Here is a 144,179-nt window from a genome sequence, read left to right on the forward strand (position 1 = left end):
CTACACTTTTACCGACAAGTGTCGTATATAGCCCCCACTTTCGTACGTTTCAGCATCTTTGATACGTTTCATCGTATTGACGTTATAATAATTTGAATATCCTATCGAATTCTTGTTTATACTATAGGTACCTCTATTTACTTCATGTTATGTCAGTCGTATAATACGGTTTCCATAGTAACGATACCACAAATCCAAGCACTCCAACAATCCATTTATTAGTGTCTCTGAAGACCAAAACAGTTAAGATAATTTGTAACGAGGCAAGGGTCAGAGTTAATTTTCGACATTGCGATGCCGACAATATAAAGTGGGCTATTATCGTCGTATAGGGTAATTGAATCATCAGTCAGATGCCGTGTCTTGGTATGTTAGTCCCATGGCCACATTTCTCGGAATGATTAAACTTAGTTTGTAGTTACTCGCACTTAATTCACGAATTGCTAGTTTAGTAATTAGTGTAAGGACTTGATTCTGAACTATGGTACAGAATCAATTCAGAGACTCAAACTGTATACCAAAATTTTCATGTACCGTTAATTAAAAAACTTTTTTAGTACTGTACCTTTTTAATAAATACTTCTTGTGTCGTATGGGTTAGGTGATTCTGCATCTACCTTATGTAGAACATATATACATGATCTGTTAATATCTCACTGTCAATCAAAACTGCATGCGTGTGACGTCACCGCCCAAAGTCGTCACATGACGCTGCAGGCTGATCTGTTATTTACTTCGATCAATTTATTTGTAAGGCCACATTTCGTATGCTATTGTGTCGTACATAAATGCTCATTAGGTACTCGGAACATAAACACAGGTTAAGCGTAGCGGGTAGTATTGATAAATAGTCGTCGTTATTTCTCTTTGTTCGTATTTTAGAAAGGGCTGACGTAGGTGCGGTACTACATTTTGGGGATATTGAAAATTACTTACCTACTGTGCGTTTAGGGAAATCTTAAGAATAACTTTAGGGTATTTGAAAGGCAGGTGAGAAAAAAAACTTATTATGGTGCTTTGATAAACTATAAATCGTTCAATGAATCACGAAACACGCATGGTTTAGATAAAAGGGTTAATTAACAGTAATGCAGTTTATTTGAACAATAGTAGATAATAATAATTGATATTATTAAATTTCTCAGTTGTATCCACAAGTTACTTGCCCATTTTTATGACCGCTATACTTAGATAACTGTATGTCAATAAAATACACATACTTAATATACCTTAAGCTAACTTCCAATGAGTTTGGTTTGGTTAGTAACAATGTAAATTGACAGGTTCACGGGCGCCTGAATATTTCAGCACTTACAGAGCTAACTCCGAGATTTAACTATAACTCTAGTACAGAGATTCTACTAAATACATGTGAGCTGCGAAATGCCGTAGGTAAATGTAATTAAAAAAAAAGTTGTGTGTAAAATTCACGGTATTATTAAGGGGAAATGCAAAACAAAGCAGGCCACACCATAGTTCTGTTGCTTCATTGTTTTTGACGTAGGTAAATTGATGTATGGGTCATGCAAAACACAAATGGGGTAACTTCCATTGTCCTATTGAAACTGGAAATTAAATTAACTGTGGTGTTATATTTCCAGTTCGTACAGTTAAAATCATGTTCTTTATTCAGTATATTTTGGTAGAGTTGTAATTAAATTAATTAACTCATGATATCCAATTAAAACTTAACAGGCAGGTACTTCTGCAGCCAAAGTGTATTTTTCAGGAGTCTTTTCATTGGGTACCAATGATTTCTGTACAAAGCTTTTTTTTTGGTACATTTTTATTATTTTATTATGACTTCTTTACGGTCGATGGTTCGTTGTGAAAATGAGAAAGGTCATGCTTCGGTGGTTTAGATATAACGAAAGAATGCCTGAGGAGAAACGACAAGACTTTCTCTGCTAAAGTGAGAGGTGCGAACTTGCTACGAAAAATGTGTACGAATTCTTTTTATTCGTTTAATAATAACAAATAGTAGAGTATGAGAGGAGTTTGCCCAGTAGTGGATTTTTCAAGGCTGATGATGATGAACAAATATACCTACCGATAGCAATGTTATAGCTATTTATGAGAGAAAATTACATAGATTTAAATTAACTACTCTACTTTTATCTGGTAACCTACATAAGATAATTACCTCTCTTGCTTAAATGCTTGCTCAGATAATAGTCGTTGGCGTGGAAAATGTTTATTTTCACCATCATTTTGGGTAGAGTTCGCCTCGAACTTAAAAACTACAACTCATTGTTAGCAACTAACAGTTGTGAATATACACGACACGGCAAGTTTCTTCCTGAAGCAGGGATTCATTTTACAGACAGTAAAAATGGTATAATCATCAGAAACTAGCTGTCCCGGCGAGCTACGTACCGCCTAATAGTCGATGATGACAATGCAGTTTTTTTGTATCTTTTCGATATTTTAAAGCTTCTCTGGACTACTACGAATATTTCAAGACTAAAATGAGCCAAATCGGTTTAGCCGTTCTCGAGTTTTAGCGAGACTAACAGCAATTCATTTTTATATATAAAGAAGAAGAAGAAGATATCTTCAGCTATCCTGAGGATCTACACAATGTTATAAGAGCTAAAACTGCCATAACAGAAGACGATCAAAGCGAATCAGTGCTGTCTCATAAGACGGTTAGACGTTAAATATTTTATACCGTCGTAAACGGACATGTTGTAATTGTTATATAGACACTTTTATGTTACACAGTGGTTATTAATTGTTAGTTTTATTGCAGTTACTTGTAGGTTACGATGCTGACTGTGGCTCGAAACTTATTTGTGTCACCCACGGCGAAAGTATAAGGTAAAATGAGTCATTCATTTTGACAAAACCTATAATTCGATAAGATACAGGAGCCATTTACTGGGCTGGTTCAAAAAGACGTGATTTAGATAAAGCCTTTTCCCGGTTTTTGAAAAAAAAATACTAGAGACTGGGCAAATGCCCAATTTTCATTATTCATACAGAGCATCGTGTTATTTAATGTACTTTAATGAACTTAACTATTTTTTTATATATTTGGCATAATTTAATAAGTTTATTATTTTTCAGGTAAAAACACTAGATGGAGTTTAGTGGCATAATTACGCACCTTTATTACTTTAGGTTTGACAGGTATCCTCAAAAAAAGAGCTAAAAGGTAGAAGGTAGGCAAGAAACTTACAGCTCATTTTAAAAAATGTTTCATAAAAACGTAAATCGTGTTAGAAATTCTGTTTGTATAGTATGCTTTTGGCGCGTTGTACCCGTCCATCAATTACAATATGGCAGCCATTATACGCGGATGACGTCACACACAGTAACATACCAGTTTTCACTCTACGTAGGTACGTAACGTCACTTTGTATTCGTCAAAAGTGGCACTATACATATATTGTCTCATTATTCAACGCATGGGAGGTCATGAAACGATGGTTTTTCTCGGTGCGTCAAATTTTCGCTTTTTTTTGTGGGTAACTTGACTGATCTAGACCTAGTACATAAGGGTTTCAAGGAAACTTAAACCTTTGTAATTAGTAATTATACTAAACACAAAAGCAACCTAGCATTTAGTTAAGCTATTTTATTACAGAAATACACAATCCTGATCAAAATCTCAAAATTGGCGCTTTGGTTCAAAGCGCACAGTATTAACATCAATTAATGGCTAAATTATAGTGGGAACTATGTTTGGTTGCCAGCCCCACTTTTCTGTCATGCAGGAGTTTCCACGCGTCACGACATGCGACAAACATCCACCGTGATTGACATGTAATGTAGGGTGGAATTTGCAACTTCATCATAATTAGTTCTGTTTCAATATTTTGGTTAAGTGTCCTGTGTTTGTAATAACTAGCTAAGCCTTGTGGTTTTACCCCCGATTCGTTACTTACATGTACATATTTTTCCATCGGTTATCAGCTTCATCTGGTTTTATAAGTGTGGTGACCTGTTCATTCCTATTGAAATGGTACACTACACTTTTTCCGGGATAAAAAGTAAAATGTTTTAATCCGGTCAGCTTCAATTCTTATCAAGATAAATCCACTTAAAGCGTGAAAAAGTAACAAATATACTCGCTCAAAAACCTTCAAGTTATATTACTGTGAAATCCTGAACAAATGCGTGGCTTTCCTTGTTAATTTCATTTGACATAATCCATTCAACTATTCCAACTCTGTCCATTAACACATTTCAGACTTCCAGTACTTCAGTATCGTTTGCAGTTTTAGTTGGCATCATTTTAAACGGGATTTTTCAGTCTGTTGAGGATGGCTTTTTTACTGGACAAAAGCTAACGCAGATGGCTCGGCGCCAGCCCTAGAATTTCAAGCATCAACGCATCTTACCGATGTCGGCGTTAAATATTTATGTTCTGCACAAAAAGCGCGATTGATATCAAACAACAAACAAGATAGTTATGATGTTAGAGTAAGATAAAGCTATATCTTTACTAAAAGATAGAAAGAAACAAAATTAATGAAAGGATCATTAGTAAAATCACTCAATAATTTAGATGTACACGTGTTAAAATGACTGCTACTCGACACAGGTGTAGATTTGAATTGATGGCTCGATGACCGATCCATTGGACACGCAAAGGCTTGATTATAATTATCGTATCGGAATTGTTGTTTGTTCACGTAATATTATCTAGATACAGTCATGCAATGAGAAAAGACAATTAGATCGAATATGTTGGAGATATCGAGCAAAAAAAAATGTACCAAATAATTTTAATTTTCCTTTTGAATTTTATAAGTTTAATCACCATAAAAAGAATAGGATCATGCCGTTAAAAAGTTCGTTGTTACCATTGGGTCATACTATCAAAGAGAACAATTTAACTGGCTCACATTCGAATGTGACATAGTTTTTCAGTTTCTAGCGAACGTGGATATTTGAAGCGAAGGTTTTTTTCGACCTTTTTTGCAATGGTGGTAATGAAGAAAATATTTTATTGTAAAAACATATCTAGGTATATTCGGTACATCGTTCCTGGGGAACCCTAGTTAATACAGTTTCTGTATGTAAGGCTATATACAGATTTCCCTATTTTACCGACAAAAGTCATATTGAAGCTTCTATAAAAAACTGAATAATCGCTGTCAATCGCCGACAAACCCAATTCTGCTATTTACAATGGCCGATAAATGAATGAAAATTGCCTTAAAATGTATTTTTTTTGTATTTTTTTCTGCAAAATAATTGGAAATTCAGTACGGGACGGTACACCCAAGGTCAATACAATTAACTTCCAATTATTGTATTAAAAAAATGCTTAAGAGAATAGGAATAATTTAAAATTTAATCCAATTGCCATTCATTCATCGGTTGTTAATAGCAGAATTGGGGCCCTGATAGCGCCGCGCGCGCAGATGACTGTCTGTATCTATGAGAAAAAAAGAAACTGTATTACGACAATTTTCCATAATAGCTAATGTCTTAGCTCAAGAGGAAATGGAGCTTAACGTTTAAAGTACCATTGTAAGGCAATTAAAAGACGATTTGTAGTCTATAATTAACTACGCGAAGTATCAGTTAGCGTGGTCAAGTGGTTACGCGAAATATCACGGACAGTCATTATATTAATTAGATCTTATCAGGTAAGTTAATGAAATGAAGTGACGGTGTGAAATAATTTTTGTATTAGCACTCATACTATAAATGTTATTAGATAACCTTAGTTGTAAGATGTCGCAGTTTAGGTTTATCTACTGAACTCCTAATTAATGCTAAACATATTTTTGTTTCTTTTAGTACAAAAAAAATCCTGACATATTTCATACATTTTTTATCAATTAGCAGCATACCAATAACTGTATGCTTTTTCATTTATTTTATTTTAGTACTGTATTCAAAACTTTGAACAAATTGTTGAAATTCCAAGTGATTGCTTTCAAACTAAACAAGTGCAATGATCAGTAACAAAATTTTGAAGTTAAATGAACTTGTAAATGTTCGAGATATCTACGAATTTAACGTGATTACATTATTTCTCGGCAAAATATGAAACGTCGATGGTGAATTTAATTTAACTTGAGCGTTCAACATTTTGCGAAGCATGAAGGTTTAATTAAACGAAGCAAAAGTTTATTAGGCCGAGGTCAGAGCAGTTTTATAATTTAAAAGAAATAATTCGATTGATAAGACTCATTGTGCTCGATTTAATTTAATAAAATGAGTTATTCTTACTGGCAATTTACTTTATTGAGGTACATAAAATCAAAAGAGCAAATATGCAATGAATTTGAGTGCTGCGAACAGTTGAAAAATAACTACGTTTTGGTATGCAAATGTAAATTATATTAATCAGGTCATGTTTGCGTTTTAACCAATTTAAATATTTAATACACTACCTATATACAAACATCACAACTCCTGGCCGTTATATTTTATCTAGAACATTCAAATAAATTATGATGAAGCTCGCCCCAATTTATTCAATCTGCTCCATTGTAGAAACACCGAAATGATAGGCATTATGTACAAAGGACGATATATTATAAGTGGGTAAAGGCTTACAGTCTAAGGATTGGCGGAGACGTCGGAGGCGGCCCGCCGAACTGCTTTGATTGATGAGCTCGTAGCTTATCAGAATAATAATTACACTAGCTTGCTGCTCCTTAATCTAAAAATCTTATTCTTGCACAGTTGCCGCAACTTTCAAAACATGCCAGCGAGATTGATAGGATTCTGTATCCATTTTCGAATTACTATAGACTTTACTGTTACAGCAAATGGTTTCGAAAATAATTCATTTTTCATTTCGAACAGTTTAGAAACTTTTTGACTCATCTTGCAAGTCGTTATTCAGCGCATACTAATGAATGGGCAGAAAGGAAGCCTCTATTATTGCTTTTACTGAACTAATAAAAAGTAACTGGCTACTGTTTCTCGGGAAGCACTACCTGGTGTAAGTACTTTCATAATTTTTCCTAACTTTCGCCGTTCGGAAGGTGCTTTGACTGAAGTTCGGGCATTGATGGAGTTTGTTGGCAAGGCAAGCAAATACCGACTAATAAGAATACTTACTAGTGCCAAAACGGGGAGAAGAAAAATGAAGTGGTTACAATAGACCACCGGTCGTTTGACATTCCTAGTTAAACAACGATTTGTGCAAATAAAAGCAGCGAAATGAGATCGGATCGGAATAATTGGTCTGAGCTTAGTAAAGCTCAGACCAATTATCGTCACTTAGATAATTCCAACAAAGTTTCAAGTTTCATTGGTATAACAACAATAACGCCTTCTTAGTTGTAGATCTTTGATAGTTGTTTTACGATCGTAATAGTGTAAACAACAACAATAACTTAAGTTTATCAGAACAGATCAGTATCCCTGGCAAGTTGTTTGGGAGAAAATTCATTAGCTTATCGCAGTATCGATGTTGTGGTAAACTAAAGGCTAATGTCAATATTTCACCACACAGCTGTAGGCAGGGTTGTCACGTCGTCAGTTTTAGCGGAACATTTCGGCTTTAGCGAGTGTATTTCCGGGATATAGCCGCAATTCTCCAGTTTAAGCCCCACGTTTTGAGCTAAAACCACAATGTTTGTTTAAGACTGCAATTTTGAGTGTAAAGAACTATTGTTAGAATGTCTTTATGTTTCTTCAGACATTTTATTTTTGTGTATGTATTACAGCTTACGTATGCCTTTGTTTTGTAGAGGAGAATAGAAGTAGGAAGTTATAGTACAAGTGAGCCAACCCTAAAAACACACAAATTGATTATGGTAAACAATTTTGCGTAAAATTTGAGCTCTACATCACGGTATCATATTGCTCGACTGTAAGTTTAGTTCATCGTTATATGGAATAGTTTACAAGCTGATACTAATCCAAGTTAATACAAGTTCCATAAACGAGGTGACACTTGATACTCGGAAACGGATCGCGATCAACTCACGTTAAATTTTGCACCTCCGCAAATTGCCGCTCTTACCGACAGTCATTCATCCAAAATATATTCGGTTTTTCATCTGCTACTGAGACAGGGATATTTTTAAGATGTATTTTACTGTGGCGAGATGAGATACCGAACAGGATAAGCATTTTAATTGCAGGCTCAATCCGGATTACTGTGAGAGCCGGCGTAATGCCGCCTCTTTGTGGCTAAAATTCGTCTTTGTGATCCGGGCCGCGACAAACTTAACATTAACAATTTTATTTCAGCTTAATGCCTTCGTATTCATGAACTGCAGTTGGAATTTTTAATATGAGTAAGCACTTCCATGATGAAGTAGATTTTTCTCTTCTAGTATTTTCCGTTTAGAAATTATCACCATGTTCTTTATTTCTTGATACTTTTGATAATATCGCACGTACGCACGCACGTATATCTTTGCCTCAAGTTTATTTTGTCTGACTTATTTACTTACACTTAAATATGACAAGATATTGGCAATGCATTATTCGTTTTGAAAAATGAAACTGTCTGTAAATTGTCACTGTTGTGGTAAAATTACATATTAAAAAGAATGTTTTCGGTTCACTCAGTTAGGAGCAACAGTACCACAGACAGACATACCTGTAGGTATCTAAAGAGCGGTTTGGGGGTTAATAAGCATGCGTACCACTGATTACATTCGTCCTTTGTTTACAGAACAATAGCATAAGCCATTTCCTTTATAATAATTAACGTATTGATCATAAAAGCATTTAAGTGGATGAATGAAAACAATAATTAGTGAGTATCGTATATTAAAGATAATTAGGCTTTATTGTGGATTCATTGAAAATGTTTCATTTATTAATGCAAATTGTTAAGTTAAACATTATGTATAATTATTAAGAAAATAATTTGTAAATAGTTCTTGCAATGCTTAAGTAGATTATGTTTAAGAGGTTTGAATTCTTTAATGATTTTTTAAATGCAGGCACAACAGTACCTATAATCTATCTAACCATTAATAAGTAAGTATAATATGGTGTGCAATGAAGAATATTCTAATGTAATATTTTTTTTGTGTCAGCTCATATTTGCACTATTATCGCGGCTTTCGCCAAAATACCCAAGATGGGTAATTTTCTTTTGTAAATACGTAAATTATAGAAGCTTATAGTTATAATCTATGAGTAATATAAACAGCTTTGACAAAGAATTTTCTTCAGCTGGCTTTAAGTAAAAGTTTTATCGTTCTGGCGCAGTAATTTCGTCTTGATTGTGTGCGGTGCCGCAAACGTCACAGCGTAGCTTGAATTCCTAGAAAACACAAGAAGAAGAGTTCAATTGTTTCAAGCAGATAAGTGGCGATTAATGCATTCGTGGAAATGATGATTTGAACCTTTTGTATCATTAAGATTATGGATAAATATTTTAAACAAAAGATTTAAGGGATGTTAGTAACACAATACATTTTGCTTTATTATCAAGCGCATAATAGATAATGCTCATTGTAATTGTCTTTTTCGTTATCTAGGATTTTTTTTCTTATATGTTAAGATATATTTACTACATGTCAATACTTGGAATTTTATGAGTATACTCAAACACAAATCTAAAAAATTTCAAAGTTGTTTTTTGGGAAATGATAATCCTATACCTGGATTATTTTATTTGACATAGTTAAGTATTCTATTGTACTGGATTTCATCAAACTTGTTTATTGATGGTCATTGTTCAAATAAACCTTGCAATACAGTTTATCCTCACTTATAACAAAAGTTCTTTATTAATTAAATGTAGAAGCGAGCGTTGTTAGCAAACAAGATTGATTGACACTGTCAATATATTAAGCTGCCAAGTTCTTTCCAATTAAGGAACTGAATGAAAGAATGGCAAATAGAACTGATTTGTGAAGAATTATTTTATCTAGTTTTGGGGAATAATAAAGTATACTATAATCTTCTTGTGTTGCCACGGAGAACGTTAGAATTATGTATTAAATACGTTATCAATATTTAAAACTAGCTATTGACATCATCCATAACAGTTGCTGTATCTTTAATTTCGTCCAACTTTAATTTTATATCATGCATAATTGTAAGAAACGTTTTGATTTCTTGAAACTTTCAAAATTTCATAAAAGAGAGTGATATCTAAGCTTACCAGGTTAAAAAGCTGCCGCAGACGATTCATAGCGATCTGGCGAACATTCGGATCATTGGACAGAGTGGTCATGTATCTCGCAGCTAGGTCCGCAAACTCCTCCAGCTCGATCAGTCTGGAGGGACCTTCATTCGCGAACAGGCTGCGGTTCCTCTGGTGCACCTCCCACATCTCCCCAGACGGCAGAGGCACGTACGACTCATTCTCTGGCAACTTTACCATTTTGAACCACTTACTGGACACGCCTAATCACAGTTATCACTCACAGCAAATGACAGAGGAATACTACCTGGACTAATAGGTGGGGGTAAGTACACAACAGCCTATTGTCGGCAAAAATTTTACAATAAAAGATCAGCCTGGATTCCTATTGTTAACGAACTCCTTTATCATCACGTGGTGTTTTAAATATTTTTAAAGACAATCACCACATTCGGTCATTCCATGTCGTGGCGTAAACACAGATATTTGTTTTGAAATGCAAAATATTTTTCAAACATTACTACATTGATGATTAGTTAATTAGTTTTCCCATGAAGTTAACTAATTAGGTAGTTATATACTTAATAATCGGTACTTATTACTTGAGTGGGTTTAAAAGGAGTTGTCTTGTGTTTTGGTTTATCATTATAATTTGAAAGTTGCGATGGTGAAGTTGACGGAACCTAATGATCAGCCTGCGAGGGCAGTGGGGGAGCGCGGCAGTGTCCGAGGTCCTCGCAGCCACCACAACTGGGGCGCCCGCCTCGGCCGTCGAGGGAAGGTCGAGCACACCGAACCGAAGGGGCTCCTCGAACTGGAAGCTCTGGCTCAAAGGACCGTGGAAGTCATGGAGAAGCACAGTCCGAAGTCGGAACATAACTACCATAAGGCTATGGACTTGCTGCGATTGCAATACAATCTTGTAAGCATTAATTTTCCTTTTAAATATTTTATGCTTAGTTAATGTTGGTGTTACACACGAAACATGTTTCAGACGCCCCAACAAATACCTTTAGTATGAATTATTAACAGAAGCGTTTTATAGTTTTTTTTGCGCTCCACTTGTTGGCAAGGGACCAATTGATCACAGCCCCAAAACACATCGTTCTACATATTATCGCAGCTTTTTCAATTCGTCGAACGGATAAATTTATAAAAATGATACGAAACAATCACTTGTTTGTTTTAATTGTCTGGATTGAATCTGTATGATTGTGATTGTCTAAATTATTTATTTTTATTATTTCAGAATTTCATTGTGGTGTGTGAAAAATGCCGCGGACCGCACGTCAACGACGAAATCATAGCTCCTGAAAGATGACAGAAAATTTAATTAAATATTAGTAAAATATATAATAGCAATAATAATTTTAATATTAAGTGCAATTTTAAGATTAATGTGTGTGTGTTTTTTTTGTATAAATGTAACGAATCTTTACGTAAGCTACTACGAAAGGATATAATGAAAATCTTGCAATTTTTTCATTGATTGTTCCTTCATGCTTGAACGTGTATATAAAAAATAAGTGCTGTAATAACAGTTCATTGTAAACCAAAATGCAATCGTAGCTATTAAAATGTCTTCAATAATTTTGGTACTAAATATATCTTTGATAATTTAAAGTATTTGTGTATTATTTGCGTTAATCATTCGTGATATTGTCGTGTCACTGTCTATTGCCTCTCCAGTAGGGTAAGTCCGTTACACGAACGGTCTACAAAGGTGCATATAATACAAAAACTGATAACTATCGATTTTTTTTTTTAAAACAAACACTCTTCTTTTTAAAAAGTAGGCGCTTTCCATTGACTTAGATTCGAACTTTAAAAACATTTTCAAAATTAGAGGTTATATTTTTACGAATTGTGTTATACAGTTACTAATTTTAAGAACTCCAAACTATAAAATTGTTGAGTATTATAATTTCAAATGTCGAGTTCTTATTTAATGCTGTAATATTAAAATTATGAAGTAACCCGCCTCTTACAAGTACGTTTATTATTAGTAAAAGTTTTAATACATTAACTTACGCCAGTTTATTTAGAGTTAATGACATTACTTGAGTCACTAATGATGACAGTAACCTAACCCACTTCTCGGTTTACTCATCGACACACCTTTGTAATATTATTTTGGTAAAAATTTGCTTTTTACTTTTAATGGTGTTTAGTTACCAAGTATAATTATTATGTAAACCTCTTTTAAAATCTTCTTTTCGACAACATTTTGCTAGAACATTTTATTTATATAAATATCGGAGCGTGTGAAGCCGTTGAGTATAAAATAAATATGACATAGAGTATAAATACAACAATTCTAAAATATTTTAAAAGTAGTAATGCATTCAATAAAATTTCCTTTCAGTGAGGTCAAATCCAACCTTAAGTTGGTAAGTAAGAGATTCTGAGGAAGCTACTTACAAAGATCCCCTAAATCTTTGCCTTTTATACAAAGCCCTTAATTCTCAGACAGGGACTCTCAACATTTTTGCACTTTTATGACGTTACCGTTTCAAATGATCAAATAAATTTAAAAAGAAATGTTTATATATTGAATATTGACGACGCGGTAAAACAAAGCTAAAATCTTTTAATTATATGTAAATTAGGCTAGTGTCAACTGTGGCGAATGGGAACTTTTTATTATCCCTGTTTCCTAGTCAGGGTTCGTTCCGTTCAAAGTGTACGGCGTAAACTCATTCAGCAAGAATATTATTCGCTTGAACAAATATTTTGTTCAATTTAGTGCAAAGTGTATTATATTTAGAGTGCGATAGCACTCTAAATATAATGCGTTTTTATTACACTTCATATTTTAGGAATAATTATTTTATTTTTATATTCAGATAAAAGGGTTCTTGCCAGGCAAATAAGTGCTCTGCTTTCTTTTCACTTGTGTTTTATTAGCCGCAAGTGCCACTAGTAAGGATCACATTTTTGCATCGAATAATCGAATTTCAGTCAATTTAGAGAAATATTCACACGTACAATATTTTCCTTGTTCTGAGTTTGTACAAGTTGACTTTATACTGTTTGTGTACAAATAAGTGAAGAATACGATACGGTATATCGATAAAAAACATCAATAATATTTTGTTTAAATAAATGCCCTAAAAATATAACACAGATAAGTTTAAACGACGAAACATTTCTCTAAGTGTATCAAGTCTGAGTGTTTGTTACAAATAAGTTTCACCACATACAGAAAACTTCTGCAATTGAGCCTTCCACTACGGAAACTCGAGTTGTCATTTCTGTTCCCAAGTTGTTTGCAGTGAAATTTGAAGGTTACCTACTTGAGTTATACTTGTCTTTATCTTGTAAGATGATGTTTTATGTAAGAGTTTTCCCTTACACAATATCGGACTGGAATGTGCATGACTGAAGACTGAAGAAAGAAATTGAAGACGATAAATATGGCTTGTATGAGAGATGATACAGGCAAGAAGAAAATGAATGTAGAGATATCAGCTGATAGAATGTAGGAAAGAAAAAACATTAAACGACGTCTCAAATTAATTTAGAATGAAGGCAGGAGAAAGTAAATTAGAATATTAAATGAATACGAAAATATTGTGTCAAAATATTCAAAATTTGTAAGAAAAAAATATCACCAAACAGATGAGCACTCTACCTATAAGTCTATCTTGAGAAGTATTTACACACATGGAATACGTCAAAAATATATTTATTGGCGAACGCCACACAATTTTTCGTGACGTCATCCTATTCTTGACGCAGCCCTAGTGCAGTAGACTGACTTGACGTCAAGTGGTTTGACGGCGCGCTATGCAAACTTGGTTAGCAAAGTACACACCTACCACGTTAACTGCCAAATAAATTAAAGGTAAGCGAGGCAACTCCGGTACTGATACCGTGAGGAAACATTTTAAAACAGATGTTTGAAATTACCTTTTTGTGTAGCAAGTATTTTATTTTTGTTCAAACGTAGAAAAGCATAAACCACGTACCATATGTCACAACTTTGAGAACGATATCTAGTCTTAAACTAAGCCAAGCTTATATTATGAGTACAAGACAATTGAGAACCATACTTATATACTTATTTCTAAATACATACCTATTTATAGAACCTAACTAGAAATTACATCCAGACACAGAACAAATAATCGTGCTCATAACTCAAACATTTTTCCTGGCTTGGAATCGAACTCTTCACTTCCTTTAGAAAAGTTAAAGCAACTATCCTTGGACCAATATGGTTTTATTCTTATATAATAAGAAATTAAGAACGAAATATACTATCAGTTTTTTGGTAAAGCGATATCAATTGAAATAACTTATCATAAACATCTGAAACATATTAATAAAAAAACGTTAACCTACGACACACTGACAAGACGGAGTTAATATCCAAAATATGACACACAAAATAGCGAACACTTTGAATTCAACTAGGATTAGTCAATCAATTATTCAGAGATCAAGTAATTCGAAGATATCAATTTGAAAGGATGTTCATCAATGTGTAAGTCTATGGTTAGGCAGCTTGTTTGAACAGTTTTAGTGTAAGCTACGCGGTCAAAGATAAACCATAAGGCCATTACATGAATACCTTCTCAAATTGATGCTCTGAATGCTGAGACCCGTTTTCAATACCTCCAGTTTAAATTATTCACTTTACTTGGCGTGTAGATGAAAATACATTATGTAAATCGTATTTATAATTCAGTCCAACCTTCATATATCACGCCATGTTTATATAATAGTAGATAAATGTTTTTATAATGTTTGCTCGAGTTTAAGGTTAACGTAAAATTTTAAGGTCAAATCATTATCTTTTCAAAAACATTGTATAAAGTGTAACATCGATTACAAAATGTTCTGTTTTAGTTAACTTGAAATAAATTATGTTAAGTTTGCTTTCGGAAAGCTTTTTATGAAAACCTAACAATATTTTTTTTTTACGATACCTTTTTTATTGTTTATTTTTTATATCATTCGTGATTACTTCGACTGTCTAGCTAATAAAGTTCATGAGTAAATTACTGACAGACTGAGTACCGGCTTAGTAATAGGGTGCCGTTTTTACCTTTTGGAAAAGGAACCTTAATAAAGACTTTTCTGAAAATATCTTCTAGTATCTGACTTACGTCTCAGATATTACATGGTACTCGACATCCCTAAGGCATACTGACCAGTTGTTGGTGTAGTCTTGCAACCCTTTGTTTGACTTTAACAACTTGCGGGGCATGATAAATAGCTCCTGTTTTGTTACATAAACTTTACGACCAAATGTACTAGTCACGTGGTCCGTACTAAATAAACCAAGTTTAATAATAGACACAGGATGTTCTTCATAACAACGATAAAGTTATGAAGATCTTTACATAATTTTCGTATTGTTAGATATCGGTCACAATTAGATAACTACCGACAAATAATTGAATACAAAACAGGGTGACTTAAAGGTTTCATATCAAATTATACTTAAGGGTTATACGCATAGAGTTGTCATTTAAATGTAATTAACAACCCTCGCCGTCTTCAGCAGGTTTTCGTAAGATTGTATCCGTAAACAAGAATTCAACAGTTTCGAATAGTAATTACATTAATCAAATACATATTGTGGCAGCCACAATTATTTGCAAATAATTGAACGACTATAAAGGGGCTGAAGCAGTTCCTAGACACAGCTGGTAACAATAGTGCCATTGTAGTGTTATGTTTCTGAATAGTGCTAAAGAAGATATTGTTCTGTAAAGTACGTAATGTTTTCTTGCTGTTTCGTGACGTACGTAGTATATATATCGCCATATATTCTTGAGAATTATTCTTTTTGAATCTGAAACGTTTTGCTTTAAGTTTAAGTATTCAAAATAGCTCTCTAGATTTCGTTTTTATTACTTCAATTCGATTGCCAGCAGACATGCTATACAAATAAAATATTATATTGTCAACAACCAATAGGAACCTTCATTAACGTATTATAATAGTTTATAAGCCAATCTATACTTATGCGCGCCTTCTCTTGTAAGAGCTACATTTTTCATCAAGTGAAAGCTTCATAAAGTCTGGAGCACGTAAGGGCTTCAAAACTTTCTCCTTTGTTATCAAAGCGTTGAACTGCAAAAGTTGAGGTTCACTTACATGCAGTAAATATTCATATAATTTATGCGTTTAACATTAATTATGACCAGAATTTCATTTAATATTTTAAGCGAGTATACAGTGCGCTGACCCATGTTTTAATCTCTACATAATTAAATATGCCCGCAAAAATATGGGTAATAAAGTGTATCGTTCATATCAAAACTGCTTTATGGAAAGCTTTAGAAATAGTTGTAGCAATAGTAGCGACACGTTGAAGGATGTTTTAAGATAGAAACACTCCGGAATTGAAAACAGGAAATTAACTGGAAGCTCGGTGCTAATCTGAGGAAGCAATATACGGGTTAAGGCCCGATGTCTCCTTCTTTAATTACGGCAAATCCAACGCAACGCTTGATTAAACTATTTCCGAACAAATTAAGTGAACCAACGGAGCTACGCTTCACAAAATTGAACTCAATAAAGACGTAGTTGTATTACGTGCTAGTAGGCGATAATCAAATTGAAACGCCATTACTTTACGCGTTTTTATTAAAATTGTATCGCTCGCGTCATTTCCTTTAGACAGTTAGTTTGTTTTTAGTACGTTCGTTTATACTTTGCGAGATGAGGTAGCTTTGCCATGTTGATGTTTTAGATAAGTATTTGAACGTTGTTAAGGGTATCTCGTTCAGATACCTTTAACGTGAAAATGTTTGTGTTATCGATGGAGTTTTTCATCGCTGTTTTCTATTACGTGTAAACTCAAGGTACCTTCTCAAGCTATCACTTGTACGTAAAGCATTTTCAGTAAATTTTTGAGGTTTTCACTTATGCTTTTTAAATGTACCACATTGTTTTAAACTTAACTTTGTTCGAAGCTTGTTAGTAAAGTCACCCCATGTGGGTGCAATTCTATAACTTCTTATTTTATTAAGAATGACTACGTCATAGGTTTATGTACTAAAAAAAAGGTGAACAATGTTAATTTGTATTTTCGTCTAGAACTCAGTTTAAAACTGAACCGCGACTAAAAAAATATGTAAATCAACAATAAAGATTAGGAGATCAAATATACCACTGGTATGCTATGTATTTTTATTTACCTAATATTTACTTGTAAAAAAGGACATATACCTTTTTAAAATACCAAACCCAATTGAGTATATTTTCTTGTTTTCCTGGTAAGATTGAAAATAGAAACACGAAGTTAATAAAGCCATCGGTACTCCTTGGTTGACTGCAGTTCGCCAGCCTTGCTTAATTGAAACGTAGCGTGTGCCTTATGAGTTGTGAGTGTTGTGACGCGGACCAAATGGAAAGTCACCGAGTTATGTTTGTTTGAGGTGTGTGACTGTGTGTGTCACTTACACTTTGCTATAAGAGTATATAGGTGGTGTAAGGAAAAATCTTCGTTTGAAGAATAGTATGAGGTTATCAGTAGAAAATTAAAGCTCTTCGTTTGACGTAAATAGAAAAGAGCGTCAACGTGCTCTTTTTAAATTGTCCTTCTTTCGATTATTAAATAATAATTAGTATTTGTATATAGGTTTTGTAATTCGCATCAGATAATCACAGATAATTTAGTGCCAGTGTGTTTCCTAAATAATAACTCCATCCTACATGTATTCGTTCGGAAACATCTGCTTTATCCTCACAAATATATTGTTACAGAAATAATTCGACAAACTCATCCATCCTAATTATCGATGTTCTATCAAACTTAATAAACAAAGTACTCTGTAACAGAGAGTATGACGTATTAATATCTAATCTGCAAACCAAATCACTGAGATTTAGGCCAGAGAGCCGAAGATTGTAGGCAGCACGCCGGCCCCGGCATTTGTTTGCCTTTCCTACGCATAAATAACTGGGGCACGGGAAATAAGTAGGCTATATAATAGATTTAAAATTAGGATAAAGGCCATTACTTGTTTGAGGCTGAAAATTCATTATCAGTATCGATCTTAAATTCAGTTTTAATATTGAAATTTATTAAGTACATTAAATAAAACAGTAAATATTTCATTATTTGTTTGTTGCTAAGCTTAAGCAAACAAGGATGCATGATATAAAGTATCATTTTGACGAAGTGCTTCTACTGGTGTTCTGATGTAGGAAAAACTGTTGCTTTAATAAAATATGGAATGTTTTCTTATAAAAATAGTTTGAAAAAGTATATTTTGGCGCATTTTAATTGAATATGGAATGGTGTAAACCTCTAAAGCTTCGAACTCGAGGTATATATTGCTCCTTGCATTCGATACAAGCTGGTACATTGTTCTAGATATTAATTCATGAATAATTAAATATTATATATGCGATGTTGTGGTAGATGCACATCCCGTTACATTTCAGTAACATGCATGTATACATTGTAAGTTTTAAATATACAATACCTACGAAAGAATTTATTTAAATAAAAATTGCTGCTATGAAAATTGTCACACATAAAAATGCTTGCTGTAACTGTCAAGGTTTAATAGCGAATATGATTTTTTCCAGAATGCAATTTTTTTTGTAATGAAAAATATTTTTTCATGTCTGGTAATTGAAATGCTTTGCTCAGCTATAAACGAGTTCACCAACTACAGTAAGCTGTAAAATAAAACGAAAACTGGGGAATAAAACGAATTCATATTTATTTTATACAAATCCAATAAATAACTTTTATTCGAAATTTATGAACTAGAGTATATTTCTGGCACTCAGAAATCAAGATGTGTCTGAATTCGTACCTATTTATAATTAATTTTAACCAAGTTTTCCATGCCAAAGGGCCGTTAGGTCAAATTACCTAAAACCCATTATACAAACACGCGAGGCGCAACGCCTCGCTACTTTCCACTGTTTTACTTTGCATACGAAAGTGTAACACCGACACACGTACCGTCCCCCTGCCTCAAACACAATCCCTGTTAATCTTACAAATGTTACATTCACGGCTCACAATGCGTCATATTCCTGTTTAGCATAATTTATTCCTGCTGCCATTTCTTACGCAAATCAAAACAAATGAAAGTGAAATAATCGCTCCAAAACTGAATAATTTCAGATGCATTTTAAGTATTCTCCTCGTGAATTTTAATTTCTTCCAACTCACTCAAGCACGTAACTTTTATTTAGTGCTGCTCTCGAGTGAACAATATAGTTTTCTTATTTAAAATAAAATGTCTGCAATGCAGAAAGTTTTGCGAAATGAAAGAAAATAATCTAAGCGAATGCCAGCCTTTTCACAACCGGACTCACCATAATACGAAGCCTACAGACGCCTGCAGCTCGCTCATCTGTTTCTACGAATGTGAGTGAATACGTGTAAACTGTCCTGCTCGCCGTTTGTGTGATGTCAAGCGCCTTAACTGTAAAACCTTAAAATCAAGTAGAAGAATTTACTCCTCATAATTCAGAACATTACAATGGCTTGTTGTAAAAATATTTGGAGCAGTATTATCCGATCGCGTGCACTTACCAAAGTGCTACGGATTTCATAAATAAATGATTCCAAATACGATAAGAGGAAATGAAAATTGTAAATTGCCGTGTAAATTTATATAGTTCACTTGTTTGATAACAACTCAAATGTATTTTTTCACGAGGTTTTCGACTGACTGCCGCTGATAATGTCAAGCCTCGTGATATTGTTCATAGGTAAGTGTTATATGTAAAGTAGGTATGACGATTCAAATAGTTTTTATAAATTTTCATTTACGTTTTGCATTGAAAACTTTACAGCTACAATAGCAGTAATACTCCCGATTAATGTAGAAAGCGGACAAGCTGTGGGCTTGGATGTTAATAAAATTTTAGAACTAGTTCGACAGCAACGAGCTCCGACTCTTAACAAACTACGTATACAACCTCTTCGGCAGGAAAGTGATTCAGATTCTGACTCGGATTCGGACTCTAGTGATATTTCTGATCTCGATGATAGCGATGATTATGATTCTAATCGTTATGCAAGATTGCGCAATGATAAATTAATTGATTTATTAGAAAACGTTGCTAATGATAAAAAAATCAAAGTTATTAACACCGACCGTATATATCGAAAGGAAAAACCAAGCTACGCTCTGAATAACTTAGTTAGCCGAAATGATAAGTATGATACATCACAACGTTCAAATAGTTTGCAGTCACAGATTTTGGAAAAACTTTTAACTGAAGGTATAAACGAGGAAGACCGTAAAAGAAAACCGCAGTCTGGATTAACAAAGACCAGACTTAAACCGAACCGATTATTATCTTATTACAATAAACAAGAGAGTAAGGACTATAATAAAGTTGCGGAAACCACTGGTCTAGAAGACTATTCTAAAGTATACATAGTTTTAAATCCGCAAGCGGTTCGAAAAAGCAAAAACAAGAATTCGCTTAATGAACTGTAAGTTGAATAAACATTTAATTAATTAAATTACCTCTACAATTAAACTGCATCCTTGTGTTGCATTTTCCTGAAAAATAGTATCGTATTTTGTATAAATTCTACTTTGAGAAAAACTCTTTTGTATTTAGGGTATCAAAGGTGCTTGCTTTATCATCACCAAAGAAAGACAGTCAAGTCAAAAGAAAGCCGCTTCGCTACAAAGGATTCATAGTGAACGACGATCGTGTGTCCAGACGATCTAGAATCCGGGACTCTAAGGAAAGTGAGTAGAACAACGGTTGCGGTACTAGAAAGAATTCATAAGCGATGCAAATTGTCCAGTGTGACACGCCTATATTGCATATTGCGTGTTCACTCCACAAGTTGGCACATTTCATATGTCACAAGGTAATAATTAATGCTCAGTAGCTTCACCAAGCGTTGTGTTCATCGAATGTAACCCACTGACACTGATGTATGATGCAAAAGATGGCGTGTCGTTTATAAATATTTAATGATAAAATACGAGAAAAATGTCGACGAGAGGCTTTTTTTGCGTTGTTTCGTCCTATTTCGAGGTAAAGGCCAGGTACACAGGTTCGTAGATGTTTACGCTCTACATTTGCAATTAAATAAAATTAGTATTGAATAAATTCAAACCTCAGTTCGGCATCCAACCTGCGACACTTGGCTCTACACGCAAGTCGCTTCACCAACCTAGCTACCGAGGTCACTGACGCAGTACACGACTCATGGCAGATGTCACCTCATTATTTCCTCTTACTAATGTTGTTGTGTTCCAGTGTTCGCACCGCGGGACGCAGTGGATGATGACTATAAGAAACACTCGAGGAACGTTGGCGGCGCCGCCGGCGGACGCACCGCCATACCGTACATAAGGCACAGAGGAGACATATACGAAAGGGATAATTAAATCTTTCTAGTTTCTAAATAAATGAATTATATTTGTACGTACTGTGGGTGAATTTGATTATCATTTCCTCGTTTTTGGTTTTACACTGTGGTTTTAAGTTCAGTTTTAATTCAACGATAAAATAAAGGTGTTAGGTAATTTACTGTTAAAACCTCCCTCTGAAAAAAATATTCAAATAACAAAAAGCAAATGTAAAGTGTCGAATAAACAAAGGTCAAAACATAAGTAAAATAATGTGAGTTACTAAAATCACAAGCCTCATTATTTTATACCTTGTTTTCGGAATAGCCTAACTTGTTAATGTTTCAAGTTACTTATATCATTTCAAATTATTTAAAATATACTTACTCAGACCTAAGTAAATTACGAGTAGAGAGCATCCTACCATTTTCCTTCACAAATTTTCTCAAAGTCACTTAACGAGCTAAAGAAGAGGCTGTGATTGACGTGTCTGTCCGCAACAAAATGAGAAAGTCTTTATTGTAGACAAGGTCGCTGAATGTACAGTGGACCGCCAAAGGTTACACTCTGATATGAAGAGGACCTTATCTCTATGTGCTAAGGTTGATATTCAAACGTGTGTATAAGATCTATTGTGGCTACTGTAAAGATTAGTTGAAGTCATTTGGTATATTGAAGTAAACAACAAAGGCGGGCAATATATCTCTGAGACCCAATAACTGAAGAAAGGTTTTAAAAGACGACTCGATTTAGAAAACTAAACGTAGTGAGCCTTTTAAGTGTTAAGAATGAATGTATGTGTCCTAGATAAGGTATTGACGTGAGTATAAAAATAGCAGCCGAAATTAATATTTCTTTAATTATTATTTTTTTCATTTGTTGAACTTATAGTCCGCATTGAAATAATAAACGTAAATTAAATTCATTAATAACAATATTATTTTACGGGATGAGATCCTTTGACCAGCTTTCGGGTGCAAGCGGCTTTACAGGATTATTCTGTAGTTTAAGAGCGTTAAATAAGATTTGAGATTACAAACAAAGCGTAGCATTTGACATGCTATGGTTTTTCAATAATTTGTTTTAAAAACAATTTAAATTAGGAATTTCTACGGATCGTTATACAATTGTAATGAAATTCGTAACCGTTATTGTATTGATTATATAAGTATTAAAAACAAAAAGGTTTTATCTTTTCTTTAACAAATTAAAGAACAGTGTTCGTGTGTAATGTAATTGCGTTTTATACAAGCTTTACCTGCAGCAACGTGAAAATAAAAAGGTGAAATAATAACATAATATTAACAAAAGCAAATAATGAAGAAAATTCTCGCCTTCAATTTTCTTCGCTCGCTTTTACTTCCTCAGTTTGAAATTACCGAGATCTAGGGTGGCAGTTAAGTTTTTTATTCCCACTAATCCAAACAAGGCTAATACTAGACCCTCGTTCATTCGTAATGAAGCACAATTTTCACTGCAGCACTAGATAATGACGTCGTGCAAAATTAACCCGTTTATTCTCCAACCAGATTTACGAGTAGCTTTACAAAACTTTTCCTGAGGTTTTTTGGTTGAGCTGTCAAATATTTTCGCTTTTACTATGAAATATGTCCGATAACTATTTGTTTTGCACCTGCTTACTTCACAACAGTGTAACCCACATTTTCCAGTTTCCAAAATTCCCACGCTAACGTTTTGTATAACAATTTCGCATAGTTTTGTTTTTATAAAAGTTTGGGCATTACGAAGTATAATTTGTATCGCTTTTGGTTAACTGATTTCCTCGCAGTTTTAACATAAAATAATAGATACTCTGTTGTTTAGTATGGTATTCAGAGAGAATGCGAATAACAAAGACTTTTTAAGCATGCCGTGCATTAGATAATCCTTATTTTAAACCCAGGTTTATTGTAATTCAGCGTTGCGTTATATCCTTGCTTTGGATTAGAACAAACTTTTTAGCTTTTCATGATTTAAAAATCCGAATAATAAACTGAAAACGCACCGTTCTATATTGTCGTCATCATCAGACGATATAACAACTTTTTGGGGTCGGCTTCTAGTCTCCCAGGTTGCACCTTGATGATCCTTCTAAAATATTGGTACTTAACCAGTATTTTACCATGGTGCAAGCCTGACCTCTGCAACCTAGAAGCCAAGGCAACATGATACCCCTTCGTAGGGTATTATAAACTCTATATAAACAGGACTTTTTTATTCATCTCTAGGATGACTCATGTAAATATTAAACTTATTTTATCAATCGTAAAATAAAAATCACAACAATTCAACACATTAAATGTCTTTCAGGAATTAAATAATACGTATGACTCGGACAATTGCCTTGTTAGGGTACCTCTGAAACTGTCCGTGTTACCGCAAACAATGAGCTCGGTTATACATACAATTTGTACTCACGGCGTGTTCCGGCCGCGGCCGTGTGACCAGGGTGTAAACTAAATGAATACTTGACTCCAGTGTCCACACGTTTGTGATGAGCAAGCGCCATTTTATTTACTCGTTCACTGAAAATGATTTAACTCTGAGGTAAGCTGCTTTAACAATGCAATCTTTAAACAGGTTTTATACGAGTTAGCATTGTGCATGGCTGTCACACTATTACCTATTAGGGAGCTTATAGTACGATACCGCACATAATTAGGGATTTTGAACGTAAGCTTACCACACGGTATATGAAGTATACTTAAATAGTTTGTTGGATGTCATCATAACTTATGGAGTATCATCCGTATAGGAATAGAACAGTAAAAAAACTAGTTTTAAAGAGGTTATTTAGTGTTTTTGTGTCAAAAGTTCAGGCGTTACTGGGGGTTGCGTTTACTGCTCTTCTAAAGTGTAACCAAAACCCCATCTTTTCGTTGAAAGAGAACGGCTGGTTGATGCATGATTAGCAAGGCAAGAATACAACACTCTTTGGACTTACAAATTTTCAACTTGTCAGCCAAATTACGTAGATTTCTTGCCTCAAAAGTTTGTCGGTCGCCATATTATATTTTCCCAGTAATTCGTTAACACAAAACTAATGCCTGCTGCTTATCATGATCCAGCGACCAGCCGCACTTCGGTGATAAAAACGGCACATAATTTACAGTTTCGAGTGTAGCCGGCACTAAGCTAATACGTCACTACAATCCCACTTCACCCGGCTATACCCACGTAAGCCTCATAACGAGCTGTGCATCTAAAATTAACTCGTAAAATTTAAATTGGGTTCACAAAGTAATTAAAACTGCCTTGTAATTCAATTACGTTTTTACTAATGCATAATTATTTTGTTCTATAATAATAATTTTATATTACGAGTATATCACAGTCTTCACCTTAGTAAGTGGATTATTATAATAGTGTATTACACAAATTGAACCGTTAGGCTGTATGACTAGTACATAAGTTGGAATACAGAAAGAAAGTCACAAAAGATACCGTCTACGTGGTGTGCCTATTGATAAACGTATGATATCGTGTTCTATCGTGATCACTACTAATAGCTTAATTTATTAGGTACCTGTGTTTGCAGTGCACTACACAAATTAACAATCCTATGTAGATACACTGTTACATAATATTTATTGTATTACATCTTAATCAACAACTATTATTAAATAGACATATTTAGGCAACATTTTACTAATACGATAATTTTTGAGATACATACAATTTTATACAATCTAGCTCCTATTTGATGGAGTTTAATGTCAATATTGTTGGCTTAATATCAATAAAGGCGAGAAATGAATAAATACTTATACGTATAAATGTATAAAGTGGGGTGCACATCATAAAGTTTCAGTCGGTTGTGTTTGCTTTGTGGATGTGAATCGCATGTCGTGTGCTATGTTGTTCAGTAACCACGATTTCTGCGATGCGAATATCGTTGAGCTTTACCTCTGTGCATATCACGAAAATAGATTTTATTTCCATTGAATAAGTTTCAGTTTACTCTGTCATAATTATTTACAATATTTGTTGACACGAAAACATTGACATTTGACGTACGAGTACGCTGTTGCTAGGTTGATTTTCCCAGATGTGCACTTGTTTTGATACCAGATGTTTTATCTATTAGCCTTAATAAGTATTTAATTCTTAATAACTTCATGGTATTACGATAATTGACTAGAATATTCAAGTTTAAAATGCACGCAACAGTGACTAGGTTCAATGAATATAAAATTAAATGTTTTCTAATGATAACCCATTTTAATAGTAATAGCTACGTATTCTTACAAAAATACTATCGTACCGTACCTAATGAAGACACAAATAATACCTCTATTAATAAATTAGGTATGTTTTATATACAGGGTGTAGAGCTATAATGAAAATAGTAAATAGGTTGTATATGACTAGAGTTGAAAAATGTCTCGGGCGACGAGATATTGAGATTATAATTTTTGCGATGCGACTAGAATGATCTTATCAAAAGTTAGGCTATCCTGAATATCTAACAGCATACGCGATAGTTTTCTATGTTATATTACGATGTGTCATGTCATATAGTACAAGAAAGATGTAAGACTTTAGCTAAAAAAATGTTTACAATACTAAAAACTCTTCAACCATTTAAAAAGGTTTACCTTGCGTAAAAATACAAAATAAAAACACAGCCATAAATGCAATGACCTGTGGTGCAAAATCAATACTAATTAATTATTTATTTTACATACTACTTAAACGCAATTGATCCCATTCCAGGCAATTCATAATAATTAAATCTATGCATGAATGTATGCAGTACTTATATGTATAGATAATAAATAACTTACAATTTAATACATAATTGAACTACGTGATAATATGATTTAAAATCAACCACTGTGAATATGTCAATTAGCTAATCAGTTACTAATTAAACAAAATAATGGACCCATTCATTTTGCGCATGTAACGTCACATTCACTGGTGTTCACTAAACTGTTGAGTGCCGGCGCGTGGAGAGCGCGGCGCGCGCGGCGAGTGTGCGCCGCCTCGCGGGCGAGCCCCGTCACCCTCAGAGGTAGTTGGGCCGTGACACACAACAAAGCACACCCATACCTTTGTACAGGGATCCTCTTCGCTTATTCCTCCATAGTCCGTTTACCTCGTCACCTTTCAGCGCAATGTTGCTCTCTGAAAAATACGCAAACGTTACACATCGTTTGTGAATACATTTGATCCTATCAATGATTCAATCCCTCTTTGTTTACGGCATACACTTTTGCTGCATCGTAAATAACGGCTCATTTCTGTTTTGAATAAACCTTTTCCATTTTAAAGCATGCTTCAACTCGGCCAATATTAGGCCACTGCTGGACCTTTCCCAAGTTTTGCCGATAGAAGCTTGCGCAATGTAATTAAGTAATATCGTTTGCAATTCCAAGTGAATAAAATCGTAATTGTTTCAGCAAACACAGACTATTACGCGCTCGTATTACAGTACTTCTGCGTGTATTATTTCCCAGTTGTGCGTATATCTTGTAAGGCAAGGCCTCCTAAACGTGTACAGTGTGTCGCTATATACATTACTAGCGAGCTTTATTTGTAAGTAGGTATTTAGCGGGGAGGATAAAAGAGCATTTTTCCCGCACTTAGTTGCAGAGTGTTGCTAATGTGTAAAGGCGGCGAGGTGTTGGAAAGCTCGTAATCCTTTTACTTAAATAGGGTCTTTCTCGTTCTGTTGAACCTGCAGAACCCTCAGAATGAGAGCCAAACTATTGTTACGCGAGGTGTGAGCGAACAATAGACGTGCCACAGATAATGCGACTCTGAGGCTTTCACATTTAGTTTAAAGCAAAATCGTTTGTCGATTTTCCGCAAAATATAAATAAAAACACGGAATTGTTTGTTCAAATATATCGGCATTATTATTAAGGTTTGTAATTTTGAATTTTTAACACTTTGTACTACTTAACAAAATGTTAAAAGTGCAATTATGTGCATGCTACTATAAGCAATATAAATTCATTAAATTCTTTGAACGTGTTTCAGAGAATTCAAAGGCTATAAGCTAATTAGAGACTTGGAATCGTTGAATAATAAATTTATAATACAAAAAAATGTTTTGTAAAGCTATGGAATAAAAAATCGAAGAAAAAAAGGAAAGAACTAGGTCTTTATAGCGTGCGACCGCGAACACTGGGGAAAGTAACCGCCTCTTACTACAAGTTCCTATTATAGTGACAATATCACGTGATGGGCCCTTTGAAGTATTTATATTTTTCCCAGAACATGAAGTACAAAAGGACTGTAATTATCTCACGGAATACGTAAGAATGTAGCGTTAATTAAATGTAAAAATTTCATTGAAAATTGCAACAAAAATTTGTCGGTTTTCCACCTAAGCACAATTTAAGATTGTTTTAATTCTTCGCTTTACTATAAAACAGTAAGTAACATACCTGATGATAATTATTATTTATGATATTAATTGATTCAAGAAAGCTGGATTTTTTCATAGTTTATTGTTCGCATTAATAAATGTCGATAAAAAGGGTTTAAGCGCAATATTCCACTGTTTTCATCAATTAACAAACTACTGGTTGGCAAACGCCTTCCTATCGCTCTGTTCTCCTCTCCATGTTTAATAAATAAGTTCCACTAAAGCTATCTACGAAAATTACTTTGCTCTAAAGAAAATTGAACTCATAGGAAGACAATTAATTCTCTAAATTCAAAATTAATTAATTTAACAGTTCGATTTTTTGTTCGAAGAAAATCGGAGATAAAAGTTTCAACCAAATAAGTTCCTATTCAAACAATGGCACAAAGAATGTTAATACACTTAATATTAAGAAAAATACCTTACCTAAATGATTCAAGTTTTCATGCTGCGGTAAATACTCTTGTATATCGTTAACTATTCTCGTGATCTCCTGCGTGTCCTTGGCGATGCTGCAGAGCTCCTCCTGGTTGAAGTCCGGCGTGATCTGCTTGCACAGCAGGATCTGACTGATCACGTTACCGAAGTTCGAAGGCCCGGCCCGGTTCTCTGGGGAAACATGCTGTCATGTACCTTGAAACTAATCCTAGTTCATAGTATTGGATTATGGCACGTGTATAGTTTGAATCGAGTTGATTTTGAAGGGTATTATGTATGTTAGTAGTCTAATAAATAAGTAATATCTCAGTAGTGTTTTAGTTGCTGTATTCTCAAGGGAAATGAATTGCGAATTTTCGTAAAAAAGCTACTAATTATTTATTGTATTCGAAAAACTATTCCTATTCTATTCCATAAAACAATATCCATCAATATTACCTCTATTAAAATATGGTGTAAAAATTAGCAATTCGATAAAAGCTTTCAGAACTTCGACCTTTTTCATCGCTAACGCTACCTAACCTGTAACATTGGAGTAAATAACAAAGTCGGCGAACAAAGCCAAAAAGTACCAAAAATATTGCGACAGTATTGTTGTTTTTCACTTAGTTTAAGAGCCTCTAAAATATTAATACAGCAATAATGTTAAATGAGACACAATAATCATAGGGCTTAAAGTAAATCAGAAATATTTATGGACTACGGTTCATTTTTAATACTCTTGTGCAAAACTCGAAATAGAAATCCGAACACACTCGCTAACACCGTATTATCGTCGGATTCTAACTGAACAGGCTTTCAAAGGCGAGATTAAACTTATATACCGGCGCCGGTAAAGCCGGTTTGAGTTTCAATGCAACTGCACGTACTGTCATAGAACACGGTTCCAATCGAGACTATCAGTTCACAGACCGCCATTGTTACTGTGCACTGTCCTAGGTATTGTGTACTGAATATCTAAGATCTTCTCTCTTTGAAACGATAATGTTGCCCATTATTATCGGGGGAAATTCCCAACATTAAACCCCGAAATTTTGCCCAAGTTGAACATAGAGGCCGGTGTCTCTAGCTGTGATTAATCGCCACTAATTGTTCGCCGCGGTACGCCATTAAAAGAAACTTTTGTTGCCCAATGTTGTAGGATTAGTAAAAAGAAATTCGGTTTTCCAGTTTCATGAAAGTCGTTACTGTAACTCTGGTTTTTGTGGTTTTATAATCAAAGGTATTTCTTTGAAACGGGGTCAGCTAACTGGTAGTATTTTGAAGTTAAACTGTTAATCTGCTTAAGGCTTATTGCTATTACCTAAGTGCATTACACAATTCATAGAAACAGACGATCTGGTGTGAAATAGGTAACTAGGTCATCTTTATTGCGAGTGATTTGTAGAAACAAGTACAATTTCTTGAGGCAGTATCGCGCGTTACGTTGAAATATAATAACCAATGGAAATAGGATAAATGTTATTACTTTTATATGTCAAGTTCAAATTAAGCTTCCTCGATTTTACAATTCCCAACCCTGAGAGGAATCGTTTAAACGAAGTCAAGGGCCTCTTTTTATTGCTAAGGACGAAAGAAGAAATTATTGTAGGTATTTACCCCATATATTTATTTTTAAAATATAATTTTAATGAATGAGACATATTAAAATAGCTTAGTATTCCAAACGCAGTCACAAGAGTACCAAAAAGCTGTGCTAAACCGAAACACAATCAGTTGAGATTTAAATGGTAGTTTTTCGTAACCGAAATCCTAAGAGAACAGAAGCAGCCCATTCAATCTAATCGACAGGTGAATCACTTATTGTCTGCCATCCCATCACTCGCAGTTGCTCTTAAGCGAGGGAAAATAAACAGCTGTGTACCACAGACGTAGAAATATAGACAGGTCCGTTTCATTCTCGTAGACTGTCTATCATTATATCGCTTCATTCAATAGCCGTACAACAGAACAGATTTCGGGAAAATTAATTTATCATTCGAGACTTGTTCAAGTTTGTTTTCTTTTTTATGGTAATTTGTTTTTCTTTGTGTAATTAGCAATACAAAATACTGGTAAATACCTATGTAAAGTAGGTGAGTGTGCTATATTATAAACTGGCTGTTGCCTCGCCCGCCTGTATAGGTTTCCTAAGTAAGTTACCTCGATATATTATGTATAGGTTTTATTCGAAATCGGTTCAAATTTTTGGCCATTAAAAGGTAACAAGCATATACACACATTTATAATATTTGTGTGATTCATAGAGGTTTTCGCTATGACTTTGCGTTATTCCGTTTCGCTGTTTGGTTTGGAACAACAGATCCTATGGCAAAGTTTTAACAGACAATAAGGGATTGGTCTCTCAAGCGCGATAATTACCGTCTAAGCATTTAACAATATCATCGTGACAAACGTCTTTCATAAAATTGTTTTGAAACAGGTCCGGGTACTTTATTCTTAGAAATTTATGGACAATTCAGAGACGAATTGGTTAGCCCTGCGTACGTTTTTATACATAAGCGAATGCTGGCCATTCTTCTAATGTGATCCTTTATTCATCACTTACGACGCCCTCGGGAAATTATCTGGTGGTCTATTCGACCAGTCGGCTGAAGTAATGTACTTTTTTTATTGTAAATAAAAATTTGGAAGGCTGCGTTTCAGAAATACTTGATGTATCTGGTGAGGCAATCTTACAAGTGGTGGTAAATGTTTAGTGAGAGGAGAGGCGACAGTCACACCCAGACATAAATCTGGAATACCGAATTATTTAGTTTTGTCGCTTTGCTGTAGCTGAGATTCACATGTGAGTGTCGGATTTTAGAGAGATTTTTTGTAAAATTTAAATTACTAGGGTTCTACTGCTCTATGAAGTGGACACCTTTTGCGAGTTAATACAATATAGCTTTACGAAAAACATGTATTTCTATCCGTAAAAAATATTCCGAAACACCTACATAATTATGAACACACAAAACCTTTTAATCTCAATAGAGTAGGAACTTGTCTCACCATAATAGGAGGTCATGTCCATTGGCACGAGTTGTACAAGTCTGTGGCACTTGGCGAGCTCCCGCAGCAGCAGCTGTGACATGAAGTACAGGAGGACCAGCTGCGGCTGCTCGGCACAACCGTCGCTCGTTGATCTGTACAAAGTTAGTTTGTTTCACAATTTAAAATCTGAACATCAAACTTATATTTAGAAAGTATTGGGACATTGGAAACCAATTTAGAGAGGTTAGGGCTCCAGAGATAGAAACCTCCTCACGATTGGCGACTTTTCAAGAAGTGCCGGTTTTTGAATCCGGCCCTGTATTCAGATGCCAAAAGAGAGTCTTCTCTAGGCTCTTGGCTGTTATAAGTTATAGTTATTAGCAGAAGCGTCCCACTACAGGGTAAATTCCTCCTTTCGTTTCTTCCATTTATCCCGGTCTATGCGTAACAGTTTTTCAGGGAATAAAACGACCCGGTCTCGCCATCTCCTTCTGGGAATGCTGCAAGTTCTCTTTTTGTTATTCACCAATAAAATTATTGGTGGCACAATGTTATTATAGTTTATCTATTAAGCCAGGCATATTTGTGTCAGTACAATTATCGAAGCTCTGATAGCTTTGTGCAAGCGAGGCATCGTTACGCGTAGTGTAATGATCTGTTACGTTTGAACAAAGGTAGCAGTCTTGATTTACGAGCCCACAGTATCTAGAAGAGGCCTACTACCAAACCTTAATATTTTTTTGACGTCTTAAAATATATAAAGCGGAGATGGTGTAGGAAAATAAACTTTGAAATAAATATGGGCAAAATGTAGCTCTTCTTTTAAATTTCATCATTTTTCCCTACGTACCTATAAAACAAGTTTATGAAGTAATACAGACTGTTAATGTTCAGGTTTCATGTTTTATTCCAATGTCAAGGGAATGAAAAAATACGAAAGGTCATTGTGATACATCATAATGAGTAATGAAATCGCTTGAATGGGTTAAACGTAGGTATCATGTGGTTCACACCTAAATTTCGTAACGTATTGGAATTTCTGTCTGTGTACTATAATTTAACTATTTCACGCTTTTGGGGTTATGAATTATAAATATGGGTATTAAATATAGACAACTATTTACGGTCAGAACTACATAATACATATACTCAAAGAAAGTTCTGTAGCAAATAATATACACAGTTTTTTAATAAAAACGGCCTCGTTTTAACCAATACTCTTGTGTTATTTTACAAACATTCAAAGCACACCTGGACAAAAAAAATGTTAATGTACAATTCGTCAAATTTTATGCCGTAAACGTTAACTTTATTTCGTTAACAGTTTGAGTACAAACAATATTATGGCAAGCAATAATTTCTTCCCCAAAATAACTGAATGTCAGTTGGAATCGTGACGTTATCGGTGTCGTGCGGCTTAAAACTATGTGCTCAGTTCTCGAGAGCGATACATAATTAACTATTTAGCTGCTTATTTACTTAACTGTTTGGCACGTTTAATGTAATCACGGCATTACAGATTTACAATGTTTGGATCTGCTTGAATTATGTCGCAAAGGAGGATTTTGTTAGTATTTTTTACTCGACAAAAGTGTTGTTGTTGGTTTTTTAAATATTTTAATGTAGATTTTCTTAGAAAACCATTATTAATAACGTGTGAAAGCTTATGACTTGACCCAAAATATTATATTGACTCAGCTATGACTACATTAATAGGTATTACATGGGAATAAGTCGATTGTTTCTTGATCAAAGCGAGTCAACGTCAAGTGTAACGGTCTACTTTCAAAATATTCGGCATTTAAATAGTCAAGCTTTTTGTAATAATTAGCACGTTTTTGGATTTGACATCAGAAACTTCGGATAGTCCCCTTTTGTTATGCAAATGATCGGCTGTTCAGGATGAATTTATATAGTATGCGTAGGCAGAAGCTTAAGAGAAAATTTATCTATTAAGGTGAATGTTTTGTATAACGTAAAGTAGAATAATGGGACGGTGTAACTCCGGGTGGTATATCCGTGCCGTTTCGAATCCCTGAGCGCGCAGGAACAAAAGAGTTACAATTTTAAAGGCAAAATTTCAAAAATTCACGAGCTCCTGCTCTATTGTGTAACTGAACAGAAATATTCTAAACTGTTTGAGTGAATTATACGACATGTAATTTTTTGTTTTGTGTTAAACGGAGGGCCATTTATCTAGGGAAAAAAGCACATTAATCTAATGGCCGACACCGATCTGGGCCGCAAGGGGTTACCATTGACTCGATCGAGGCTCTCGTTGCGCTTACATATTCTCCGAAACAGCGGTAGTAATATTGCTGCCTTATACAATATTTACTTTGCAAGATAACGAGGTGAAGATGTTCAGTGTTGATTTAAAGCCACCCTGTCCGAGTTAGAATGCCCAAAGATAAATAAACAACTAAGTACAGAGTAACGTACCAACCCTTTTCAAATTGAGCTATCGGAAATTTCTACTCGATCTTCTACGTGATCGATTTCTCGGTATGTGCAATGTAATGAGATACGCTGTGTGTTACTGGGTAGGGACTAGTCACTCCATCCATACACCTACCTGATATATATATGGGTACTATAATATTATAAAGCTGAAGAGTGTGTTTGTTTATTTGAAAGCGCAAGTGTCAGTAACTATTGATCCGTTTTAAAAACTATAATATATATTTTATTTATAATTTTATTAGAAAAGGCTATAGGATCAACTGTAGTACGCAAAATTTCTAACTATAGGTATCACTATAACCATGCAAACAAAGTCGCGCGCTTTAGCTAGTCTGTAGATATGTATGCCACGTCAATTCTCATGAAAATATAAATTGGATGAAGACAAGAAATATCGCGATAATAACAAACATTTTTTTCGAACTTTGAAAAGGGTTATTCCTTCGAGACTTCAAGGAGATGGCGTAATTTTAATAAATAAATAGGCTGATTTTATGATTAGCTGTCGTTCATTAAAATGCACAAGTATTCTGTTGGGAGAACATCGGAATAATATTGAAAGGTAAAATAAAACCATCTTAGGTGGGTTAACTATAGCTGTGAGTTATTGAAAACAAATTACGTTTCGGGCTAATTTATTCTTTTTCAATGTCATGACACATAACAGAAAAATAAAAGTACCTACAGCTAAGAGAGAGAGAGAGAGAGAAAAAAAACTGACTAAAATATTAATATTCATAAAATAAAATATCAATAACTAGAACTACAAATATACTAACTTTTTACAATTAGGCAGTACTAGCAGGCTGGTCTGTTTGGTCGCCTCGACGCAAGCGCGGCGCAGGCGGCGCACGCGCTCCCGCAGCTCGGGGCAGTCGTGCGGCTGCCCGATGTGGATCAGCAGGTCTCGGAACAGCGCCAACTGCACGTTGATTTCAGTTATCAGCTGGTTGGACAAAAGACTTAATTTAAGAGAGGAGTTTTTTTGTCTAAATATACAAAGTACTGAAAATGAGTCCGGTTATAAAATTAACACCGCTTTTTGGCAGGGAATTAAACAATTACTTCCTTTAAAATATTCGGTCATGTGCGTTTTAGACTCGCGACACTGAGTGTTCAATACGTAGGTTAAAGGATTGACTACATTATCAAAATTTACGAAACCTTTCATTTCTTTATCAAATCTCGCCCTAAAAACGCAACTGAGGTTAACACAAACATTCAAGTCACACGCACGAGACTCAAAAAAACTTTCCTAGAACAAGTACTTATTCAGTTAGTTCGTACTAGTTAGTAGTACTGTCAGCCTTCATAATATCGGTAACACTGAACTAAATGAGCAGAATATCAGTATAGAAAAGCACTAATACCAAAGTATACTGCTTTAAACGAACAGTAATGCCAATGTTACGAGTATGATTGTGGCATTTCAATTTGCTTACAATTAGTCAGATGCGTAAAGAGCCATATCCATATTTGAATAGACCGCGACTAATCCATATACTAATTTATGTATGTGGAACAGGCATGTCATTATGTATGTGTGCGTATGTATACACAAATATTATAGTGTACTGACTGTTTTCCTAATGCATATTTGGTGCAGGTAGAGACTTGTATTTTTTATGTTCTTAATTATTTAAGGCTCCGCTGTCTGTCCGTTTGTGCTAACCTCTGTTTATTATAAACTGTAATAGGTTTATAGTTGAAATTCACACAGATGATTTATTTCTACAAATCGTCGAATCCAACTCACTCAAAAATATGCTTATTGTTTACTCGGTCATCGTTATAATTTAAAATATAATTGAGAATGCACGAGAATGAATTACTCTCATTTATTAATAACTAGCTTTCCCGGCGGACTTCGTACCGCCTTAGAGTCGATGATAATATTGCTGATTGTTTTTAAGTAATCATTTTAAGTTGTATATAGGTTGTAAATAAGAAACACATGATTTACTAATATTGCCGATTGAATTAGTTTTTTATGCTAATCGCGGCCCTTCAGCAAGATCGCAACCACCTTCATATACATCTACTGCAACTTAGAGCCAAACTCATGGGTGCTGCCAATAGATATCTAGTTTATTTTTGATTTTGACTACCATTCCCCGATTTAATGGTACCACCTTCATGTATTACTGCTACCTGCTCTACTGGTAATCCCCTCATGACTGCTACCTACTCTAAGGTCCCACCCTACTCTCACGCGTACAGTACCTGCTACCCAGCTATAACCCTCACTGCTCTACTGGTAATCCCTTCATGACTGCTACCTACTCTAAGGTCATGAAATACTACTATCTGATCTCCTGGTATCACCCTATGGACAACAAAAGTTTTACATGTTATAAACAAATCAGCATTTATTGAAATGAAAGTATTCATTACACATATCGAGTTTTCATTGTTTTTAAGATGTATTCTGTTTTCGGGACGGAAACAAATCCAACAAATCAAAAACCATGGCAATCGGTCCAGCCGTTCTCGAGTTATAAGTGTTGTAACAAACACGACTTTCTTATATATATATATAGATAGAAGTAGTTTTAATATTGATTTCTTACAAATATCAAATTGTCATCCATAGTAATCCATACGTCATTACATAGCTGTCATTTGCGTTTTGTTATACCACGTTTTATAGTGACTGACGTTTCATGTCAAGTCACACGGGAACGCTGTCGAACGGGATAAAAAGTCCTATGTCCGTCTCCTGGCTCTAAGCTACCTCCCTACCAATTTTCAGCCAAATCTGTTCTGCCGTTCTTGAGTTATAAGTGGTGTAACTAACACGACTTTCTTTTATATACATATATAGATATTCAATAATTCTACGATCTTTAATTTTTTATGCACATTTGCTCGTTTGTTTAAATTGTAAACTTCATCGAACTAAATTTCTCAGATTTTGTGTAAACTCAAGTCAAAAAGCTCACATAAACTTCACTAGATTTTTAATTAAAATTAGACATTTATGTTATGAAATTAATTATGCTGTTCGCTGCAGTCACTCGGCCCGCGGCCAAATAACTGTCAGCTAATATAATGAATCAGTTAGTTTACTAGCATTCCAAACATGTTCATAGAAAGTTTTAAACTCGTATTAAATCTATTTCAAATTTCAATATAACTTTTAGTTTTCATATAGATTTATGAACCTCATACCATTCCTCAATATCACCTCAACCGGTTTGAGAAAAACTTTTCCTATTTCGGTCAAGAGATTTATAATAAAAAAACCAGTCAATTGCGAGTCGAACTTGCGTCACTGAGGGTTTCGTGCTAAAAAGGCTAAAGAAAACCAAATCATAAATTTGTTGGTAGTTACTTCTATCTCTATTTAGATTGCAGATATTTATATTATTAATATTTTTTTGTTATACTAGCAACAAGAACAAACAAAACAGATAAAAACACAATTTGTGAAAATTTAAACTCTCTTTCTATCACGGTTCATGCGATAGAGCTTAGAGATGGACTGACAGTCATACAGCGGGGCACAAAAATAGATTTCGGTTTTTATCTTTTGAGCGCTGAGCCCTGAAAAACAAAAGGCAAACAATGGTATCGTTTCTTCAGGTCCAGATACAAAGCGAGCTCAAAGATTCAATCATACGGTTCACGGTCGGAGTACATATACATGTAGCAATCAATTCGTTGTGTGGGCACAACCAAATTTACTAAATCGAGCGATAAAACGTAATGACGCAGTGTTTTGGTCGGGTGCGATCAATTGAGGAGAGAATTCGCCAGTAGTAAATACAATCTTACAGTAATTAGTGGCAGAACGACCTTCGATCAGTCGTCCGCCGCAGTTCCTGAACTCCTGTTTCTAGCTTTGGGATGTTTCTATGAATAGCTTGCTATTTATAATTGGATAGGAAATAACTGTTTGGGAATTTATTGCAGATTCTCATTATAAATACGTGTGTATAATTAAGTCATAATATTATTGAACTGATTGACTGGCCTGTTGGTCTAGTGGTAAGTGACCCTGGCTGCTATCTCAAATGTCGTGAGTTTGTTTCCAAGTTCGCTTAATACTTACTTAATACTGTGTCGGGGTGTAATTTATCAATATGATATATATATTTATAAAATATATAAGTATGCTTATCAGTTGTCGCATTCTCAAATGCTTTGCTTAATGTGAGACTAGAAGGTGTCGTCGAATATAATATTAAATGAGTATTTAATCAATTATTTCTCAAAAAAAATATCTTTGTTAGATCCGGCTGCCGAATAAATATCCTGTGCACCATACATTGTGAAATAAAGCTACCGACAGGAACACATGCCCGTCATTCATAACAGGATATAACCGAGCCTTTCGAGGTATAATAAATCACATAACACGATCGAATTCACAAAAGGAAACTTTTTTTGTAACAAACGACTCGGTCAATTACAACCGTGAAATCTATTTCCTTTAACCATTAGGTACATACCACAGGTAATATAGGTTTATGTTACCATGTGAATGTTTGTAAGGTTTTTTTTGGCAATATGTACAGGATAGGTTTTCACATTACAAATTGAACGGCAAGTACTCGTTTTATAAGTTGCTATCAGTATGCTGAGAGATATTTTTTTGTAAAATTAATATTATTGTTTTCAATGAATAATTAATTAGCACTAAAATTCGAAAAAAGGATCACCTAAACAATCATCTTTCATTAATGTCACGGGTTCTACTGAATGCGCCACGAATCAATTCCTTTTTAATTTTCGAATGTCATAAATACAAGCTTCTTTAATTCGTCCATTCTGCAGCATCTTCAATGGTTGTCATTGTTGTGAAATAAAAAGAAAAATGTAGAATAAGTAAAAACCAGTAAAATTAAAAACCACCCTGTATAACACCAGTTTACACTGGTCAGGAAGTGTCAACTTTACAATTTATGACTCAATTTATTTTCCACGCTTCCCGAAAGTTAAACATTCAATTCTGATCTTGAATTCATAAAAGCTTTTCAAACGAGTTATTATACAGGCAGTTAAGTTTTATGGCGCGGGCAGAATATGGTAGTACTAGATACAACAGGGACTGAGCATGTCCGATAAGTAATAGGATATTTGACAAAAAAATCTTGTTTATTCCGTCAGAAAGATTTCCAAGAATATTATAACAGTAAACGAAAATGATGTGGATAATAATTATAGTGATTTAAATCTCGTGTGACGTCACTTACCAGTAGATACGCTATTTATTGGCAAGTCATGTTTTCTTGCCTCCACTACCAAATTCAAGAGCTTTTTTCCTCCTTATTTTGATGGCGTGTTAAAACAAAGAAAAGATCTAATAATTTTGTAATTTGGACTATACAGATTTATATAATTAGATTTTATCCTGTTGACTTTCGTCGTCACGAACATCTTTGTCATGTCCAAACTTTGATACAATAAATACGGAGAAACGTTACTGCGGTAGTATCAACAACTGTGCTTGACAGTTCGATCCTTCAACGCCATTGGCCGTGTAACGAAGTGTAACGTAACATTAATACTTGGACTGCCCACTCGAAGGACGTACGTTCAAATCCCGACATAAACTATAATTTATCAAATTCATTTTCTATCAGAAAGTAATTATAATTTGCTTAAAAGTCTAGGAAATCATCGTGAGGATATCGGCATACCGGAGATTTTTTAAAGGTTTGTATAGCAACTTCAAAGTTTACGTGTGGCTTTAAATTCTTACACCAGGTTGTAACCAACCTGCTGGGGCGGCGGGATTATCCGAAAGGGTTACCGTTGCCCCAGTACACGAACGGCAAAGATTGGAACATGGGTGCGTCTTAGTCAGTAAAAGTCTGACACTCCCTTCCACTAAACCTATAGCGGAAGGAGTCATTTGATCTCCCACCCGAAAAAAAAGGTTATATCAACATCAACAAAAATAATAATAAAATACTAATAGTAATGTTCTGACCAATTTCGGTTACGGCGGCTAGTGTCACAGCAGAAAGCTGTTAAGTAAAACATAGATTTTGGTATAAACAAGAGCGCTTCTCGCCTTTAAACGCAATGTTTGGCGAGGATTTTTAACTATAAAAACATTGTAATTTTAAAATTGTACTTTCGTTAAATAAATAAAAGGAAGATACACTAATACGCATACATATACACATAATGCGACGCAGATGGCACTCAGAAAAAAAAAGTGCCCATACTGTTCCACAGTACCTACATTTTAACGTGCCATCGACATCCATTTTACAAGTTACCTTAATTATGTGTGAATTTTGTTGCCCGATATATAATTATTTATTTAACAACAATACGTGAAGGTTAGGTTGTAAACAGACGTAGGTACTATAAATGTTGTATTCAGTTCACAGAAGGCTTCGAGCGTGTGCGTGTGATGGAGCGTGGGTGGGAATCGCAGACAGTTTTGTTGTAGTGAAAATAAGTTGCGGTAAAAATAGAGATTGTTTTGTTGGCGGTTTTGTGTGATGATTGAAGTTGTTTTGTGAAATTCTAATATTAGCTATCGACACTGGAACTCCAAGAAACCATTTCTAGGCAATTAGGTGATACTGTCACATTTTAAAGGGGATAAAACCACGATTTTTATGTTTTTTTTGGATGCGTATTGAGTGACGCCCTGAATAGTTTAGATTCACAAATTAGTTTGGGAGAACGAAGTTTGCCTGATCAGCTAGTCAAAATAAACGCAAACCAAAAATATAACCTAGTTGGATATTTTCTCTTCTGAGTTGGTCTTGTTATTTTATGTTCAAAAGATTGAGTTTCAAGTATGTACCCACTTAGGGTACTTGAACTCGATCGAAATATGAATACCTACATACATACATGTATTATTGTATACGGTAATATGATACTCTAGAATCATATCAAGGACTGACGCGAGTTTCTTCAACATTTACTTCTTTCGGGAGACAATAAAAAAGGTTTTAATCATTAGATCATTTATTGAAGGTAAATACAAATGGACGACGTAAGTAGGTTGCTTCCCTACCTTAAAAGCAATATTTATAAATTCCATCACACAAATACACAACTCGCTTGTTTGCTCTGATTGATATTATTATCAATCACTATACACGAACATTTCTATACACCGAATGAATCCAAGCGATGTTTACGTTCCTTTAACGGGCCCTAAAGACCTTCAAACCGCCACCGATTTCGTGTAGGAAACTGTTACAAACCGTTATTGTTTTTAGGCGAGCAATAGTCGCGTGTGCTATGCTTTTGACAGCTGGAAAGTAACTCAAACAATAAATAAGGCGAGTATTATTTAGAAAGCCTTCATTTTGCTTGTTACTAAGCATGATTAATAAACGATAATATAGGAAAATATATTTCAGATTACGCCACGAGTTTGAGTAAGATTGACTTGTTATTAACAAAAACTTCGATTAAAAGACGCGATTTTTGATGTTAATACTAGGTCGTTGAGGGCACTTAAAAGACGCAGTGAGGCAACATTTTAGCGAGAAGGATAACAAATGGTTCGCTTCACGAGTAGCTTTATGCGTGGTTTGTGAAGACTGAGATATATTATGTCCCTCACTGGAACATGAAGACTGTGATTGCGTAACATTTGTCTTGCTCTCCGCTGTATGACCTAATAATTTTCTATGTAAATCTGTTTTATTCTAACATTTACGAGGGTTTTTGTTTGTTCGAAGACAAATTCGAAGAAATTGTTATTATTTTGTAAACACGACCCGATTCCTTTGTACGTGACTTGACGAGTTTTGATGTAACTTGGAGCGAATGCTTTCTCATCTCCGCGACAATTAGGCCGACCGCGTTTATGCGGCGTCACACTGTATAGGTAAAAGTCTTTTATCTAAAGGTATACATTATTTAATTATACAACTGATGTCTCAAAATTTACCCTATTACAACAGAAAGCTCAAATTTGTTCTGCATTCGTGTATAATGAAAAACATTTTGCATAAACTAAAGTTTCTGCATTGAGTTGCAGCCTTCTTCATCATCATCATACACAGCCTTTATCCTCCCACTGCTGGGCATAGGCCTCCCCTTTCTCGTGCCAATTTCTACCTTCCTGTACTAGCCTCATTCAGTCTTGACCCGAGACCATTGCTATGTCATCGACCCATCTTGCTACCGGACGACTGACGCTTCTTTTGCCTTGTGTTGCAGCCTCACATGTTAGGTATTAAAATACGAGAACAGCAACAATATATATGCGTCTAAAGTTTGAATATCCGAATATCCAAGCTACAAACAAATGTATTTACTTTATGCGATAACCGTTAGCTTTTATTTCCATTTGTGAAATATAATATCCAGCGTTTAAGGCGATATTCAAACAACAAACATAATGCATATTGTCTTGGGGTTTGCAGGAAAACAAGTCAATAATACATTCTGTTTAACGTACTGCGTATGTACTTCACAAATAGTCATTTCTTTAATTAAATATACCACTGAAATATATCAATAATTTAACACCAAATTTGTCAAACTTTTTTAGGTACTTTCTTAAACTAAAAAAGTATAGGTTTCATGATTCATTTTAACAAAACATTAACTTTCATAATATAGGTACTATTTAATGTATTTTATTAATTAAGTTTTATTCTTAATAATTTCTTTCAAACACTTTTCCAAAATATTAACCCACAATACAAAATAAGGAGAAAAGTGTAACGTACTATATAAAAAAAAAACAAGCTAATAAACTTTAACGTTTGCTAGAACCATTTAACAGAACAGTATCGCTAAACTCAAACACTTAATACACAAAGGACATGAATGTATAAAGACGCAGCGGATCGGGTACACACGCAAAAGGAGCACAATTAAAATTCAGGCCCGAAGCGGCCGCCAGAAGGGAATTGCACAGTCGAACGCTTGACAGAGAGCAAAGGATTATTCGGATTTGAGGGACTTCAATAACAAAGGCGATATTCCATTTGACAGTAGGTAGTAGTTAAGCGGTAGGTAGGTTCTGCGTGTGAACTACCGCAAAATCTAGAATGCTTTTGGAAATTATTAGTTAGGTGTGTGAACTAAAGCGATGTGTTAGCATAGATATTAATCGGGCCGTGTTCGTTGGATGCTCTATAAATTGTACGACACCTTTATGCTAATACCGTTTGATCCGACAATTATTGTATTAATTTGTGTCAAATTGAGCCAGGTATTGTAAGTGAAAGATCAAGGCTATGTTGTGAAAGGTATTGCTGTATATGCCTAAGTATGACGTAAATCAATGCTTCTTCGAAATAAACATTTATTTTGGTTAAGTTTTTAATTGCAACCAATGTTAAACATTTAATTTAATTTATTTATTTATTCACACGCAATTATCTTATGCCGTCCCGGTTAAGAAGAAGAAAAGAACATAAAGTCGTATTTGATGACATAAACATTTTGGATAGATTCTGTTGTGGCTAATTTACGGCGATAGTTACTCTATATCTATTATCATAAACTGTTTGATTATTAAAATGTCACAATCGTTTTTGAAAAATAAAACGGTAGATACTTTTAGTCAATTTTAGAATGAAGTACCTACGCACTGCACCCCGCTCCTGTAACTATCAATTACACTGAAAAACATACTTCCCTGTGAAAAGTCAAAATTTACTTTAAACGTATATTTTTATGTAATAAGATCTTCTAATTATCCATCTTTAACCATATCTCTATATTAAATTCGCTTGTCAAATAAACTCAAACAAAACTACATGAAAGTGTTTTAATATAGGTACAAAGAGGGCGCTGCAGTCTGAAATAAGACCCACAAGACAGATAAAGTCTCGCTTCACAATGTATTGAAATCTACTTTAAGTTAAACAGCGTTAAGCTGTGTGCCTGCTACCGTCTCTTATATTGAGAATGTTGTAGGTGTGGGAGCGAGATAGAGCGCTATACGGCAAAAAGTGCTGTCTCCCTTCCACAGCCGAAGCAGTCTTGTTTTAAGAGGTTTGTGGTAGACTTGCAGTTTATATTGCACGAGGTCGGAAATGCGACGACATATGAAACTCCTTTAAACCCGCCGACGATTTTATTCACTTTTCACGTGGCATTTTTGAGATGGCAATAAAAACTCTTGGTTTTTTTTTTATTTTCACATTGTAAAAAGTAACGACTTTTGGCACTAAGAGGTATTATTATGAGTCTACAGGGATCCGACAAATGAGGTTTTATATTTTATGTTTAATGTTAGCGCAGCGTTATTGTAATGAAATATTTTTTGACAGCTATTTTTATGGTGACATTACATGTTCATGTATTTGCTGAATGGGTATTTTCTTTAAAGTGAATCTTTATACTTTGTCTCTTTCGGAAGAACCTCTTTGAGCTTAACACACCTTAGGATTGTCAGTACATAAATTTAATTTAACCAGGTGCCATCCAAACCCATACAGGTAACTGTGAACAAAGTATTAGCGAAAAAAGTTGTTGCTACCAACGAAAGTTTTATACGTAATATATTGTGAGTTTTCCTTGAAGGGGGATTCTACAGATACATGTACGGTTAACACTTAACCTCTAAGTCGGACTGACTAGACTAATGAGCTGCCTCATTAGACTAGAAAAGAAAAGAAATGGCGTAACAATGTAGGCTTTGTTGCACATTCTTTTCTATCTTTTAAATTATCTCTAACAAATGTTATAAGAGCTAGTTAAACATTATTTGCGTTATGCCTTCATTTATAGCTGTATTAATTAACGTAATTATCCGTCAAAGACCTTCTTTTATCGTAATTATGTTTCATTGCGTGAATATTCATACCTGTTGATTTGTTTAGTAGGTGTTCGATACTTTAATTGATAAATTGCGTTTTAAACTCATAATGTAAAGTAGATTCTTAATAAAAAAAGCAACTTTAATGTTCAAGGAAACAAACTGCTTAAAGGGAAAAATTGTTTAATTTAATATCGTAATGTGATCCATGATGCCAAAAAAGTAATGAAAATTGACATTTCAAAGTTAAAGGTTAGTTTGACATTATTTCTGCTGTCATATTGTGTAGGTTTGATTATTAAAATAAGGAATAAAAGTATGTGGGCGATAGCAGTTGTAATCCATTACCCGTCCACTATGATCTCTTAAACAGGACTGTAACCATTGAAAAAGCGAGATGGTGCTACGTCCGTGTGTTATGCCGTTTCGCTTTCACAACGACAACAATCCCGCGTTAAGTTTTCATGGTACAGGCACTGGTATTTCAAAAGTAATTATTTACTGTTAATTAGTTTAAAAGTTTTGTGAATTCAGAATCGTTCACAAAAGATGTGAATACAAGACAAGGGATAATTCAAATTATGATTTTGTTTTGGATCGTTGTCTGAAATCGTAGACCTCACGTTTTTGAATTACGTTTCATCACGTTTGGCTTGTCGTCTCCAGTTGGTTTTGGTTATGGATCGTATTTTTGTGAGTTTGATAATTATCCACTTGACTAAGTATAATTAAATACTCTTCGACATATCTTATTTGATTGTTTTTCAAACTGCAATGATATTTGTTTTGTAGTATAATAGATGTAACCAGCATGCCGTAGGAATGTTGATATCAATTTCACAAGCGAAGAACTAAATATTTTGATCAATTAAGTATTTGTATTAACATAAAATATTTGTAAATAAAATGAAAGCTGCATTTTTATTGACCAATCTCTTGGGAGCTAGCCTTTTCTATCGTCCCAAAAATGTTTTCGATAAGGACAGGAATGCATACAGGTAAATAGAATCGATGTTAAAAGCGCTGTCTGAGTTTAGACCTACAAAACAAAGCTTGGTATATTGACTGCCAGTTTTTACATAGTGTTCCGATATATTTGATCGAGAGAGGTATAGGTGCTTCAGACTGATGGGTCAGAGTTTTAAATAACTTGATTTTGGTACTGTTTTGACTTGTTACTGCAATTTTGATTTGGTTATTTAAAAAAATATATAATTCAGGATTTTAGTCATAAATTTAATTTATTTACGTATTTATGCAATTTTACAACTTATATGATTGGGATGGTTGCTATGCAACCTGGTATCAGAGTTTTTAAACCGCCCGTAGGCCTTAGACATGGTTTAACACACGTTTGAAAAATATTCCCGTGTGCTTGTTATCTCATGATGTTTTTCCCATAACTAATTTGATATCCTGTTATTATTCCTTTATAATACGCACATAAATTTGAAAAGACATTGGTGCATGCTTTTAAGTCCTTTGAGTTAGCAGTACAACTGTTTGACTCACCGACCATATTAACAAACATAATCGAATGACGGGTTTAGTTCGCTATGTAAATATGTGATTCATTGTACCAAGTAGCTGCCTTCAGTACAAAAACGCGGTGTCACGTCAGCTCATGATTAAGGTCTCCGCTTTGGTCCGAAACTGGTCTGGCAATCCCGATAAATACGCGTGAGTAAACCGTTGCATTATTTAATTATTAATCGAAAGTTACTATAAAAGTGCAATAATTATGTTGTCCCATATATATTTCTAGTTATAAGATCAAATTTTTAAGTTCAGTGAGAAATACTTTCAGCGTCATAGTTATCTAGACCGTATACTTAAGTTTTCTAATTAAAAAAGATTTATGTAGGCTAGCCGGTTATCATTTTACACTTTGCGGTATCTTAATAGAATCGGAGACCGTGAAACAGTTGTTACAATATTTTTATGAATAATTATACTCTCTTTTGTTTTTTTACCGACTTCAAAAGGTCTCAATTTGAATTTTTTTATGTTTTGTTTCTTTTCGAGAATATTTTATTCTGTTATTGTTTAGACGATAAAGTCAGTTTAGCTATTTGCATGGATTTTAATTTATACTTACTTAGTGGGTAAATTAAATGACAAGTACCAATAGTGTCTTGAACAAATTCAACTTCTATGAAAAGACGTCTTCAGAAGTATCTATAAAGAACGACCAAAGCAGGGAAAACTCTCTATAAAGCATTCTCGTAATGCAACTTTTGAATCCCATATTTGTCTTTAGCAGAAATGAATCCTGAATACTAGAACCGTACTACTCAGCCGCAGTTATTAACGATCTTAGAAAGTTAGCTTAGACTTATGTTATACAAGCTGTTGCCCGCGGGCTTGCCCGTGAGAAATCGAAAATGAACTTTCGAGAATATAAAATCGGGATAAAGGGTGTTCTACGTGGTAATCCTTGTTATGAACTATTCGTGTACCGAGTTTCGTCTAAATCAGTTTAGTGGTTTTTGCGCAGAAGAGGAACAAACATCCATACACAATGGTTGGGGTTGTGTCAGAGAGAATCAGGTATACGTCATGTAGTGCGCTTTCATGCGCTTCTATTCGAGGGCGAAATTTGTTCTTTTTTGGAATGTAGAAGCAAAAATGTTATCCATATACGAAACACGTAATATGTACATGTGTATCTCGTTTACCCATACTGCGACATGAACAGATCCACTTTTTATCATAATTACTTCACAAAATGATGTGGTTATGTGTTTGTATACATATAGCGAAGTACATGTAGATACTACCCGTTGCTCCTACCTACTGTTATTGTTCAAAAACAATACTTGTTTTCAAAAAGTTGGTTTAAAAGTATATGATAATCCAAGATGTCAGCTAGATTCAAACGAAATTTCAACGATATCAGCCCAGCCGTTTGAGCGTGAAGCGGTAACAAACACACTTATAAACTTTCGCATGTATAACATTTTGTGTGATAAACTCTGTTTAGTAAACAAACACACGTAAATATATTATTCCGCCGGCCGTCATCGAGTGGTCGCTGCGGTTATTATTAATATGTAACCGACAATTAATAATTCTAACATCCATTGCACTTGACATGCAATACGAGTGGCATTACATTATGACAATATTGTGATGTGTTTAAAATGAATTAGCTAATTGACTGTATAGCAATAGAAACAGTCTTTATTAAGTGGTTTTTTAAGTGCCATAAATTGAATTGACGTTCGTAAACACAAGCTTTTTTTAATGTTTAGTTTTTTTTATTGTTATTTTAATGTTATTTGGAGGTTATATTTATTACACAAATCCATAGTTAGTAAATATTTGTTAAGAGTAGATTTAAGTATCTTGAAATTACATAATACAGTGATTGATAAAGTCCGGGCTTTCACCGATCACGGTCGAAGATATCTGACAAGTAACTATCCTCACCGAGGTCAATACTCATTTTCTAATTACTCAAATTCACAATTGTTATTTGTTGATACAATCGTAATGTAGGCTAACGTATGAATGACCACGTTTCCAAGAACGGGCAGTGACGTGGCGCTTCGCCTTGGTCTGTTAGACTGTATGCATGAATTAGGTAGAGTCTAGTTCAGACATATTTTAGTGAGGCTAATAACCTGTCTCTATATTAAATTGTTGTACGGTGTATTGCCCTATGAGATGCAACTGTTGCATATCCAATTTCTAACTTGATCTAGTGTGTATTGATAATGTTGAGTAACGTGATAGTATACATCACTGGTTATGACCTTATGACCTTTGTTATTGTTTTATGAATTAGCAGAATTAAAGTTTTAGGAGTTCTCTTCGGTCAACGAAAATGGGTTGTCGATGAAGCAAAAAATCACCTTTGAATGTGCTCTTTGATATATAATAAGATAAATTATCTTTCAGTATAACTTCAGAAATAAGGAAAATCCGATAGTCTTTTGTCATAACCCGACTGGACATCCTACGAAAATTTATTATATATATATATACTATACTACTACTCTACTCTACTATTTTAAACAACAAGCTGTCCTTTTCCTCTCGTTTCTAAAAATAAGCATAATCCCAAAAACCCAACACCTCTCGAATCTCGATATTTGACAACATTCATTAATACATGTTAGGATTATCAAGTACCACATAATTAATAATATTCTGCGGCGTACGTGGGATGGAATAATAAATGCTTTTTGAGTTTCGGAAAGGTTGTTAATGATAAAGTTGTATATACAGCCCAACTGGGTCAAACTATCTAATATTGTAAATAAAGAGGTTTTAATATTTGTTAGATGACTGGCTAGGCTACACGCAATTTGAGGTTGTAAAAAGGCTTATTTCATTTTGATTACAGGTCGAAATACGTACTTTAGCTAACATTAAACGTAAAAAGAATGTAACCTCATTTTAAAATATTATTCTTTTTAAAGAACTACTAGCGTGGTGAGTGAGGTTCTAAACATGAATTTTATGTAAAAATATTTTTAATATTATGACCATTAGTGCAGAGCTACGTCCTTGGTCATTACAGTAATGGTGTCGTATTTTGACTTTTTGTATGTAACACATATTCACCCTGTTTAGAGTGTCATTTTTATTAGATTACTCACTGACCCAGTTGACATTTTCTTGAAAACTGTAATATTTAATTAAAATTAGAATCCTACTTTTTTGGTTTTATACTCAAAAGGTAAAACCCTATAACACTGTCCGTCCGTCTATCTGTCCATCCATCGGTCACCAAGCTGTATCTCATGAACGATCATCAATAGATAAACGGTGGTCATTTTTACAAATAATGTATTTCTGTTGACGCTATGACACCAAAAATAAAAGTCGAGGTTGAGCAATGATTGTTTTGGTTATATTTTCTAGTGGGTGTCAAACAAATATTATTTGTCACCCAAAAAATATATTTTCTAGCCTATTATTTACATAACCACTTTAACTTTGTACTTACAGAATTAGTCCACCACGTGATGGCTTGATCGAGGAAAATAAGAATGTATTTATGTATGTGTATATGTTACATACTTTATTCATTTAGCTATCCAACAACGTGTCTGTAATACACACTTATGGTCCAAGCAACATGCTATGTTTCAAAAAAGCTATAGTCTCGTACATGGTCTGTAGACAGATCAGACAGCAAGAGGCTGGAGAATATGCATTAACAAGCGATGACGCTTGGGCGGTCTTGGGAACTGACTCAGATAACAAAGTTTTACGAAGATACACGTAGTAAGGAGGAGGAGACTGTGAAAGCTCCCGCTAATATACCAAAATATAAATCTCTTTTTTTCGCGTCTCAAGTGTTTCGGAAGGCATGTTAAATTTTGGGTCTCGGCTGTTATTCCTGCATCTTTGGCAGTCGTTACGGAAGTCAGAAGAATGTCTGACAATCTAAGGGGTATCGTGCCCAGGTAAGTGGGTTGAGAAGGTCAGATAGGCAGTCCTTGTAAAACACGGGTACTTAGCTGAATCCTGTTATACTGGAAGCCGACCCGAACAGAGTTGGGAAAAAGCTAGGTTGATTGGGAAGATGATGATAAATCACTTTGAAGATGTGCTTACCGAGCTGGCGGACGGTTCCGTCTCATGATGGTAGGTGGAGTGATGTCGGATAGTCCCCGCCATGCCGTCTTCACTTTTCTCTACATATCACCATCACATTACGTCATTCGACATTATTAACGGACGAATATCATCGATATCTCACACACAATCGACTTCGATAACCCATGATAGGGACTTGCTTGCATATTTTTTAAATGTTCATTTGCTTCTGGAATTTATACGTTTAAAATAAAACGAGAGTCTAGTATAAAGCCGGTAAAAATGGGAGAGTCAGGTTTTACGATATTTGAGGTTTTGCATTAGTTTTTCCCAAATAAAAACAAACCCAGAGAAAAATACCTCTTTGTTATTTTGGTAATCGTAAATCTTAAGAGAAAATTAAGTTTAAGATTTCGGTGGATTCTTGATTTACGTTGTAAGTTACGTACTTAAATTATATTATTAGCCAATGTATTTAAAGTATTGCGAATATCATATTAGTTTATTTGGAAGGGCAATATTTTTTCGGGTTTCACTCAATAAATAAAAAGGTAATTCAAATACGTAAACTAAACGCAATAAAGGTTACTTAGAAGTTTTAAAAACAAATTACTAACGCATAAACAAAGAAATTAAATATTTACAACACTCAAACATAGTTTGGAACAGTGCAACAATATTTTAAATATACAAGCAAGTTTAGAACAATACGGTTAAAAAGTTTTATGAAATATTTTTTCAAATCCGTCAGCGTAACAACTCACAAAGTGGGACTTTAATTCACTTTACTTTGGCTAAGGTCGCACGCTACGGCTACGTTAGTCGTCGTAGCGCTACGGGGCTACGAGCCGTGCGGGTACCGGCGTAGCGGCTGGCGCTCGACTGCCGCAGCGTGCGGCAGGCCGGTGGCTCCAACCCGCGCACTCCGCACCGTAATGATTGACAAAATACTTCACCTGTGTTTTCTTGGAGTAAAAAGCTGGCGTAAACAAGTGGCAGAAGAAACCACACGTCAAAATAATAAACAAGAAAAAAAAGTAAAAACTAAAAAAAAAACATTTTATATAAATTAATTACACGTTAGCGCTACAAAAAACTATTTTAAAAGTCTCAATTAATTGCGGATGCGTTCAATAACACTACAAAAAATTGGAAGCTCAATGAAACTGCATGGTTTAAAAATACTTTAAACAGCCGGCTGGTTTAACTATATTTAGAGCGGTTTATAAAAATAATCATGTGGGATAAAAACTTTAGAATATGGGGCACAGCTGGGTATCGTCTCACAGTTCAGAGTCAATGTAACTATGCTACGGTGTCAGGCGATGGACCGCTGCCATCCATCTTCGAATGCATCTCTTTAAGCGATAGCTACGAATGTTCGTAATTCCAGTTTTGATGTAGAGTTTGCAGACTTGAATACATAAATATGGTTTGTTTGTGAAACAGTTATTAAGGAAACTGTTTTGTACGAGTATGAATTAATTACATTTTTGTACCTACAGAGAAGTTATTAAAAAAACAGTCAATCAATTTATATGGTTTTTTGGTTTGAATACGTAGAATGTTCAGCTTTGTAAAAAAATCCGTTTCATCGTATTTGAAAGGATCTGTCATGTTTTTTTTTATTCGTTGTATTTTGAAACATATGTATTTAATTCGAAGTTTTTATACTAAATGTTTAATTTAATGTTTAATATTGAAAAATTCAATTAAACATGAAGTTCATATGAAAGAATAACAGATTTTACTGTAATTAAGCTTAAATTCAATAGCATTCAATAAAAGCGAGCTACATTCTGTTATAATTACGTCAAAGGTGTTTTTTCTATTTCATGAAATAATATTGCAGTGCGAACTGTAATAGGACTATTAATAGTTCACTCATATCAGGGGAAACATGCAAAGAGTTTAAACAGTCCGAGATCATATTTGAAACACAGTTTCTGAAAATATGTATAAATTAACAGTTAAATAAAGAAACAGCCAACTGCGAACCGGTTTCGCGACGCTGAATCGCCGACTGCGGACAGTGCCTCAGTAATAGAGTTCTGTTTTACCGGAAGGGTACGCAACCCAATTGGCAAACGCAGTTTAAAAGGCTCTTCAGCCCAATGCACGGATGACCTAAAAAAGGTAGCTGGATTGGATTGGATGCGAAAGGCGGTGGAGTGGATGTTGTGGCTCAACTTGGCCGTTTGGCCGCCAATTGATAGGCTGAATCGAATGATTGACACAACCCTGAAATTATAACAACTCAATAAACTTTTCTATTAAAGACAAGTTAGATAGCATAAAAGACATATCTTCTATTCCTAGTGTGTGTGTACACGAGACATCTTGCTTCAGATAGGAAAATAAAACAGGAAAGGTGTAAAACGATACATCTTACTTTAAGTGTTTCTATTTATGTTTCACTCGTCTCTTAAGGGATGAGCTTAACTACACGCATTCAATATACATTACTACGTATATATATACGTATGTGTGAGTGTATGGAAGTGAGTAGAACAATCACAGCGATCGTAAAACTTAGCGTTTGTTGTGTTTAGATTACCGCTGTGTTAGGTCTGGAAACACGCTCGGAGTTTTAAAGAGAAGATTGGAAAAGACAAATATGATAGATACGTTCTTTGTTGTGTGGATTGTTATATGCTCATAGATTTTCTAACAAGATTGACTATTACAGTCATCTAAGGACAACGAAGCCTCAAATAAGTGACAGCAGTCGCCATAGATGAAATCATACATGTAACTTTGCCAACTCGCTCATGTTCAGCAACTTCGTATCACTTCTAGGAAGTCATCAGTCATCAGTCAGTAATAAGTGCAAAATATATCATGTAGATACTAGAGGTTAAAACTCTGTTCAGCAGTGGGACAGTTAAAGGTAGAAATTAAACAGTTCTATAAATTACGTTTTAAGCTTAAACCATCAATGAGATCACGCAAATAAACTTAAGCAACCAGTCTTCTAAATCTATTTCACTAAATACGAAAATTCGCAAATCCGACTTCTAGAGAAGCTACACGAATGAATATCCTAGTATGAAACGCAATCAACGCTCACTAATTAAGTAGCAGTAAGCTTACAGATCATTGAGTACGAATGCATCAATCAGATTTAGATAACGAGGTCTCCCAATCTCAGTTAACTCGACATCTAATACTGATTGTAATACATGTAATACTGTAATGTGTTTCATCAGGTATCGTAACATGACATGTTGATATCTAACAGATAATATAATATATGTTATTAGGTATTATTATTAAACATCTTATTGTATGGTAATTCGGTTCAATATTGTCAAATATCAAGAGATACAAGACCAACAAGAAAACTGTTAACTTGCTCTTAGATAGATGAATTTGGAATTAAAAAACAATAAAAAAGCTTTATAAAATCATTTAGTATTATGCTTACTTCCATGTAACCAGTACTCTACATATTATAATCAATCACTCTGTCAATATGGCATCCCCCCGCGTTTTGCGCCACAACACTAGTTACCGCTCTATAATTGTCTTATTATCCGATAACCGTAAAGTCCTTTTGTATAGAGGGTCGATTAGCAATGAAATAATAAAATACCTTGTTGTTTGAGGCTTTATTCCCATAAAGTTATTATATTTACATTCATTATTCATCGATACTCAACAAAAACCCTAATACGACATAACTATAGAATCCAATCCATAGATATCATTCACCTAATAACCGTGCAGCATGCGACAGTTTAAATCACAACCCGATTACCTATTCATACGTCTTATAGACATTAGTGTTCGGAGGTAGAGTCGTAAGTGCGAGGCAACACGACACAGACTACCTGTTGAAAGGCAAGCGATCCGTGATATTCAACTTATTACTTGGTAGGGGTATGTCGCACACCGAGGGCCTTATTACCAAATCACAATGTTTGACTGGCCTGCTGGTCTAGTGGTTAGTGACCCTGATTGGTGTACCGGAGGTCGTGGGTTCAATTCCCACTTAGAAAAAATCTTTGTGTAACGAGCACGTTCACTTGTTCTGTAAATGTTTAAAACAATAGTGCTTACAAGGTAGGCTTAGTTTGAAACTAGATGACGTTGTATAAAAATTGTAGGCTATTATTCGACCCTTTAGATAATAATATGATTGTTGCAGTTGGTAGTAGCTCCTTCGAAGTAATATACTATTTAATGCTCGAAACTTCGTAATGTGGTTGTCAAAAACACCCGCTCAGGTGACGGCTAAACGAAGTTCCTAGCTTTAGGTTATAGTTATGCAACTATCGGTTTCATTTACTTGAAGCATTTCTTACACTGTAAATTCTATGCTGTATCTCATCATGTTAGTCACATGTAAACAAAAGCACATCACACACCAGAGCACATAGCATGAAGCGATTAGCATTCCGCGCAAACGTTGAACACTGTTTCCCAAAATTTGCATCTTGAAGCATTTACGGCGATAATACGCAAAGTGTACATCCATCATGTAATTGATGCCTAAAACGTTTTATTGTACTCTATAGTGCGACCTGCCTTATTGGAAATATCACATTCAGTGAAGCGAAAAAAGTTCTCTCGTGCATTTATCAAGCACTTATTAAATGTGTAAGTATGAATATTTTCTCTCCACTTTTTAATTCTACTAAACATTCCTCGCTCTACAGTATTTATTTCTAGTTTCTTTGAAGTCGTTAGTTTCTCGATGGTGACTAAGCTAAGGATTTCCTAGAAGTTATTAATCGATAAGGCTACTTATGTTTATAAAGTTTCCTTGAAAATAACGCAGAAAATGAATTGAAAACTTGTTAGACCTAACTAACTTTCCGTACTATTTTTATAACTAACTTTCTTTACTATTAACCGCCGTGGTAACTATGTATTTACCACGGCGGTTAGAAAACGGTACATGCTTTGCCTTATAAATATAGGCTATTCAGATAATGGTATCGTTTGCAATCATGACTACTTATTTCAGTGTGTTGAAAATAGTTTTGTAAATTAATGTATCTCTGCTTTATTGATAACAAGCTGTAGCCATGTCTCTGTATTATCGAAAATGATCCCATGTGAATATACAATTGGGATAAAATCTATTCTTGGTGATAATCCTGGATATAGACTATGTATCTGTGCACCAAGTTTCGTCTAAATCCGTTTAGTTACATACAAACTTTCGCGTTTATAATTTTAGTAGGAAGTCATATGATACGTGAATCTAGTAAGAAATAAATAAAAATAAAATGTGAATATTTAGCTTTGCTGTGGGCGCATGCCGCTGGCAATTACTCGAAAATATTATTTAATATTTAATGCCTCGCTTGTGATTAGCGTACCTTTGCTTTGCATTTAGTTGCAATAATAAACGAATGTCCATTCAAATATTGTTTTATGTGCATTGTTAAAATGTTGTTTTTCAAACTAAACAATTTAATTGTTCCATGCTACAAGTTAGCTGTTGCCCTCCCACATAGTCTATCGCGTTTACAATCAAACGAAATTGTATGAACAATATTTTTATCAACTTCTACTATAATAGCCGGATAACATCGGCATCGGAATACAAAAAATGTAGGTCGTTGTTCCAAAAGTTCCTTAGTTTCGTAATCACACCGTCCTAAAATAATATTTGGTTATCTTGTTTATGAATTTATAAGTAAACAGGTAAATATAATGACACTTGAATATAGCGTTGTTATTAGAAACGTATCGTCCTTGCACAAACATTACAGCTGTTATGGCCTGGATCGGCGGCGGTCAAATATTTGCAGTGAGCATCGGAGCTCGGCCCCGGGGAAATCTCAAGTTGTCTTTTCGTTCGTATCGTATAAAATGTACTGCGAGACACAAAAACAACACGCCCAATACTCGGTTTCTGCTTTAAACAACACCAACTTCTTAATTAAAATTTAAACGCAATACACCTAGTCTTAAGAATGTTTTTAATTGTAACTTTGTTTGTATTACACGTTCGCTTGAAACACAGATTTGTGGGAAACATAACAAAGTTAATCCTAAAACAAAGAGATGTGATTTCTCAGTTCATGCTTTATTTATACTTTTGGGAGTTGCTCTTGTTAAGGATAGAATATTTATAAGCAACGAGAGAATTTAATTAAACAAAATTTGAACTTTGTTGAGACACATGAGTATTTTCATCTTAAGGAATCTTCTTCGAAGTTTTGAGTTGTTTAGAAATGTGTCTCTTCCCACGAAAATTCTAAAAATAAAATGGAGGAATCTTGATTTTACCAACCGAATGTAGCCCAAAACCTGTTGTATAATTACAGTGAATAAAAAGCTTCGCACAACGACATAATGATATCACATCATCTGTCAAGGAATATTTCTCTATTACCGCTTTCGGCGACACGAGTGGAATAGTATTAGTGCAAGACTAATTGAGGAACATAATAGTTATCGTTCACTAAGCCCGCAGGTGTGAATACGCAATGTTCAAGGTTCATTACTCCGTAGGTACCTAATAGTGATTTGTGTTGCTAATTTGTAGCTGTTGTCCCCATTGAGACATGTATGCGGAAGCTCCAACACTTCCAAAGGACAATTGCCAAGTAAATTAGCACTTTCATTCTTAAGTCGTCCCTGCCGTACGTCAAATATTAAAGGACATATCTAATCAATCCTTCCATAGAAAGAAAAGTATATCATTTGGTTATTTTTTTTCAAAAAAGGTCCCATTTTTCGATTACAGCGATTTTTCGAAAAATGGAAATTGGGCCTAATTTATAACCAGCAAGTTATGATTTCAGACAAAGAGACTTATCGAAATAAAATAATACAATATTTTTAAATATAATGAGTATAAAATCTATTAAATTTATGTTATTGCCATCTTAAGATTGATTTTCGTCTCCTATACACAGACGCGCGTAGCTTCAATGAAATTTATTTCTATATTCAATGTTTTCTCACCGAAGCGTGATTTTTCCACATGCATAAGTCGGTGGGCGAAGTGACGTAGCTCGCGTCCCCGTTATACTTTCAAACTGCGATCGGAAGAAACAGATACCGCCTGCGCACTGTAAATGCAAACTTTATAAAGGTCAGGGAGTCCCCAATGCGACCGGGATTGGATTAAAAAAAAATTGCTTGTACGTTTTGAATTTTGGAATAATGATAGTTTTATTGAGTGACATTTGAAAGGAACGAATTATTTTCATAAAAAGGTCGTTAGTTTTGAAAACAAACCTCTTTGTATTTAACCTTTTTGAAACATTCTAAATTTTAATCTTCGTCGTCGTATCACTCTACACAAAGCAGTTAAGTTTATATCTTGTTTGTGACCTTCTTTAAAACAACTTTTGAATAAGTAAAAATAATATAGCAATTTGAAAACCACTTCTAACTTTTTCAGCTAAGCTCCACCTTCGTGTTGACAAAATGTTTTAGTATATCATTTTCGTCGTCAATTTTCAAACATGTTTACGATATAATTCTCTTTGTGTAAACTTCAAAGCGCAAGACGTTATAATGAGACATTAATAGACGTGTATACATACTAATATACTTCTACATACGTAACGATATACTCGTAGCTATTTACCTTTGTATATAACTTTATTTGTAGCCAATTCCACATCAATTTGTGATCAAGAGCTGTATTGGTTTTATTAATTGGGTATTAATCAAATACTGTGTTCGTAATAATATTGATATGCTTACGTTTATATTATTTGCTGTTCTGCGAGATTTATGCAGAATTTAATTCAGTATTTTACTGATTTTCAGCTGAATATCCATAATCCAGATTATTGAGTAATATAAATATTTAAATTGATTATTGAAAATCAGATAAATAACAGCTTAGTGTTCATTCAAAACATCAATAATTTTTTTCTGTATCAATAAGCAACTGTCATAATTAAGTCGAATATTTTTTGATGGACAAGACTGTTGCCGCTTTGAAAATGAGAAGGCGTATTTAGCAAAAAGAACTCTATGTAAATAAATAACCAATATCTCACGTAAAAAATGTGCTAGTTAAACATTCACAGAAATAAAAGTCACTTGTACGCTTCACCAAGTGATTAATATTAATTCGAAGGTCAAACTCACTGACTCACTTTCAGTTGAACGATTTTCATTTGTTTGCTAAATAGGTCAAACAAATGTAAGTTGTTAAACAAAGTTACCTGTAAAAGAAACAAGCTTTAGTTTACGAGCCTTATACATGGTGTTGCAAAACTTCGTTGTCACATTAAAGTACTATTTTGTCATTGTTGTGAACACTTTGTTTTATTTAGTCAAAGTTTATATAAAGAAAAAGAATTCGTTGATTTTGATAGAATTCGTTGGTTCTTAATTCGGTCGATTTTTTAACATTTAAATTATATATAGAGTGTGGATTCCATAAAGAAAGTTATTCGTGTAGTTCATTCCGAGGATTCCTATTAGTTTTGTTTTAAACAGCTTTAATGAGTATGATTCTTGTCACACGTGAAGACTCTAGACTCCAGACTATAATATAAAATAAGTGCTCAAACGAAACCAATACTTGAAGAAGCATTTGTGGATAACATGTGACAGAAACAGCAACAAATCGCGTACACTGGCAAATGGAACACTCAGACATCCGTGCACTACTCAAAGCATGGCCGCGCATTTCCGCTACACCTACGTATACCTACGTATATTTGTATAGTCGTAGAAACTTGCAGGTGATAAAGACGTTTGCTACCTGTTGCCGTAACTGGCTAGTCAGCGGGTTCCGTCGCCGCCGCGCCTCCGGACACACTCGCCGCTCGCCATCATAAACAGACTCTTTGATGTTATCAACATAACACCCGCTCTACATAATCTGATTAAAATGCTTCGCCCGAGAACTTCCGAAAGGAAAACACTCGTTCACAATAAAAAATGTTGTTTGTACGACTTAACGATGCATTAATGTATGGGCGTTTATTGATTTTACTTCTTTTCTCGTTTTGAATAGAGTTGGTTTTACAATGTTAATGTGTGTAGAGTATTTTTTTGTTAGAACTTTTTGTAGCTAATAGGTTTGAAATGAATTTTGGTTCCACAATAACTCGTAAATCAGCAATTATTGACCTGTTTATTTTTGTAGAATAAAGTGAAGTAAAAATACGAACAACATGCAACAAGAACGCCGCGTATGATTCCATTATGTAGAGCAGCCTCGAGCAAGGTGCAAATTAATTTAATTTGTATTAAAAAAGTAATGTATTTCTTGGTAGCACAAAATGTAAATTAATCACCGTTATAGAGGATACACGCGGTTGAGTATTGTATAGTGTGCCTGCAGTGTTACTATAAATAATCTTGTGGGTTAAAAGTTAAGGTACAGACAAACTGATTTCGGACGTTGAATTTCATTCGATAAATATCCTTCTATCGTTTTATTTTTCATGTAAAATAGAGTTGTGACGTCCTGCTAGCTGTTATGCGGAACTCCTCTGCCGGGTTGATTTGTACATGTTAAGTATTCACAGGGTCTACCATCATATCCTAAAGAAATATTGTGGTTATAGAAGTGTGAAAGCGCAATACAAGGCCTAGAGCGGCATCTTTCTTCGACACTCGCTTCGACATTAATGAGAATGACATTTGTATTCCCACGCAATTTTATCTCGCTGTATTGTTTTTAAACACACCACTTGAGTAGCTAATTACATTTTCCGCCTTTAGTTCACTACTAATTTATATAGGTTCCACTTTGAAATTAATGGAAATTGACATTTCGGAAGTTCATGAAAGTTGCCCTATATCTTTTGAACGGAAAGGGAGTGGGAGTTTAATAGGTACTTTTTCAAATCTCAGTTTTCAGAGACATTCCAATGTCAATGAATGAAAAATCATATCAATCTTTACATACGACTTGAGGTCTATAAATTTAAGAGATTCAAGTAAATAAATATACTTTTTCGTCGAACGTTCCATATAAATACCCACGTCTGTCGGCAAGTGAAACCAGAAAACGCTTGATTACACACCATTTCATAACAAATCATACGAGATTCAGTTCCAATCGCTGCGGTTTCAGCTTTACAGGCTGTAACTACATACGCTACTTAACTGCTATAGCAACGAAGGAATATTTTTATGTTCTTGCTTTTATATGTGCATATATTTTTTCTTCTTAAAAAACCTTAAGTCTTAAATCGACTTTTAAATATATTTTTTGTATTTGCTTAGTTATGTGATCATTCAATAACCAAGTCCATATATTCACTATGATTAAATAATAGGAATTGATATAATAGTTAAAAAAAAACGCGACCAAAAATCTATGTAAAATATGAATACAGATGCTTATTTATTTAATATTTATTTGTCATCTAATGACATCTAGGGGAAGTGGTCGATATTGGCAGTCAACAATGTGTGACTTAATAAAGTATAATAGGTTTTAGAATAAAGAGACGCACGAAAATTTTTTAACCTTAAGTTCTAAAAAAAAAGAGAATGTTATAAACATCTTAATTCTAAACTCAAATCATATTGCTTGTTGGAACTGAAATAAAAATCACATTTCACTTTGTAGGAACATTGTAAAGCAGCGCTATCGTGTTTTGCGTCACTGGGCCCGCCCACGTCACGTCCATGATAACTCTTAAGAAAACACGCAACCAGTAGGGTACAGTCACGTGCAGGCACGTGTGTATGCAAAAATAAATTGAATATATATGAAATTAGTGTACTCAATTGTTACAGTAAGAATATTGGATCTATATTAAGGCATCGACTACAATAGCTCTTAAACTTTATGCTGGCGTACAATGAGTCTTTTATCATATGTTAAAAGTCAAATTGTAAAAATAAAATAGTTTTTGTAAAATTTTAATATTCAAAGTAATATCCTTTTAAATTGTATTTATTTTGAACCTGCCTTTTCTCTCACTATCTACTCCTTATATTTTTTTAAGAATTGCAATTTAAGGTGTAAGAACTTTTCACCTGATTGTATCAGACTGCACAATTTGTAGCTACTTCGTTCTACAAATAGGTACTTGTGTATGGCTCATTTCTGTTGCCCTGATTGAATGAACGGCAGCTAATGACACTTCTTGGGAAGCGATTTATTTTTATAATACCTTGAATTGGAAAACACGCACGCCAATTTATTTACTGCCAGCTTTATCACCTTCATGGTTTACCGCTGTTTATTAAATTAGCATTTTTGTTGCTGTAAAAGCAAGATACCGCTTGCAACTTATATTGCACTATCTCACTTTCACAAATACACCAGTATAACCCTTTACTTTATCCAATATATCGTTCCAGTTTAATATTCATATCTTCTCGAAAAACCTGCTCAATATTTCACCCATATCATGACCTAAATTAATTCAACTTGCACAGAAAGCTGCACGTTTTACACGATATTAAATTGTTAAAAATCACATCATTTTTCCAAGTACCGATATGAAATACGCTGAAAAACTGGACAATGAGTTTTCTTTTTTCATTCGATTCACATAATATCAGATTTCAGAAAAAAATATTATTCGATACAGAAATACAGATTTTTCAAACAACGGGAATCGTGGACTATGTTATTTTGTTAAAATAAAACCGTTTGTGACGTTCCTAGAAACCTTTGATTCGTAACAGTACCTGTTCATTTTGTTTGTGTATATTTGTCTGTCTGATAACTTTCACGGTAATACCTCAGAACTGGTTTTGGAAAAAATACTACGTATATAAAATAAATTCTCGAGGGCGGAGCCGCGGGCAAATTATGAAGACGAAATAAAATGGAATTTACAGGAACTACAAACATAAACAATCTATACTTAAGTACAATAACATTGCATAAATCTGGACATTTAATATTTTTGAAGAATGCTTGTTGCGTGGTCTGCAAGTAAGACCGAAGTATATTATTTTTAATATTTCTTTTGTCTGATTGCCTGATAGTTTGTGAGCGATGAACTCAGCAACCCGATGCAATACGGCTCTCTTTGATGTATTAGGGTAAGTTTCACCAAGGATTTAGTGTTTATTTCATGTCAATCGGTTCATAAATAAAAAAGTTATGACAATTTATAACATCGCATAGAATTTTTTTTTCAAAGATATTATACTGCTCAAAGTCACTTCACCACGCGAACGAAGTCGCTGGCATAGCTAGTTTCCAATATTTTAGGGCAATTTCTTATTTCGTTTATCAAATTGTTTTTAATAAACAAAACCAGAACAAACCTGATGCAGAAGCATACAAGAAGTTACAGAAAATATGTAACGATTTACAGAATCAGTTAACAGAAAATTATAAATTTCTATGCAAAAAAATAATTACTATAAACAGTAAATATAAGTAAGTAGTGTAAGTTGTGCAAGTTTTAAAGCAATTTAAAGTACTTAGGTACTAAGAACGTACATTTTATAGAAGTAGGAATCACAAAATAATGCTTCAAACCTTCTTTAAATCAAAACAATCGTGAACTCTAAATCATTACACGTTATGATCTTCGCGATGTATTTTTCATAGTCCCCTAAATAAAATATGTGCTTCGGAAATCATAAAGAAGGTTTCACGTAATGTACAACATAAAACCATTCATCGGAGCAAGATACCGTGCTAGCGGCGCCCACAGATGTCATTCATAGAAGCCGATATCTAAGGGTCTGAAGGAGTATTCTTCTTCTCTTTTTTTATATATATAAAATTAATTGCCGTTCGTTAGTCTCGTTAAAACTCGAGAACCGCTGAAACGATTGGGCTTATTTCGTCTTAAAATATTCGTGAACGTGGAAAGGGAAGGTTTAAACACAGTACACACACATCCACTAACTAAACTTATTTTAAATACCTATTCTCGTTTTGTTTTCTTAATTTTAATTACTTTGTTTTATTAGTTAAACTAAGTAAAATTTGTTTACTTACCGCAATAATAGTTATAGCACATAATTTTCTAAAAAACAATTAATGGCTAAAGGGTAGAGACCTGGTGACCTGAAATACAGGCCCATAAAGCCTAGCTTAGGCACCAGTCTCAAACAATATACTGTTTAATTTTATTTTTATGAGATTCTAAAATGTACATACATATATAACGTGTTTAAATTGTGGTGAGAAAAAAATATATATTATTTTATTAATTTTCAACATACCCAATCTATCAATGAAATCACATACCTTTGCAATACCGGAGAACTTTTGAAAGGACTGCAAACCAATCTACAGTACATAAAGTCCCAATAAAACATTTCAGTGCATTATTTGGTCATATCGCCACCACAATATGACCAAGTAATGTACAGTGATAGATAGATTCGTTAGCAAATAAAATCGATTGTCGTGATTGAGCGCACGTTTCAGTCTATCTAGTTGGAATTAGAGTGATGTGTGTGCTGCTGGCTAAAACAAATGAACGTTATGAATTGGTTTCGATTTAAACTTTAAAATGGCTTTTGTGAAATAAGTTTTCTATTTATTTTTCTTTTAAAATATTTTTATATTTCTAGAATACTTTTATTGACGTTTCGCTGATTGTTCGTCAGTCCGTCCAGCTGGCACCAGGATTTATCTGAAGAGCAATGATATCTAGACAGATACAATTTTCACAGATGATTATTTATTATTAGATGATTATTCCGTTACAGCTGTAACAATAATTAAAAATATTTATCAACATTTAACCATCGAGGTTCTAACATTGTATTATAAGGGCCAAGGCAATGTATTTCTTTTTGTGGATATCTAACCGTTCACTGCTAATGAAAACAAAAAAGTAACTGACTTAGTAACCACAATGTAAATAACACTGTATGTTCCAAAACTTCACCTACTAGGTAAGCAGATGCTGAATCCTGTTCCTTATATTAAACTACATATAAATCTTGAAAAGACAAATGAAATCGAATCTGTTCTAAAACAAACAATCAAAATGCATATTATAACTGAGATTAGAAACCGTCTAGCTTAATGCAGTTCAATTTAGCGATTCATAGAGGAGTATCCCACGAACATAGACTATTTGCTACGTGATTCCGGGAGCAGTAAGTTTAAACTTTAATACGCTGGCACTCGCTTTGATAACCCCTCTGTACCACGGCCCCGTACGCCAAAAGATTGAATTAATTGAAAATTCGAGACGGTATTAATTGCAGACACGTTCCATTTTAATACCTCATTGTTTATTAAGTATTAATGTAACGTGTGTACGTAATGTGTTCAATAATTCGTTGTTCAAACTTCCTAAAACTGTCGTTGCTAATTTGTTTGTTTGTTACACTTTCTTGTCCATACCATTCATTTTACAGAAAGTGAAATTATGAGCGGCTATCATTGTTTATATGTTTCAGTTATTTTCAAGAATACATTTGAAGTAAAATATAGTTAGCAGTCAATTCGTTATTTCACATAATAGGGCTTAATAAGAAAATCAGAGTCAAATAAGTAGTTGACCAAAAAGGCTTTTAATAACATGTTCTTATTTTTGGCGAGTGAATACGAGGTTTATAGCCAGTTGATATTACAGGCTTCTCGCGTCTTTCATTAATGTATACTTAATAATAAATTAAAAAGGGCTGTCAATGGCAATAATTAATAAGTCCCGTTTCATTTTGTTATAAAAGCTTTAAAGGACTTTGCGTGTTGGACCTCTGTCACCTTGTCAACCTAACAGTTCACGCTCTCGTTTTGGGTCAAGCCATTAAAGAAATATAACAATATAATTATACACTTAGTATTCAATTATCAAAAAGAATAACGAATATTTATTAATTTAAATATTCAATTTCTGGTCAGTGACATGCGACATCATTGGTTTTCACATTAAACATCCCATTATGCAAAATATTCTCTTATTTCCTTCCGCCTTTGGTAATACAGTCGGTTCAGAAATTATAACATGGTTTGTAGGATTCAATTTAACTATTATTATTTTAATTAACCGCATTGCCAGCCATATTGTTATTGTGGCATTATGTTGGTTCATTCTCAGTCGGTTGGGGTTTTAATTATGCCAAATAAATGGCAAAATATTCTGATTGGTAAATTAAGTGGTAGAGTAAATGTGCACAATGGCTACTTCTTGCTAATTAGGCGTCATTTGAACTAAAGGAAAGATAACCTTTTAGTATTTCTTTTAATTTTAAGGTTCATTAAGTGAATTTTAAGCTAACCCCTGAAATTTTAGTGGTGATGAAAAACGGAAAGAGAGAAGGATTTGTTTAGAAAAATATATTTCTTATCGAAATATATTTTCTAATCCTCAGTACCTACGTTTAAAAATATTTTTCAGTTTTAAAGGTTTACTGTTTGTGTACACTAAGCAAGTGCGAAGATTATTAGCTACATATTTGATTTGTACCTTTCATTTTTGATTTATTTTTATAACAACTTATTAGCTGTAAGACTTCTAGATTGTTTTGTTGTATCTATATTATATCGTGACGAAAACAAACTACGGCTAGGCGGTAGCCTAACACTCGATAATAAGGATGCAGAAAAAAATGTATTTTTTTTGCAACATTATTTTGTCACTGTACAACATACCATTGACCTTACCTTTTTTACTTTAAATGAGAGAAATTTTAGATTGAAATTTCTCCAAAATTTTTAGGATATCTAGGTGCAATTACTGCCGATCCCGTGGTTTGAGGTTCGACAACATTCCAGCGGATTGCCAACACCACACTGAGCTAATTGCGCTTGTTCGCACGTGACCCATTACGCCACTGACCTACACCAGCTAAGCCACGTGATCCCACAAGAGTTTAAACGCAATTTCACTGGCAGCACTTAGGAATTCCAAAATATGTAGAACAAATTTATTCCAACTTTGTGTTTACTCTTTGTGGAACTAATGTTGTCAAATAAAGTTCGGATTCTAGGCTCGAAGCTTAGCCGTATTTCTTAGGCTATAATTATTAATTAGTAAAGAATTCTGAGACCCTACATAATTATACATGCACCTCATGAAACTTTATATAATATACTCATATCTGGTTCACTGGTTTTATTGATTAAATGAAGTCCCAAGTTTGTATTTTTCGAGGAATGTTTTTACTTTAAAGAAGTAGTTCTCTGCTGTCCTCAAAGTTTCAGGTACCCAGCCGATACAAGTACATAACTTCTCACTATCTTCACTTCTCAATTTTGTGCACTCTTATAATGACAGCCTCACATCTTCATCCATTTTCCCCATTTTGTATTCTTTAATATTACCGAACAAGGAAATTAAGAAATTTCCTCCCCATCTCGCGAATCGTTTGAGCGTAATAAATGGCGAGGTGAGTGTTTCGTTCTGCATGGAAAATAAAAAACTGGACTTGATATAGCCTTCAGTTAATTAATCTTGTTGAACATAAACATGGTTTATATATAGCTTCAATATTTTTCAGCTGTATTTTATAAGAGTTTTATATTTATTTAGGATTATTTATGTTTTGGATACATTTGTGTGGGAGTTAATAGTACCATGAGTCATCAGACTTTAGATTCTGTTTAAACATGGAGCTCAATCGGAGTTATTACAAATGGTTTTTAATGAATTGGGCCGTTTAGAGCCCTTGCCTTAAGCTTTTGATATAGGAAAAAAAATATTTAAAAAAATTGTTAAGTACATGTATATAGACAGTATTTAGAAATAGAAGCAATGTAACTATTGTAATAATTATGAAGGAGGTCAAACTAATATAATAGAGCAACACAAACAGAGTGAACAGTGAGCCAGCCGTGCGGAACGGGTGCTGGCAGCTAGGCCGGCTAAATCAAACAACAAGGGCCAATCATTTTGCATGTGCCACCGCACCCGCGCCCTCACGCCTCTCCATTCAACCGAGCATATACTCCATCATCCATCCACCTAAATGAAAATTGATTGCTATTTGTTTAACTAGAACATGCTTATTTTACATTCGTGTGTACGTCGATGATAGATCGCGTTACCGGATTATTGTTGCGCGAAGTTATCGGAACTTGTTGGACCGATAGCTCAGGATTTGAAATGGAAGATTGTATGGTTTACTATTGTAGGGAAATACTATTATATGATTTATGTCGTGGTGGCCTTGCGATTTTATGCATGGATTTGTATGCACAAGGTGCAGGTTCTTGCTCATCGCAGGCAAATTACCAATGAGATTTAAAGTTATAAGTACTTCCTTAATTATTCTATGACACCACTGCCAAGCGGTAAAGGAAATCATTGTGAGGAAACCTGGATTCCAAATAATGGAATCTGCAACCGCTAACCCTCAGTGAGTTGAGTGGTGATCAATGCTCAAACCTTCTCTATACGGAAGAGGCCTGTGCTCAGGGGTGGGACCTATATGGTCTGGTGTTATAACCTTCACAAACTTGCTGCCTTTTCTGTAACCCTATGTCATTTCTAGAAACGTGTACTAAAATAGAAATAGCTCAAACTTATCTTACAGTTTTCACTTCAATACATTCGATGTGAGTAAAAATGTCATTTTTATTCCTCACAATCAGCTGTTCGAATACTTTGAGCAGCTGCGAGCTAAAATGTCTTATTTAACTAAGTACTTCTATGAAAAGGGTACATGATATACAGTTGTCTGGAAAAGTAAGATTTCGTGCCCTCATAATTTATGGCCAGCTCTCTTAAAACCTTTTCAGGTTTCCACATTTAGATCTAAATTAGAATCGTGTCATGTTGACCCTTATTACTGAACAAAGTGACATTCAAATGTGTACACAGCCGCAAACCACTAGTTTGTGACTGTCACGTGACGTGAATACCAAATGATCCGATATGAACAAAAGACTGCGCATACAATTTAATTTTAGAATTGCATATAGCGGTGTAGCCTTCAGTAATGTGATTAAAATTGCCAGATTGAATCCATAGGAGTGGTAATAATTACTTTCCTGGCCCATATTTCATTGCAGGGTGAATGGAAAATTAATATGCAGTTTCGCGCACGGAATAAATACAGGTATAGTATTCTGTATTTGAAATTGAATGGAACATTGGAGATTATTTTTGTCGTGTTGTATGGTAGAGTGCCGTCATAACCTAGACGACTTAACCGATTTTTTTTATGATAGCATTATCATACAGGCATTTTTAAACTTAACTTAATACAAAATAAACATTCTACATTTTTCACGTGAAAATTAAAAAATATATGGTATAAATTAAAAATTGTGATGAGATCACTTGAGATTCTTTCAAAATTGCTGAAGTTCTCGTAAATAATCAGTATGTATTTTGAAAAATATATTTTTTCGCTCCAATATACCAATCCTTAGTTCACTTGATAACGGCCGACCTAAAATAAATTGCCTATAATCGAGTATGAAATATGATTTATTATTTCAAAGAAAAAATAAACGGATTGCGTTTGCTTGAGAACATACATAAGTAGCTTTGAAGATTGTTCAATATAATGTGAGCTTCAAGTACTCGTGTTCGCTCGCGTCATTCATCTTATTCTAAGAATGTTTTCCTTAAAGTATATTTCACAAATCTGATTTATTTTATACAATACTAATAATAACATGTACCTGCAAATGTTGTAGGTTCTTAAAAGTTGAATAAAGCAATTTATTGACAAAAACAATTAGTAAAGGCCGCGAATTAGAGCCGTATCAGGTCAAAAAACTACTTTTTTTTAATAGTACATGAATTAGGTTTTTTTTTTAATTTACAATCCATTATATTCCATGACTAGCTGTTGCTATAGAAGTAAGTAATTTTTGAACGGAAGATTTGATCGAAGATGAATAATTTTCCCTGCTTTTTCCACATTTTCCATTGTATCTTCGCTCCTTTTAGTCGCAGCGTGATGGTAGCCTAAAACCTTTCTCGATGAATGGTCTATTCAGAACAATATTTTTTTCAATTTGAACCAGTAGTTCCTGAGATTAGCACGTTCAAACAAACAAACGAACAATCAAACAAACAAACTCTTCAGCTTTATATATTAGTATAGAGTATAGATTATTCAAATTGACATTCTTTTTAACTACTTAATTTGTAAAAAACGATTTTGAATTAATTTCCTGTACTGCAGTAATGGGAGAAAACAGGACACCGTTGGGAATCACTTTAAATTTCACGTCAATATAAATTATAATGTAATTTAATTTTTAAGGTTTCGCGTGACCAAAACAGTAAAACCATTTTTCACTTACAAAGTTTTTTTCGTCTTTTTCTCTTTGTATGTCATACACATTTTATCAGACTGACTATATATCATTCAAATCATCAATCAATCAATCAATCTATATCATTGGTTTATAAATGAAAGCTTAAAAAAAAACAGAAATACAAACATATGTACTTCATGGCATCATCATCATCAACAGCCTTTTGTCTCGCCACTGCTGGGCATAGGTCTACTCTTTCTCGAATTAATTTCTTCAGTCATTTACTATGCCATCGACCCATCTTGCTCTCGTACGACCGGACTTCATGACATATTCCCCTAAAATTACCTTAAACACATAAGAAACTACGATGTCGTGCCAAATGCCTCCATAAACAGTTTCCACTGCTTATTGAAGCAATGCTTAGTAAAGCAATATTTACTGGATAATAAATAGCTACCCTCACTGCAAAATGTGATCGCCTACCACTGCTAAAATTGTGAAAAAGAGACATTGCGCTACGAAATTTATTTGCCGTCTCTTTTTTATAACTGTACTCTGTAGCCTCCTGAACGTTGGAATACATCAGTCTATTTGTTTCAGTTCGAAATATGAATTTTATATCCATCCGACATGCAATTGAAAATAGAACTTATCTATCTTAAATTAAAGCTTTGAAGTACTATCGACAAAGGTGAAAAGCATTCGATTTTAAAACAGTTTATTATTGAAGTAACAAGGTTGATGAAAAACTTATCGAAATATATTTATTCTGCATGAATATTGTTTTTAATTTGAGTGTTGACCAAAAAGCCTGTATTTCACAGGCTGTTTTTTATATATCCTTTTTCAAGTTGTTAAAAACCGAGTAAAATGGATGTACATTAACAAATTGACCATCATAAAGCTGAAAAGTAAAATCTTTTTACACTTTCTATTAAATACAGTGGCGAAGATTGGATCTAAGTTCATTTATCAAATACGTGTATGACTGATTTATTACAGAACCAGTTAGTTAACCAAGGTTCAAATGTGGTCACGAAAGGTGATGGGAGATCGCGTGCACCAGCTGCACTTGAAACTAAACGAATCACATTATTTCTAATTTATTTATATGGAAATAAACTCAAATAGAAAAATAAAGTATTTTTTTATATACGGCACAACTATAAATAGCGAATTTCAGCAAACTTAAAACCATATTTCACAAAGAAAACGACATTATGAATAAGAACGCGGAAAGTTCATTTCGGATCTCCCAAAAGACGTGAAACCAAATTTATTTTTTAGATCACATTCTGAATTGGTTGAAGTTTGGCCAAAAGTTGTATTAGAACAAATCGGACTACAAATAAGGCAGTATTTTAAAGAGATGTTGCGAGGTCAGACATATTTGATCTTGTTTCTGCAGTAGTATTGGTCTATATCAGGGGACCTAGCACCGACAGCAAAAGGTAAACTGTTGCATTTGTTAAAGCAAGATAGCGCTCTATGCCGCCTAGCGTGCTGTCTTGCTTTCACACCTACAATAGTATCACTTGAAGTGGTAGTGGCAGATTCACAGCTGTTTGTGAATATTAAGCGCTGTCAAATCATACGTTCCTCCAAAACACTACATCTTGTGAACAATGAGAACACAAAACGTTTGTTAAATGTGTGTTTGTTGAGCAATCTGGCTAAACATTTCAACATTTCATTTACGTTGAAGTGATTAGGATGGATAATAGATTATTTAATAATCTTGTTTCACTTCATCTCAGCCTATAGCTGTCCAGTGCTGGGCTGCTGGCGGCTGGTTCTTTGCCACCTGCATCCAACGAGACCCAGCGGCTTTCACTAGTTCGTCGGCTTGTTTCATTTAAATTCTAGCAACTTAAACAACATTACACGTCGACCTGTCTCGAGAAAGACTGCAATACAGAAACCCGCTGTAATTTTAACCTGACTACAGTTTTCACAGTCCCATTTGCGATTGCGCAAAGGAGATTGCTATTCAAACATTTATATCCGGGAACTTATATTTCGTATGTTCGATAATTATTGCAGAAATCCAACGAATAAGCGCTGGTTATTAAAATAAAGAATAAAATTTCTTCGTTCGTTTAAAAATATATTAAATGTGAGATATTTAATACATTTTCAGGTTGGCTTGGATAATTTTCATGGTAAAATGTCAGTCGAGAAATGAATATGTATAAGGCCGGTTTCAGACAAGCGTTTATTACGCGCCTATAAGTTTTGGGAACGTATCTAAGAATACGTGCAGGTGTGCTTATGTTGAACGCTCAACTTATAAGAGCGTTGAAGAGATAAGCGCAAACTTTATATATTACTGACTGATTGACCAGTTTAGGTTGAAGTGCAAATGCCAAAACACACCCATGTCCCATACACGGCTATGTTCTGGTGCCAGTCAATTTCTAAGCACAAAAACAAACCCGCATCTAAAAGCGACGGTTTAAAAAATCCTTGTCTGTATTCACCCTTACGCAAAAGCCGCGCTCACGAGCTATCAACGCACAACCACATCCAAAGCTCTGAAGTTAATTAGCCTTCACCGTAATTTTGACGCCACATACTTCAGAACGGAACGCGGGCTATGAGAATAACTCCGTGCATATCGTGACTACGCCTACAGCATTCAAGTGGGAATAAAATACGGACGGAATACTTCACAAGAATTAATAGTTCAGAGTTGAGGTTTTAATCAATATTATCTATCAAGATAATTTTAATTAAATTGGATCTGGATTCAATATGTGGGATATAGTCGTTCTGTTTATTTGTGAAACGTACATCGTTATAAGTATAAGGTTTGCTAAATGCTCCAAAAATTCTGTTGCCCCTGTTTATTTCTGCTCTCATTAATAGTTTTGCCGGTTCCTAGACATTCAATAGGTTTCCATGGACTCATTGAGCTTTGCTTGGTAGTATTAGTTGACTTCATTAATAATAATAATAATAATAAATCTTGGGACAACTCACACACGGTTATCTGATCCCAAGCTAAGTAGAGCTTGTGTTATGGTAACCAGACAACTGATAAACTTACTTATATATTTCTAAATACATAAATAATATAGATAAATTACACCCAGACACAGAACAAATGATCGTGCTCATCACACAAACATTTGTTCTGGGTGGGAATCGAACCCACGACCTCCGATATAGCAGTCAGGGTCACTAACCACTACACCAACAGGCCAGCCATTGAAAAAATTATAGCAGTTGCAATAATAAGCAGGTTTCAAATTAAATATAAGAACGCACTTATTAACTATGATACGAAGAGTCCTGAGTAGTTTGATTTTCGGATTGGATTCATGACATCGTTACCATGTACCATCTCTCTATCTGCCTCAAGGTAGCAGAGTATATATTGATAAACGGCACACCACACTGTCTAGCCATTTACTTGAAGGATCTGGAACTTATATCCGTTTTCCACAGAAAGAAATCATGTGCAAGCTTGAAAACGAGATTTTACAAATAGGAAACTGTGTTGATAGAATAGTATCTTTAACAGATTAATAGGTAAATTAATTTTATTCAATAGGTCGCAAAAAGTAATTAATAAGTCTTAAAAGTATATAAAGACAGCAGAACAGCAGCTACAAAGAAAAAGTCAAAGACAAATTAATTAAATTGAATTTTTTAATAGATTTAATACTCGTAGATTAACTCACTAGATATTAAGTTGATTAAGTTTGTTAAAATTATTTAGTTTTAAGAGCGCAAATTGCGCCAGCAAACTGTTCTACAGTTTGCTGGCGCAAAAAGTTAAAAAAGTGCTGCTATACCCCTCCCACAACTGCAACAGCTACTTTAACAGGTAGTGCTAGGCCTCCAAATTCAAACACAATATACGTCACATGTTCGTTCACCGAACTCTGTAGGTATTTCTTTGCATTGTCCGTGGCACTAAGATTCTTTAAGACGACTTTCTGAATTCAGCTTGTTCAGCACTATTCAAGAATCAGTCAAGAATGCTCGTTTTACCCAAAAAGGAGTCTTGAAAACTGAACCTACTTGAATTTAAAGTTGTATACAAACTGGCTGCCAACGATCGAGCTTTATAGAATATTGAACTTTATGGGAAATGTAAATCGAAATCTTTTGCTTCTCACTGAAGTTTGCTTTAATGCAGTGAGCTTTTCGAATTTAGATTCGAAAACAAGTTTGTTCGAGATGACAGACGATACGTAAGTTTTCTGAGAGAAGCGAAATTATTTTACTTGATAAGAAAATAGCACATTAGTTACCTATAAACACGGCAACTATTTGAGGTAACGCTTTATTACGTCCTTTTTAAGTAATTAATTTGAAATATAAAATAACATAAGTTACATATCTCATAAAAATGTTTGAACAGAAAAAAATATATCTTATGTCATGCAGTTTATAGTGCATTATTAGTTTTTTTCTTAAATCTTCATGTTCACCTACCACCTGGAGTGAGGCAGCGGGTAGAATTGGACTCTTACTGACTAAACCTAAACCGCGTGCAACAGCTCCCGTATTTAGTCAGTACGCGGTAATTCATATCCATTAATCACTAATCGACAAAAGTGTATAGACCCTAGAACAATATCATAAAGGAAGTTCAATGGGGAGCAGATACATCGCTCTACGCCGTGACAACCTTAACATTTTATAATATTACTTTGAGACCCAGTGGGTTATATAACATTACTTTTTCATTCTATTAGAGGATTATCATAAACAGTTTATGAATAAACCCACGTTACTAACAACAATAACCATTCTCGCAAAGGGTAACGTAAGTAGTAATTTACTCGCCTGCAATACACCCACATATACTGGGAATAACTAAAAATAAAAAACACGAAGTTAGAACCGACTTAATGTCAATTTACGTCAAATATAAAATATGTGTCTAACTTTTACAGCGTATAATTAAGCAATGTTACACGCTAACCCGAACTATTAAAGTTGCGATAAAATTATACGACGTCATCAATAATACTCCATATATTTTTGACGTTTTATGAGTCGGTGTCGATCCTTCATTAAAAGAAAAATGATAACTCTACAATCATGCCTAGGTAAGTACTATGCGTGTTTTATATTATACGGAAAAAAAGATAACAATATTTTAAATAATATTATAGGTTCAACAAAAACTCAACCCGGACATTACGACTACCAATATAAAACTTTTTTTTTTATTTCTCGCTTTAATAAGATAATAACATGTAAAACCATTAGATTAATTTATTTTTGAACAGACACTGAAAATCATTCATAAAGTAGTAACTCATGTAAGCAGGGTAGGTAACTGACGTAACTGTAGTTACCTACAGTCGGGTACATCTATATTAACAGTATATCTATATTAACATCATACCTAAGCTTCAAGCCTTCTTTGTAGTTCTACGGTGTATTCTAGGACTCACAAATTAATGAAACTGTTTTTACTCCATGCTCTAAAAGCGACATCTAGCGGCTAGAGATATAGTCTCAAGGGACGCTTTTCCTGTATAGCAGGAGAGAAAAACGGTTCTCCTTAGCAACATAAAAGCGAACCACCCCTGTGAACTACAGAGCACCACCGAGAGATGGCGCTACTTGTCCACCCCGTAAGTTCGTCGTTAGTAGTTTTCCAATGGAAATAGTTTCATCATTAGTGGAATGATAGCAATAATGCTAGATTTAACCTAAAGTTTGCTTATGAGAATCTAAATATTTACAACGGCAATCTCCATCAACGAAGAATACAGGTCTATTCGTAATATAAAAGTTAAAGTAACAATTTCTATGGAGATTTCGAATTTAAAACAGCATTTACTATACAAATTATGACGCCTTGATGCGATTGTGTTTTCGCTATGGATGTTGAAATTTCAAAACAAAATACGAAAGAAATATTAAAAAAAATGTTCAAGTCATTTTAATATACACACAAATAATATTCGACGTTTGTTGTATTTAGATTTGATTACATTGTTTCCACTTAGCTCATTCTCCATTATTTGTACTTATTATTTCCTCATAACAGGAAAACCAAGCTTCCTACTTCATTCAGTTTTAAATTTCATTTGAATAAAAAACAAACAAGGCGAGTCTTAGAAATATTTATTTCGGAAACATGATACTGAAAACGATGTTATAATGTCAATACAGTTGTTTATGAATGACTGAGAAAAGAAGTTCTTAGCTAACTCGTAGTTTCTGAGGCAAGTGCTCTTTTGTTTTCACTTTTATATATTGTTCCTTATCTATATCTATACTAATATATAAAGCTGAAGAGTTTGTTTGTTTGTTTGACCGCGCTAATCTCAGGAACTACTGGTCCAAATTGAAAATTGACTAATAGGACCGAGGACACAATGGAAAATGTGAAAAAAGCAGGGCAGATAAAAATCATAACTTATATCTTCTGACCACGGGGACGAAGTCGCGGGCAACAGCGAGTTATATATAAACTTATTCAGTACTTAATAAATTTTTAGGGTTCAGGAAAAGAGCCTTAGTAATAGACCTCCGTTTTTTAAACTTTGGTTGCGGAATCTTTCAAATTGATTGAGTATTAATCACCTAGTCAAATATATTATTATCCTAACAACACATTATCTGTAATTTACTGATACAAAACATTTATGTAGATAGGCCACTAACAATAGAAAAGTATAAAAGCAATGTCGGTAGATTTAAAAAAGAACGCTTTGTTTACCGTACTAAGAGCAATTCGGTGTTCAAATGATACCACAGACAGCAGCACAATTCTGCTAACTGTAGATAAGTAATGGGATTAACACACACCCTTCGTTTCACAAACATTACGTTTTATATACACATACGCGCCGCTTACATTCACATACACGCCGTTTACACATATATACGCGGCGTTTATACATACCGTTTATGGTAATAAGTGTGTATCAAATAGGATTTACGTCCATTCTTTGAATGGAAAGCGACCCCACTGGATTAAATACGCAGAGTTAGACACTAATACTTTTGTATTATTTTAATGATAATGTAGGTGGTAGAAGTATTGTTTAACGAAAGAATAATGTGTATCTTGGTTTTTGGTTTATATCTTTACTGTCTATTTAATTGATTATGTAAGTAATGTATGTATAAACAGAATCATGAAAAAGCATATTTATTTAATTTTGTTTTAAGTAGATACACGCCGTACTTTGTTTTTACAAATAGCGACAGATTGATTTCTACGAATCCGAAACCGTATTACAATCTGATCTAAAATAAATGGTAGAAAATACTGAACTGAATAAATCTGTCTAAATCTCTCTAAATCAATGAATTTATTTAATGTTTTATAAAAAAAATATTTTTTTTTTTTTGTATTAAATCAGAAATTAATTTCGATGACCTAATTCACACGCGTTCTGGCTCCACGTTCTCGGGAGAGCGCTTATGAAAGCGCTCGTAAAGGTACGCTGCACTAATCTACGCTTTGCAAATAGTTTGCTGATGGCAATGTTATGTTAATGGCACATAGAACGATGTCATACTCGTGGATATAATCTCCTTAATCACCTTTCACCCACGGGAAGGCTTTTAGATAGCGTATGCATATTTTGGTGTTCAACAGACAAGGACGCTTATTTCAATGTGTTAAAGTTAAGATTCGTGCGGCTAGAACTTTTCTTATGAAATTGTGTTTGATACTTACATTTTTTAAAAGCACTGTACCTATCTATTAGAATAATAATTGCACTGGAGAACGAGAGAATATTCCTAGTTTGCAAATAAGTTTTGATCACCTGATGAAACAAATTAAATTTTTGACCTAGAATATTCGTAAAACTGACTTCAATTCTGACTTTTATATGAATTTTACGGAAATTTGAAAGTTCTTGTAGTATTAGAAAGCGAAAACAAATGACGTAAGCACAACACACAAGCAACATTTCAGTACGTACATAGATAGACGTGTCATATACGATTGTATTACCAAACCAAATGTGTATAGTATAGAACAGTTGTGCTCCGCGGTTTCACCCGCGTGAATCTGTAGGTCCTGTTCCCGGTGCCTTTATAATATTGGGGGTGGAGATGGATCCAAAAAATCACTATCATAACAAAAGTTCGGCTTACTTATGTTGGTTAAGTATTCTTACATTTTATAATTTTCCGAGACTTTTTTTTCTTTTATAAGTTACTTACCTCCTCTTGACAACAAGAAATTAATTAGCAAAACCGGTCCAGCCTTTACGTGTGAGGCCATGACCAGGAAAAATAGGGATTCATTTGTATATAAATTTATTAATATCGTATGTTTAATAAAAACAATGGCATATACGCCGTTGTTCAAACTCATTCATGCGAGAGCAAAAGTAAACTTTGCTAACTAAAACTATTGTTTTCAAAACGGTCTTGCTGCCAACCAACGAAGTTGCAACTCATCTGGGTCACCAAATGTACGCGCTTCGGTGGACACTCCCGATATTTAGCAAACTCTATTAAAATTTACACTCTGATATGTCGGGCTACAGTTACATGCATTATTAGTTTATTGGTTGTACTGAAAGCCTAAATGTAGCCTTATTTTACTAATTTGAGCTTTCTATTGGTGACCGGAGTTTTGTTTCAGCTTCATAGTGTTGGCCTATAAAGAGCTTTTTTGGTTGTCAAAACCTTTAGAATATACGCTATGAATTCACGAGTAAGTATCATAAAATAAAATACAGAGAAGAAGAAAAGAAACATATTTTGTGTACAGTTGGACAGCGGTGTCAGAACGCAGAAGGAATCTACAATACTAAGCCTAATGTCTTATTTTATTATCTTCTATTCTTATTCATAGCGTAAGAAATACTATCACGAAACATTTATTTATTCATCTTCAATCTATATAAAATCATTATGAATTACGTACTTAATTAAACAGAAAACAAACAAAATGAAAAAATATACAAAAACAATCTACACACTTCTGTAGACACTCAAAAAATTGTATGCTCAACGATTTATTCGGTGTATATTTTTGATGTCGTCACACTATTAAATTTTGTCTTATTATTCAAATTCAGTACTAACATATACAAACTAAAATTTTATCCTAAAAACCCAAGTTATCTTGTGACCGTAGTCAAGCGGTTCTTGTGATATGGGTGTAATATCGACAGTTCAGCGGTTAGCCAACTTTGTGCGGACAGAACGAAATCAAATCACGCAGAAGCAATATCCTCGTGTGCATTCGACCTTATGCAGTTTGGAAATCTTACAATTCACGATCACAAATGCAATATACGAATTTATACATGGGTGTAATGGAAATTTTGGTAATATTTTTACTAGCTTTTCACATCAAAATTACGTGTGAATACTTATTCCCGAAAGAAATGCAGAATTAATAATATCAATGAATTATCTAGGGTTTAATTTTCGTATGTATGTCGAAGGTAATTTAATGTTTAATGACACGAATTTATAATTTTAGCATTTAAATCTTGAGTTTATAAGAGACAAGTTTATTAAACATATTATAAAAACCACTACTATATTTGAAATTGTGTGAAAATTATTAGAATCAGTACAATTACGAAGAATGTGGTGACTATAGAACATAAGTTTATTAGATTTAAAGATTATAGAACAAAACTTAAACAATTTCAAAGATATCTGTAGATCATATTGTCATAAAACAATTATCTTCATTTATTAAACTTAAATATTTTCATTCCACATCATGTAAATTAATGAGGTCAGATAATAGCGTAATTAAACATAATTCTTATAACACTCAAGTTATTCTAAATATTTAATTTAATGTCTTCAAAACCTCTACTAAAACCAAAATAACTATTTAAAAATACTTTTGGAATTCAATTTTGTTAATAACATGTTATTTAATACTGAAAAAGTAAATATTTATTGTTGTCCCTTCTTACAATGAATTTGTAGCGTAATCTTCTTATATATAAAAATGAATTGCTGTTCGTTAGTCTCGCTAAAACTCGAGATTGGCTGAACCGATTTGGCTAATTTTAGTCTTGAAATATTCATACCAGTCCAGGGAAGGTTTAAACGGTGAGAAAATATGGAAAAAAAATGCGGCAAAGAAAAAATACTACGCGGGTGAAACCGCAGGAAACAGCTAGTTAAATATAATTTAAGGCAATGTTTTGCTATTGCTACTGGTTTTGTTCGTTATCTGTTAAAGGTGAAATAATTTTAATAGTTTAAGTAAAATGCTGTTTTTTTTCTTTTCAGATATGACTTCAACAAACCTGCAAGAAACAACTGTAAAGACCGACAATAAATATAAATTCAATAAATACAATATTAGCTTATAAACAAATGGACAAAATAAAAATTTATAAAAGCAGTTTAATAATAAAACTCTAAGAAGCCCGAAGTCTAGAATACGTAGTCAACCTAATTGCTTTTGTTTTTAAGTTTTAAGCGTTATTATAATTTTTGTTAAGGTGAAGTTAATTTTAGTAACATGGGCTATAAATTGCGGGATGGCGTTCGGGCAGTTTTTTCGAGATCGGACCGTGTGAACGCAATCTGGAAGTTGCAGAGAGGTTGTATATCAGTCAATGTCTGAGAGGCACTTTAATTGCGCCCTAATTTATTGTCCTACATAAGGAAAGCGTAGACGTAGCCGTGTCCAGGGGGCCTACAACTACCTCTTAAAGTAAAAATGTTACAGTTGTGGAAGAGGGACGCCGCTCTACGTCATGCTGTGCTCTATCTCGCTCCCACACTTCTAAGAGTCACTTTACGATGTGATGGTAGTCTCTTGGTATTTAGATTGTGGGAGACGGTGATAACGGCTATGAAATGGATATTATGGAGACAATGCGACAGTAATAATGTTGACGATTTGTTTTTAGTGCTTATACAGCGATTTCCTGTAAACATCAGCTGCGAGTTTTATTTGTTAGTCGTTTGTTTTTGCGGCTTCTGGTACTAAGTTTATGGAAGGGATGTAGGTTTCCTTATTCCTGAAGACAGTAGAAGTGTACGTACAATGCGAAGTCTACGTACGCGAGTATAGTATTTATCAGTGCTCTCCTACTACCCGGTATCCATCTGGATTAGTTCACCTCGCTCACATCATCGCTTTCAGCGTTAATACCCCATCAATCTTATTGTTCAGATCTGTTTACACAATCTTCATAACTCTCAACCATTCCAGGAAATTTATTTATTACTTTTATACTGACTTGCCTTTTGAAATTCCTAAATTAGATTCCTAACAAAACAATAGCCTACTATCTGAGGTATTTCTATTTTAAACTGAGATTACCGCGAACCAGCAAATCTCGGAGATCTACTAAGACAGTAGTCTTAGCTTTCCATTGCGTTTTATTGCGGCCATTTACATTACATTCGTTAACGTTGATGTTAATTTAGCGCAATGTACTGCGAAATAAATTCAGAAACTTTTCGTTTTTATAGGTATTAAAGGCTTGTACAGGGTGCTTCGGGCGTACCGAGTTACATTAATCCGGCCTAAGTTTTAGGTCGTGTGTGTATGGGATGACTTGGTCATCTATCTATTGGGGATTGGTTTACATCCCTTACCCCCTTATCCGCTAATGGAACAACTGCCCATTTAGGTTGAACAGTTTGGATATTGTAACAAAATCACGGTCATTAAGTATTTTGGTGGTACACAGCAATTGACCTGCCCATAAAAATATGACTCTATAGTTACATATTTATATAGGTGGTATTTAAAACCAAATATAGTATTAAGACTTATATATTTATATATTTGGGCGAATAATACACAAACGGTAAAATTAAGTCGTTATTGTACTAAAACAGAAAAACTTACTACAAGTTAACATAATTTTTTGTCACACTTTTTTTTTGCTCTATTTTGTAAAAACCATAAAGCATAAACCTCAAAGCCATTTTATAAAAACGAGTAAATCAAATTAAATTTTCATTCGATAATACTCGAACAAACCAAAGCCTCTATTTCTATAGTTTTTATGTAAATAAACAATGTAAATCACTGTTAGGCAAGGATAACGTTAAAAGCGAGAGATTAATAGCCGGAGCTACTACCATTGACGTAGTATTTCACAAGTAACATGAATTGTAGATTCGGTCGGTATTTCGCACAATTAAAACCGTCGGAATCCGCAAATCAAGTAAAATGTCACGAACGGTTTGCACCCGACTGTCGATCGCTACGACCTCTGACGAATAAAGGGAATTTACTTCAATGTGCACTGATCTAGGGACTGTTGCTATGTATCTTGCTAATCTTCTAAGTAGGTATAATAATACTGGCTGTAAAGAAGGCTAAAGGCTGTAATCTACGATGGATTAGTTCACTTGTTTCACACCTAGATGGCGTTGTAAGGTGAGAACAAAATTTTAATTGTTTGCTTACTCAACATTCGGTGATCCCAACTCCGTCCGATGTCTTCACAAAAGGAAAAAAATATCTGTTCGGTCTAAAGTATTTCTTATGGTCTTATTTACCACTATCCTCAGTTGTTAAGAATATTAACATAAGCTTATAGACATCTAATGCTCTACCTCTCACCCTTAATCCATGGCGAATGCGCTGCCATTGACCACCATGTTTTCACACTGTGTTTCTCGCTTGTTACCTGTGTTTATCTGTGTTCTTCACAACATTTTCCTTAATTTCCACGAAAATTGTACCAAATCTGATGTTTACTTTGTCTAATTATCACGAAATTACTACTTTGTACACAAAATGCATGAGAAATGTTACAAAGACGAGTCTGCTTTAGCGTAATCCGTGGAATAACAACACCAACCACTCCAAGTTTACAACATGAGATCTAGAATACATTATTTGATATTATTTGAGTTTCGCTTACTTTGTAAGGTTTATCTTAAAATTTTCTCTTTGAATAAGCAATCTAAATGTGTGTGTCAATTTCCATGATATTAGAAGGCGTAAAATCCTTTCAATTTTCACGAGGTATTCCTGTTGCAGGGTATAAAACAAAGGGTTTGAGAAAAAACTATTAAATTTTATAAATAGCTTGTACTAAAACTAAAAGCTCAGAACTGAATTAAAAAAGATTCAAAGAGACACTTAAATTTTTATATACTCTATGGCAGACCAGGAGACAAAACGTTTGTTTTGTTAGTAAGTTTCGATACAGGGTACGGACTGAGAATTAATGAACAAAATAGTTATAAATTAGAAAGCATTAACATTACTTGTAGTAGTTACCACGTGTATAGGAAATTTATGGAACATTTTATCCTCATTTATTTGCTTCGAGGCTTACAAATATGTGCACAATGTTTGTGTTACTAAGAGGCAATAACTTAGTTTAAGTAGTATGATAAACGGTTTTACATACTAAGATTTATTTTACGGCGTGTTGTAAAAAAGCTAAAGCGGTAAGAATCGCCTACGGGACGATTTCACTGTTTTTATTGGCTGACATTCTGCTTGTGTTGCCATTAATTCATACTGATATACAGCATGTAGTTAAATGAATACTTATGTTTTTTTGTAACACCAGTTCGTATGCTAGAAGTAGGGATGTTGCGATTTAAGCGAGACGGCGTATTGCACTGCTTGTAGCTACGTCACGCTTATACATCATTTGGATAACATGACTGCAAGATACTTGCAAATAATGGTATTTAGTAACTATGACTTTAACTTCACGATCGGATTTCTACATCCCATTTGCCCACCACCAATTTTATCATCAAACCAAGCAAAGGACTCTCTTGATTAAGTCATCAATATTCTATTCCATTTGAAGCCCCACTCGAGTATTTTTGCGGACATTTGATTATTCTATCCCACTTTTAGCCCCACACAACGACATATTTTAAGCAAAAATATCTTAGATCTTACTCGTACGCAATTAAGCTTTAATAAAAAACAAACTAAATTGGAATTGCTCAATCTGTTCGGGGGCTATGACACCAATTAAAAATAGATACTAGGTACTTGTATTGTTAAACTGTATTTGAACCTCCGTTGTATATCAGAGCGCACCCTAGTTCTCGAACCTAGAGATTTGTTGGCATTTGTTTGAACAACGTTTTCGCTTCAATAAAGCCTTGAGAAAACTCGGAGAATACGTCTAGAACTAGACAGTCGTTGAGAGGTTTCAGTAGTTTAGTCGTTTTGTTATAATTCAGTTTGATTTTTTCAATTACAATTTAAAGAATGCTTGTTTTTTACAATACGTAATGTATAATTCTGAATTCACATAGATAGAATTTTGAGAAGGATTATTTTAAGTAAAAAACTACAACGATATTCCAAAACCATTTATATTAAAAAAAAAAAAACTATATTATTATTATCAGCAATATGAGAATAACTTTGCTTCGAGAGATTTCCCGAATATATTTGCCTCAACAAACTGAGAATATCTTCCGCTCACCAATTACGTCATCACACCTGGTTAAAACGAGGAAGCCTCAATGATAATAAAATAATAGTTATATATGTAGATAGGAACGGGAATTAATACATAGTTAAACTTTGTGGTATGTTTATTTGTGTATGTATAGAAATCGTTAGCCACCCTCGCCCTAATTGAGACATAGTTGTCAAACTATTCGCGGGCACGTACGTCTTTCAATAACACTTGTGTTGCCGAACAATGACATAATTTTAATGGTCACATAATTGTTATGCGATGTGATTCAAATGAGAGGGTTAGGAGGCGACGTCATCGAAATATTGACAAGGAAATTTTATCGTAAAATGAAATTTGTGTGTGTGAATTTAAAGTTGATAATAACTTTTATTGTTTTGAATTTCAACGGCACACAATATATTACCAATGTCGAAATGTTATAGAAATTCCTTCTCACAATGACAGACAGATATAATGTGAGTTGAGAGCCAATTCGGAACTAAATTGCAGCTACTTATAACTTTATCACCGACTCAAAAGCGGCTGTCACAAGTTGACGAGAAATAAAAGTAGAAAGATCTCTCTTCAAGTGTTACTTTTTACCTCAAATGATATTTTCTGACGGCAGACTAAACGAAAATGGAATACAGCGTCTTACTATTTGACGAAGTAATTTTTTGTGAGACGGGGTGGGAGACAGCTCTGACCGCACAAGTTTTGAATGCTTTCATTCAAACTTTGGGCGCTGTTCAACTCGGCTTTGAATGGCGGATGCCACAGTTTGTCTCGACAACTTCGTCGATTTAAATCGCCGCTGTCACTCCCACTGTCCCTGGCTTATTCACAGTTAGATAGCTTAAAAATTATCCTTGATCGTTTTCATTATTTAATTATAATTGCTTCTGTCATTTTCTCTCTCAAATGTTTGATCTTGTTTGAAAACGTAGAAATATCGTTGGATTGAATAAGATTATTATCGGTAAGTAGGAGTCTATCTGCATGTGAGGCGAAGCGTTCAATCGTGAACGTGTAACGAGTAACGAGGGCCTTAGCGACGATTTCATACCGTCTGACTCGATCTTATAGAAATATGTATCTCAGATAGCTTTCTTATCGAACCGGCGAACATGTAAATAGGCGGGCGTCGAGTGAAGGATCCAATTGTTGTTGATATATTTCTATTGGAACGAGTGCTGTTGAATTACAATGATATGTTGAAATATGAAAGGAGATTAATCGGAACTAGTTAAGCGAATGATATGTACAAACAGGTCCGTAGCTTTGATAAAGATTTAATTTCTATTTTCATAATTCTTTCATCTTAATATTTATCCTTTTTGATAGCATTAAGATAGTTAAGTTATACCAATAGGGAACATATCAGCCGACAATTTAGTAATATCCGCTAAATGCAACGACTCATTTATTTATAAAAACTCACAATTGTTTCCAGCTTCATACTTATAAAGCTATTCCGGCAATCATCAGTCCGACAAAAAAGAATCGGAAACAAAAACCATTCAGCCAAAAGCATATTGGTAACGTATTTTGGAAACTTCAGTCATAACCTCGGGGAATGTTTACTTTTTGCAATCAGGCCAGAAAGTTAAATGAATGGGTACGCTCAGAACGGCGCTTTTTCATTTCAACGTACAAGCCAGCAATTCACGTCAATGTGTGTACCATATAGGCTGTCTAACGTAATGACTTGGTAGGCTGAATGCCTAAAAATAATGCTTACACATAGTTCGACGTGCTGGAACTTTTTCATATCTACGCTGAAAGGATTTTTGTATTTTTAGATTTTATTTTGTATTTAGAAATATAAGTTAAAACTTAAACGATGTACCTGATTGTATTTTTTTTGCCCGTAGTGCTAAAGACCAATAATTAGCTGCTTCAACAACAATTAAGAGATTTACAAGAATAGTGTGACTTTAAACTCGGTTGTCATCATCATCATCAGCGTTGAATAACCCACTGCTGGGCATAAACCTTGATTCGGTTCCGTTCGTGTCATCCTGCTCTGTCATGAGCTTTTCGCATCTATTTAATTCGTGCCATCATTTTTATATAAGTAAAAAAAACTAGAAGTCAGTTTTAAAAGAATAAAGCAATTTTCCCAACAATAGAATCAGAAATTCTTCGCAGATATTTTGCATACAGGCGTTTTAATACCGCCGAATATCAAGAAGTCTTTTCACAGATGAAATGTGAGAAAGGGTCTCGAGATATGAGTTTTTTGGATGCCGTGAAAAGGGTAACGGACATAATAAACCGACAATCCGATTTCTCAAATAAATAAACAGGCTATATCGAGAGCTAGCCTTGTATTGGATCCCAGCTTCATGAGAATATGAAAGGGATATAAGAAAACAACCGGTCAAGTCCGAGTTAGACTTGCGACACTGAGGTTAGGTGGCAAATATTATTAAGAAAGATAAATTTTAGAAAAAATGTCTCAACCATCTTGATGACCATAGCAACCGCTTGATGACCTCGTTTTCTTCGTAGTCTATTTTTTTTAAATATATGTAATAATAGTAATAGTATTTTACGGCGTAATATTACAATCCCTTTTAATATCCAAGATTTGCGCTTATATGCGGTCTTAAAGTTCCTAGAACCCTTGGCTAATCATATGGTGGAAGCGAAAAGGTGCTCTAAACAGCGCTTTGCAATATCCTCCTCCCACAATGATGTGAATACACCCTGAATATTCTTCGACAATCATCAAATCTACGATTTCCAGTAAAACGGTCGAAAACTCCTAATCATTTCGCACTGAAATCTAATGAAACAACGATAATACGATACATTGGACGATTAATTTTCAATTCAAATGTGCTTACACCGACCAGTATACTAAGAATAAACACACAAGTGCTATTAACTATAATATATTATTGTAATTATTGCCTTAACCCTCGATTAAACTTTGGTTTTATGTGTTTTGACCTTATTAAACCTGACGTCTATTAATTTAGTGATTCATTTAATGTTATTTATAAACATGTTCGTGAATTGAAATATGATTTTTTTTGGGAAAAAATATTTTATTGTGTAATGACGACGTGTTCTGTCTTTGACAGGAATGAATATCATTTTGACGCTCTGATTTTTTTCCAGTTTTTTTTATTGTGTATTTTTTGTTCAAGTTGTGCAGTCAACCTTTTTATCATTATACTTAAGCCAGAAGCCATACAAATTAGAGGGATTAAACTTAATACTCTAATTAATGCAAATGGCAGAGGTCAGTAAGTGAAATACCAAGTGCACAAACTGACTAACAAGTAAGTGACTTATTCGAATAATGCATCATATAAACTTAAGTGTGATACACAAATGCTTAAAACCTACAAAATATGTAAACATACAAATGCATACTTTCATTCTTAAACTTTAAACAACATTTAAAAGATTTAAAAGAGTAATTAAATGCATTATTTCTAACATCTAATTTTGAAAAGACAAAGCTTCTAAACAACATTAAAATCAATTGATCGTACGGATTAAACATCGATGTCTGTTTTAATGCACTAAGTGCAGGAACCACAGACTATAATCCAAAACAGAGCGCGGTATGACGACAAGCCGGTATTATCCGGTTTAAAAGCGTTTCGCATTAGAACTATCATTTGTTAGGTTCGATTATCAAAGATAATTGAGTTGTATGTGCACCCTATATACCTACCTACTTTATTTGAATTTAATCCGCTTAGAATGTAATCCATTAGGACTGGATTAAAAAAGACTTAGCATCGTGTTGGAGACCTTATTTTACAGTAATGCTTTCAACTTTTGTAAGCTTCAGAAAAATAAAAAGGAACAGCTTATTATATTTTTTAATATTTATCTGGCGTACTTGAAATGCGCTTCATGCCCAACAACTGTATTTGAATTATACTCTTTTCAAAATGTTTCGTCTTCTACTTACTATACAATTTTAAATACAATACTTAAGAAATTGAATTTTAAATACAATAGATACTCAAAAATTAAGAAATTTAGTAAATCGAAATTTAAATGAAACATTTCCCGCAATAGAGTTGTTAAAGCCCTCAAATTATTAGAAACATGAAACAAATAAGACCAATAAAAAACAACCTAAAATAACATGAACAACAAATATCGGATAGCGACAATCGATATCAAATTGCCGGCGAATAATAGTGTTGTACTAGTATCGACTAAAGTGATTCATGACGCCGGCATTTGTGGCTAGAGTACTCTGACGTCACAACACAACAGTCTGTCCTATATTGATAAGCGACGTATGACCGACGTGCGGCTTTTAGCGCACTCCGAGACATACTGGCGACTTAATAATGGAGCTATGAACACGAATATAAGGCCCCTTTGATCTTGTGCCGCCTAGATCTTAGCTAACCTCTTGAGTGGAGACATATGCACATGCATTTGACAGTGTTTTGTTTGTTTTGATTCATGCTGCACAATTTTGTTCTCTAAGTTTTGTGATATAAGGTTGTTAGTACTACATTTTGCAGTACAAAATGGGTGAATTTTGTTGCTTAAAGTTAGAACGCATTTAGAATTCTGAAATATAAAATATCTACATTGTTTAGCGGCAACATTGAAAGCAAAATGGTTAAACTAATATGAATACGAAACTAGGAAATAAAAACTCATTTCACCACCATCTATTCCAAACCATATAATATATATCTGAGTACGTATACGTACATATTTTTATATGAAAATTAACATTAAGGTGAAATAAAATAAATCGTTCTAAATAATAAAAAAAACGAAATTATATCAAAATCGAAAGCTTTTATTTCAAGTAGGCCGTTTTCCAGGCAATTTACAATAATGACTATAGACGCACGGTTCTAAAATGACATTCTTATGGAGAAGAACTGGCAAGAAACTCCGTACGTTAAGTACATACGGTTTAAAATAATTAATATGTACATATGTAAGTCCAGAGTCCTACAAAGTCTCTTTTTCGGAGTCGTGTTTATTTTCATTTCTTTTTTGATACTATGCGTGCAGTAGATTAGACTTGCCTTGTTTTAAGTAAACCTTACGGGTTACAATGTCAGTTACAATTAATCTAAGCCAGTTAATATTACAATAACCTACAACGGTATGTTTGCAGACAATTTTCGATCGAACTCTCCTTCAAATGCTAAGTCGGAAGCCATTACTCTCGATGCCTATCCGGTTCTGACAAGCCAAACTTTCAGATAAAGATGTTTCTCATGTTAGTTGTACAAGAAGACGCTAAATCTTATTTGGCTTGAGTTTGATTTGTTATCCGTTTTCTTAGGCTATCGTAAATATAACATTCGACGATTCAAAACTAAAAAAGTATTTTTTAATTTTTCTCAAAGCTATCCTTGTCAAGTTCTATGCATTTGAGTTTATTACTACTGTATTGTCCTCGTAGAAAGATGATTAAGGGCAGCGTTTTTTGGAGATAATTAAATAATAACGGATAACCTGCGCTAAGAAATAGATTAGTACGCAAACGCACTGACAACTAAAGAATAACGCAACAGCACGTTTTTGATTTATTATCGTTTGTAGAGCACACAGCACGGTGCGAGACGCCGCCTTACGCTCTATGGCGTCTGCCTTCGACTTCTGAGTTTTATTCTAATAGGTGGCAGTTGGCCTGCAGATGGTACGTAAATGGGTGACCAGCCTTGTCATAACGAGTTCCTTGTAACGACTGTCAAAGATATTCATACATCTTTGACAGTCGTTACAGGTAGTCAGAAACTTGAAAGTCTGACAACCAGGCTAACCAAGGGGTATTGTAAAAATTTCAGCCTACTAGCTTATTGGGAAGAGCCTCAATATAGAGTTGCAGAAATCCAACTGGAACGATAAACAAACAGACAAGTAAAGTGAGTGTATAAAAGCGTGGGGAAAAAAACAACAAATAGAATATTAGTACTACCTGTGTAGTTAGCCCAATTGCCTAAAACAACTTTCATAAACCTCAATATGAACAAAAATCGAAGCTAAAATATACTTAGTTCAAAATACCCTATAATTAACAAGATCTAAATAACTCATTCGACCGCTAGTCTTTCAATTACGATTCACATTGCCAACAAACGTGTTGTAAAAAAATCGATAATCATGTTCAACATTTTTGCCAGGAAACCATGACGAGATGTGAAGGTTAATAAATCAATTTAAAAAGGTTTGGGCCCATCTATGCACGATATTGTTTCCATAATCAAGAATATGTAATATCTCAGAAATATGTAGGAAAAAACGTGTCTCGAAAATTTAAGGCTAATTTCAATTCGCCCTTAATTTTGTTGTTTATCGCTGTAAGTTGTAAACATCGATGTAGCGCAGTCGAAAACAAAGTAACATTTTTACTTTAATATTGTGAAGGTTAAATATAAGTAAAGTGAGTAAGTTAGCTCTATATTATGATAAACAAGAATTTATTATAATATTTGCTGATATTCTTTTTGAATCAGTCTTTCAGAAATAGCTAGAAAACGAAACATGTTCTTGCCGAATCCAGATTCTTTCTTGCGTCTCTTTTTAAAACATATCCTTATTATTTTTTTACATTTTCGGTGACAAGATTCTTTATTCGAATGCCACATAATTATAAGTTCTATTTCGTTATATTTTACGAGATAGATTTATGACCATGAAAGACGATTTCCCACAAAATTTGCTTGTTCATAATGTTCATTGATACAGGCGGATACTGAACACCAGAATCCAATGTAATTAGTAGATAGATGTATCTCCCTTTTGGACAGTTACGCATCAATCATGTGCTGAGGAATAATAGCTTCACTACACTCCTAACAACTCCGCAAAGATCACGACCGTAACATTATTCGTGAATAAGCAAAATGTTCAAAGAAAATGAAGGAAATTGCCTTCTAAAGCAAGACAAACCACTTTGAAAGTGGAGCTATAAATATGTGTCTATTTCGAGAGACAAATAACGTGGTCACTTGAAACTTTGTTGGATAAAGTCATGTATTTTTCGTGGTGCGCTTTTGATTTTTGCAGGTTTTTTTGAGTGTTAGCAGATAAAAGGATTATAAAATTGTCAATTGAAGAATTTCATAATTTTTTTGAGTTCCAAGAACAATATTATCAGTTACAACCAGACATTTGTCATTCTTAGTGATGATGAATTTCCGTTACCGCTATTTGTAGCAAATAATAACAATAAGTTTTCTTTTACTTGTTTGTACAGAACTCTCAATGTCACGTGTCCTACTTTTATGTTATTACTACAATCCAGATCCATAGACATCTTTTCGAAATACTTTACTATGGCATAGAGCACAAAATACGCGGTGAGAAAAAAACATAAATAAAAGTGACACGTAAACGGGTATTTTGTTTAGTAATCTAGTTAGTTTACCAATCAAATACAAATTTAATGTTTTTAAAAACACCGTTTATTTACTTGATATATAACTAAGTAGTTTACAGTTTCCTTTCATCTGATACTCAATACTTTACTACTCTTCATAACTTATTATGACATCTACCAGCACTATAAAATACCTACCTACGCCCAATCAGATCAAACTGCACAGTCACCTAGAAGAAATAACAAATTACTTCGGAACTTATTCATCGGAAGGTTAAATAAAATAGAGCCAACTATATTGTGTATTGAATATGTATATTTTGTATTGTGTAGTAACAAGATAGTTGTGTTTTCTTTTGTACAGCCAGCACAAAATACTAAAATAAAAATACAAAAAAAAAACATAATAAAGAAAATAGATAAGAATAATAAATAGATCAGAATTATTGTTACAACGTATTGTGATCTTGATTTTTGTAACAACAAAAAAATCTTGTGTTGAAAGCGTCCAAAATAGTGGTATGGTAATAGATTACATGTAGCAATCAAAGTGTCTGAATTTACATAAATATATATCTTATAGAAGATATAATTCAATTTATATTCATGTAAGACTAGATTTTATCTATCCGTACCTACTTTAAGCACCGAGAAATATTGTCAGAAGTCGCCGATAAAACAATAATTCGCATACTAACATGATTCTGAGTACGGCTAGTAAATTAATTAGACGTACATAATATAAGGTTCGGAAACTGTGATATGATGTTAGGATCGTACATTCATGAATTATTAAACAGTGTGGGCCAATTCTGGGCGTTTAATAATTTAGCCAGCAATGTCAAGTGACTTTAGGGGTGTACTGAATTATGTAAAAATCTCATTTCGCTAGTTTTAATAGCTGTTGGGTAGGTGACAGTCAAAAAGTTCAGTGAACTGTTGTTGTCATTTGTATTTTAAGAAAGACGAAGCCATAATCAATTTATAAGTATGGGTTTATTTGTGAAAAAGCTTTCAAAAAGATGGCATATGTTAACATGATTTGATTTACTTAAAGTTAAAAAATTATCTCGAGGTTAATTATTTTATACAACCGAAAAAAAATCGTACAAATGAAATTACAGATAAAAGAAAATCAAAATATGTGTTTTTACGGAAGCTAAAAGGAAACAAATAAAACCATGGATGTCAGCGTAGTATACATATTTCAGTAGATTAACAACAATGGTAACGAATACCAAATTCAGGGAGAACCAGGTTGAAATGTCAATAGTATTATCAGACTGTTCCTAGATACGTGATAATAAATTATTCTCTGTTATTAGTTGTTTTTTCCTGTACAACCGTTTCCATAAATAAATTGGTATTATTATAGTGAAATCAATAGATGTACCTTACGTGTTGTCTGTGTTTTTTTTTATGAAGCATGGAAAAAATGTCTGAAGCATAAGTTTAAAAAGTATAAACATTTTTATAAGCGACTCCCACATTTATGAATTTAATCCTTGTGTCACAAACAGTTAAGTCACATGCACAAATAAACCGTGTCTCAGTAACCTCCAATACCGACGCATGATGATGAAATATTATTTATTACACCCAATTTTTCACCCCTTTATGTCTCTTCACAATAATCTCACCATTAACTCGACAACTATAATAATTCTCACCAAAAACCTTGCTCATTTCCGCCCAGATGAATACGTTGTTCGCACGTTACACAAACTTTATGAGAATGACAGGTAATTATTTATTAATCTTTACATAGAAGAAGGCTGGAACTGGAAGGAATCTAGTAGATTAGCGAACGACACTTTGATTAATGTAACAAAGAATTAATGTTTTTGTTGACGCATTTATATCATAATTAGGTGGAATGGTAGAATGGTAGAATTCTGTCTACTTTACGCAGCCCGTTAGGTGAAAGATTTATCTCAAGGATTATTGAGTCTCTTGAAGATTTATTGCGTAGATTTCGCACGTGTAGGCACATATGTAGGATAACGATTCAGTATTTAAGCCTTCTCCCTTACATGGTAATATTTGTGACAGAATGTTATTTAAAAGTAGTTAATTTTAAAAGGTTTAGTACAAGAGTGATTCAATTTATGACTGTCTTAACTGTTGCCTAAAGTCAATTATTTCTTAACATAGCAGCAATGGAAAACATCAAAAGAATATTTCCAAGTATCTAGCTGTAATGGTTCTTGAGATACAACCTGGTGACAGTCGGACGAACAGACAGCGACATCTTTCAATTTTACCTTTTGGGTAACAAACCTTAAAAAACACACTTAATAAAAGTACACTGTGATTTATGACTTTTTATCTTGTATTAAACTATCTAATATTTCATTCTAGCCAGATTTACAACTCATTATTAAAAACTCCAAACTATTATCGCAATTACATACTAATTAGTTATCAAAACCCGCATTCATTTGCAAACCACTTAATTAATTTCATGGTATTTAACTATTAAAATCATATAGTTAAAGTCGACGCGATGTTTCCAGTTCTGTATGCACGTGGGGATACAATTTACTCGTATTTGTTAAAAGTTGTGTAATGGCGATTAATTAATGGTGGTCGGGTTGGAACCGCATGCATTGTAATTTTTCACCACAGCTTGCGGCACCGTTTTTTGGTAATATTATTGATTTGTAGATATTAAAATTTTGCAGCATTTTGTAAATATGATATGCACACAATTTTTCATCCAAATTCAGTGACACTAATAACTAGAACTTTTCTCATGATAAAGATATAATGTTCTAATGTGTAATGTAATGGATTTGGCCAACCTAATATTTTTTATCATAAAATAAATTAATGTAGCCTTTTGGCGTAGAAGCACAATGTACTCTATTTCACTATTTCTAAACCGTTACAATAAACCAGAAAACGTGTTTTGGTTTCCCAAATCCAAAGTCATTTCCAATTCACAAATAGTAGCTTTGGATTCCCCTCAAAGAGTTTCTCCCATTGTAATAAATTCGACTTGCCACTAAAGCCTCAGCCGATAGCTAATTAAGTACCCGTACACCTACTCAATTTCTCTTTAGCGTGCTCTCCTTCTACCCATAATTTCTGGAACATCGTTTATATTCAAAGTAAGCAGTAACCAGGTATTTTAATTCAACACCATTCGTACCCTTTTCAAAATGGCTGCGAAATCACTGTCAATTCTGCGTGATTCCGTAGAGGTATTATTGAGAAAATTGGCATTCTCTATTTGGGAGCATTTAATTTTATATAAATGATGTAGAAATTACGTTTGCCAAATCTTACAATATATTTGGCGCCGTATGAAGAGGAATGAGGTGAAGTGAAATATTATATTCGAATAAGACCGCATTTGAGGACTGCTCACTTAGAATTTAAGATTTTAGACTAGTTAGTTTAAGATTTTAACTAGTCTTAAATTCTCGTTGAAAATGTCAAATATTCTATTGTAAACTTTAACGAATGTATTCAAAATTATTCCGATACTCTTGACGAAAAATTGTCGACAAAAAAATAATTATAAGGTTAAAGAAAAGTGTTTCATAACAGTTTTTATTTTGTGAAAGAATGTCTAAATGGAATTCCACACTAATATTGCAAAGCAAAATACTTTCATACAGCTTTCGATGCACTTAGTTAACACCAGGAATTTATTTTTGGATTTATTTATTGGGGCGTCAGGATAATAACAAGAAAGAAAAAAACACGTGCAAGCACAGGACTTATCCACATATTTATGTGCCATGAAAGTTGACAATACTATATACTCTACAAATATACGCAACGTGGCTCGTAATACAGCTCTTGTGTATCTCATGTTTGTTTGCTTATACGTTGCTTACGACGCCATAACTTCACGCAAATTGTTTGATGGAATTCCTGACGCGGCACAGCGGGACCCACTGTGCATTCGCGATAAATTGCAGAACAATTTTAACGAACGATTTTTCAACAAACAAATAAGTAATACGCCAATTAGCTTTGAAAGCAATAAAATTATTTTATCGGTTTTTAACTACATAAAAACGGATTTATTTTGCTAGTTTGCGATATAAAATATTTCTTTTTTGTTTCCATCAATCATGTTGCCTTAAAAATGTGGAGGAAACGAATGGATAGTAGCTCTACAAAGTGTATTCCAAACTCGTAAATCTAGTACAGTAGCTGGTTACGTAAACATTTATATTTCGAGAATACTATCATTCATACCACGCCTTACATACTCTTTGATATGCCTATAAAACTTTGTATACAGAAAAATGTAGCTAACATAATTTATGAAATGTTTATTTATAATGTTATCGAGCTCTTTCCAAGGTAAAGATATTATCGCATCTTTAATTTTATTATTCGACCTTTCTACTCTATTCATTGCTTCGTTTCTATAAAGAAATTAATGTTTTGATTGCTATCATAATAGCCACATATTTTCGTTCTCAGATGTTTATCTCGAAATTAGTTCTCAATTCTGCTTACAGCCAGAAATAAATTTCGTTTTAATTGGTGTACGAATATTTCGTTCAGTTATAGACAAACATGGTTCTGATTCATTGAGCCCCGGGTACAAGGCCATTAGGACGAATCCATAATCCAGATTGATAAACGTTCGAAGCTAATTGACTCGTATAACCAAATATATGTACGAGAAGCGTTACCGACGATTTATTATGCAAATTTCTCTCAGCTGTTACCGAATCTCTCCGTCTGATCGTTGGGAAAACTCCGAAGCGAATGATCTAATAAATACTAGGTAGAGTGGCTCCCGCTTCGCAAACTACCCTCGCGGTGTTGAATCATGCGGGCGCCAGCCATTGTTCACGCAAACGACGGTATTGTTCAGATAACTAAACTTGGATATAGATGTTAGTGTTGGTTAATAAGGAAATCTCGAAATGCTAGATTCGTGCGAACTCGGATAAACCTGAGCAGAATATCTGCGGTGTTGTGAGTTTGCTTGCTGTTATTACTTCAACTGAATGAAGCTGTGATTGAGTTGTATTGATACAGAAGGTGCTTGAAGGTGCACGATGAGGTAGTGGAATTATTTGTACATGTATTAATCGGTCAGGAACGTCGACAAATGTATATTTGCTCTTTTAAAAACAAGTGATGATCTCTTTTCTTACCCGCACATACTTTCAACTTTTCTAAAGAATATTTGGTAGAGTAAAATAATCTTATTTGTACTTAAGTATAACTTTACAACAGTGAGTAAATGCCTTTGTTTTACCTTGGCAGGGTCCTGGTGATTGCCGGTGACGTAAACGGAGGCTCGGCGACCGAGCAGTGTTCGGCTGACTATGGAACTACTGCGCCGGCCCGACATACGATCTTGAGGCACCGGCAACATTTTCTTCAGCTTCTATATCCTACACACGACTAACCTTAACTTCCGACTACCATTTCACCTTTACTCTACACACACACACTTTGTAAATACGAACATAAATTTCGCACTCGTTTTATTTTCTTACTCGCTAATTACACATCTTCATTACATCATTAATTATACCGGAACGCTAGTCCCTACACTTCAACACTTAATTGGACGACGTTATACATATTTTTAAATATAGGCACTATAATTTTAACGGCTGCTCAGTCTGTTACAGAAATTAAATATTTGAAGTCATTTTTGTTAATTTCAGCACGCGTTATCTTGATTGATGTTCACGAATATCTGGAACAAACAGAAAAATTAAGCTGTTTTAGTTCTGGTGAGAAAAAATGGCGGGCTTGTGATAAGGGTCATCATCTGTGAACGCCTCTCTCGCGTCAACCAGTCAGAAGCATGATATGGGTTCTTTTTCAAAACGCCGCCGCAACATTGAATGGACGTCTCGTATCTTGTGAAAACATTGTTCGTCGCTTCAACGAACAACCTACGGAATGTTCGGTGAATATTACACTAAACAAGTGGGTTACGTGAATACATCGTCCACACGTCGAATTTACGTTGTTTTATTAGGAGTTTCGATGTGGAACAACAATGTTCCTGTGTTAAACACAACGTCAATGTAGCCAAGTATTTTGAGTGAAGCTGTGTTGTAGTCTTATTGGTTATACTGGCGGTGTTTTGTTGGCGTTTACTTTACTACATACAGCAGCTGGTTTAAAATTTGCTTTTTCTTTTTGTACTTTTTTAATGGTTGGAAAATGCCGGGTCCGGAATTGTGATTTACATATTTACATCACTTATCAAACACACTTTGGTACAAAATGCATTTGGACCAAAACTTACTGAAGTTACTCGGCGAAACTTGGAAGGGTCAAAAGAGAATTTTACTCATTTATTACCCCAAAATAAAAAAATGATTTGAAGAAACTTATCAATTAATACAAATCAATCGTGGGTCTACCAATACGTCAATTTTAAGTTTAGGTACCTACTAAAGCCAGTTCTTGAAGCAATGTAATAAAACTTGAAAAATGGTGCCGACATTTACTTCGCCTCAAAGTTATTGAATTGATTTTGTTGCACAATAGGTCGTGCGTCTTCTGGCTTCAATAATAAAATGCGCTATATTTTATCGCTTTAACTTAAGCTAGAGGGTTCAGCTGAAAGCTCTGAAGGAACATTTTTATGCAATCTCAAACGCTTTGCGAAGGAAAACGTTTCACATCACTTCTTGAAGATGAGATCTGATACATTCGATCATATATGCTACGATGGTTTCAAAATTGTGAAACGCGATCATTTTTACAAGAAACGCTGTTTTTATTTATGTACAATCTTGTGTTTATACTTGAGGGTCTTCGTTGCAAGATTGTATTTGCAAAAATAGTTTTATTATTTTTCAAGTAAATATGTCGTGAGGAAATCTAGATTAAAAGTATTGTGATTGGGATTTCGGGATTGGCCAAACCACTTTAAGCAAGCGTAGTGATCGATGCTCGAATCTTTTCTACATCGAAAACGTTTGGGAATTATTATTATTTATATTTCTTATACAATTAGTTACTTTTTTCACGCAACAAATTTCAAAACCCATATTTTCCTTCACAATAACGAAAACACAAACATTGTTGTTTATTTACCGGAAATAAACGTTACTCGCATCTCAAGACATGCGAAGCCCAAAGTGCTTATCTGAGATATAAATAAAATAAGTCGGCCTCTTATCGGCCGTTGCTTTCCCTCGTAGGTAGGCAGAGCAAAAGGCGTTTTTCTTCTAGGATTTTCGGCCACAAATGGTTTTGGAGGCTTCCGTGCAGCTCATTTACGGAGGTTTTTGAGGTCGTGGCGCCGCAACGTAAATGCAAACCTAACCCACGCAACGGGTTCTGGAAATTGGACCGCCATTTTGTTTTCGGCTTGCTTTCCGATTGGGATTAGGATTGACTTGTTCGGTTGATGAAATTTGATTAAAGATTTCGCGACAGTTCTTATTTTGTCCTGACGTTTGTGTTCTTATGTTTTTCCTATACAAATCCCACAATTTTACAAAGTCTCACAATGTACAGCTAATTTTGTAGCCTTTACGTAATTACATTTTGCAACAAAATTTCTTTCAACACATATAATCTTCGCAATTTATTTTGATAAAAACAAAACTAAAAACTCATTCAGTGTAACTCCGAGAGAAATTACAACCGCTTGATTGCAGCACCAATAACATACAATGCAACGTGTAAACAGAGAAAAAAAATGCACGGTTCATTAGCACTTAAACTCGCGCGGTTTTGAATATTTTATGACTGAACTGGCACAGCTATTCAGAAAATAATATAAAAGAAAGAGGGAATTCTTCATCACTGGCAGGTACACTCGTTAACCCTACCGTGTCGCGGACAGACTCGTGAATTAAACACTGGCAAATACGTGACGTCACGGCGACCTCTGCCGTAGGCCCTCGCACTGAGATGGACTCCACTTGAATGTATGTCTAGTGTTGCCTAGCTTTATACTTCCGTACTGTGTCTACATTGTTCTGCGGGAAGCCGATTATTTACAATGCAAGGATTGTTATTGTTGCGACAAAGAATCAGTCACGTTCAGACATTATGGAGTTGATTTACTGTTTTATGATGTGAGTATGATAATACATACTTGAAGAAGAGGTAAAGGAAAAAGGTGTTTTAAATTGTAAAAGGAAAAGAGTAGATAAGGAACTATCAGTATTATATCATAAATAAACTGAGTGGATAATGATATTACCCTAAATAGTACTGATTGATGTCTGCAAGAAGCCTTATTTTCCTGGTTGATTTATTACTTTTGTTTTATAAAATTTATTTGGCCATCATGCTTGACACTGACTACATACAATACTTAACTGAAAATTATGTTTCGTTTTTCGTTTAACGTTTATCGCTTTAGACAAATATAAAAAAAAACCCGACCCGAATTGAGAACATTTAAAAATGAAAAAGTTTAACATATAACCGTCGTTAACTGCCTGCGTTAGAACCCCTTACTTAACACAACCTCCCTCAAAAATTAGACTTACGTAAGTATATTTCGTGAACTCCAAGGAGTCGATTCATCACATTATTAAATTGCATATCGACTTATCAACTTGTAACTTTATTTAAACTTATTTAATCTACAAAAGTTGATATACAATATGACAACAGTTTACTCAGGGTAAGCAAGAGGATTTAACCTTAATAGAAATACAATATTTTCCAAGAAAGAAGAATATTATAAGAAAGTATCAACGCGTCTGCAGCAGAGGAAATAAGAAGCGTTGGCTTGAATTTATGACTTACAGCTTTATAGAGTAAAGTTTATTTCTTAGACACTAGATATTGTGAAGACATTTTTAGCGCACAACTTTCTACTCCGGAGAAAGGGTGTTGAAGACGGATTGATGGCGACACAAACGTTCATACTACATTTATGTAAGGATTTATTTACAGAACAATTGTTCATGTGAAATTTGTTGTTTCAGTAAATACTTGCCTAAAGATGGAAATTTTTTAGAAAATTTCTCAGGAGAAAATATTGACAAATGGATGGTTGAGAATGATTTATTTATTAAAGGTTTAGTCACGTGTTATATAGGGATAGCCCGATTACTTCTGGACCTAACTGTAGTCCCTCATCATGAGCTAACAAGACGCTGGCGAGTCGAACTGCTTATGTTTTTTATTCTCAATGTAAGTAGGTATATCACAACTCAAGCTTATCCAGTAGCTTACCTCATAAAAATCGCGAATACTTGAACCTAATCTAACGTTTCTGTGAAAAATCACTGGCTGATAACTAGTATTTTCTTTACCAAGCTTCCAAACAAAAAAACTCTTCTGTTTTCAAATTCAAATAGTGGAACACGGTCCGACCGTTAGTAAACGGTTGTCAAGTCCAAGTCTCTGGACCGAGAGTCCGCTAAATGAAGACAGACAGGCCGCTAATAACTTCACCCAAGTGAGGCCCTTAGCTAGGGGCAAGATGGCGATTACTCCATGCAAATGAGTGTTATGACGCACACACTCACACACTCACACACAATCATGGTACGGTTAGCAAAAAACAGTTGGCATTTGCAAGTTATAGCAATTTTTCTCGATAAATTCAAAGAGTAACAAGGGATCTAATATGCATCCCGTTAGAGTCATCCGACACCAACTTAGATAAAGGCTAGGCTGATGATGATAGCATTTCATTAACACGTAACAGTATATAGTTAGAAACACTAAACACCAAGTTTTTAGATGTCCTATCAAAATGTTTTAGATTTATAAATCTGTTTTGCCTGTTTACCTTATTTTGCTAGCTGTTAGCTAGCGTTGTATAAAAAATAAGTAGGGAATAGCTACGATTACTAATGAAGAAAAAGAAAATACCTATTAGTAAATTCCTTGTTTATTAACGTATACTAAGTTTATTCTCAATTGCTAAGTTGTTAGCAGTTTCCATAATTAAGTATTCTTCGTTAAAAGTTCATTTTTCTGCTACCAAAGTGGCTTTAAACCTTTTTTGTAACTAATTTACATAGTAGACTGTTTCTTTAACATTTTTTTAAAATAAATTATCGAATTATTTAACTTACTGCTTTCAATCCAAAATATTCGACACAATTGTATCAATAAAGAGGTTTTATTTCGCAATTTCTGTGTACCAAGTTTCGTATTAAAAGAATAAATACTTGATATGAAAAAATAAACAAAAGTACGTTGGAAGTGGGTCAAATAATAACACCTCTTGAATATTGCCCAGTGCACCGGGCAAATAGATAATTCCACACTTTAATTCAATTTTGTTTATTAACTTATCTGAAGGAACAACGTTTTATCGCCGTCTGTTAGCAAATTTAAAAAAGGAGGAGGTCTTAAATGCCTTTTTTTAATTGTGATGTTTTTAAAGTTTTTGAGTACGGTATTAATCTGGGTTGTACACGAAAAGATTAAACTACAGAGTCAGTACATAAAATACGACTTGGTATAAACACGTGTAAACTACAGAATGCCCTTTAAACACAAGAATATCTTATTCCAAAAATAGCCGTCATTATGCTGGATCAATTTATTTATGTTAGCAACTAAGTTGGGAATAGATTGATTCATTACAGACAGATTTCTTGTTTATTGAAGTGAATCACAATTGATTGGTTAGTCCAGCTCCTAATACGCTTAAATTTGCCTTATGTAGGCTATTTAAGGAGTGGATAGTAGAGTAATTGTATAATAATAGCAATACGAAATCATAAAATTAAGATTACAAAAAAAAATACGTCAAAATTTCTTTAATCAATTTTGGTCTCATGGCCAAACTGAACTGAACAGCGTTATGTCGTAATTTTCACCTTATATCCTTATATCGGTTTTTAAGCATAACGTTTAAGGTGAAAATATACCAATAACACATCCTATAGAATTTTGGACGTTCATCGTTCTAAAGTAGAGCAATTCTTCAGGAACGGTGGCCATCAATCTGTCTTACGACCGCCTCACATAATACAGGGAGACAAGCATATATACGTGTCACCTCTCGCCAAAGTAAATCTGTCAATCAATCAAATAAATAAGGCACATATTTTAGCCTCATTGAATTTACTTGCAGACGGAAACTTGTTCAATTTCAGAAATACCAGTTCAAGTAAGTGAGGTGTGTTTTTGCAGTTCTTTTGCCATTTGCGTTTATGAGATTGCATTTGCGATTTGAGATGGGTTTAAATAGAAGTGTCTACTTATAGATACATGTATTTTTATATTTTATTTTGATGTTAGAATATCCCACTGGCTTATAGACCGAGTTTGTCCAATCGCTAAAAGTGAATGAATGAATTTCCCTAATGCAAATTGCAGTAATAATGCAGTAAAAATATAAGATGAACGTCCCAAACGTCCTTAAGTAAGTGCTACTACTGATAAACTTGCACAATAATACTTAACACCGATAAAACAGAAACATCTCAAAACCCTTGAATATACAGACAACATTAAACAATTTGAAACCCTGGCTTCAACAAACTCAAATCAACAGACCACAGCATAACGTTATTGACAACATCAGACTGTGTAATTAGCTGAACAAACTTAGTACGTAACGTGGGTAACGTACGAGTCGGTTACCAAGCTTCGGAGGTTTCTACCACTATAATTCGTGAATTCTCCTTGGGACCTACCACCGCCTCTTAAAGTTAATTACTTGCTGTGAAAGAGAGACACCGGTATACGGGGAGTAGAGCGCTGTCTCGTTCCTACAACACCGAAAGTCTAACTTTAACCTCCTTAGCATATTTAACGTATTATGAGGTTAATAGGCAATGAGTTCATGCTTGTAAGTCCCGGCGCAGATGGTAATGTTCCGCTTGTTGATGAAGTAAACCTGGTTACCTTAAAATACTGAAGTAAGGGATTTGGTGCGTTTTATTGTTCTTTTCCAGAACAATTTTGGGATATTCGGTGGCAAGGTATTTAAACTTTTATGTGAGAGAGTCGATTGAAGATTTTAGTGTTTTAAATTTGGAACGGAAAGTATTTCCTTTTAGGTGCATGGGTGTTATAACCGTAAATTTGGAGTCGTAAAGTCTGGTTTCGGGTTTTCACTCTTGCACCGAGAAGAAAGTCCTATCACTGGAAAAGTATGAAAATATTTTATTTACGATCTTTTCCAGTGTCTAGAATAAAAATGAAGAGAAAAGTCGGCTATTATACAGTATACCTGGTTTTCTTATGTTTATTTTTACGAAACGTTATTTTGATTTGGAAGTATTCGTAACGAAGCTTGCTACTGAGCACAATTCCTTTACATCTTTGAATAAAACATTACTTTTGTCCAAGATACAATTATTATTCCTGTTGGTAAACCAGCTATGCTTTTCCTATTTAAAGCGGTAAAATATCAGTTACTTTAAGACATTTCGTGTAAGATTTACAGAGTCTTTTTCCATCTCTCGAATTATAATGACAACCGAAAAAACACACTAAAACAACAAACTACCATGTTTTAGAAGGAATAAGCCCTTTTTTCTCAGAAAACCTTCCTAATGACGCCGAAACCAAAACATTTATCTTTAGAATTAGAAACAGAGTAAACCCATTGGATAGCAGTGTGCGTCGCAAACTTTCTTATACCAGTGCGGTAGATTAACGCTTCCCCTAAACTTTTGCCTTGATTAAAACCACAAGACATCGTGACGTGAATTATAAAACGGTATAATTTATTTTATGAGCTAACCTTAGCGTTTTTCTGGAGTATAAAGGTCACAGCTCATTAGAACCAACCGGCAAGAACCACGCGCGGCTTTGTCGAACGGCACATGTCGATAGGTGGACGCCGCGTAATCACCGACAATTGTGACGCGGTCAACCAATAGACCCTCAAAGCTAAAGCAAGGTAAGCATGCGGCTTATTACGGTGACGGTACGCAGTTGATGTAGTTAGCGCATATCCATGGAAGTCCACGTCAAGAATACTAGCCGCAGGAGTTCAGGCGATGCGTAGTCGGTACTGGGGTTCCAATGAGCTGTTATCTTACCTTAAATCTTTGTAAAAAAGGAAATGATGACTGAAGAATGAATGGTGATGAATGCTCTCTATGTGCTGAAGATTACTCTTTAATGACTCTAAGAACGATTCTTTCTTTGTAACGATGCTAATGTCCGTAGTTTGTGTAAAGTTGAGTGAAAAATGACAGACTGTAAGTCTCCATTCTATGTAAGTATGTCGTGGACTTTATTATTAAAGTTGTTGAAATCACAACTGATACTTTTATTTAAGTATTTGATTTTTTTAATTCTAACTGGTGGAAGCTAACTGTCCAACAGAGGATAGGTATAAAGAGAGGGAAAATCTCGTAAATAAAACCTATATTTCAGTAAAATCAAAGTCTAGAATCGCCAACCCGCAAGTTGTTCACTAGGTTTCTCACCGGATGACCAATATTGGAAGAGGTGTTTTCAAACCAGTAGGACTAAAACAAATATTTTGAGGATGAGACTACACAGACTACTTAAAGATACAATTTCTATAAAATATGATGAACATTTATACAATTTGTGAAATGAATTGGGTGAACACACGATATAAATCGTACTGAAATCGAAATGCTTTGCTCGATTGCTTTGGAAAACCAAATAGTGGGTAGCAGTGCCAATATGTTCTATACGTTGGCAAGTTTTCAATGATTCATAACAGGAATTGTTTTCAATTTTATGGAAAACCAGCTTATATGACTGACGCGATCCATCAAAGCTTTTTGCCAATATCCCTTCGTAAGTTTGATAGACCCATTGCTATTTTTTTAGGTAGGTACTGGGATTGTGGTTTGTTTGTGGAATTAGTTAACATTGGTCTAGCAAAAAAAATGCTCGACAATATTTGAACAACTTTCTTATATTTTTTTCTAAATGATTTTGTACAAAAACAAGGTCACAAAAGGTGATAAAAACGACTTACCTGAAACGGTAACAAAACCAAAAGACAAAATATACCGTTTTCATTGAAACGGGATTTACGTAATCACCATATTTACTATGAGAATCACGTCACACCCCCCATTATTCATATCCTTATATTTATAGCTCGCGTGCTCACGTTCCTAGGTAATTCATTATTAGAGTAAGTTATGGGGGTTGTTTAAAATGAAATTATCGGGTAATACGATCAGGGGGACTACCAACACCTTTGAAGTAATACTCTTGTAGTTGTGGGAAAGAGACGGCGCTCTATGACGTTTAATACGCTGTCTCGCTTCAACACCTACAACGGTAGTACTTAAAGAGTTAGTCGTAAGCAAAGTACTTGTTACCAATTAGGTGGAATGGAAATGACTGCAAAGCAATGATTAAATGATTTTTGAATGAAATGTTGTGCAGTACACTTGAATTAATCTCCTGTATTAAATCCTGTGGTAATAATTTTATCGCATTTCACTCAATCTAAGCTTCCTAGCATACTTTCAGATACAGAGTTAAAACAACGAAAAATCAAAGAGCTATCAGTGCATTTGCTTGGAAAATATTAAAGTAAATATTATTATTAGGTTAATTAATACCTAAAATTAGATGCAGAAGACGGGGGACTGGAAGTCCAACTATGGACCTTGATAGGCTGAATCAATGTATCAGTTTTCCAAAATAATGTCCTACTGCTTATCCCGGTAACACAGCTTACTATTTTAACTACTGACTCCTTTGTTTCTTCCAGTTCATTTCAACAGTGACCACGTGACATAACATGTAAATATTTACTCGAGAATTTCGTAACTTCGGCGCTCATAATATTAGTGTAACACGTTCAGTTCATACGCGTGCGGTGTGGTTAATATCCAAACAATATAATCAAAGCAACTAGGTATTATTTGCAAACATGAGGCTAATCTATCGCCTGCCAATCAAGTCTGAAAAGAGAACAAACGAAAAATCTTTCAACGGAATGACGTCATTTATTAAAAAAGAAACATTATAAAACCGGTCAACTCGTCAAGTGCGAGTCAAACTGGCAACTCTAGGGATTCCGTAAAAATATTATTCATCAGATATAGTTTGATGGCAGGCAGACAAACCAACAGCGACAATAATAGGACTCTGGTTTTCCCCTTTGTTTTCCCATGCGTTACTAAACCATACATTTCAGTACGCCTTCATTAAACACTACATAACTACTTCAAAGAGTCTAGACAACATTATCCTCAAATACGTATAATTTAGTAAAAGATTCATCTCCCTCAAAGGATACCAGCCTAATGAAATACACTTAAAGTTTCCAGCAATTTTTAACGCTGTAGACAAAGCACTTAAGCAATGCAGCGGCCGAGCCAATTACAAGCTACACAATTAGGATGCCTGCTTTGGCCAATGTCGCAGTCGCTAAGTGCAACAAAAAATTCAGCTTTCATAACAAAAATCTGAAGCGGTAGTCGGATACCCTTCAAAGTTTCACTGGACAAGACAAATTAATTTCAAAATTGAAATACAGAGTCCGAACTAGGTTATTTAATACAAATGACGTTATTATTATTACTCTCCTGCCATAAGTTTCACCATATTCGATTCCGTTCTTCTACTGGTCTTCGTATTTATTAATATAAAAATAAGTAATAAGTAAGTAAGTATTTGTTTCCGACGGCAAAATTTATTTTTTGGTCAAATACCCTTTTATAGCAGCGAAATAGTCACGTTTGACACCAAATCCGATGACGCAAATATGATACCAGAACACAATACCGAGAAATCCACAGTTATAATTACTATTATAAAGAAAATTCGAAAATCAATCAAACGCTCTAACGAACAGCACCAATTAACAGCAGATCTAGATAGAAACTAACATGGCTGACAGCACAGGTCACTCCAAACCACGTGTGTTGTGTTTAATAAACGATTGAACTTCAAGATGGTATCTGCAAATGTTTGATTTAAAACACACTCGCCTTTGTACGCGCCGCGCGTCAGATCATTCCTCTTTCCTTCAACTTTTGTATTGAGATACGTTTCAAGGTGAATGGGACGTAAACGTGGATATGCGATGTTTGATAACATTTTATGAAGTCGTTAGAGGATGATATGAATCATATCGGACTGATTTGACATAACTAGGATGATTGCCACACCTTTGATTACGTGATAACGTTTACAACTTTTATTTTGGTAAGATAAAGCTTTTTGTTTAACATGTTTCGCTGTTGCCATTAACAAAAAACTTTCATGTCACTGTTCATTGTTGCATTTTTCGCTGACAAGCGGTCAGTCAACCGCATAACACAACGGACATTTTACACGACAAATTTTTGTAGTGCCAAAACGTAGTTTACAGAAACAAATTAATAAATTACGAAATTATAAATGCTCTGAGAAAGTACTGAGAATTATTTTACAAAGCTCAATGCTTGCGGTCTACTTGAAACAGAACTTCAACGTGTGATGATGTGTTGTTGATAAAGTTGAAATAAAGGCTGTATTTCCCCACAAACGATATCCAGAGCGGAAACCGGGGAACGCTGACATCGCATCTTTGATATGTTGGAGCGTGATTCTCCCTATTAATGTCTGTTTTAGAATACGATACGTCAAGCCGCGTTTGATGTGTCTCCTCTATAAAATAATGGTTTAGTTATAGCCTCATTAACATAACGTTGTTATGTTACAAATTATTATGGGTGATGAGTATCATTGTTAATGAGTGGTTTTGTTTATTGAGTAACATTGGTATCGTTATAGGTTTGTTGTCAAAATATGTTGACAAAAAATTTTGAAGTCGTCAAAACGGAGGCCTGCCACATGCACAATAATATTCAAGACAATTAGTAACAATAGAAAAAGAAACAGTTGATAATCTTATTGAAATATATTTATGTAATATTCGAAATTTAAACTACAAAATGGTTTCTTAGGTTGAGGCGAATGTTAGACATTGAAATGAAACTACTTTTACGGATTTTATCGCGGTTTAATGTTCGATTTTAGTTCCCGACGTTCCGACACCTTTGCAGGTAACATGGTCACGGGCAGACTGATCTGCCCGTGACCATTTAAACTGCGATAAAATCCGTAAAAGTAATTTCATTTCAATATTAAACTACAAAAGTTGAAAGCGAAAACGCACTTGTTAAAGAACTTCAGCTCACGCCTAATATGTAAACAGATTAAAGTACTCTGCAGTCATCTTAACACTAAATTGTTCAAAAAAATTTTATACAGACAGTGATCTCTCAAACCGACGAAGCTGTTAAACGTGATAGTATCTCATAAATTAAAATTAAAACACCGAAACTTTGTGCAAGTTTCAAAGTGGCTTAACTTTGAATAACCTTTAAATTTAAGTTAGTAAAATTCTAATGAACTAATTTAGAGTTGTAATAAGTTGAAATATGAGGTTAATCTCATCGAGAGACTTAAGCAAAACCGTTTATTTTCATCTATAAATATCAAATTGTGACATCATCATGACAAAAAAACCCGGATAAGTGAAGGTTCACTGACATTGACGGCTCTAAAGTTAAATACGTCGACTTTATTTACAACATTTATTGTTATAGTGACACAGTAATTATAAACTGAAAATATTTGAACTGTATACCTTCCATGGTTCTTAAGACACACCCTCGCGACAGACGGACGGTCAGACTAAATGACAGCTATGCCTTAGTAATATGAAGCATACCGTTTACCCTTTAGGTACATCCCCTAAAATCTCCTAAGAACTCTACATCCGACCTCTATTCAGGCATATGTGATTTATTCTCCTGACCATATCAGTCCACCTTTACGATACATTTTTCCCATCAATATCCCCATTCGATTTAGCGAGGGGGCTTATCAATGAACGTTCTTAGAAATCGCGGGACGGTAACGTACCGAATATCGTTATCGGACGGCGCCGATATCGGGACAGCTCACCCTGTTCCGTAGCACCAAAGTACCGCAGTATCACCTAATATTTCGATAACAGCTATCCGTTGGCTTGTGGTACCTATTATCAATGCGGAATGAGCTTCGCCCGCTAATAATGGATCTATCTGTTTACTAACATCGTGTCGCGTATGTATTTTCTATCGACTGTCAGTGATTGTACGCCCAACGAGCCGCAACCGATAATTCCTAATCCGTGGGCGTTGTTTCGGTATTTGAGGATAAACTTTATGATTTGCTGCGTCTAGATTTTATGTTGCGAATTCACGGAATTTATGGCTTAAATTTGTGTGTATTGCTTAGTGGTTGTGTTATTACAAGTGTTAAAAACGATTAGTTATTTATTGAACTGGTTTGGTTGGATTAAATTAACAGTCCGTTACATATTTGTGTAGGTACTACGCACTCCTTAGGTAGAATACAATGTATGATTTCAATACACGTACATAAATGCTCAACCGTTTTATTACAAATTGTATATTTTACGTTTGGTTGCAAGTGGTCAACATCTTATTGTTGTATACATATGTATGTATTTATATATACATTTTGGTCTCGGACTTGGCAACTACGTGGCTATATTTTTACCTACACGTCATGCAGTTTATGCCTCGAAACTGGACATTGGCCACACATTTTTTTTTAATTTTTAAAGGATACTAAAATCTGAAATTCAAATCCGAAGAGCGAAACTTAATTCTAGTATCATGCTTATAAACTGCTTTAACATAACATTTGACGTCACCAAAGGCAGATTTTTTTCAAATAAGTTACGTTCAACTTAGATTACAGTATAAATCGCCACCTTTTACTTTATCTTTTTCGATACAAACAAAACTGTGGTGATTCCATAAAAACGTTCAAGGACCAAAAAAGATAAAACTCTGTGGAAGTTTTTCGATCTTTGTGAACGGTACCAATTTCTATAGTCCAAGTTATATCTTTTTACTTTAGGAAAGGAATTTACTTCGAAATTACGTTTTAGATTTGTTTTATTTTGATATTATTTCATAGTCTGAGAAGACATTTGTCAGTCTTGCCAATGTCAATATACATCTAATATTAATCACATTACCTGTTTGATTGTTCCAAATTAGTATTATACAAATAGATTGTAATTAATATGTTGCTAGTGTGCAATACGTAGGCAAATAGTAAAATAATTGACCGCAGTCTAGCCTCCTTACACACTAGCAGCTAAAATCACCGCGCGTCTGCCCGATGTTTGCATCTTCATGTATCGCTTGCTAGGAACGCACGCGGATAAGAAGTTCACCCCACGGATTTTTACATAAAAATAATTTCTTTGATTTACGGGCCGGCCCGCTACATCTCGAAAAGGGTCCCACAGAAACATAAAATCGGGATAAAAACTATCCTGTGTTAATGCTGGGTAAAAACTATATGTGTACCAAGTTTAATCCAAATCTGTATAGTGGTTTTTGCATGAAAGAGGAACAAACATCCATACACCCATAATATTTGTAGGATTAGTACGATTGGTAGCAATATAAATGTAAAACAAAAAAATAAATAATAATTTTCTAGCATTCCACTTGGAAATAACTAGGAGATCGTGAAAAATAAGGCCGAGGTCAACTGACTCCTATTCTATACATTAAAATTGCCTATGACGTAGTACACTTCATGAAAATAAAATGATTTGCATATGTATATGCGGGTACGCCCTGTATGAACTACAAATTAGCGATGGTAATAACTAAAGTGGATAGTAACACACAAATTATAATCTAGACTGAAATAATTAAATAGTACCTATACTTGGTCACGGTCACCTCTTAATATGCATAAAGTTGGTGACTTCGATAACTTGAATATATTTTAGTTTACATAATATGAATTTAAACTGGTGAAGAAAGAGCCGGACTGGCAAAACTTCCTTGCAAATTGGACACAGAAATCTAATTTTCAAGCCAAATTGTTCACTATTTGTATAATCTTAACAATCTTTGCTAAGCCTCTTGTTACCTCATCCACGACTCTTCCATATATGTGGAAACATACAACATTTTCAGAGGAACAAAAAAAAACGTTATTTTAAGTTCAAATTTTTTTACTTCCGTAAATATACCGCTTGTGCCTTTAAATTGTTACCTAAACATTTGTTATATGCTAACATGATGAGTGGCCTCGTAAAAGAAACAAAAAGAAAAGGTGATAAGAAAAAAAACGATGAATTCATAATTATTGTTTCCGATTCAGTGCAGTATTTTTCTAGAAACTTCCATCTAGATGACATTCGCTCCAAAATTTTTCTACAGATTCAATCAAAACCTGAGGTTTGTTTTGAACTGAAAAATTCGAAGATTCACGATCCTTTGTTGATAAAATCGGAAAATTCTTCTTAGAATAACTAGATTTTATTTAATACCATCACATAAGAACGAGTTATTGACCATTGTTCAATATTCATTAAATACTCTTTCTTTAATTCGCAAATTGCGTTTGTTATCTTAAGGGTGATCAATGAAGTAGAGTCATTAGTTTTACCCGAACAGACTGGCGGTTATCCAATTTTCCTTCGCTATTTTTCATACTTTATCTTATATATGTAGTATTTTCAGGTATGTGTGAATAGTAGCTATTTACGGCGATTTATGGAAATTGAACACTGGTACGGAAAAAAATACCATTTTTTTAGATGCATTATCGTGCATTTTCTCATTGAATACGTCCTTATTATTCAATGATGTTCAAATTTCTACAAAATCTTATTGAAAACCTGTACTAGAACCATTTTATTATCAAAATATGTTTTGCACAAAAATCGATGTAAGAATATTTTAAATGACAGAGTGTATCTGAATTTTATCAAGTCTGACCACACTTTTTATAAACCATAGCTGGTCTGGTAAAAACATTTTTAATCTGGACATTTCTGTCCCAAGTTATGAGTAAATATTTTCAAACTTTCACATCCTTCGTCGGGAAGGCTATAAAAACGCGAAGTCTCTTTTCTTGATTTTCTTAGCGTAACTCTTATATTGTTGTTTTACTTTATTTTAGACTGCTATTGTCCTATAAAATATTACTTTTGGTGGCCATAACCGCATTATCCACAACTTTACTGATGTTAGGTGATAATTTTCTTTGTTAAAATAAGAGTTTCCTTAGCATCCTAATTTATTTTCTTTTAGCTAAAGCAACAACCTCTCCTTCCTGGTCCCGTAATTGTGCTTAAAATACTAGACAAACGCACACACACTTCCAAAACACGTGTTATTAAAAATAGTCATTCAGTTTCCGAATTTAAATGTACTTGTGAATATGGACGTCTAGCATAAATCATATTTATTAATACCGCCTACATTAAAATCTGTTACTGAGATACAAGTTATCAGGCAGTCAGCTACATTTAATGTTCCAAATGAAACGGCGCGGACCGTCTTTTAGGTAACCCATTTCGCGTACAGTGCATAAAATTTTGCAGCAAATAAAATGCTAGATATAAAAATATGGGACGTATTACGGCACAGAGTAATCCAATCTCCTGTCGACGGTATATCGATTTATTTTATACCAAATTTATGTCTGTACACGAATGAGGTATGTCACAAATAGTTATAATACGGAGCATAATAAAATTACAATATATAGGTGAACTATTAATAGAAGTTGTTAGTAGTGTATGGCCAATGATGTTTTCTGTAGTTTTATGTTTATGTGTTAAAATCATCTTATTAGACTCATGCTCGCGGGAACCAGAACTCAGTGTGACGATGAAGGTATATATCTACTTTATGTCTTATGAGAGGACAATCTTGCTGGCGACCAAGGAGGAAGAGTTTTTTAGCATTTGCCCATTAAACGTATCTAAAAATTAATAGTAAAAGGTTTTAAATTTCGATCCTCCATAAGCCATAATTATAAAAAAAACTTGTTACTTATCAGTTCTCATTCGAATTTTGAAAACGGCGATTGAAAACCATTCACTCAATTTTCGCATGTATAATTTTAGAATAAGCAGGGCTTTAACGTTTATTTTAATCCAGTTTGGGGAGCGCTCGGACTCCGGTGGACTAAAGTATTAACGTCTAACACTGACAGTTTAAGCACAGAGAATGCTGACACACGATTACCGTTCATCAACAACTTTATACATTGTTAACACTTGTACGAAATATTCACTTCACGAATTATTAAGTCTAGTACTATGATACTAATCAAATTTTTGCCACATCTTTAACACCAACAACAACCATCTCTAACTAAGCCAGTTTTGGATAATGGATATTCAGGTGCTTCCCCAAATATCTTTGAGCCCCACAATCGGTTCTTAATGAAATTTATAAGGTTACATAACAGAATCGGCAGGCAGGCACTGAACGTAATCCCGAAATTCTCTGGCAACTCGTGGAAAGTAATCAGCGGGCATTACCGATCCACACTTTGACGGCGAACGCTTCTAATGTCGTCTGAGACCGACAGCTTAACGTGCTTCGACCGATCATTAATCTAGTTTAAAGTGCGGCGTTTGACAGAACCACTAAACGTAGCCATCTTGACCGAGAACCTGAACGTCGGTTTTTATCGGACATAAAATGTTCGGATATGTCTAAGCTCGAATTACGTTTCTCATTTATTTTTACTGATAACACAAAAAAAACTGCTAAAATGGAAACTACTAATAAAGTTTCATATGTTAAGTCTGAGGAACTTCCATGCAGTTAAATAGAAAGTCAATTGCTGTGTACGTATTACCTTTGTTTCAAGAGTTAAATTTTAGCAGAAAAGTTGAATATCAGTACACGTCCCTAGACTCCGTAACTACAAATCTCGTTCAGTCTTTCCCAACTTCATTGTGTCGGCAAAGCGGTCCAATGCTTTGCCAAGCGCAAGTTTGAAGCTACTTTTCTCATGTCTTTTATTCTTTCTTGCAATTAAATGTTGCAGTCCCCAGACATCTACGACCGCTGTTGCAGGGTCGTTTTGAGCAGAGAGTACTAAAACAGCATTTGTACTATGTATATGTACGTACATATACAACGCATTTTGAACAAACCACTTTGATATTTTGAACCGTACGTTGCATGAAACTTAACAATTTTATTCAAATAAATCGGTAAATTCTCAAAAATGAAGATTTAATTTTGCTAGCAAAATTTCATCACCAGACAAAACTACACGATATTGTTTTATACACTCATGCTTTCTTGGATAAAGTTGAACAAAATCGGAGCTTAAAATTTAATCAGTCTTCACCAAAACCTACCTACGAAACACGTTGTACAGTAAGTAAAAAGAGTTATTTCATTAAAAAGCAAATCTCCAATTAAAATTCAGTACAGTCGAGACTATGTACGTGATTCTTTACTCGTAACCTTTAATACGTTGCAGATGTGGAGTGCAATTTAAGCACTTTCAGAAACCGTGACTCGGAAACGGTGAGCACCGAAGTATAACAAAAATTTGCCTGTACACCCTTCTCGGCTCTTTGCCATAGATAAATGAATAAATCTGTCGCACCTTGCTGACTCTACAAATGTGCTCTGAATCGACAATTGTGCTTTGTGAATACATTTTTAGGTATTTTTGGACTCGGTTACGATCTTGGGTTATGTTATATTAATGGCAAGAAGAACCATTTATCTCCACTATCCTCATCATCGTAAGCCTGTAGATACATACTTAGGCATGTCATAAAGTTAAAGGTACTTTTTTCCACCTCCACCAAAGCCATATAACATGTAATAAAAACTCTTTTGTTTCACTTCCCCGAAAGTTTACATTCGAACTTCATACGTGGTTTCTTACAACCGCTTTTAAAGTTAACACGTAGCCGGCGGAGTGCGATTTAAGCACTTTTCGGTACCGTTTGGAAACGGCAAGCATCGAAGTGTAAAGAAAAATCTGCAAGTACCGCCTCCGGCTTTTTGCTACACGTGAATGAATACCTCTTTTGGATCGACTTGAATCGGGTGCGAATCGAAAACTTTGCTTTGAGCATCGACACTGCATTCCGTAAATTACTTTCGTTGACTCAAAGCGACATCTTGTTCATTTTTGGAAGATTGTGAAAGCTCCTTAATTCGAATCTTTATTTATCCGACGAACAATGAGTTTTTGCTTCAGCTACCGTAAAATGATTACGTCAACATAACAGATTATTATCTTTTGCTTGTATTCAATAGAACATCAATAAATGTTTAAAGTGTCGCTTAATTTATAATTCCGATACCGCTATTCTCAATACGCACCCTTTGTATCGACGTTCGAACAGTATCGATAATGAATAGTCCTATTGTTCCTTTAACAACTTTTAATCGAACACAATGTCGGGATCCGATCTTCGCGGTATTATGTTGAGACAGAAAGTAATTACAATTCTGTTGGCAAAGAGTTTCGCAATTCTGGAAATTCTAAAAGAATATAGAGACTACGAAACGACGTATGAAATCTGTTTCGAATCTTTGTGTGTTTTATTCGGAGACTTATTACATTTGATGTTGTTGTAAATTCAGTTTGGTTGTAAGTGTTAGGACATACAGAAATAAAACTAGGTTAATGTAGCAAAACGTGATACCAAATAAATGGATATATTTGCTGGTCTCTTTCTTATTTTTAACAAAACTTCGGAGAACTTAAACCAATTCAAAGGAGTTGGTTTGCTTTTCCTAAAATAATTAATGATTTATTGATTAATGTCTTTGACGTAGCCGTGTCTTATTTTCATTATTATGAATACTGTAGAAAAAGGAAAATCTATTACAACATAATGTCTACATGCGAAACATTTAATGTCACGGTTTATGATGCGTGGAATATTGTTGACAGACAGTTTTCTGTACAACGAACCATAAAAATATATTTCTTTGACACTTCTCAAGATTTTACCTTATTTCTTAAAGGTAGAAGTGTCTTGTTTTTATATTTACCACGCGACAGATTTCCCTGGCGACACACGAGATACTTCGCCAATATATGATAGATTTCTTTAAAGTTCTCTTTCGTTTCTTTTATTGGTTTAGATTTTATGAAAAATTGCACAAGCTGTCGACGTCCTTACTGTGCAATTTAACAGAATACATTTTTTTAAATTTCAGTTGTAAAATTCGGTTACGTCTTAAAATAAATAATTTTGAATACGCAACACGAAAGATTTAAGAAAATAATACCAGAAATGCTTGTTAACCCCTTCATCTACACATACCTAAATAGTTACGAGGTTCCGGTAGATACAGTTACATAGAACTAATCCGGTCACTTTCCTTCTAGCTAGCATAAAAGACGTCGTCCAAAATCACACAGGCTTAACATCATTAGCGTTATTTACAACCTTATCACAATCCCATTTCAAATTACTGAATCAGATAAGGTTCCATTCAGTTTCATAGAGGGTATATAAGTATATTTTCCCGGCCTAGCCTTATCTGTGAGTGTCTGTGTATGTGTGACCCAGTCGATCTTAAGCTAAGCCCTATTTACACGTATTACATGTCCAATCTTGTATGTTGTCAATGGGAAGATAGCGTAGTATCGTACGGCCCGTACCCAACCACCGTTCATTCTTAGATCCCCTTAGATAAAGGCGGGTTAGTGAAACTGATTAGAATGTTCTGTTTTCAAATGGACAGTTGCATATTATAGGGGTCTTATTATGACATCATTTGTTTGTTTCATAGAACGATAGGGAGTGTATTGCGTCATTTCTCTTACTCGCTTGAATTAAGATATTAACAAGATTACATAATAGACCACTTGATCACTAAAAGTGGACCAGTAACGTAACGAAGGGGATATTCCGTATCTTGAAAAAATGACGGCGAAATAATTAGTCTCAATGCAAGAAGTAATTTAACCACACACATTTTGTTATCAATTGCTTTTGCTGAGTACGCAGTACAGGCAACATGTACAAGTATATTACTATAGTAGTGTTTGCGCAGACCTTTACACAAGCTCTACTCTCTAAGTAGAGAGAAAGGAGGTTGTATCACGTACGCTGATAACATACTAACACAATGTTTATTACGCAATTAGCGTTAATGTGAGGCAAACCAAACACTACTTATTATTTATTGTAATCGTTAGTACTATACTTTCTACTTTGTTACACAAAAACAATTTAATTGTACGTATTCCATTTAGTAATTAGTAATACTGAGAATTCCATGATAAGAAACTAAAGAAAATATATTTGCTACAAAAATTTGTCACCGATCATATTGAACACCGAACCATTGCTTGTCTTCGATATTTATTGTCATTATCAGATGTGAAATCTTCAACTACCTAGCCTTCGAGGTTCATTAATTGCATTTCTATCGACAAACGAGCAGACATCGGAGCCATCGGTTCCTTTTCCACCCTTTGATGCGGAACCCTAATATAGAGAAATTCCAAAATTGCTACTGGACCTCTTTGCCGTCAATTTACAATGTTCAAGGCCACTCAAAAAACAAACAAACAAAATAAAAAGACTAAAATTCAAATGAAGAACAAAATAAAAACTTCAGTAAAAAGATAGTTACCATTTTAAATCGCGTTCTCTACGATCAAAGTTCCTCCCAACGGTCGCACTGTGGGGAGAAGTAAATTCCATTTTCAAATTTGGACCGTTACGTGGCGTCACCTTGTGGTTGGAGGGACGAAGTGAGCTCACATGGGTCGTGTCAAAGCGAAACTGGTATTACGAAATTTTCTATAGTTATAGTCTACTAGCTGGTGCTAGGGATTTTGTTATTTGTAGCCGCAAAAATACAGCCTATGTGTTAGTTAGGGGTGTCAGTTATCTCTATGCCAATTTACTCTAATTGTTTGAAGATGAAGAGGTAACGAAAGTAAACGGTTGGAAAATATTGCAACTTAAGAAATGGCTTGTAAAAAAGTCAAATATTTTACCTATACTTTGCATTATTTCTAAATGGATACTATGTTAAACTTGTCTCAGATAAAGTACAAATTTTATTCTTCACGCAACTTCTATTACATATTTTTATATTAAAATACGTATCCTAGATCATGTGACTACTAAACGTAGATAAATGAAATTAGATTCGAAACTCGGAGCTGTTGAGCTCTAGCGAAAGTCATAGCCTTCTTATATCCGCGAAAGCCGGGTAAAATGTTCCTACGATCGAAGGCGCAGGTGTGTTATCATAGGTATATAAAATATACGTGTTACACATGTTTTTGCCGACACTACCCTTTCACGATCTTTTTCTCGAAAATGAAGGAAAAACGCAAAAATATACGGACCACATGCTCACGGCTTTTGTTGTTGATATTTTTGCGACATTTGTGGAAATTCACCATTTTATTTGTACCGTAGCGTAGATAGAGGATAAACATCGAATATATATTTGAACATCAAGTTATTTTCTCCAATATTTCGTGACGATGGCGCACGATTACTTTTATTGTGGTATATTTGTAATCAAAGGATGTAGGTAAGGGAACAATACATTTTGGTGCTATGCAATTGTTCTTCTTTAAATCATATACATAGCTGTAGGTAACGAGTGCTGAATAATTCTGACGTATATTGTCTAATTTAGGGCCGATTTTTCAATCATCAGTTTCACTTTTATCTGAGGAATAAATATGGCCGTTTGACATATTTTCTGCACAAGAGCTGTCAAAACGTCAAACATATTCGTCAGATCACAGATATCTGGCGATGGTAAAATCGGCTATTAAACATATAAATTGAAATTTTTACATATAATTTGGAAATTAATTGGTCTAATAGATTTAACAACTATTTCAATGGCATTCGAAAAATGACTCCCTTAAAGAACCTTTTCGAAAAAAAAGTTCTTTATCTTGAATCTTTGTAATGATGATTTAGGGGTGCTTTTCAATAATGGTAATACACGATACGCGGGCCGAAGGGTTAATTGCCTGACGTGTCATGTTTTCTCACTGTCATGGGTGCAATCAGGGTCCATTAACTAATGGTAAGCGCTGTATAGACGTACGCTACGTGTAGAACTGTAGGAATAGTGCGGGTTCAGGTAAGACTTTTTTGTACAAGATACGTCGTCAACTTTTATTTATATCTTTAAATATTTTCATTCTTTTTTTGAGAAGAAGTCAAGTCAAGAAGTCAAGAAATGATTATAGGAACCATTATTTCAACCTTTCTAAATACCAGGGTAGACAATAAATACAGTTAGGATATAATAGGTAGGGTCATAATGATACATGTATAGCAACATAAATTAAACACCCAAGAAGAGAAAAATGCTAAATATTTCGTACCCTTAGTCAGTACCCAACTTAAACAAAAATTCCGATAAAAATATAATTTATTCCTTGTAACAAAGAAAACAGCAGTAGATAATACCATAAAGTGCCAATAGTATCGTATAAATGAAGTGTGATATTCCGAAATCGTAATAACAATAAGTGAACACCCGTTGTAATAAGTCCCTTTGGCCTCCAACCCCAGTGTAATAAAGAAATTACATGCGTGGAATATTAATCTCGCCGAAAACAGAAATGGGAAAGATAGCGAAGTTCAGCTGGAGTTCAAGTTTAATTCGTACATATAAGTACTGAAATCTCACTAGTAAAAAAGTTCTGATTAATTTATGAAAAATAGATGTAAAAAACGAAAGAAAAAATGTATTTAGCACTGTTTTTGCTTTGTCACTTCTCTCTTTTATTTTATCGATTTGTAACATCCGGTATTTTTGTAGTATGCCGTTTGACCGATGTGATCGTTCCAGAACTTGGCTGACACACTACCGTACCTATTTACAAATTTCTCTTTAGCTTTGATTCTCTAATCAGGACGATAACATCGTAATTACGCAAATATTGTTACCCAGATTTTCTGATATTCGAAAAATGTTTATTCTCAGACATTTTGGCCGACTTCAAAAAGCAGGCTTAATATGGGTGGTATGTTTTGTACCTTGATTTTTTCAATAGAAAACTTAGCATATCCTGCCTCATAATATTAGTTTTAAAAAGGGATAAAAAAAGAATAACTGTTGTTATTGCTGTGTTCCAACTGTTTTTCTATTATAAGCACAGGTTGGCTGGTTATGTATTAGTACGGATTAAGTCCGCCTTATGTACCACAATTGTACATAAAAGTTTAAATAAATATCTAAATAGAATTAGTTTCTAATTTCAAATATAAATTGGAGAACGAAATATGACCATATCTCGTATCTTGTAGATAGTCGGGTAAACCGGTCGCATCCTTTCCTATGTATATATTTGAGGTTTGTATAACGTATCTCAGAGTTTAGACAGTAGATGCAAATTAGTTCATCACCATCTGGTGCTTTCGAGGCAGCCTACATAAACGGATCGGTTTTAATAGAATTCGTTCCAGATTTATTTCGTAAGCTTTCGCTAAGTTTTTTTTAGATAAAGCCAAAAACGTGTGACGTTTATGCTGAACGATTTCTTTCTGTGTACTATAATTATGTGAATTGAGTTTCTATGTTTTCTGTCAATTATTAAAAGTAAGTTTTCATGTTTAAAATCATGTTGTATCGGTTATTAGTGTCGTAAAAATGTAAATACCACACCTAAATGACTGGGTAATTAAAGTAATACAAGCTTACTATTTTAACTTTAGAAAAGTTCCGTAGCTGTTGTATAAGCAAGATGAAACTATGCGCAACGTATATCGCTGTCTTGCTCTAACAACTGCTATGCTTTTGCTCAGAGTGCTCGTTGTACAGGCACTGGGCAAGTGAAGAAAAATATTTTAAATTGCTTCGTTCAAAAATACGGGAATGCCTAATCACCTCTTTAACCCATTTTCCAGTCGGAAAACGCTCGGTCATATTTCTTTAAGCTTTCATAAAAGTACAAACAGCCCGTTTTACTAGTAGAATTTGATTCAACGGAACAATGAAATAACCAAAAAGAACTTTAGTGGTTCACCGCAAATATTAGGTTAATTAGATAAGGCCTATTTTTATTATTTACAATTAGGCTTTAAAAAACATTATCAATTAAAGGAGCTTCCGATATTTAATTATTTTAAGACATCGAAAAGTTTATAACCGTCCAATAAATCTTAAATTACCTCGACTTGGCGCTCTCAATAATTACCTAAAAATATAAACATTTCAACTTTAAGCTTACATAACTTTCCCGGGAAGAAAACAATAACAAAGTCTTAATTTGTTTCCTAGTTTATCAATACTTTGGTACACGAAAAACACGGTGAACTTGCCAACATTTAACCCTCGGAACATCTGCCGTACCATGTAAAGAGGTCCCATCATCCGTATAAAGAGTTTCGTAATAAAGTGATGCAACCTTTTTGGATAAAAGTCTGTTATGCAAACCCCGGTGCATATCTTACTTAAATATATTATTAACATGACACATAGAGCATTCCAAGGACTGAACATTATTCGTGTTGCGTTTGTTTTGAAAGCGTTGTAGAGATAATACATTTTCCTCGTAGATACATTAATCATGATTCTAATGTCAACTTTTTCGTTGCGATATAAAGAAGAGTTTAGTTTGCTCTAAGATAAAAATGTAACGATACACCTATCACTATATATAATTACCCAAAAATACGATCAAACAAAAGTCACGTCCAATCAAAGTTTATTATATTTTGTACTCGTCCAACTCACAAAAGTTAACAATAATTGTAATAATTGACTGCCACTTTCGTAGAAGTGAGACAACGATCTAAAATTCGTGTAGCGGCGTCCCTTTTTGATCAGAAAAATATAACTACTTTTGAAGTAAGCACACTGGGCGTTCATAAATAAATATTTCTAATTAAAGATCAGTCGGTGTAAACAATAATTCAAACAACAACCGAAAACAAAAAAACATCGCCAAGTATTTGGTTCCACCCTAATTCTCAGCTTTGTTTCGTGCGCTATTTGTTTTACGCAATTGTATAATGGAAGTTGTATTCTGACGTCATCGTACCACTCTAGACGTTAAGTGCCAATGTTTTACGATTACCTATTGTGATTATAACGCGTTCGAAGGAATATTGCTGGCTGTAATAATATTGTTTTATACGAAACTACACGAAGGTAACTGTAGTTTGAATACATACCTAACCATATTCAAGATTGTATCTGAAAATAAGCTTTGACGTTGAAGATTAAATGAGTTAAGATTTACGTGGGTACCTACGTAAGATGGGTGTGTAAAATGACGCACAAGACGCAAAACATTCCTCACGTTTAACGGTACACTACACTCAGTCGTATTTAAGACTGTTTACGGTAATATACTCGTAGAGTGGAGAAGAACTGAGAGTAACTCAAGGTTAACACGCTTCGCACGCAATGCCGCGGAAACCGGTTTCCTTTGACACGGGTAGGACCGCTCCCAAATACAAATCAACAATACAAACGTCTCACTCTGCCTTCTTCGAGAAAATAGAAGTCTTTTGTTATTTTAATGCTCTACGGTTTTTGTTTTGTAATTTACACAAACGTTGTCCTAAAGCTTCACTAATGACGAGATTAAATATGGTATACATGATTTTGTCATTAAAATGACAGAGATTACTTTTTGTCTCAATTTTCACACTTGTGAGGCTCTTCAATTATGTTGTATGTACATAAACTTTGAAATAAGTGAATAAATTCACATTTTTGTACAAGAATTGTACAAAAAAAAAATAGATTTAGCTAATTGATGTTACTTATTACGTAAGTTGTAAAAAAATAAAACTTTTACATTGTGCATTGGCTTGAATCTTTCTCGAAAAGTTCAATATTTATAGGTTGTAATCGAGCAGATATTACTTCTCTAAAATATGAGTACCAAACTCCAAATGAGCAACTGATTTTCAAAGTTTTGTTATGATTTAAAATGGGTTTCCGTACTGTCTTAACAAAGCCCTATTTATTAAATTGCGAACGGATTTCCAACTTTACGTTCGATATTCGATAGGGCGCGGTCGCTTTCCGAGTTTACTATGAATTATTGCAGTACCTCTTGAATCAGGATTTAGATCAGTTTCGGGTTAAGTGACGCGAATAAATTTGTGATGGTAATCCTTTTGTTGTTCACAAAACTTAATACAACAAATAAATTCGAAAGTTTTAATTCACATTTGATGATGACGTGACGAAAATAGATGACTTGTTTAAGTACGGTAATGCTAATCATGAGATTATCGTATTAAGCCCTGTAATCTGAACTCCATATTGTGTAACCGAATTACGTCAAAAAACTTGCTCTTATCTTCTTCATTGCCGCGTGAGTAATGAAATAAGCAATTGTTTAATTGTAATTGTATCTATTCCCAGAGCAGACAAGTTTTTAAAATACAAAAGTCATGACGCTACTTTTTATACCGAGATGCCCTGATTTAAAATATCACTCTCATCACTATTTCCGTGGACTGCACACGACAGATCACTGGGATTACGGTGTACATACAAGTACATACAGACGAACATGTTAACACATGTCCGACCTTCTTCTTGACCCGCAAGCTCCATTGCGCGTCGTTGCGCTCCGCTTAACGTCTTATTGCCACGACACTGTTCGTCATCTCCACATACTAGCTATGGATTTAGCTACCACCTACTACATACCGCCTGGGGTTGATATCACTGGTAACTGTAAAAAGTGCATTGTTAGAAGGGTAGTAAGTGATATCCTGAGCTGATACCATCAGCTCTATCCTGGGGATCAATTTTAATTTAAAAGTGTAATCCTATAAAACATCTTGGATTTTTTCTACATTAAATTTGTAAACTAAAGATTCTAAACCTCCTTTTTCAGTCCTACTATATTAACAACTTTATGTTTATTTCGTTTTTCAGTAATCGGGACTAAATTATCAAATAGCATTCAAATATCTAACGAGTTTTCCCTTAACTGCGTTCAAATTATATTTAATTAAAATTGGAGTGAAAACTAAACCTGAGAACTGAGATTAGCGGCACTGAGCACGTCATTTTCATCACTGAATTCCGCCCTAAGTATCTGACTACTCTCTACTCTCAACTCGAAGTAAACTCGGGTGATAAGTCATCTACATCTATGAACACGTCACGCATTTGATGGATGGCGCCGACGACTGTGAGTTTATGCCACACTGTCTTTGATTTTCTGTGACATTAAGACGTATCTTGGATGGATAACTATTATGTACTGCTGTGTGGGACTGTTGATTGTTTGATATTAAGGTCCAGTTTCACCATACTCTGTTAAATATTTAACGGTCTGTTAAGACAGATAACGGACTGTTAAAGTTATCGAGTGTCCCACCACGACTAAACGTCTGTTAACTTCGCTTAACAAGGCATTAAATCTAATCACCGGTCAAGACGTCTGTTAGACACTAACAGATTGTCAAAGTCACGTCAAAATGGACGCTGCATATAATTTTATTTTTGCAAATAACATTTTAGAAAATTTAGATTGCTTAGATGGAATTGTACGACGTCCCAGAATTTTTAAAGATCGTCATTGCTATTTCGAAGAATACGATGATGTCGATTTTTGTACCAGGTTTCGTTTATCAAAAGATATGACCCTTGATATTCTCCAGTTGATCGAAGATAAATTAGAATATCCATCAGATCGGTAAGTCGTCTATTAATTAATTAAGACCATCATGTACGTTATGAAATGCAAGAAATCATTGAGTAGTATTTTTATGCACTTATACAACCCATCTTATCATGTGTGATATTTTGATTATAACCACCTACAACCTTATAACTTACGGCTTATTCAATACATGAATGTTTTATAAAATTAATCATTTATTTTGTTTCAGAAACGAATCAATTTCACCCATAAATCAGCTTCTTTTGACTTTGAGATACTATGCGACTGGCTCCCAACAAATATCAGTTGGTGATTATTGCGGTATAAGTAAATCGTCATCTCACAGAATCATACACAGAGTCACTGCTGCAATAGCCTCATTAAGCCGCAATTGTATCAAGTTCCCAGACACAGTGGAAGAGATAAGGAAAACTCAGTTGAATTTTTATAATATTGCAAAATTTCCAAAAGCTTTGGGTGCTCTAGATTGTACACATGTACGGATTCGTTCCCCTGGTGGGGTAAATGCAGAATATTTTAGGAACCGGAAAGGCTACATGTCCATAAATGTGCAAGCGATTTGCAGTGCAAATTTAGAAATTTTAGATTTGGTGGCAAGATGGCCTGGCAGTAGCCAAGACCAAACTATTTGGAACGCTTCCTACAGGAATGCTTTGTTCGAAAGCGGCAAGTATAGGGATGCTGTATTATTGGCTGATAGTGGGTACATGAATCGGCCTTATATCATGATGCCACTGGACAATCCACAAACCCCAGAGGATATACTATATAATGAGGCTCAAATCAGAAGCAGAAATCCTGTTGAACGCATGTTTGGGGTGTGGAAACGAAGATTCCCTGTACTTGCCTTGGGGATGCAGATACAAGTGAAAAAATGTCTTGCTGTTATTGTTGCAACGGGAATACTGCACAATATTGCAATAAAGGGAAAGGAAGAGTTACCACCAGATGATCCTGAACTTGAGTTAATTATGCCATGGGAAGATTTGTTCCGTCAGGGCCATATCAGGGAACAAAGAAATAATGGAGTTATAATGAGAGATATAAATCCTAAGCGAAGAGAGCTAATAAATAATTATTTTAAAAGTTTACATTTAAATGCATCTCATAATTGATTTATAATTATTAGTTGTTATGATGTCTTTATTTTAACTGCATTAAATTTTATAGACCGAAAACAGTTAGTACCTTAAGTACAAATGAAAAAATCTTAAGTACAAATAAAAACATGATTCATAAATGTAACTAAAGAATAAAAACATAATGTGGTGTATTAGTTTAATTAAATTCGTTTGTAAAATAAAATAAAAAGTCGAAAATCATATATTTTTTTTTAACATTTCAAGTTCCATTTCCAATTTCTCCGTTCTAATTTTTTCTTGTTTTAACTGTTCTCGTAAAATTTCTTCCTTTAGGGCAGCTTCTTTTTGGGTATTTTTCAACATGTTCTCAATAAGTAATAATTTGCTTTGCAGGACTTTGTCCTGCAAAGAAGTCTTTGGCCTTCTTCGGTGCAGCCATGTTGATGTCGAAAGTTCTTTATTGCCGGAAAGTGTAGTCGACACTTTAGTTTTCAAATCTCTTGGAGTCCAACTGCTCCACTTTTTATTTTCCACTTTCTAAAAAAAAATAGAAAAATTATTGTTATTAATTATTTCATAATTATAATGGCCATAAAAGCCACTTGTCTGCCAGTACCTACATAAATATTTTTACCCACCTCAGTTGGAATAATGCCTTTGTTTTTCTGAGACATACTGGAATCTTTAAATATTGGTGAAGAAGGCGCATTGGCATTGGAACTGTCTGTGATCCCAGAACGACCCCAGACTCGATATCATCCTGGTAAATAAATAAAAAAATTACCTCGTATAATATTATGTTAATTAAAGTTACTATAAAAATATAACACATAAATATACTTTTTTATTAAGAACTTCAATTTCAGTATTTGAATTACGAAGTTCCTGATCTGAGAAATGTATATCAGAGTCATAAGGATTATCAAGTCCATCCAAAGTTGGGCCAAGTAACATTTCCACTTGTCCTTGAAGTGGTCCTGGTGGTGGAATGTCAGGCTTGCCTCCTCCTGCAAAGAAACACAATACTTAGCACGACTTCTCGGAATAAATCTATACACTTTTCTTTTTAAAAACGACTATTGCTCTAAGGAATTTAATCCCTGTGTCGTTGGGTTTCACAAACATACAATTCACATGCAAAAAGACACCCAGACTCAGAACAAGCATTTGTGAATCACTCAAAATAATGCTTGTACTACGCGGGAATCGAACCCACGACACGCGGCGCACAGTGGGTTTGGCGTGATGACCTTAACCACTCGGCTATACCGTACAAGCATTGGATGTGCCTAGCTGTAGCATATTGTGTTCTTCTTGTTTTCAGGCCTAGCTAGTTCATGATTTAAAACAAATAGCTGTGTCACCTACCAGTTAAAAAAATATTTTTTTTGGCAGCGGCTTTGTCTTTCCGTGTGGTGCGTTTGATGTTGTCCCAGCAGGTTTTTAATTGCTCAACGTGACGCACGTGAAAAGAACTTAAACAATTAAATTCTTCTGCCAGTTTCTTCCACCCTTCATTTTTCGTTGCACTGGTCACGGCATCCGTTTTTTTATTTTCCACGATATCCTTATGCCGTGAAATTAATTCTATCAGGAGTTCTTTTTCGTGTGTGGTAAAATTCGGTCCACGTGTCTTCTTCGACATTTTTTTATTTCAAAAAATCGCGAAAAAATTACACCGCAACAAACCGAACACAACTAATCAAAACGTAAACAACACCTAGATACCTTGACATTTCATTTCAAACGACGTATTATACGACTATGTAAAATGTCGTCCAATTCCATATAAATACACGTCGGAAGCGAGCACTTCAATCTGGTTGCTTAAAATAAGAGCGAATGACTTGCCCGTCATTCAGTTAAATGGCAGATTTACTAATGCCTTGTTAAATTTTTGCCGTGGGACACATGACGACATAACAGACCGTTAACTATTAACAATCCATTAGTAAATGACCGATTATGATTTAACAAACAGAGTATGGTGAAACTGGACCTAAATGGAGAAAGCTCATTTAACGAGGTTTGTACAACCTTTTGTTTTATCATTTCAAGAACATAAGTTTGTTCCTGAAAAATCTTCTTACTTATTTTTTTTGTCAATTTATTTAATCTATACTAATATATAAAGCTGAAGAGTTTGTTTGTTTGAACGCGCTAATCTCAGGAACTACTGGTCCAAATTGAAAAAATATTTTTGTGTGATGAATAAACCATTCATCGAGGAAGGCTTTAGGCTTTAAACCATCACGCGGCGACTAATAGAAGCGAAGATACAATGGAAAATGTGAAAAAAAACAGGGCAGATATAAATCATAACTTACATCTTCTACCCACGGGGGCGAAGTCGCAGGCAACAGCTAGTTGGTAATAAGATAATACTTTTGTTCTTTTGCTCATTTGACGAGAATTGGAAGTTTTTTATCAAAGGTTTATTTTAGTGTTATTATTTGCAACAAGCATCATTAAAGAAAATACTACAAAACATGTGTCTTAGTTATTTGAATGTTCACGTAGTTAATCTCTTACGTATACATATAGCACTAAGCTCAATGTAATCACTTTAAATACATACATATATAGATATGTATATAGCACTGTTGATGGAGGCTCGGTTGTTTAGTGGTGTCTGACAGCGTTTGTTCGGGCCGATTGAGCAACGATATACCGTGGAGGTATTCGAATAAGATACTGTTATATACCGATCTATTTCAATGGAAACACGAATTGTTATATACGGGTTTAAGGGCTGTTTGTTTTGTTTATGTTAGACGGAAGTTATAAGTTTGTGTGTATTGTTTATAAGCTTGTGACTTAGATTAATATTATTTCTTTTGTAAGATAAAGGCTTAGTGATTTTTTAAACCTACATAATGATTTTACAGAACGTCTTAAAGGGCTTTGGAAATAATAAACATTAGATTTTTATTGATTTCTATTGCCGTAGTTATGATAAAAAGGCAAATCTCAAAAGAGATATATGAAATAATACATTTTCCATTACTATTTTAAATATAAGAACGTACCATGTCGATGAAAAAAACTCAAAGTAATTTAATAATAGGAAAAGGAAGGGCAATAATGGAAACACAAAAACAGTTGCACGAACTCGCTCCAAGCAGCCGGGAATTGTAATTAAAACTGTAAATTCCTGCACCAACAAGTTTCTAACACTCCAATTATAGATGAGAATAGCTATTATAAAACAAATAAACTATTGTAGAAATAAAAATAAATATTTCAGTTTACTGCAGCATTTTAAAATAAAATAAGTATCTATATTTGAATCTAAACTTTCGTGAAGTTGATTCATAATTAAGTGATATAACGGTTCGCTCACACTTATTGCCTGACTAGTTTCGAACTCAACTGGAGTCGTTAATATAACAATTTTCCACCAGTTTCACACATCGCCATCTAGTCTCAAACTAAGCTAATCTTGTAATATGATTGTTAACCAAGATGTTCCGTGGCTATATTCGCGATTCGAACTAGTCAGTCAACCTATGTACCAATTAAATAACTTAAAAAACAGAACTTGCAGTCATTTCTCATGAGACGTCAACACAACGTTACAAAACCACACGTCATACAAAAGTAAAATACAGTGTGAGTTGTCATAAAGTCACATTGCAGTAAATAGCCGGCTGAATACACAACTCCGTTCAAATTTATGAAGAGAACGAGCAATGTATAACGTTGTAATGTGCACCACACCGCATAATATTAGAATGTTAATTGCTGTCAACCCCTGCATAAGCTGCATATGATTGCCTTAGAAATGAGTTTGCAGCGATATTTCAACGGTATAGTATTTGAACTAGACCCCTGTGTCGCTAACTATTCGTCGTATTGTGGAGTTTGTACGTTTGACCGCTGAGGTCAGCCTTCTGGAACAGATGCCACTTAATATCTGTTGTTTATCAAACACGTTCGTGTTTCGACGAAGCTCCTTCATATTTAAATGAGATTTTGTGCATGGATAGAAATAATGCAAAAAATATTTTTTAAGTTGCCATACCCCAAGTGTAAAATCGGGATCCTATTATTAAGACTAATCTGTCTGTCCGGCTGTAACCTTTGAAACTTTCACAACTAATGCACTTTCTATAGCTATAACAAATATCAAGAAAAAATGTTTGGTTAGTAACCAATTTTTGTGCAAGTTATTTTTTTTGTTAGAAAATTACTATCTACTATTTATAGTGAGCTAAAAAAACTAACTAGTATTCCTGAAACAAGTTCGATTTTTTGAACACGTTATTTATAATATGTTACTTTACTAATAATTCACAATACCCGGTTTAAGAAAATATCGTAACTGACTATCGAATCATAAATAATCGCTTCAAGACATTAAGAAATCATTAATAAACCAACGAACACACACTGACGAGACACGCAACCCTTAAACGTGATGGTGACGCTATATTTGTAAGTGTTAACCTTTTGTTGTGTTTGTCCAATGGAGAAATAGAATGAAACTTGAAGTCACATAAAGTTGGAGATCCCATCAACTCGCGATCCCGCCGCGTCAGCTCTTCATTAAGGACTCCGGTTGGTTCCGAAACTAGTCAGCCGTTGCACCATTTAAAACTAGCTAAGGAATTACAATTTAGTGGATTTTCTTCATCAAAGACCTATTATCAATCAGAGGAATCCATTCGCTTTAAAACATTTACTCCATTGAACTGGCATCATAGTAGGTACTTGGTCATCGACTTTACGCTTTCTGCTTTTCGTCCATCTATTGTAGACGTGGATGTTTAGCAGAAAATTATAGAATTCGAAGCTATCTCCATTGGAATGATCCAGAATATTCTTAAATACACATTACATCATGTGATATATATAAAAGTCAAAGTAGATTCCACGACACTTACTCATACGTTACTATCAAGCAACTGACCCTTTTTTAAGGGCATCATCAATAAGGTTGTTTGAAGGTCTAGGGCGTCCTCCCACACAAACACAAAAAAGTTTCCAAGTATGTACTCGTACATTTTACCACAACATATCTGTTGCAATGATTTACGAAATCGAGCTGTATTCGTTTGAATTAAAGTTGCTATTGATACAACTGTGTTTGTATATATTTTTTCGTTTGTAGGTATAACGTATATCATTTTCGACGTCCCAAGTGTATATTTGCGGTAACAAAATCGCGTGTCCAGTCTAACCTCGTTTATGAACACGTGATCAATTGACCGAAATGTTTATTTTGTTCATCTTTCATCATTTCGCTGTATCCAGTCTTTAATCGAAAATAAAACGCTCGATGACGTGAGATTTAGATTTTGTAAACTAAATTAGATTGTATATGATTTTGTTTAATTTCTCTGCACGTAAGCAAAGATTTAATGCAACGCTTTTGTATCTATACATATAATAAAATTGTAGAAAAGTGAAAACTGTACATTGAATATTTTTAAAAAAGAATAGTTGGAGGGTGGTCTACGAACGATTCCGATGCCGAAAATATAATTTTTAGAATTTTTGTCTGTTTGTCTGTTTGTCTGTATGTATGTCCGGAAAGATCTCGGAAAGTACTGGATAGATTTGATTCATATTTTCAGAGAATATCAACAAAAGGTCCGGTCAACATACTTTTTACTTATTATCTCGCATTTCGTTACAGGGGGTGAGCAGGAGCCTTTTATATCTGTACACAAATATCAAATTATCTCATAAACTACTGAATATATTTCGTTCAAATTTTGCATGAACTTTATCGTACACATGATACAACAAATATACAAAAACCATAACGCTACTAAGCAGGAGGCATGAGCAGCAAAGTTTTAAATTTTTGGACTCACCCGTAACATCGTGTAATACAATTATGAAGTGTATTTTCACCCCATTGAGTAGTAGGCAGCACGGTCATCAATTTACTCAAAAAAATATATTTTTTCGAAAGTAAATCAATTTCACAAAATCAGTCATTTTATTCTCTTTCAAGTCTAATGTAGACCTAGCGCGACAATAATTAAAATAAAAGAAACATAAACTATTAATACTTTTATTATTATTCTTTTGATGCAAATGTTACTTCGTAATCAGTACATTCTTGAAACAAAGGAACTTAAATTATTTTTATTTTTATTGGTGTACTAAAATTACTCAAGTTCAAATGTGCGTAATATGATTTTGTGTTTATTTACGATAGGTGTATATACCTATGTTTTTAGCTCGGTAATGTTGGCGATGCTACTTCAAGATAAAAGAATTCGTAGTGACACTCAACCCAAAGTTGCATGTAGTTCACATTGATCTCATCTATAATTATGCATAACAATAAATTACTGAACGACACAGTTAATTATATTACCTTGGTTCATCTGTAACAACTAGCAACAAAAATATGAACTTTCAAACAAAAAAAAGCCTTTCAAACAACGAAATAATGTTTTCTTAAATTTGCAACATTACATAGGCCAAAAGTATTTCGGATAGAAAAGCCCAGAAAACTTGCATAAAAACTTCATAATAGGTATGCAATGTGAAAGATCTATGAGACCAAAGCTATCAATGAATAAGAGCGTACGCTAGAAGGTTTTTGACATTACGTATCTATTGATAGAACAATGTCTACTGATACCTGGGATTTTTCAATATTTTAACGATTTGATCGGTCTACTTCCGCCATTACAGAGAACGCACACGTGGCCTTTCCAAAGATTCCTTTAACAATTTATTGTAATCTCTACTTATTTAAAATTGTCTTCTTTCGTAGCCTGGTAAAAACAGGGGAAGGAACGAGACTGAATGAGTTTCTGAGATCCCAAAGCTAAGCCGACGAGGATTAGAAACATATTTTTGGAAATTTCTCCAATAAGGCTGATAATAGCGTGTAGCTATCAGCACTTACATCCGTCGTACAATGTCTGGAAGATTCATTTTGGCTGTCGGTATCGACAGCATAACCTCATGTAGTCTTTATTTAAGTTCCATTTATGCAGTAGGGATGACGGTATTTTACTTCAATGATCGTCAAGTAGGTTAACGAATAAAATACGTATTTTTTCTTTGTAGATTGGTACAGTAAATAGAACTCATGCGCATGAAGTCACTTTTATGTTCATATTTTGCTTTGTCGTAACATCACAAATTAGACATATCCTATACTCTAGATTTTTGTCATTGTCAATTTGAAAAAAGGGGTGTCTGATATTTTTTTTCACGCTCTTTATTTGTCAGCAATTTAAAGGCAAATCATGATCAAAACACCAGGGGGCCAAGATAACACGTTTACCAACTTTTTTATTTTGGAAATGTTCCAAATGCTTGTGAGAAAGATCAGTTTTAATATTAAGAGGACAATAAAACATAACGTGTTTCAGGAAACCGTTTATCTGGGAGCAATTTTGCAAAATCTTATGACACTATGTAACATCCACAGTTACCGAGCCCGACTCTCACTTCACCAGCTCCGTCCACAAAAATAGTTTGACATCTTATTTATATCGTCAGAAAACATCGTGTGTGAAAATAACAACTGTCTGGCTATCACTGTTCCTGAGAAACAGCCAGGTGACAGACAGACGTACGGACACCGGGGCCTCAGTAATATGGTTCTGGTTTACCTCTTTTGTTACAGTACAATAATAATTTTATAATACCTCATAATCCGTCTAACAATTTCAGGTGTAGGCGGGCCAAAGAACAGACGTGCTCGAAAATCATAACCCACCCAATTAGAAAATGGAAACCCTCGAAAGTAAAACATTTTTAGCAGAAGTGCTAAGACTGAGTTATACCTTCTGTTATTTTTTTACTTGCACCCCCCCCCCCCATTTTTAAACGGCTCGATTTGTCAAACATGTCTTAACGAAAACTCGCACATAATTCACGTTTAAATTAAAATTGTACAATTCGTTCGGAAGCTATGATGTCACAGACAGACGGGCAGGCAGGCAGATATGTCAAAGTTATAAGCCCCTCTTTTTGGGATTAAATAAGAAAAAGTCATTAAAACAGCTGTGAAATATTTGACACCAGGATAGTATCGTAAACGATGAAATGTGTTTGATTCAAACATTTGATAGTCTTTGGGCCGCTCAAGATTCATTACAATTTAGAAAAAAAACCAAGTTTAAAATGTAAGAAAAGTGTTTCATTTTCAATATTGTATTACATTTTTGCGATGATCGTTATTATTAAACTTCATAGTTTTTCACATCTTGAAAATCACGCAGACGAAGTCGCGGGCAACAGCTAGTTATAAATAAGAAAAGTCATTGGATGTCTTATATGCGCTAGTATTCCACTAATATTATAAACGCGAAAGTTTGTATGCATGGATTTATGTATGTTTGTTGCTCTTTCACGCAAAAACCACTAAACCAATTTAGACGAAATTTGGTACACAGATAGTTTATAACCAGGATTAAGACTTAGGATATTTTTTATACTTTGGGATGATTTCCGATTTTTTAACGGGTGGGCTTGTAGGCAAGATCTAGTTATACAATAAAAAAAACAGCGCCTTTAACAATTAAATTATATTATTTTATATACGACTTTAAAAATGGTTAGAAAAGTAGAATCGGTTTTGTCTTTGAATGAATTATAAGTAATATAACAAAAGTATATCGAAATAAACAAATCTACACCTAAAAATCCTTGAAGTGGCTAAATAGTATAGTATATGTAAAATTCTTAGAAATGAGCAGGACAGAGTATAAATAATTTGACTTTAAGCTTAACAAGAAAAGTAAATCCCTCTTAATCAAAGTTACGGGAAAGTAAAAAGTCACGTACAAACGATATTTTTTATCATAATTTTAATCCGATAAATGAAATCTGTGAAGGAAATTTACGTACAGATTTCATGTGATGAGAAAAGAGGAAGCGGTTAAGGCTAGGAATGACGCGTTGGCGATTTTCAATTCCATTGGGAATTAAAGTTTCCAATAAATACAAAAAAAATTTTGCTACATTTAAAAAAATTGTATGTATAATATAAAATACTAGAGACTGCATTTCTCTATGTGATTTTGTACACAACTCTTCAATACTTTTTATCCAGTCAACATTTAAAAAAATAAATGGCCGATATAAAATATTGATACTAAATTGAAAAGTCAACTTCTTGAAACATTGCTGGGTGTGGCTTAAACATATAATCAACTGGAATCGACGTCCAATACCACAGACGTGGGATTACTGTCGGTTCATTGTAATTTAATTAAAATAATACACTCGGACATGTCGTGCGAGGGTTAAGTTAAAAACTATCGTTTCGTACGATCTAGAACAACATCCAATGTGTACTAGTAAAAACAAATGATGGTTATGAAAGAACAGAGACAGGTTTCTATGCATCATGTTGGCTTATTCGTAATTGAGGTTTCTTGAAATAAAAATGAGACCTATACTGCATAAACGGAATCAGATCTTTTGGTAGGAGACCTTTATTGGTATTTACTTTCTAAATATAAAACACTTTAAAAAAATTGGACTCACATATTAAGTGGTTAAACCATTCTTCTTAAGTGTGCAAATACAAAATTATATTATACATTTTAAATAAGTCAGTTACATAATTATTTCTAGAATTTTTGATGAATTTCCAGCGACTGTAAATAATTAAGGTAATTTGGTGAAGAAGTACTTTAAAATTATTTTTCTAAACTTTAACTTTTAATTTTATTACTCCATATACATAAATGATTCATAATTGCAATCATTACTACTTATAGTTTAGCTAAAAACAAAAACCTTACCTTATAACCTTGATAAGTCACAAAAAAATCTTATTTTTTTTTAAAGACGAGTAACTAGGATGTACTAACACCATTAAAGAGCTTTTGAAGACTGCAAAAGCTGTAAAGCTAGTCATGCGCACGACGTGACCGCTTCACACCGAAGCTGCGAAGGTTCAACTCCATGATTTGAATACAAAAACTAGCAATTTACTTGGTGTATGGTTAACAAGAAATGCTAACCCTCGCAAAAACGTCGGGTCACTTTTTATTTCGTCCAATTCTTAACACAGCTGAGTCTCAGATTTTTGCCAGAGCTTGAATATTTTATTCGGTTTTTACGTTTAAATAAAGCCGACTTTGTAGTTTTTGTTTTCGTACAACCTTTTTTGAGGTTCCAATTAATTTTGGTATTTTTTGCTATGTTAAAATATGTTTGTTTCTTTTTCCGTCATTCCATACGCGTTACGTTTATTTGAGAAACTATAATGACGCATAGTTTGTAAGAATTATGATGTAGGTCTTTCCGTTGGGTCACACATGCGTTAATAGCGTCGACCCCTATTTTTCTCGCAAACCCGTATCATTCATCTTTCTGGTTTCTGCTGTAACAGCTGCAAAACCCTCCCAAAAAAAAATCCAAAATTATTTTACATTAAACTAAACAATCTTAGTTTCAAAACTCAAGATGTACTTGCCTTAAGCACATGAGATAATATCCAGGGAACAGAGAACTGGCACTTAATGGAGTTGTGAAAAGTGATCAATCGTAAATGTTCTGTGTGAAGTTGCGTAGCGGAGCGCGGGACAGCGGTGCGGCGACGCCCGGCTTCCACGGACCGCACTCGCTGACTGAGGCTACGGGCTACGGGCTACGCGCTACGACGTCCGAATAGATACGAAAATGGTCTATCTATAACTAGTATGTTTTGAAAGTGTACAAGAAAGAATAATATTTATTTATCCAGGTTTATTTTAAGTGTAAAATCTTGAGACGTTTTTTATTCTAAATTCTAAGTTCTGCTGTAAGAATAAATTTCTATGACATATTGTAAGAATCTCTTTTTTCAATCATCTTGTTTCTGTTGTGTTCTAAAGTAAAACATTAAATAATATAATTTTTAAATAGTTACTTTAGTTTATACAGTATTATAAAATTCGTGATAGTAAGTATTTTCAAAGTTCTTCCGTATTTAACAATAAACAGTGCAATATGAAAACAAACTTGAAATTATAACAAGAAGTTCGAATTGAGTACACAACGACACATAAATTTTTCTAAGACTTTGAGATTTTCTATTTAAATAATTAAATTAATTTCTCCCACAAACATGTACATTATATACATGTATAGTGAAACTTTCGAACGTTTAACTCTACTTACGCAACCTCCTTGCTTGTTTGTTAAAGATACTGAAATGTTGTGTTTGCCTTTGTTTGTCTTTTGTGTTCTATAATAAATAAGTCACAACTTGGCGAAACATCTTAATATTCCATTTACGTCTGCGCCTTCTCCCAGCCTTTTGTTCGGAACTACTTTGATTAAAGAAACTAGTTGAGAACTAAATAATACTGCAGTATGACGGTTTTAATGTGGGCTGGTTATTCTTGTGTATAAAGAATTTTGACATTCGTCTTGGCATATTGACTGCACCAATAACGCTATAAGAAAAACCATATTGGTTTTGCAATGTATAAGGCTACGTTTTCACCAGAATTGTGCGTGGGAAGTGCCGTGCGAGGATGTCTAGCTGTGGTAGAAATATGTGGGAATGATGGCCTTAACTGGTAATGTCTGTTACAAGCCTCGTAACACGTCCTTCTTAACCCAAATCCCTTGTAACATATTCCAATCACACATCCATCAACCACAACCGCTAGTTTTGTATGGTCAAAAATCAGGCTCCGCTGAGCCTGTTCGAAAGGAGCTTTCTTGACCGCAAAGCAAGGAAAATTAGCGCTCCTGTTGATTTTGTTCAAATACATTTGTCGCTACGCATCCTCGTAATCTCAACGAAGCCTAAGTGTGCGTCACGACGTGCTGTGGCAAGCAATAACAAAAGAAGACAGACACTCGTTGGTTCAATTTCCAAATATTTACTAGAATATTTTAGTGTACGTGATAAACATGTTAGATTTTTTTATGATGTTTTGAGTAAATTGTATATGAATGACAGGTTTTTTTTAATGTTGTCAAATTTACTGCTGAGACGATATGAAATGACCAGCATTTAACCTATTTTATGTTAAACAAATAGGTAACATTAAACAGGCTTACGTTGTTATTGATTTAAACGAGGATTAGTCACTGAATAGCTAATAAATGTTACCCTACAGCCCAATAAACTGTAACTTTAGCTAGAAGCCAAACTACCGAAGTTCCAGCTTATTACAACGTGTAGGAACATAAAAACATATAAAACACGTACATAATAAGTCGGACAAGTATTGGCAGACGTGATTCCACGGACTCGTAACTTTGTGAGCGACGCACGTGATTTCAGCACGAGTGGCTTTCTATGAAGTATGTTAGTTAGGTATTAATTAAAGTTGTCATTGATTACAGAACTCGGTAGATCTCCAGTCATGCTTCAGTCTTATGACCTTAACTTTAATTATAAGTTATTTTATGAAGGTGAACGTTTACGAGTGCGGATGTGCTAGTTACCATATCACCATTGCAGCTATAATCGGCAGCACGCGTACTAAGCCGCGGGCAATAGCTAGTTTGGAAATAACATGAGCTCTTTACTATCTAACTCGCTCACATAACATAGGCCCTGTAGTCCTGTATATATCAACCGTAATTAAAGAGTATGAAAAGAAAGACAGTAATATAATATTTTTTTTTTACCACACAAACGCATACAAAAAGTTCATTCAAATCAGTGAGGAGTTCAGTTTCAGACATAAGTACAGTAAAAATATATAAAGAAATGATAGAACATCAAGCAACTTTCATGTTCTACTATTTAATAGAGTCCGGAGAGAGTGACACCGTTCATGCTACATAGTGCACATCATTACAACCACAATAGTACTGAGAAGGCGAGTTGATGCTAATCCCAAGCAGCGAGGAAGCTATATGCATATATTCTTCGCGATTTTTCGTTTACTTCAAAATAGGTATGTTAACATTTAAAATACACTACTGGTATCTACAATTCCTTAGTCTAATAATAGAATGGTCTACACAAAAGGGTCGAACAGAAGTTGTTCAATCGTAAATATTCGCGATTTGATTGATCACAGTATTTAATTCCAACTCATTGGCTTCAAACCCTGACCTGATTTAAATTTTGATTAGCGAGGCTTTAATCAACCGGTAATACGATATTGTAGTCATGTGACAGGGAAATGATACGAATTAAAATGATAATGCATCAATTAATATTTGGATTCAGATGCATGCTTAAATGGCTATCATGTATGCTAATTTAATATTATTAGATTATTTAGTTAACTAAGCTCCATCAAGTTAGAAAATGAGTTATCATGGTTACGCGTCTGTAGGGTAACGCCTAAATCCTATTTATTACTGAGGCTCCGCTCTTAGTCTATTTGTCCATCCGTCTCTTAACAGGCTGTATCTAATAAGCCGATACAATACGGTAGAAAGTTTTTTCACTCAGTTTACGACATTTAAAAGTCAAGTAAAAATTGTGTAATTCGCCCAACATGGCTGCTGCAACACCAGTTATAAGCTCACTGGAAAAATGTACGATACACATAAAGATGTTAAACAGGCTTTCTCAACAATTCTATTGTAGTGACTTTGGATGAAACAGTTCACTAAGTTCGTTCTCCCTGCCAAACCAAACAAATGTCGGGTCGTGTCCACCTAGCTGATATTTACAATTGGAGCTTAGACTAGATCTAAGTTATCACGAAGATGGTAATGTTATCTCTTTCATTACCTGCGATTATGCCACTTTTAATCGCGGCTACACCAGCTGGCTAAATATTTAAAAGACGTTAATAGTATTTCATACACTAAAATAACGTTACGGAACATACTAGACTCATGTGAGTTGATAGATTTATATTTACTACAAAACCCTGTAAGTTTATTAAGACCATTTCAATACAGAAGTTCAGTAATAACATAATCTTCAAGTACCACAAAGATTGCGATCGCCGCCAAAAAGCGATATAATTAGCATACAGATTTTGGTTGTAAATATGAACTGTGCCCTCGACAAGCGGTCATCTTGAGGCCGGCGTTAAGCAGAGTCTCGAGGATCATTAGGATAATAATACAATTAGTTTCCTTCAACATTCAACAATATCTATCTATCTAAGGAGGTCTAGTTAAATTAAGCTTAGTACGAGTTGGGATACAGTATTTAAGATACGCCAAAATATGCCAATATTAATACTGTTATCATTTGTGAAGATGAATGAGTCTTAAAATTATTAACAAAAATCCATTGTTCGTCGTCCGCATCCGTTAAGCCGTCCGTTACGAGATTTCCACATTTATGTTTTGTCATTAGGGTATAATATATTTTTTGTACAAAAACATATAATTTTAAGTTCACAAGAACAAGAAAATCAGAAAAAAACATTGTGCGCCATTGAAATTACTTCGTAATGCAATTCTTCATATACTCCATTGTTTTTATGTTTAGCATTAAATAAAGCAATACAAACTCGTGTTACACTCAAAGTATTACGACCGGAAGAAAAAAAACGATTCCCGATATGCCATCAAATAAGCTGGTTTTACATAAAAATAAACAGAGCCATCTTTTCTCGTAATACAAAAGTGAATAAAAAAGGTCCGCGTGCTTCCGGGGCAAAGCCTTATGTACTTTTCGCGGTTCCAAAGAGGCTACAAACCATTCAATATTCAGTAAAATCCGTTATCCCTTGATGCGTGTAAACGCTTTAAGCAGAATCCTATTTTGGATGCATCTACCCGGAAATTCGAAAACAAATATTAATTAATATTGTAACCCAGTGTGGAAGGATGATAGCAGTTGTATCAGGTATGTGGCACTCGGTAACTGGGGCACACGGATCGTGAACTGCCGCTGAACATGACCTAGTGCAGATGAAAGGTCATGAGTCACCAAACGCGCCTGACAGATAACTATTTGCTTTATTATTGCATTGGTCTTTTGTTTTTATTGAATTGCAGCTGTTTTGCTCTACGGCAAAGATAACTACGCAGTCCACACCACTTGTAAAAATATTTCATTACCCCTATATTTTAAATACCTTTATTTTAAATATATCCTATATTACCTGAACTTTACTTATACCATACAGTGTACTAGAGCCGCAGAGTATCTACTCCAGGATCTATCAAGGACATATTACAAGTCTAAAGAGGATGTCCAACTTCCAATAACAGCAAAATCTATGAGTAGTTTAAACCATTTAAACCACTTAAACTCGCCGTTAGACGTCCAACACAGACCCAGCAGCAAAATACATTTCCAAAATTCGTAATAAAGTTGCTCAACTCTAATTTGTCCTATTAAATTCTTCTGTGGAAGTTGTAATTTCTTTGTTAAAGCTCTTAACGACAGCCTGAAGAATAACTTTGGTCACCTACTCCGTTATTTTAGATTTCTCTACAAACTTTGCACTTTCATGAGCTTATTGCATAACGGAAGTTGGGACGGTCGCTCGGTATTTATGTCAACGTCCAGCGACTCTTTGTTGTGTCAACGCTTTCGTGACGAATTTTAGTCACTTAGATGGTACGACGATCTTTGAGCTTGTTAGAAAAATGCTAATGAAAACGGTCATTCAGGAGCTGAGGTAAGAATCTGAAAATAAAACAAACATTTGATAGTACTTCTAGTTTGTCAATTTTAGGTATTCCTCAGGATCAAAATCTTTAAGTTTTATTTCAAGTAGTTATCTCTTCCACGATGTCTCGCCTTCTCCCTCTGCTTTCCAACAGTCTCCGTACAAGAAGCGTTCAGACCACCAGCATTATATACTTTTAATCATTTCTTCGTTCATTCCTCACGTCATGGCGTCAGAGGTAACCAATTCGTTCAAATGACAAATGCTAAATGAATGTCACGTGAGGAACACGGAAGGCAATGAACGGGATGAATGGGGCGACGCACAGCTCGCGACACATGAACAGTTTCAAGGGATGAAGTGACAAGAGACAAGAGACAAGTGATTTGGACTCACGCGTCACTGCCGCCGCCGTGCCGCCATTATTGCTCACTCGAAGCGCCGCCCAAGGTTTGTTTCCATTTTTACCTAAATTCAAAATGCTCTATTTTCTGCCTATAAAGAGGTTTAAGTTCTGTGCAACATAGTTGTTCGGATATTTTATGGCTATATAAGGTTCGAATGAAGCATACAGAAACTGTTAAATAAATTATTATTTTATTTAAATAACTTTTCATATTATCTTTAGGTTTTCTAGATATTTAACGAGCTAGATTTATTTTAGTTAAACATTTAAATCGTTGATAAACTTGCACGAAAAACCCCTTATAAAAACCTAAAGCCTCGTTCTAAAATCTCAATAATTCAAAAAATTTGCATACAGCTTCAAAATTATTTATGAAATGTGTGCGAAATAGCAAAAAATGACTGAAAATGCTGATGAAGTTAAACCTAACTAGCTTTCTCGGGCCTTAGTTATCCAATCAAAATGCTAATGTCGCCGGTACATTTGAATGGCGTGCTATAAAATAATAGCATGAAAAATCGGTTCTCATCATTTTATATTAAGCTTTTAATGCCTTCAATTTTAGTAAACAAAAACAGAACTCTACTTTCAGATGTCCTTAAATTTCTGTCTGTCTCAAAACTTAATATAGAGAATCTATCCGAACCTATTTATTTCCTTTAAAAGACAGAGACAGAATGATACAACAGTGTTCTTCTAGAATATTAACTACACTAGAGAACTAGTGATAAACTATTTGTGTACCAAATTACGTCCAGTGGTTTTGGCGTGAAAGAGTAACAAACATCCACACACCAACTTTCATATTTCTAATGTTGTTCGAAGTATATTTAAGCTATTGATCAGGAGACGGTAAACAATAATACAAAGAAATACTGTATGAAGTAATCAACACTCAACTGGGAGTCTTTCGACTCTACTATGAAAGATTTTTAACGCAGTTGTAGAAGCGAGACAGCGCATTACACGGCGTAGAGCGGCATCACTTTCCCACATAAACAGTAATGAAACTTGTAGATTCGGTGGTAGGACTGGTGAGAACCGCAGTTGAGCATTTAATAACGACGCCATGTTTACGTTGAGTGTCAGTCGTTCTTCATCGTGACGTGCGTTTGATTAAGATTATGTTTTCGTTTTGTAAATGGTTCTTTGTTTTTGTTATTGTCAGTGTTTATGTATTTCATATAGCTCAGTCTCTCAATGATTGAAAAAAAACAATTATATTCAATCTCATAATCTTTAATACAGAGAAGATAGTTTACAGGATGTAAGCTTTGAACAGTTCGATTCGACTCACCATTCTTTAAACCGTTCCAAATTTTAAAAAAAAAACATAATAGCGGCATAGCTGGTGATATTGCGTGATATATTTTTTTAAATAAGATAGGTTTTATTTAAAATGTAACGTCACGAACGACCTACCAGTAATATTTCGTTCAAAAATTGTGTTTCCCTTTTTCATGTAAAAACTTTTTTGTTTTTATTATCTCTTGAGCAAAGGGCATGCAATAACAATTATTCAAAATTATCTCGAAACGATGTTTGCTTTACCCGGTGCTGTGCTAATGGAGGGACGTGGCAGACCTCTGAGGCTGATTAGATGTAAACTAAATATAGCCAGCTTCGTAAATAAATAGAATTTAGGCATTACATTTAAACTAAACCATTTTTATTCATGCAATAGTCCCAGCAAACGTTGTTTTGCTATAAAAATGTCTTGTAGGGAATAAAAAAAGTTGTATAAATAAAAAAGTTGTTAACCGATTCTCATACCAACCCACAAAATATCATGAACGAGATTTTCAACATCTTATTACCTAAAAAATATATTTAAAAAGTTTATATTCAAGGAAACTACAATGGAAAGAGTCGTCTAAAAATTCATAATATACAGAAAAACGAAGGTACATAATCTTTAAAGACACCTCAGGACATGACGAGAGAAAACGTCCTAAAAATGGAACCTAACACATTACAGAAGAACGTTTAAAATATTAATTATATTTACATATCGTGCACATTGCATACAGTTTCAAACACTCGCTCATACGAAGGCAGGAGGGTCACATGTGGGTCATAAATTAACATTTAATTAAAGCATCGCGTAAATTGAATTATGCACTTCAGAAAATTAAGCACGACTTTTGAGCAAAGTAGGTACCTATGTCCTATAAAAATATAAAATACTCTTTGCTGCTATAATAAGAATAACTGGATGTAATTATAAGTATTTAATGACGAAATTTTAATTTGTTTAGATTGCAAGCATATGAGAAGTCTTATAGCATCTAAATAATACTCATAAATACTTAATCTGGTTACGTGCGAGTGAAACGTTTTTAAGTAAAGCATTATGAATCCGTCACTCGTAAGTTACAGTTTTCACATGGTGAACATGTAAATTTAGACATTTCCGAATTATTCGTGCACTGTATCTAAATACATACGCGTTGTATAGCGCTTGAGATAAGTCCGAATCGAGACGTGTATTTTTTTCCATTTTCGTAATTTGTACAATTCATATTAAAAGGACTCCAAGTCCAAAATAAGAAAATTTCTTCCTTGTAATAATTTTAAACTTGTTATAGCGAGAATAACAGTCGCTTTATACGTACAATGAATATTAATAAACGTACAGACAATAGACGCTGCATTGACCTTAAATTACAAATTAAGAAACAAATAACAATTTATTGTAACAAAATTGAATATTCTAATAAAAATAACAGGCAAACACCAGAATAAATTGAAAACGGAAAAAACGTGATTGCTCGAATGTACTGGAATCACGTTTCGTGTTTTCATCGCGAATGTACCTATTACTGTCGGCAGCAGCATTTGTGTGGGCCGTTATTGTCAATCGTACGACAATCCCGATTAAAATACGACCCCATAAAGGGATATCCTTAAAACATTTGTGTACATAACGTTTAAAAATAGTACAGTCAGTTGCAAACGTAAGTACAGAGAGAAAACGTTTCTTACGAACTGTTTTTGTATCATCTAGGACTAGTTCCTTAGTAACAAGATTGATTTGGTTTTAGGCATATATTGGTTATAGGCAACAAATATGTAGGAATAATGTACTTTTTTAATATTTCAAGTTTGGATACAAAGAGTAGCGTTCAAAACCCTACATTTATTCTTCGATAATTTGTCAATAACATTCACAAATAATCTCTGTAAATACATCAAGCAATTTTAAACAAAATATATTAAGTATATAGAAAACTTTAATGACGCCGAAGTTAAAAATATAATGAACTTCGGAATGATAGAATTCGTATCTTTTATTATCTAAAAGAAACTACAGTTAACAGGTTTCAAACTATAAAAAGTTTAAAG

The 144,179-nt window shown here is 34.3% G+C and overlaps 3 protein-coding genes across 4 annotated transcripts; 2 read left to right on the plus strand and 1 right to left on the minus strand.

The window, feature by feature from the left end:
* The first annotated feature begins 10,445 nt into the window (after positions 1–10,445).
* Positions 10,446–11,387, plus strand: LOC113496978. The gene is made up of 2 exons (XM_026876396.1): positions 10,446–10,952; positions 11,280–11,387. The coding sequence occupies exons 1-2, from the start codon at positions 10,695–10,697 to the stop codon at positions 11,349–11,351; spliced, it is 330 nt and encodes a 109-aa protein (XP_026732197.1). The 5' UTR covers positions 10,446–10,694; the 3' UTR covers positions 11,352–11,387.
* Positions 11,388–18,518: 7,131 nt separating this feature from the next.
* Positions 18,519–21,453, plus strand: LOC113496696. The gene is made up of 4 exons (XM_026876001.1): positions 18,519–19,729; positions 19,814–20,462; positions 20,594–20,727; positions 21,248–21,453. Exons 1-4 carry the CDS (start codon positions 19,702–19,704, stop codon positions 21,376–21,378), a joined length of 942 nt encoding a protein of 313 aa, XP_026731802.1. The 5' UTR covers positions 18,519–19,701; the 3' UTR covers positions 21,379–21,453.
* Positions 21,454–24,597: 3,144 nt separating this feature from the next.
* LOC113496505 (syntaxin-23-like) lies at positions 24,598–106,551 on the minus strand. 2 transcript variants are annotated; one of them, XM_026875742.1, is made up of 6 exons: positions 106,138–106,551; positions 95,801–96,250; positions 34,375–34,541; positions 31,151–31,284; positions 28,145–28,327; positions 24,598–26,469 (listed from the first exon to the last, which is right to left on the minus strand). In XM_026875742.1, the coding sequence occupies exons 2-6, from the start codon at positions 95,918–95,920 to the stop codon at positions 26,351–26,353; spliced, it is 723 nt and encodes a 240-aa protein (XP_026731543.1). In that variant the 5' UTR covers positions 95,921–96,250; positions 106,138–106,551; the 3' UTR covers positions 24,598–26,350. The 2 variants fall into 2 exon arrangements, with proteins under 2 accessions (XP_026731543.1, XP_026731542.1); XM_026875741.1 differs by lacking the exon at positions 106,138–106,551 and adding an exon at positions 98,192–99,998.
* Positions 106,552–144,179: the final 37,628 nt, after the last annotated feature.

The sequence above is a fragment of the Trichoplusia ni genome, chromosome 8 (genome assembly GCF_003590095.1).
Source record: "Trichoplusia ni isolate ovarian cell line Hi5 chromosome 8, tn1, whole genome shotgun sequence".
In the NCBI taxonomy this organism is placed as follows: domain Eukaryota; kingdom Metazoa; phylum Arthropoda; class Insecta; order Lepidoptera; family Noctuidae; genus Trichoplusia; species Trichoplusia ni.

Bases quoted from the DNA above. Each gene is read 5' to 3' on its own strand.
- LOC113496978 (XM_026876396.1), top strand. From the start codon at position 10,695: ATGGTGAAGTTGACGGAACCTAATGATCAGCCTGCGAGGGCAGTGGGG. The intron at 10,953-11,279 runs GTAAGCATTAAT...TTATTATTTCAG, and splicing joins TGCGATTGCAATACAATCTT to AATTTCATTGTGGTGTGTGA.
- LOC113496696 (XM_026876001.1), top strand. From the start codon at position 19,702: ATGTCAAGCCTCGTGATATTGTTCATAG. The intron at 20,463-20,593 runs GTAAGTTGAATA...TTTTGTATTTAG, and splicing joins AAGAATTCGCTTAATGAACT to GGTATCAAAGGTGCTTGCTT. The intron at 20,728-21,247 runs GTGAGTAGAACA...GTTGTGTTCCAG, and splicing joins AATCCGGGACTCTAAGGAAA to TGTTCGCACCGCGGGACGCA.
- LOC113496505 (XM_026875742.1), bottom strand. From the start codon at position 95,920: ATGTTGCCGGTGCCTCAAGATCGTATGTCGGGCCGGCGCAGTAGTTCC. The intron at 28,328-31,150 runs GTGAGACAAGTT...ATGTTTCCCCAG, and splicing joins GGACATGACCTCCTATTATG to AGAACCGGGCCGGGCCTTCG. The intron at 26,470-28,144 runs GTAAGGTATTTT...CGTATTTTTCAG, and splicing joins TGAAAACTTGAATCATTTAG to AGAGCAACATTGCGCTGAAA.